The sequence below is a fragment of the Crinia signifera genome, chromosome 6 (assembly GCF_055691185.1).
Source record: "Crinia signifera chromosome 6, ASM5569118v1, whole genome shotgun sequence".
Classification (NCBI taxonomy): Eukaryota; Metazoa; Chordata; class Amphibia; order Anura; family Myobatrachidae; genus Crinia; species Crinia signifera.
In genome coordinates this window covers 160,073,888-160,218,066 of record NC_139222.1, presented here as the reverse complement: position 1 = coordinate 160,218,066, position 144,179 = coordinate 160,073,888, and the positions used below count along the sequence as shown (strand labels likewise).

The 144,179-nt window shown below is 44.0% G+C and overlaps 1 protein-coding gene across 1 annotated transcript; it reads left to right on the top strand.

Moving 5' to 3' along the window:
* The first annotated feature begins 34,191 nt into the window (after positions 1-34,191).
* BPIFB4 (BPI fold containing family B member 4) lies at positions 34,192-110,527 on the top strand. The gene is made up of 17 exons (XM_083147820.1): positions 34,192-34,310; positions 42,685-42,784; positions 54,590-54,733; positions 61,791-62,259; positions 64,367-64,471; positions 66,018-66,161; positions 66,240-66,303; positions 67,586-67,646; positions 68,461-68,552; positions 69,176-69,361; positions 72,746-72,799; positions 80,364-80,534; positions 92,113-92,180; positions 93,674-93,716; positions 107,826-107,889; positions 109,119-109,195; positions 110,496-110,527. The coding sequence occupies exons 3-17, from the start codon at positions 54,607-54,609 to the stop codon at positions 110,517-110,519; spliced, it is 1,749 nt and encodes a 582-aa protein (XP_083003946.1). The 5' UTR covers positions 34,192-34,310; positions 42,685-42,784; positions 54,590-54,606; the 3' UTR covers positions 110,520-110,527.
* Positions 110,528-144,179: the final 33,652 nt, after the last annotated feature.

The following is a 144,179-nucleotide window of genomic DNA, read 5'->3' as shown; positions in this document are numbered from 1 at the left end:
AGGACAAACAGGAGGCATGAGCTACAGTACTGGCAGTTCCTTTGGAAATAATGGAGATGGAATGTGGAAAATGGAAGGAGGTAACGGTTTAAGGGATTTTAATGGAGGTTTTAAATGGGAAATGTTAGAGAATTCAGGACTCAATGAAGGATACGGTATAGAGGGGGATTTTAATGAAGCTTTCGAATGGCAGGTTGTAGGAAACTCAGGACCCAATGGTGGCTTTACAGGGGATTATTTAGGCACTGATGGTGCAGGTTTTAGTTGGACTCAAAATGGTGATTCTGGACAAAATGGAGGTGGTCTTAGCTGGAGTGAATGGGTATATTAGAGAATAAAATATAACAGAACTTAGCTACAGGAAAGGGTAAACACATCTCAATATTAATACAGAATGTATTGAATTATAATAATGAATATGCATGTATGGGAATCAAAAGGAGAAAATTAACTGTTGGATATAAATTTGATGCACAGAAGTGTTATCTATTCTTTTCCATGAATAATTCATAATAAATTCACTTGTCATAAACTGTAATGTAAAGCAGTTTGATTTGATCAATAATAAATTTCACTGTCAATGCAATCGTCTTTGATATGGTAATATGTATTGTATTCAAATATATGACTTCCAGAGGGTTCTTCAAAGCTTTAAAAATAATACATGTATAGTAGTTCAATCAAAAGAAAACATATAACACAGTGTAATATTAGAGCTTTAATCACAAGAAAAAACCATGTTAATATTTGAGAATGAGCCTTCAATTCAAATTAGCTTTTAAAAACATAGTATAACAAACTACCGTTTCTGCATGCGATGTTTGATACTTTCTAATATTGCATACTCAACAGTATTACAGTATGTTAGTATCATTCAAAATATGTGTTTATGGGCTTGCGGATGTAACAGAGTTTCTTTATACACCCACGAACACCTTACAACTACGATCTGCTTAGTTACTTAGCTGGTTGTAGTATGACTGCCTGAAAATTGGGATCCTGACAGTGAGTATACCGACATCGGAATCCCAACTGCCAGTGCCACGACAGGGGGGCGAGCGAAATGAAGTGCCTTGCAGGCTCGGTGGCTCGTTTCATTCGACACAGGTTCTATTCTGCCTCTATGGGGGTCATGGACTCCCACAAGGGAGAATAGCCCCTTGCAGTTGGGATCCCTCCTGTTGGAGCACCAACAGTCAGGATTCCAATTTTGGTATACTGACTGTCGGGATCCCGATGGTCGGGCAGTCATCCGGCACCCACTTAGCCAGTGGAGTGGTTTTACTGAAGATAAAACAGTTACAGATGAACTAATTGTTATAAACATTGGTAGAGGGAGCAGATCCTGAACTGAGAGAAATGTCATACTGGTAAAAACCCAGTGAGTGTATGTACACTAGGTACTGGGATAAGGATGCTGGAACAGTATCTACATTAATATTAGGGATGTGCACCGGCCACTTTTCGGGTTTTGGGTTCTGATTACCTTGAGGTTTGGGTTCTAATGGGTTTTGGCAAAACACCTCCTAAGTGTTTTGTGTTTGGATTTTTTGGGTTTTGGGTTCTAATTTTTTGTTAAAAATGCATAAAAACTCATAATTTTCAGAATCGCAGAATTTTGGTTTTTATTTTTTTGCTCCTACACTATATTAACCTCAATAACATTCATTTCCACTCATTTCCAGTCTATTCTGAACAGCTCACACCTTACAATATTGTTTTTAGGGCAAAAGGTTGCACCGAGGTAGCTGGATATCTATGATAAGCCACACAAGTGTGCGGCACAAACACTAGACTGATATGGCACACTTAGCATCCCCTCTAGGCTGATACTGCACACCTAGAATTACCCCTGGACTGATATGGCACAGGTAGCATCACCCCTGGACTGATACAGCACATTTAGCATCACCCCTGGATTGATACGGCACACTTAATAGCACCCCTGGACTGATACGGCACACAGCATCACCCCTGGACTGATATGGCACACAGCATCATCCCTGGACTGATATGGCACACAGCATCACCCCTAGACTAATACAGCACACTTGGCAGCACCCCATGAATTATACAGAAGACTTGGCAGCAACCCATAAATTATATGACACATTTGGCTCACCCCAGGAATTACGCGTCACACATGCAGGCACCCCTGACCTGATACAGCACACATGGAATTATACGGCACAGGTAACGGCACCCCTGGACTGATACGGCACACATGGCGGCATGCATGGAATTATACGGCAGACATGGCGACACTCCTGCAGTAAAAAAAAAGGAAAACTTTTATTCTTTTAATTAAAAAAAGAGCAGCACACCTGGAATAAAATGGCAGACTTTAGTAACACCACTTGAATTATACAGCTCTCTTGGCTCACCCCTGGACTGATACAGCACATTTAACAGCCCTTGGAGTAAAAAAAAAAAAAAACACCTTTTTTTCTTTTCATAAAAAAAGGGCAGCTCCCCTGGTCTGATACAGGACACATGGGGGCACCCCTGGACTGATACGGGACACGTGGGGGCACCCATATAATTATAAGGCACACATGGGGGCACCCCTGGACTGATACGGGACACATGGGGGCACCCATATAATTATAAGGCACACATGGGGGCACCCCTGGACTGATATGGGACACTGGGCACCCCTGGAATTATACGGCACACATGCGGGCCCCCCTGGACTGATACGGGACACTGGGCAGCACAGCTGGACTGATATGGCACACTTAACACCCCTTGCAGGTTAAGGGAAAAAAACACCTTTTTTAATTTAAATAAAAAACAAAAAACTTTTTTTTCAGAGAACCCCCCTTAAATGTCCCCACAGTAGTGCCATATAACAGCCCCCCTTTAGTAGTAGCCTTAGTAATGCCCCCTTAGTAGCTGTAACCTGAATAGTTTTCCACTTAGTAGTTCCCCTTTAGTAGATGTACAAAAGTTCCTGCACCATTAGTTCCCCCTTAGTAAATGTACCTTTAGATTCCCGACTTTTACAGTTGTCCCCCTTGAGCAGCCCCACTCAGTTTATACAGCCTCTATTTGATCCCCCATTAGTTGCCCCTCCTTAGTATATCCCCCACAGTGTTTTTTTTGTCCCCCATAGGTTTTTCTTCTGTGCAGACAGCACGGCAACATCCGTGCTGTCTGACTTCTACATGCAGAATGTAGATGGCGCCGGAGCCGGACCTTTTATAGAGATCCAAATCCGACGCAGGATGATGACGTTTTGGCCTAGATTTGGACTCCTGAAAATGGCGGGACCCGGCGAACTCCTCGGATCTGTCCTCGGATAAGGTAAGTTCGTGGGGGTTCGGATCTCTAGGATCCGAACCTGCTCATCTCTAATTAATATAGCAAGTAGTCACAGGTCTCATTGGAGCTAAGTGGAAGACTACTGTCTTACACTGTGGCACTCTCACATAGGGCCTGATTCAGACCTGTGTGTATTTGCAACCTACCGAGCAGGTAAACACTTGCACATAGCATGGGCTAAAAATCATTCGCTGGTCACTCAACATCAAATTATTTTTTTCCCCTTCGTTTATACTGACTTTTATCTTGACCGGAGTTGGCCAAATTCGGGGCAGGTGCTGACATCATGTGACATCAGCCACCAGCCCCAAGCAGGTATTGACACACCTGCGTTCGCAGGGGAATGCCCATTGTTTCTTTAAGGGTTTACCACGAGGGGGTCTGAATCACCCCTATAGTCCCAAGATGGCTCTGCAAATGCTCAGTAGAAGCTTCCATGAGGGTCCACTATGAGGGGGTCTGAATCACCCCTATAGTCCCAAGATGGCTCTGCAAATGCTCAGTAGTAGCTTCCATGAGGGTCCACTATGAGGGGGTCTGAATCACCCCTATAGTCCCAAGATGGCTCTGCAAATGCTCAGTAGTAGCTTCCATGAGGGTCCACTAGGAGGGGGTCTGAATCACCTCTATAGTCCCAAGATGGCTCTGCAAATGCTCAGTAGTAGCTTCCATGAGAGTCCACTAGGAGGGGGTCTGAATCGCCTCTATAGTCCCAAGATGGCTCTGCAAATGCTCAGTAGTAGCTTCAATGAGAGTCCACTAGGAGGGGGTCTGAATCACCTCTATAGTCCCAAGATGGCTCTGCAAATGCTCAGTAGTAGCTTTCATGAGGGTCCACTATGAGGGGGGTCTGAATCACCCCTATAGTCCCAAGATGGCTCTGTTAATGCTCAGTAGTAGCTTTCATGGCCATATTGGTTTAGGGAATAAAGTCATTATAAGTACTGAATATGGTTTCTACAATCCAGAGCCATAAAGTTCAACCATTAATAAAATGAAACTGCATTGGATCATGGGAAGCCAAAACAAACTTATCAGTTTATTACTCACTTTAAAAATGAAGTAAAAACTAATCAGATAAACAGCTTGCTCTGGTTTCATTTGAAGTTTTTGTTACACATTTTTCAACAGTATAATATCTTACTACTCTGTATAATGTAATTCAAAATATAGAATATGAAAATGTATTGCGCACTAAAAAAAACAAAAAAAACATTAATACAGCTTTATGTGTAGTCCATTTGGACTGTAAACTAAATTTGAAGGGTGTAAAATAAAGCTTAGTTGAATAGATAAATAGAAGTTACTTCAGGCATCCAACTAATTACAATAATTATCTGAATTACAGCAGGTGTATAAATTGTGTGCCTTTTCTGGCTATTCCGGAGAGCTGTTTTTCATTTTTTAAATATACAGGTATCTAGGTCCAAAGTATAAAGTAAAAATAGTTGACAGATTTATTAACCCTTTTAGTATAACTTTAATCTATTAAAGGGGGTTTGGAGCAGTCCAAAGTCAAACCCTTTAATACAATGGGAAATGTGATCTGGCCGAATTTCCTTAAAAAAAAAAAAAAAAAAAAAACATTTTAAAAACACAGCAGTAAACCATGTGATGATGGAAGTTTGCAGTCACTTCCTCCTGGAACATTGGTATGGTATTGGTATTAGTAGGACACTATGGGCCAAATGTAATAGTTTCAGAAAGTGAGAGATACTGTATTGGGAGAGTTTCCCCATGTTTTTTAACCCCTTCCTGACACAGCCAGTTTTTGCGTTCCTGACAGAGCCATTTTTTTCAAATCTGACATGTATCACTTAAGTGGGTATAACTTTTTTTTGCTTTTACTTATCCCAGTGATTTTGAGATTGTTTTCTCGTGACACATTGTACTTTAAGTTAGTGGTAAATTTGGGTCGATACAGTCTGTGTTTTTTTGTGAAAAATACCAAAATGTCGTAAAAAAATGGAAAATTTAGCAATTTGCAAAATGTTAAATTTTCTGCTTGTGAGACAAATAATCATACCACTCAAAATAGTTAATAACTAACATAGACCATATGTCTACTTTATGTTTCCATCATTATTTCAACTTCCTTTTAATTTTTTTGGACACTAGGAGGCTTACAATATGAATAGCAAATTCTCAAATTTTCAAGAAAATTTCAAACACTGATTTTTTTAGGGACCAGTTCAGTTCTGATGTGACTTTGAGGGACTTGTATGTGAGACACCCCCATAAATGATGCCATTTCAAAAACTGCACCCCTCACAGTATTCAAAACAGCATTTTGGAAGTTTGTTAACCCTTTAGGTGTTTCACAGGAATTAAAACAAAGTGTAGGTGAAATTTCAAAAAATTTTTTTTTTTTTGCAGATTTGCAATTTTTTTCCCCCAATTCTTTTGTTTTCATAAATATCCTATATGTGGCCCTAGTGTGCACGTTGACCAAACCACAGGCTTCATAATAGAAGGAGCACCTACTTGATTTTGGAGCCTCCTTTTTATGAGATTATTTTTTAGGCACCATGTAGGTTTCTAGGCACCATAAGATGCTAAAATTTAGGAACCCCCCCACAAGTGACCCCATTTTGCAAACTACACCCCTCAGGGAATTCATCTAGGGGTATAGTGTACATTTCAAACCCCCAGGGGTTTCACCAATTGTGGTACAACTGGGCAGTGAAAATGAAAAATTACATTTTTTTACACAAAAATGCAGTTCTGGCTCAAAATTTTTCATTTTCACAAGGAATGAAGGAAACAAAGCACCCCAAAATCTGTGCCCCAATTTCTCCCGAGTACGGCAATGCCTCACATGTGACCAAAAAATACCATTTGGGTGCATGGCAGGACTCAGAAAGGAAGGAGTGATTTTTGGATTTTGCAGCTCAGATTCTGGTGGAATGTTGGTGGGTGCTATGTCGCATTAGCAAGACCCCCCAAGCACCAATACAGTGGAACCCCCCCACAAGTGACCCCATTTTGCAAACTACACCCCTCAGGGAATTCATCTAGGGGTATAGTGTACATTTCAAACCCCCAGGGGTTTCACCAATTTTGATACAACTAGGCAGTGAAAATGAAAAATTACATTTTTTTACACAAAAATGCAGTTCTGGCTCAAAATTTTTCATTTTCAGAAGGTATGAAGGAGAAAAAGCACCCCAAAATCTGTGCCCCAATTTCTCCCGAGTACGGCAATGCCTCACATGTGACCAAAAAATACCATTTGGGTGCATGGCAGGACTCAGAAGGGAAGGAGTGATTTTTAGATTTTGCAGCTCAGATTCTGGTGGAATCTTGGTTGGTGCTATGTCACATTAGCAAGACCCCCCAAGCACCAATACAGTGGAACCCCCCCAGAAGTGACCCCATTTTGCAAACTACACCCCTCAGGGAATTCATCTAGGGGTATAGTGTACATTTCAAACCCCCAGGGGTTTCACCAATTTTGATACAACTGGGCTGTGCAAATGAAAAATTACATTTTTTACACAAAAATGCAGTTCTGGCTCAAAATTTTTCATTTTTACAAGGAATGAAGGAGACAAAGCACCCCAAAATCTGTGCCCCAATTTCTCCCGAGTACGGCAATGCCTCACATGTGACCAAAAAATACCATTTGGGTGCATGGCAGGACTCAGAAGGGAAGGAGTGATTTTTGGATTTTGCAGCTCAGATTCTGCTGGAATGTTGGTGGGTGCTATGTCACATTAGCAAGACCCCCCAAGCATCAATACAGTGGAACCCCCCCAGAAGTGACCCCATTTTGCAAACTACACCCCTCAGGGAATTCATCTAGGGGTATAGTGTACATTTCAAACCCCCAGGGGTTTCACCAATTTTGATACAACTGGGCTGTGCAAATGAAAAATTACATTTTTTACACAAAAATGCAGTTCTGGCTCAAAATTTTTCATTTTTACAAGGAATGAAGGAGACAAAGCACCCCAAAATCTGTGCCCCAATTTCTCCCCAGTACGGCAATGCCTCACATGTGACCAAAAAATACCATTTGGGTGCATGGCAGGACTCAGAAGGGAAGGAGTGATTTTTGGATTTTGCAGCTCAGATTCTGGTGGAATGTTGGTGGGTGCTAAGTCACATTAGCAAGACCCCCCAAGCACCAATACAGTGGAACCCCCCACAAGTGACCCCATTTTGCACACTACACCCCTCAGGGAATTCATCTAGGGGTATAGTGTACATTTCAAACCCCCAGGGGTTTCACCAATTTTGATACAACTGGGCAGTGAAAATGAAAAATTAAATTTTTTTACACAAAAATGCAGTTCTGGCTCAAAATTTTTCATTTTCAGAAGGTATGAAGGAGAAAAAGCACCCCAAAATCTGTGCCCCAATTTCTCCCGAGTACGGCAATGCCTCACATGTGACCAAAAAATACCAGTTGGGTGCATGGCAGGACTCAGAAGGGAAGGAGTGATTTTTGGATTTTGCAGCTCAGATTCTGGTGGAATGTTGGTGGGTGCTATGTCGCATTAGCAAGACCCCCCAAGCACCAATACAGTGGAAACCCCCACAAGTGACCCCATTTTGCAAACTACACCCCTCAGGGAATTCATCTAGGGGTATAGTGTACATTTCAAACCCCCAGGGGTTTCACCAATTTTGATACAACTGGGCTGTGCAAATGAAAAATTACATTTTTTACACAAAAATGCAGTTCTGGCTCAAAATTTTTCATTTTCACAAGGAATGAAGGAGACAAAGCACCCCAAAATCTGTGCCCCAATTTCTCCCCAGTACGGCAATGCCTCACATGTGACCAAAAAATACCATTTGGGTGCATGGCAGGACTCAGAAGGGAAGGAGTGATTTTTGGATTTTGCAGCTCAGATTCTGGTGGAATGTTGGTGGGTGCTATGTGGCATTAGCAAGACCCCCGAAGCACGGTGAAATTATGAACCTAATAATCCATAGATGTGTGGTATATTTTAAAACACTCCTTTATACATAGGCCGGGTTTGTCGGGGCAAGTGTCACACTGGAAAATAGTTTGCTTTCTTATTCCCTTTTTATAGCAAACTTTGCACCTTTTTTGTGTCCTGCCCTTTTTTCCAGTGGAGGGGATTTCATCAGGAAAATGCTGCCCTGGTACAATACGGGGGCCAGTACTAGAAGTACTGGGGCCCTCTGCCTGCTGGTTCCCAAATATTAGGCCCTTTATGACTTCCTCTTGAAAGTGCATAAATGTCCCCCTCTGGCCGGTAGAACGGAATAGCACGTAAGCGTTATACAGTGCCATCTGGATGATATACATGGCCAGCTTCTTGTACCAGATTTTTGTTTTCCGCAGGGCACTGTACGGCTTCAGTACCTGATCTGAAAGATCCACTCCGCCCATGTACCTATTGTAATCCAGGATACAATTAGGTTTTGAGGTGTGGGTACTGGTACCTCGTGCAGGGACGGAGGTGGTACTGTCTCCGTGAATTGTTGTCAGTATAAGGACATCCCTCTTGTCCTTATATTTGACCAACAACATATTTTCGGTGCATATTCCCCTGCTTTCACCCCTTCTCATTACTTGGGCAATGTGCGTTTTTGGGAGGCCTCTTTGGTTCTTGCGCACAGTACCGCAAGCTGCTGTACCTCTTGAACCAAGGGCCTTAAACAGGGGGATGCTAGTGTAAAAGTTATCCAAATAGAGGTGATAACCTTTATCCAGGAAGGGGTGCACTAAATCCCAGACAATTTTTCCACTAACACCTACGAGGGAGGGGGGGCATTCTGGCGGTTCAATTCTTGAATCCTTCCCTTCATATACCCTAAACATGTGGGTGTACCCTGAGGTGCTTTCACACAGCTTATACATTTTTATGCCATACCTTGCCCTCTTACTGGGAAGGTACTGGCGGAATTTAACCCTTCCTTTAAAATGTATAAGGGACTCGTCAATACAAATAAATTTTTCAGGGATGTACATCTCTGCAAATTTGGCACTGAAATTATCAATGACCGGCCTGACTTTGAATAGCCGGTCAAAGGTGGGATCATCTCTGGGTGGGCACTGTGCATTATCGTTGTAATGCAAAAATTTAAGGATCATCTCAAAACGAGTCCGAGTCATGGCCATACGGTAAAATGGGGTGCTGTACAGAACATCTGTACTCCAATATTGCCTAATTTCTGGCTTTTTTACTATGCCCATATGAAACACCAGACCCCAAAACGTCATCATCTCTATTACATCTACAGGGGTCCACCTAGCAAATGATGACGTGGGGTTTTGAGCAATAAACTGCTGGGCATATAAATTAGTTTGGTCCACCATTAAATTTATAAAATCATCAGAGAAAAATAATTTGAAACTGTCAATTTCTCTGAGACCTGTGGAATCAAATTGGATTCCTGGCATGGCCAAAAACTCAGGAACCTGGGGCTCAAAATTGTCTGGTGGTGGGGTCCATACGAGATCAATTATTGGGGGGGGGGTCTCAGCTGCTCTACGAGGGCGTCTTTGAGGGGGTCCCTCATCACTAGAGGAGGAAGAGGAGCTTAAGATGAATCCTTCAAATTCCTCGCTTGCCTCACTGGCTGTGTCAGAGTCAGAGGCAAGCATGGCATATGCCTCCTCCGCTGAATACATTCTTCTGGATGACTGGGATGACATTTGGGATGACATTTGGGATGACATTTGGGATGCCATTTTTATTTTTGTGTTTCTGGTAGTGAAATGTTTCAACACGTGTATAGTGTAGGGGGGGTACAAACTTTATTTCAACCAGGGGGGTATGTAGTGTGTAGTGTGTATGTAGTGCAGAAAAAAAAATACTTTATACAGGAATTTGATCCCAATAAAAAAAAAAAAAATTGATGGGGTTAAAAAAAAAAAAAATTGAAGGGGTTAAAAAAAAAAAAAAAAAGGTCCTGCGCCAAAAATTGAGCACAGATGTTGGTCAGTAACGTCCGTCACTGAACAGCGCTCAAAGGCAACAGGAATTTGATAAAAAAAAAAATAGATCAACCCTGTGCCGAAAAAGCTGATCAGTGATGTACGTCACTGATCAGCGCACAGTGGCCACAGGACACCCACAAAATCACAGTGTGTGTAATAAAAAAATTAAAAAAAGACCCCACAGCACCCTCAAAAAAAAAAAAAGGTGATCACTGATGCGACACTGATTACCAGTGAGGGGCAGCAGGTGCACAACCTTTGGTGCAACTGACAGTGCAACTGGCAGCAACTGACAGGTATAAATATAAAAAAAAAAACCTCTGCACCCCCAAAAAGTTGCTGATCACCTCAGATATAGTGATCAGCACAAAAGGCGGGGGCAGCAGACACAAAATATAGCACTCTCTATCACTCTCTGTCACTATCTCTCTCTATCTCTCTCTATCTCTCTATCTCTCACTATCTATCACTCTATGACACTGCAGCAGCAGCACTGACAGTTATATATATAAAAAATAACCACGGCACCCCCAAAAAGTTGCTGGGGGTGCACAAAAGGGGGGCAGCAGACACAAAATATAGCACTCTCTATCACTCTCTGTCACTATCTCTCTCTATCTCTCACTATCTATCACTCTATGACACTGCAGCAGCAGCACTGACAGGTATATATATAAAAAAAAAACCTGCGCCCCCAAAAAGTTGCTGATCAGTTAATTTATACTGATCAGCACAAAAGGGGGGGCAGCAGTCAGTTATATAAAAAATATATAGCACAATCTGTCACTATCTCTCTATCTCTCTCTCTCTATCTCTCTCTATCTCTCTATCTATAACTCTATCACACTGCAGCAGCACAAAATATAGCACTCTCTGACACTATCTCTCTCTATCTCTCTATCTCTCTCTATCTCTCTCTATCTAACGCTACTACACTGCAGCAGCACAACACAGGAAGTCACAAGTAGTAACAGGATCCAGGAAGCATCCAGCACGCTACAAGCAGTGATCAGGTAAGTATTTTGCAAGGATCAGGTCAGTATACCACGGCAGCTAGGTACGGTGACCGCACTGCACGCAATTCCAGACCGGAATGGCGTCTGCAGTGCAGTCACCGTTAGTTTAAATCCCCCTCCATGGCTGTGATTGGTCCGTCGGTCCGACGCTCCAATCACGGCCTTTGGGGGCGGGCGGGGTGAGGTGGGGTGACACCAGTGTCACCCTTACACCCCGTGGTGATTGGTGCTGTACTTTACAGCACCAATCACCTCCGATCCCTGTGTCACCGGCGAACGTTATTCGCCGGTGACACAGAAAACGCTGTAATTGGCTGTTCACACTGAACAGCCAATCACAGCAATCGCCGATGGGGGGGCGGCATCGCAGCCCCCCCTGGGCATGCAGGGACATGTCTGCTGTCAGGGACAGCAGACATGTTTAAACTGTCACCGCGTCTATAGACGCGGTGACAGTTTAAAGCCATGACGTACATTTACGCCATGTGTCGGGAAGTACTTCCCGACCATGACGTAAATGTACGTCAAATGTCGGGAAGGGGTTAAAGCAGCAATCAATTACATGGCAAAATCAACCTGGTTTTGCAGTGTAATTGATTGCTGCTTTAAAAAACATGAGAACACTCTCCCAAAATCTCTCACTTTCTGAAACTCTCACCCTATTGCATTTGGCCCTGTATGTTACAAATCCCTGATATAGGTAAAGATGGGGAACACTGACAAGGTGTCGAACTTCAGTCTCAGCCCTAAAAATATCAAAGCCAATCTAAATAAAAATGCTGTGCATGGTTAAATGAGCCCATCCTCCGTGTCAGTTGGAAATAATTAATTTAGCCATTGTGCCAGATGCACCAAGATTTAAAAAGTGATAAAGTAGAGAAAGATAAAGTACCAGCCAATCAGCACCGTGTTACAGGCTGGGTTTGAAAAATGACAATTAGGGGCTGGTTGGCTGGTTGTTTATCACTCCACATTATCACTTTTTGAAGCTTGGTGCATCTGGCCCCCAGATCCGATATTTAACCTGATGCTAATTAATGGAATACTGACTCCTATTATAGAAAGACAAGTGCAGTCAGAAGAATGACCAAAGATAAAGACGTCAAGAAGATCCTAACAGATACAGTTATTCTTTGGTGATTTATACAGAGGGAGGACTACCAGTAGTAGTGGGATACTAGTACTAAAAGTAGAAGAAAGGTAAATCAATATCACCCCATGTATTATAAATTTAAAGAGCTTAATATGAGGGTGACAATCAGATTTATCCCAAGTCGTTAGCACACCCACTTTTCTGATATATTCCAGTGTATGTGGTGAACGGTGACAAGATAAGGAAGCCAAATAGTAAAATAAAACCTGTCATTCAGTCTAGTCCACTTGATATAAAAACACCATTCTACTATTAAAGGTATGGGAATGGACTCTACATTAATCTACTTGTAAAGCATACTTTGCTTTGAAGCAGCAGATATACAGGCTAAAAGTCATCTGAAGCCCTTCGAGTAAGTACAGGGGATTGATGGGTATGATAGTTCCATAGTTCCTAAAAGTCCTGGTCATTTAGACAGTAACAGTTCTACCATGCCATGTTCATCTTTAGTGTGATCTGTTTGCATGTGTAGACACATTGCAGCAATAATTACATGTGTGTGGATACAAATAGTCATACCTGGGATCACATAGTGCATTTCCTTTGGATCGAAGGTGTGACTATTCCCATGGGCACATTAATGGCCGGGTATGATAGTTATGACTTTGATAATCACAGGGCGAATAGTTGCAGCTGCGATCAGGGTGGATAAATCTGTAAATCTCTGGAAATACAATTTTGGACATCTGTCTAGCAAGTCTGCACTATGGCACATGACCATATACAGTGTAAAAGATCTGCATCAGGGGAATTTGAAACAATTTGACCCTGTGGTCAAATTAGTAAGGTCTAGGTTTTATCTATTGTGCATATACTCATATAATGTATATAAGTAACGTGCAATGAGGTCCTTGTATCCTCATCTCAACACCTCTAGAAGACAAGATAGGTCAGCCAGTGATAGACAAGACCATAATTGTGTAATATATATAGCTGTGGACTTAATAATAGGCAAAGAGAGGGAAATTGAGAGAAGGATAAGTAAATTCTGAGGAGTAACCATAATCCAGAAATTGAAACACCAAACAGACTTCCTGTAGATGCCAAGACCCTACCACATTATCAGTCTCCCCAACCTTAATATAATTCAGAATAGAAACCAAATGAATAAAAGGAAAAAAGACTAAGGCATGGCATGGCGTGGAAATAAGGTGGGTGTCTAGTGGAAAACATGAGGGGTAAGTTTATTAAATCCACCTTTGGATAACTGTCCCAGAGTTTTACAGACATATTTATTGGGTTATGGTATTTTAGATCTACAATGTGTGGGTCTACACTCTACAATCATATGGTCAGCCACTAATGGTCAACAGTCAAAAGGTCGACAGGGTCAAAAGGTCAACAGGGTCCAAAGGTCAACAGTGAAAAGGTTGATAGGGTCTAAAGGTCCACAGAGAAAAGGTCAACAGGGTCCAAAGGTCCACAGTCAAAAGGTCGACAGTGACTGGCTGTGCAGGCATGAAGAAGCGATGAAGGGAGAAAGGCTGCTGTGAGAGCAAGTTTTTGGGTCAGATGACAGCAGGTCAGTTGTAGTGGAGGTTTTTTTTTCTGGAGGAGTGGGCATCAAATCATTGCCTTGCCAAGGGCAGCAGGAAACCTAGTTCTGGTCCTGATTAAGGTAAGATGGCAAAATTTGGTAACATTCAGCTTCAAAGACAACCGTGCCTGGTTATTTTGTCTTCATTATTGATTTTAGTAAAGAGAGAAGTTCAGGATCAGCAAACACTGCTAATAAAGACACTCTTTCATCATCTTGTTCCAGATGGCTGACAGACAATGCCTAAAGCACATGGTACACAGTGTCCATGTACACATATTGATTTCCCATGTTTTACTTGTGTCATTACTTTTGTCACTGTTGGAATAATGCATGTCTGACTTTTGTCAATGTCTAACTAATGCATGTCTAATTTTTGTCAATGTCTAACTATTGCATGTCTAACTAATGCATGTATAACTTTTGTCAATGTCTAACTATGTGCGGACCGTCTCACCCCCATATTCACCAATATCCTCAACAAATCACTGGAGCTTTGCAAGGTCCCCCCTCTCACAAAAATGCCACAATTATCCCAGTCCTAAATAAATCCACTGTCACAAACCTGAATGACTATAGGCCAATAGCTCTGATGTCTTTGGTCTTGAAAGAGCTTGAGCGCCTGGTACTAAACCATCTAATAGCTGTGACAGTTCAGTTTGAACTGGTGTGTCGTTGATTCAGTCAACCTGGGCCTGCATCACATCCTGCAGCACCTTGATATCTCTATGCGTGGGTCCTATTTGTTGATTTCAGCTTGTCCTTTAATACAATCGTCCCCAGCATCCTTCATCCAAACTACTCTGCCTCAGAAGGGGAAAGTGCAAAAAAAAACTTGTGGTGCATTGTGTTCTTCCACACAAATAATTTATTTAAAAAATATATATAAACACTTTAAAAAGTTAATCACACAAATTGAAATGCATGGATGATATTCTACCAAGCAATGGTGCTGTCAAAGGGATGGTGAAGATAATAGGGAGCCATTGACACTCACCACCATTGCTTGGTAGGATATCTCCCATGCCTTTCAATTTGTGTGCTCCTGAGGAAGACGGAGGTTCATTTATCCGGGGAAATGCGTTGAATCCATTCATCAGCTTTTATCTATTGATCTACCTGTGGCATACCCAACTTCTCCCGAATTCCAGTGCACCACAAATAACTGAATCTGAGATTGAAAATAAATTGGATACCTAGCACAATCCCTTAGAAACGGATGTCAGAGTGGTATGCCAATGGGAGTCTTAAGCTCTTGAAATCATAGAACAACTTTTGGGGAACACTGGGGTCCACCAGAGGACAATCATAGGAATGATTATATGAATTCTACCATCTACCCAGCTGAAAAATGACTTTTTAATTGGTCTAATTTGCAATATATACCACAATAGAGAGAGTATGATATATATGTAATATAATCACCCCTCTCATTTTAAACATTATTATTATTAGTAGTAGTATATTTAATTATTTTTCTATTACATTTATTTATGGTTATTAAATATAATTTATCAATATGAACCGTCTAGTGTATTATCATTCAGTCAGCACTGGCATATACCTTCTTTTTCAATTTATGTGATTCACCTTAAAACTTTAAAGTGTTTATACTGTATATTTATTTAAATAAATTATTTGTGTGGAAGAACACAGTGCACCACAAGTTTTTTTGCACTTTCCCCTTCTGACCATTTAACTATTGGGGACTGGGAATACCCTAGCACTAACATTTGGGCTGCACTGTTTGAAGAACAACAAGTTGTCATAATACCCACCTTTTACAAATACTGTGCCTGGGAGTCTAGGAAGCTACATGTTCCTGGATTATCGACTTCCTGACTGATAGAAAACAGGTGGTGAAAGCGTGTGAATTCACCTCTAAGGGCTATTTCACACGCTCCGGCTCCTGCCGGGCGGCGAAAACACGTACGGCCAGGAAGCCGTGCATCACACAGCAGTTTAGAATGGAGAGGATGGCCACAGCCCGGCAGTGGTGGGATCCGGCTGCAACCGGATGTGCCTGCCTTGCGGTGCCCCAATGGCATTTATTGCGCGATTTACATGCGCCCCACATCCTTTCAATGTTCTGTGTATGGACCCCCCTTGATGGGTCGATGAAATTGTATCAGTGGTTCACCTGGGCGTGCTCATATCCGGCTAATTGGAGCTGCTCTGTGCTATATGCCCTACAAACAGTCCATGTATATATTAGATTCAGGCTCTACGCTGTCGATGATAGCCGACATCAATTTGGTGGCATCGCAGGTCGCCACCTTCATCTGGCAACTCTGCCCTGTTTCCCTGCAGATTCCCCCAAATACCCACTGCTGATGTAACATCCGGCCTACATTGCTTTGCCTCCTGACGAAATAAGGTTTCGTCCACCTTCATTATGCGGTCTGAGTCACCAATACGGCGGTGTCGCTGCGCCATTAGATCCATCAGGCAGGCCTCCCGCATCCACTTATTGTAGAGTACTGCTGTTTTCTTGGACATATCCAGCTGTTGCTGGCAGTACTCTATCGAGGTCATCTCCTGCACCCAGGAGAAGATGAACCTCACGAATGTGAGGAAGGGTAAGCGGCACCCGGGGAAAAAGTGTGCCGCTCTAAGGCTTGCCTTTTAACGACAAACCTTCACATGGCACCGCCACATACCTTCCTTAAGACTCAGCCGCATATTGTGTCCATTGGCGCAATTCGCCACCACCGGCAGTAGATGATTGCTCTGAAAGAAATCAATTGCCTCCACCTCCATCTGCGGCAATTAAAACAAATTCAGCGCAGAAGCCATTTCAGTCGAAATTAGCAGGCAAAATTAGGAAAACACCAAGAATAAATCACTAGCTCACAAATGTACGTCCACTCCCCTCACAAAATCACCTCAGAGTGATTTCTGTGAGGATGTGACAGGGGGCAGGATTAACAGTAAGCCAGGGATCGGGAGACAGTGATCGGGAATGGGAGTGAGTGAAATTGCATCGCATTGCATTACATCGCACGCATTGTATGTCACTATATTGTGACATGCAATGCGATGCGATTTCAGTATGTTAGCATACGTACAAAATCTGAGCGCCGTGCTAGGAAACAAGTACCAATATGTCTAATTAATTTTCATTATTTATATTGTTTTCAGACTAGAAATATCTATGTGTTATCTATAAAACTCTCTATAGAATTGTCACAGACATACACTTGTACACACTGGTTGATGGTGAATTGATATATAGGCCGTTCAAATTCTGCACCTTGGAATTTGGATCATATCATTCATTAGCAGCAGATCATTTTGCACTTTTCAATGACAATCTATGTAACTAAAGGCTGTGATAAACCAGAGTACAGTAGTTCTAAGCTGGGACCTCCTGACATTGGATCTGAGGAAGGGGATTATGATGTTATGCTTTCTGTCACACATCAGCACTACGCCAAAGCAGGAAGACAAATTGTAATCTTATTACTTGGCCTGTATGACCATTTTTTTTAATCAGAACTTTGAAAGCCAATTGGCATAAAGTCAGTTTTGTGAGGCTATTTACTATAGTATTTCTGCTGTAAGATGTTATCAGAGACTAGGTAATGCAGCATACAACAGCTATATTACAGCATTACATAATTTAGTTTATCATCTAAATTTGTTTAAAAGTACAAAAACAGCAAGTTTGAAGATATGACGACAGGCAGTATTTATTTACGGAAATGTTGATCTATTAGAGATAAATGATTGCAAACTGTAAAAAGGAACAAGAGTGCATTGTAGTCACAATATTGTTATCTGGGGACAAGGATGTCATTCCTCTACAATCAGTTAAGTGATTTTCTCAGTTTTTGGTACTTCTCAGATTTTGGCTTCAATCCTGCATGTCAACTAATACCCCTTTCACACCAGAAAATGCAGGGACTTACCCGGGAATATTGTGCCTAGATGATGCAGGGACATTCTATTGTGTCTAGATGATGCTAGTGGGGGCGCGGGTGGTGGGGTCCGGGGTCAAGACTGCGGGGATCCGGCAGCGGCAGATGAGCACTTATAAAGATATTTGCCAGGCGGCTGGGCTGGATAATTTGAAAGTATTTTTAAAAGACTGGCCGGAAGTTAATTGGCTGAGAGCGTCCGGCCAGTCTTTTCAAATCCAGCAGCTCTTTCCGCCCCGCTGCCCGACAAATAGCGCTACAAGTGCACAGCCGCCTCTGCCGGATCACCTCCCAGACCCCTGGAGCCCACCGCCCGGACCCCGGATCCCTGGACCTCACTGCCTGGACCCCACACTCCGCTGCATGGACCTCACCGCCCGGGTCCCTGGACCCCGGACCCCGCCGCCTGGACCCCTAAACCCGCTGTCCAGATGGAAGCAAGCCAGGATGCCTGGTAAGTACCTTTCACACCGGCCTGTTTCCCTGGCTGGTCCTGGGAGCAACCCTGCTATCTAGCAGGGTTGAATTCCCGGGAAATTTTCCCGGGAATTTGGAACGGGAACCTTGCACACCAATGCTAGTCGCGGGTTGTTCCCAGGGCCAACACGGGAATTCAGGCTGGTGTGAAAGGGGTATTAAGGCCCCCATACACTAGGGCGACTTGTCCTTAGGACAAGTCGCCCCCGACTTCCCCCTGAGCTTCCCCGGCTGCTCCCCGGGGGAGCTTGATTAGATTGGCACTTGATGAGCCATTTTTTACATGTGATAAATCGTCTCGATTTATCACATGTAAAAAACCCAGGGAGCAGGGGGGGGGGCTGCTGGTGGGAGCAGGGGGGCTGGGGACGCTGCGGGGACACAGACGCTGTGGGGGACACCGACACTGCGGGGGACACAGACGCTGCGGGGGACACAGGCGGCATAGAGCCGGGCAGAGGGAGCCGGGAGCTGTCAGTGCTAGAAAAAAAAGCCTACTGTATACAATGAATGGGCCTCCTGTGATTGGCTGAGCGCTCTCTCAGCCAATTGCTGACTGGCTGAGAGAGCGCTCAGCCAATCACAGGCCGCCCATTCATTGTATGGGCTTTTTTTTTATTCAGTGCTGACAGCTCCCGGCTCCCCCCGCCCGGCTCTATGCCGCCTGTGTACCCCGCAGCGTCCCCAGCCCCCCCTGCTCCCTCCACCGCCGCACCACCCCGCCCCACTAGGTCCCAAGTCGGGTGGTCGGACGTGCAGCAGGTCCGACCACCCGACGCAGATCCGATGCGCACGGGACCGCGCATCGGATCTGAGGGGACATCAAAACTAGCGGATTTTGGTCCGATTTAGGCCAGATCCGACTGATCTGGCCTAAATCTGACCAAAATCGGCTAGTGTATGGGGGCCTTAAGAAGGCAGATATGGCAAACATTACATCATTTACAATCATTATGGATAAGAGTCAAAATTATTTTCAGAAATGGAAATCCATTGCACACTGCACAGAGTTTCAATTGAAACCGAGAAGTGGAAGAACTACAGTTTACATACCATAGCCCACCTCCATGTTTCCTCTCTTTCTAAGTCCAAATATCCCTCAAGAGGGATAAAGAGCACTCACCAATGTAAAAAGGGCAACCACTCAATTAACAAAAGTCAAAAAAAGTTTTATTTTAAAAGCAGTGCCATTAAATACATATATACTCTATGCAAAAAAATGTATCCATATGTGCCCTGACATTTCGGTCCCAAGCTGCAGACCTTTCTCAAGGAGCATGCATTATATAGACCAGGGATAGCCAACTCGAGAGCTACCAACAGTTAACGTTTTCCAGGTTTCCTCACAGAATCATAGATTAAGAAATCAGATCCACCTGTGGATCATTTATAATATGTCAGTAAGTAATGAGTGCACCGGTGCCTTAGCTTGGTGATCTAGAAAACGTGAACTGTTGGTAGCTCTCGAGGACTGGAGTTGGCTACCACTGATATAGACCATTCAATAAAAGGAAAAAGGAGTTATCCATCAGCAGAGTTCAATAAAAGACAACATCGCTAAGAGACCCATTTGCGACACTGAACAGGCTGAGTGCAGGCTTTCCTATATATATATATATATATATATATATATATATATATATATATATATATATATATATATATATATGTCCAAAAGCGTCCGGCACTCTGTAATACACAGCAACTTGCTTCGGTGCGCATCCAGAGAAGTAATGCATGTAAATCCAGCAGGGGGATGTCACTCGAATATAATGATAAACAACAAGAGGCAAAGGTTTGGTCAACGTTTCAGGGGGCTTCCCCTTTTATCAAGACCTGGTCTTGATAAAAGGGGAAGCCCCCTGAAACGTTGACCAAACCTTTGCCTCTTGTTGTTTATCATTATATTCGAGTGACATCCCCCTGCTGGATTTATATATATATATATATATATATATATATATATATATAATTTATTAACAGTTTATTATACAGCGCAGCATATTCCATTGTGCTTTACAATAGGAGACAGTGAAAAACAAACTGCGAATTTACAGACAGTCAAAGGTATGAATGTAACGTGCGCGGGTGTGTGCGAGCAGTAGTAGTGGGCAGAGCCCTCAGCCTGGACCGCTGTTTAGGACGGCCATGGCAAAACCCTACAGTCACTCTATTGGCCTTCTCGGGCAGGTGACCATAGATTGTGATGTGCTAGGCTTTTCCTTTAGTCACCGCGTTAGAAGGAGCGAGTTAAGCCCGCTCCAACCCTGATGCAACCAGGTTTTAGGATGGTACAAATCTACGGCGACTGTCAGAGACAGGACCAAGAGGATGATCTAGCTAATCTGGAAAGAACACCCTGGCTAACGGCACCAAGCCAAGGACGGGGAGTGTGACTGAGTCACAGGAACCGGACCACCTAAAAACGGGGTACCACCAAACAAACACACGCCAACATAAATAAAACAGTACGCTTAAAGTAACGGTACTCCAAAACAGGCGTGGGCCTCTCCGAATCAGGGAGAGCTGGACTAGGACAATAATAATAATAACAACTCAGGATAAAGGGCAGCTTGCCCATAGAAATAAAGAGATAAGGAACCAGGCTCCACTGGAGCACTTACGTGACCGGACTGAACCCTCCGGCAGCACTGGATGGTAACGTGCATACCAGGAGTGACTTGGCAGGACTGGATGGAAATACACTGACCAAGACGGAACCGGATCAAGACTGGACCAGCATGGAATAGTAACTTGACCAGGACAGGACCATGACCAGAGATGCCAGTTGGACAATGACTGGACCACGACTGGACAATGACTGGACCACAGCTGGACAGGACTTAACCACACCGACACTGCAGGACCGAGACAACAGAATGCTGCTAACACTCTCTAGAGAAAAATATCACCACTGGGGCTGAGCTAGGCCAGCTCCCTTAAAAGGGAAACACTGGCCAATCAGCCGCCGCTGGACCAGGACCACAGTAATTATAAATTAACAAAAGCAGGTTGAGTGTGCGCTGTCTGGCATCCCCTGATTGCTAAGCAACTCCCGGGCGACGCGGCCTGCCTGTTACCCAGCTGGGCGGATTTGACATCATCTGCCTGGACACCGCTGGGCGGAAGTGCCCGGGACACCCTTCTCAGGGTGCTGGGATGCTGCTGCGGCAATGCCGCAGCAGCACTAGTGTCAGCGCTGCTGACAATGAGAGCCTTGCTCGCAAGCTTACAAACTATAGGGAAATAGACATTGATACAAAAGAATAGATATTCTTTATTGCATAAAGTCCATCAGAATGCAAAGTTTCCTGGTGTGCTGTATGATATGATGACCCAGCAGTTTTGGCCAGAGGTCAGGAGGATGGAAAATGTGAAAAAAAGAGACAATATGTGTATGACCTGTACAGTGGAGATGTGATTGGATAGGAATGGTATATGAAGGTTATGTGGCTGGTTCTGGAATTTGATAAGTTTGCCTGAAGAGGTGAGTTTTCAGGGAACGCTTGTAGGTTTGGTGACTGGAGGTTATGTTATTGTGTGTTGGAGAGCATTCCACAGAGTGGGTGCAGCCTGAAGAAAGTCCTGCAATAAATGGGAGCGAGTAATGATTGTGGATAAGAGATGTAGATTTTGTGAGGAGCGAAGAGGTTGGTTTGGAACATATTTTGAGATAAGAGAGGAGATGTAAGTTGGTGTAGTTCAGTTTATGTCCTTGTGTGTAAGTACAAAACTGTTTTGTTATGCTGACACTTTGCACAGACCAGCTGTCCTGATGAAGGAGCGCCAGCTCCGAAACCGTTGACGTACAGGCTGAGTTTTTTCACTTTGTTATGATTTGACCAAATACACCTGTTTTCACGTTGAGAGTGCCGCCTCCTATTTTTCCATTTATTTGGATGATTTTGCATTTATATAACTAATTGTGGAAGGCACCCCCATCATTCTCTCCATCAGTCGAAGTGCCGGTCCTCACCGATACATATATATATATATATATATATATATATATATATATATATATATATATATATATTTAATAGAGAAATAAGTGCGCAAACAACCTTGATACCAGAAATAAAAGTCCAGTAAATCACAGAGATTGGTTATCTCGTCCAAATTCTTTTCAGTGCACTTTGGGTTAAATCCACCCGGCAGCTCTATTGACATGGAATATAAAAATAAAATTTAAATCAAGCAATTGCAAGTATACTTTGATAATATCTTTAGCACTGTCCTCACTGTCCGTTCCTATATAAACCTGGAAGAATATGAACCATCAAAGCGTACCCTTCCACTGCATAAACCAGCTGGTTCTCCGACCCCTTGCCTGTTTACATCCTGCTATCTAACCACCACCCCCTCACTTGCACCTCTTGTAATCTGTCTGTCTCCCCTTCCTACTAGATTGTAAGCTCCTCCGAGTAGGGCCCTCTTCCCTCCTGTTGTCAAAGCCCACTTCTCTTCACATTTCACTCACAGCTCTCCTTTACTCCAACACTCAGTGACCATCTTCATACTCAACTCCATCATTGGCCTCAAGCCTCTAGTTGTATGTTGATTGGGTCCTCACTACTTACATTTAAGCTGTAATGTGTATTGAACTGTGGTGCTCTTTATTTGTACTGTATTTTTGTTATTTATTCAATGTTATGCCAAGTTTTGTCTCCCTGTATTGTTCCTTTGTACGGCGCTGCGAAACACTTGTGGCGCCTTATAAATAAAATTATAATAATAATAATAATAACCATCTCAAGAGTGGATATAATTACTATATCCATGACAATGATCCAAAACACAAGGCCAAGTCGACCTGTCATTGGCTACAGCAGAATAAAGTGAAGGTTCTGGAGTGGCCATCTCAGTTTCCTGACCTAATATCATTAAGCCACTCTGGGGATATCTCAACGTGCAGTTCATGCAAGACAGCCCAAGGATTTACAGGAACTGGAGGCTTTTTGCCAAGAAGAATGGGCAGCTTTACGAGCTGAGAAAATAAAGAGCCTCATCCACAACTACCACAAAAGACTTCAAGCTGTCATTGATGTTAAAGGGGGCAATACACAGTATTAAGATCTTGGGTATGTAAACTTTTGATCAGGGTCATTTGTGTAGTTTCTGTTGTCATTATGATTTAAAAAGAGTAAACACAGTTGTTTGATAATAAGGGGGACATTTACCAAAATGGATTCGTAGAAAAAAGGTGTATTCGTAGGGAGAAATACACCTTTTTTTTACGAATTTGTATTTTCGGGATTTACAATCCCAAAAATACAAAAATTCGTAGTCCTAAAGATGGAACATTCGTATTTGTATTTACAAATACGAATGTCTACACCATCGATAGAATACGACAGAAATCACCATTCAAAAGAATGGTGGTTTCTGATTTACTAAGCAGCCGTACTGATAATACGGCTGCTTAGTGGTGTAAAACACCCACGCAAATACGACAGGAAAATAGAACACCATTTTCATGTCGTATTTGCGTTTTAGCCTGCACGGATCAGTCAGATCCGTGCAGGCTTCAGTGTAAAAAAATAGAAAAAATAAATAAATAAAAAAAAAAACGGCGTGGGGTCCCCCCCACAGCCGAAACCAGCACCAGGCTGACAGAGCCTGGAGCCGGTAATTAAAAATCAGGGAACCCGACAAATAGGGGTTCCCCGATTTTTAACAACCAGCCCCAGGCTCCTGCTCTGGGGCTGGTTCCCAAAATACGGGGGACAAAATGACTAGGGGTCCCCCGTATTTTAAGAACCAGCCCCAGGCAAAACCAGCCAGCAGGCTAATGCCACAGCCGGGGGGAGACTTTTTATGCAAGTCCCCCCGGCCAAAGCATTAACACTACCGACCAGTCAGCCTGGCCAGGGGCCCTGGGGGAGTGGGGACCCCCCCAATAAAGGGGTCCCCCCCCTCCAGGACTTACCTGACCAGGCTGAAGCCTGGTGCTGTCCTCGATGCCCCTGGGCGGTGGGCATCGAGCTGATAGTTGTGTAAAAAATAGAAGAAACCATTGTTTTTTACTGTGGCACTACAAGTGCCAGCAAGCCTCCCCAGCAAGCTGGGACTTGGAGAACCACAAGTCCCAGCCTGCTGGGCATTAAAGGGCCCGCTGGGTCTTGTAGTGCCACAGTAAAAAAAATAGTTAAATAAAACACACTGACACACATTTTAAATAAAAGTTTAATACATACAAAACACACATACTGATACTTACCTAGCTTGATCCCGTTGGTAGGTCGCTGGCTCCGGTGGCTTCCTGATTGGCCGCTAGGCGGCTAGGCGGCTCCTGATTGGCCAGAATTCATTCTGAGCCCAGACGCCGACCAGGAAGGTTCTCTCTCCGGCTCTGAAAGCCGGGGAGCGTCGCGGAAGATGCCGACAGCTGCTGGAAGTCGCCAGCAGCTGTCAGAAGACCGGGATGTCGACGGATGAAGAACGAAGACCATCCATGCAGGACCTGGGTGAGTAGGATTTCCTTCCACAGGTCCAACATGGATTATCTTCGGACAGGACGCCGACGACCCCGGAGCCGCCGACACGGAGCCGCCGACAACGGAGCCGCCGACACGGAGCCGCCGACACCGGAGCCAGCGACCTACCAACGGGATCAAGCTAGGTAAGTATCAGTATGTGTGTTTTGTATGTATTAAACTTTTATTTAAAATGTGTGTCAGTGTGTTTTATTTAACTATTTTTTTTACTGTGGCACTACAAGACCCAGCGGGCCCTTTAATGCCCAGCAGGCTGGGACTTGTGGTTCTCCAAGTCCCAGCTTGCTGGGGAGGCTTGCTGGCACTTGTAGTGCCACAGTAAAAAACAATGGTTTCTTCTATTTTTTACACAACTATCAGCTCGATGCCCACCGCCCAGGGGCATCGAGGACAGCACCAGGCTTCAGCCTGGTCAGGTAAGTCCTGGAGGGGGGGGACCCCTTTATTGGGGGGGTCCCCACTCCCCCAGGGCCCCTGGCCAGGCTGACTGGTCGGTAGTGTTAATGCTTTGGCCGGGGGGACTTGCATAAAAAGTCTCCCCCCGGCTGTGGCATTAGCCTGCTGGCTGGTTTTGCCTGGGGCTGGTTCTTAAAATACGGGGGACCCCTAGTCATTTTGTCCCCCGTATTTTGGGAACCAGCCCCAGAGCAGGAGCCTGGGGCTGGTTGTTAAAAATCGGGGAACCCCTATTTGTCGGGTTCCCTGATTTTTAATTACCGGCTCCAGGCTCTGTCAGCCTGGTGCTGGTTTCGGCTGTGGGGGGGACCCCACGCCGTTTTTTTTTTTATTTATTTTTTTTTTCTATTTTTTTACACTGAAGCCTGCACGGATCTGACTGATCCGTGCAGACTGCTAGAAATAATTCGTATTAGCGGCCGTATATACGGCCGCTAATACGAATTCCTACGACATCGGTGGGTTGCAAAGCAGTCGTATATGACTGCTTTGTAAATCCCCCTCCGGAACACGACTTTGCATACGACTTAAACAGTCGTATGCAGTCGTAGGGAAAATACCAATACGAAAAACTAGGTTTTTCATATTGGTAAATTTCCCCCTAAATGGCTTCACCCAACCACTAACCATGAGTGAAAGAAAAGTTTGTGAGTTATCATTCATATTCTCTGACAAATGGGCAGAAAATCACAAGTTCTGCTAGGGTATGTAAACTTATGAGCACAACTGTACATAGCGTGAATTTACATTTGTTTTATTATTAAAATATAATACTAACTACTCTGGAAGGGTTGAAATGTTAAAATCCAGGGAATCACAGGAGACCACACACACACTATAATGCCACTGCAGGTCCTCCCTCTTGTTAACCACAGGAGCTCATAAAGTCTCCTCTCACTGCTCCCTCCCAAAATGCCATGCGACAGAGCCGCTGCTACGTGATGATATACGGCATGGTAATTTCCTGGGCCTGGCCCATGGTGCAGCAATTAGACCTGGCTGTGAGTGCGACTCTTTTTGATGTCATCCCACTTGGGTAACAATTGGTTGTGGATCGCACCCCCTAGTGGCTCTACTGCCTGCATGGGTGGTGCTATATGTAAGTGCCCCTGGATGACAAGACTCAGCTGACCTGCTGGTAATCCAATATTGAACAATCCACTGCAGTTAGACTGACAGATTTTCTCCTCTGTAATTACTACACTCCACATACTGTACCTTGCATAATCCATAGGAATAAGGCTGGCAGGAGGAGGTTCTGGGGGGAATTCATTATAACAGCAAATATCATGCTGATATAGCACTTCCTGCTTTGCCTCATTACCCAGGTAAAGCAGGAAGGCACACCAAAAAGTTTTATTAACGTCTTGTCCACTTTGAAAACTTGTTCCCTCCGATGATCCTCTCTTGAGCGCACAGCGGATCAGATTTTGATGACACTGTGGGTTAGATGTATGAAGCGGTGATAATGGAGGAGAAGTGGTCCATGGCAACCAAACAGCACTGAAGTAACATCTATAATTGACATAATATAAAATAATACAGAGCAGCTGATTGGTTGCCATTGGACACTTCTTGGACACTTGGCTCACTTCTCCTCCCTTATCAATGCTTCATACATCTACCCCTGTGTTTCCATGCCTGGCTTGCTCCAATTGCCCCAGGGGTGATATATAACACTATATTTTGGATAGGAATGCTGATTTAGACAGGGGTGCACAGCTCCCCTGTTATTTACTGCTCACCAGCAGTGTAATACATGGGATCAAGTGATAACAGCACACACAGGGTCTTATTCCGGTTCATTCGCTCGGACGCATGCATGGACCCTTGCGAATGACCCAATCCCCATCTTGCGAATGGTTAGCCTGCACCACCCATTCGCACACTGAATTCATTTGCAAGACTTGTGAACGGATATTTTACATGAACATCCATTCACATGCCAGTGGGAACCTCCCCCATCTTTCGATGGTCGCCGACCATCGAATGATGGCGAAGGCACAAGCATATGTAAGGGTGACCCAGACCACTCGTACATATGAGTGAAGAAATGCAGGGAATTGGGCGGGCAGCTGACATCTGGCTATGTCAGCTGTCTGCCTCTTGCACGTGTGTCACAACTGCATTAGCATGTGTACACCCAGCATTTTAATGGGAATACCCATGAAATGCAGGTTGTCCACATATGCTAATGGACCATCCCAGCACCCCATGCCCCTATCCACCCCCCACTTGCAAGGCTGGGAGCATGCACTCGTCGACATAGGCGTGCGCAGCCCATTTTCTTAGGGGGTGCACCATTGAAGGGGTGGGCCCATCACCGCCTACTGGGCGTGTCCATCACCGCCTACTGGGTATAAATGCAAAAGAAGTAGAAGGTGACTTATTTATGTACTGTATATGCACTTTACAATGAATCATTCCCCCCACACATATTAGAAATAGGGACAGTGTGTGTCAAAGGCAAAAATTTACACTGTATTACCCATTACATATAATGCCACACACCATAATGCCCATCACACATAATGCCATACACAGTAACGCCCATCCCACATAATGCTACAAACCGTAATGCCCATTAAACATTATATCAGGGATTGAGAACATGGGGACAGTGCCAAAAATATACAATTTAATGCCTATTACACATCACACACCCATTACATAGTATACCACATGCCGTAATGTCCATTATACATTATGCCACACACCGTAATGCCCATTACACATTATGCCACACACTGTAATGCCCACTACACATTATGCCACACACCGTAATGCTCATTACACCATGATGCCAATTACACGTTGCTCATCACACCATGATGCCCATTACACTTTACGCCTCAGAACATCATACCCATTATACCTCACCCCATGATGCCCATTACACCTCACACCATGATGCTCATTACACATTATGCCACACACCATGATGCCCAGTACACATTATGCCAAAAACTGATGCCCATTACACATTATATGACACATGTGATGCCCATTACACATTATGCCACACCACGTAATGCCCATTACATATTCTACCACACACCGTAATGGCTATTACATATGATGCTACATAAGTGTAGTTTACCTTCATGTTAATTGCTAGGGGTTTCATGCTTGATGCCAGGGTTTTCATGTTCGATACTTGGGCCTTCATGCCATGGGGGATGACATGCTTGGAGGGCTCAGGTGGACTCTGGGACAGTACAAACAGGGCTGGAGCACAGTAGCAGTGCACTTGCTATTGACATGCTGGGGCAGCATACTGGGCACACTGGGACTGGCTGGACATGGACAGGCACCAGCCAGATGTCAGACAACCTTGTAAATTTAAATGGTGCCAGGTGCAGCCCCAGCATCCTTCAGTAGCTTCTGTGCATGTGCGAGCAGGATTAAGGCTCTGGAGGGCCCGGAGTACTTCAGACAGGGGGGCCCTTTGGACTAAAATCATAATACAAATAAATATATACTGTATTAAACACATATATATATATATATATATATATATGCACCGCAGTCCCTCCTTCCCTGCACCTCTACATACCCCTGTCACCCATGCACCTCTCTTCATCCTTCCCTGCATATCTCCGTCCCCATGACCTCTCACTTCCTCCTTCCCTGCATCTCTTTGTCCTCCTGTCACCTCTCATTTTCTCCTTCCTTGCACCTCTCTATCTCCTTGTAACCCTGCACCTCCCTGTTCCCCTGTACTTCTCCATCATGTCACCTCTCACTCTCAACTTATATCCACCTCTCCATTTCCCTGTCACCCTTACATCTCTCACTTCCCCCTTCTCTGTACATCTCCATCACCCATGAACCCCACCGCCCACTGTGCTACCTGTACCTCTCTGACCCCGATCCCCCCTAGTAGCTCTCTCCATCCTCATTGTACCTATATGTCCCCCATGTAACTCTTCGTCCTCTGTGCACCTCTCCATAACTCTGCCCCCATGCACCTCTCCATACCCCTTTCCCTCCTGCAGCTCTCCATCCCCCTGTCCTCCGTCCCTTCTCCTTTCTGTCTCCCTGTCCCCCTCTGTATGGTACTTATATATATATATATATATATATATATATATATATATATATATATATATATCTGCCCCTTACCTAAGCCTGGACTCTGGGCAGACAACAACCGGAAGATGGGGTGGGCGGCAGGTAGCAGGCGTGCGGGAGGCAGTAGGGTCTGCTCACGGTGGGCAGAGAAGGTAAAGTACCACGCTAGCATCCGCGGCTGGGTCCTGTGACTTCCGTCTCATTCATTGCAGCATGGGCGCTCCTGTTCCACAGCTCCCGGCGCAGGCTGAAACTTCGCACAAGGAAGTCAGCATTCACAGCCCACCACGGCTTTGCAGCGCCGGCGGCTGTGATGTCTATAACAGCTGTCACTGGGCGACAAGTGCCCCGGCGTCTAGCGCCGGACTTTACCTCTCTTCACCCCATCTATGGCGGCTGGCCACTTCTGTTCATTAGGAGGTGCCTGTGCACCCCCGGCACCCCCCGTGCGCACGCCTATGCTCGTCGACCATACTTCTCGCCGAGTTCGCATGCAACCAGCGTATACACATGGGCAGAAATGCTACTGTGCATGCGCATATGCAAAACATCTGTCCCCCCTTGTGAATTCACGTCTGAGCGAAATAACCAAAATAAGGCCCACAGTGTGCACTTATACCAGTTCTCCGCATACCTACGTTTAATACATTCACCCCTCAGTCTCATAGCAGTGGCAACCATCGGTAGTTTTGCCCAGTGGTGTCAAAACAGGGCTGTGGGCGACTCCCGGCTTCACCTGCTCATGAGTGACACCAGGGTGCTAACTCATCTTCACTGAGAGAAGCCTGGTGTTGCCCTGTGACAATACTTGCTCCTGTCACTGTGTGGGAGCCGTTGCTGCCCTCACACTGGTCTCCGGGAGCAGCCAGCATCTCCAGGATTCCCAGAGTGACCAAATGGGAGTTCAGGCAACAAGATCATGCCTACCTACAGTATATGTTAGGCCCACACCTCCTTACCTGAGAGGTCACATCCCATTTTTCTACTGGCGCACGTCAGGGGCGGATTTAGGGATGAGGGCGCCCCTAGGCACAACAATAATGTTCGCACCCCCTGCCTAATTGTATTGTTTATTGATTACTTATAAGCCCTGATTTGATAACAGCCAATATAATGGATTTATAAAAAAGCCACTAACTGTGACATGTTCTTTTATTATGTATACATATTTACTAAGTAGGACAGTTTACAGGGGCAGTATCTCCATTTACACTCTATTTAAGATGGAATATAGTACAGTGCAGTGGATATTTTGCAGTTATTGGTACATTTTGGGCTGACATTACTATCACAAGCATCCAAGTGCCGCCCCCAAACATGTGCCGCCCCTAGGCACGTGCCTCACGTGCCTAATGGGAAATTCGGCTCTGGCGCACATACATTTAATGTACCGCACTTGGTGTCACTGTTTTTGCTCCTGACTGTGACCCTTCCCTCCCTTACATCTCCAGTTGAAATGACTTATGTCAGATTGGCAAGTACACATATATATGTGGTCAGAGGTGGAACTACTGTACCATTAATGGAGATGATGTAGTGCACATGTAACCCTTTTCCTGTCACCGACTGTTTTTCCCTGTCACATTCTGCCTCTCCCTGCCTCTCAGTGGGCCAGATGAACTAAGCTTGAAAAGTGATCAAATGGAGAGTGATAATGCACCAGCCAATCATTTCCTACCTGTCATTTTTCAAGCCCAACCTGTCAATCAGTTAGGAACTGATTGACTGATCACTCTCCATTTTATCCCTTTTCAAGCTTAGTACATCTGCCCCCCATGTCACCCTCTGCCTCTCTCTGTGACTCACTGCCATGTTGCATATTGTGAACTTGGATTGGAGGGGGGGGGGGGGGGGGCACCTCCCACAAATTCCACCACTGTAATATATAACAATATGTGACGAATTGCGCAAGGACATTGCCTAGCATTGTGGAATACAGACGGGAGACATGCAACCAAAGAGTGTAAAAGGCTCCATCTACTACAAATGCTTGGCACTCTAAAGTATGCTGTTAGATTGCTGTGAATTGAGCAGCTTTATGTGGTACGTGATCCCATCTGCTTTGATTGTGTGTTTGTCATTAACACATTTTACTTGGATATCTGCACTTTGGAGATCTCTCGTGTTTGTGTAATAGTGTGCCCCGATGCTGGGACAGCATCCATGCTCCCAGCACCGGAGCACCAGCGGCAGGCAGGGGAGATGGAGCTGTGTCCCCAGTGGGACACAGCTCCAGATAGCGCTGGGATCAAAGAACTGAACCCGGTGCTGACAGTCCAGGCGGGGGAGAGCCAGCTATTTGTAATTGGCGCCTTTTTGGCCGCCAATGAAAGCCGCCGCCCCTGGCATTTGAACAATGGCTCCATTCAGGTGCCAATCACAGCTCCTGAATCGGCAGCCAATAAAAACCGGCCGCAGCGAGCCAATCAGCACTCGGCCCGTCCCCAGCATCTGACTTCAAAGAGCAGGAGGATCCCACACCGGCAGAGCGCAGGAGCGCCCCGGCTGAAGAAAGAAGACGCCTCTGGGAGAAGAGGATGGCGGTAGGAAGAAGTGCTTCGGCGGCTGCTGAAGAGGCCAGAAGACGACGGGATCAAGCAAGAAGATCTCTGGCGCCTTCTGCAGGAAGAAGGGAAGCGGCGCCCACTGGCCAGGACAGGCCAGCGGCAGAAGAACTGTCAGGCCCTTCCGGCCTGTGGGTAATTCAGTCGGGCCCTCTAGGTCCATGGCCACTTGATTGTCAGGCCCTCCTGGTCCATGGAGTTTAGTTGGGCCCCTCCTCCCTGTGGCCCCTTCCTTGTAGGTTGGGCATTAGGCCCGGGGGGCACATAAGTGTTGGGCCCTCCAGGCCCTTAGGTACTGTAGGTGGGGCATCCTGCCCCAAGGCCCCATAGCCGGGCGCTAGGCCTGGTGCACAATAGCCGGGCATAAGGCCGAGGCCCGCTAAAACAGGTTCTAGGCCTGGGGGCTATTGATTCAGGCACTAGGCCTGTGGCCATTGAAAGGGGTTAGGCCTGGGAGCAGCTAGGAGGGTGGTAAGTGACTCTGGCACTAGGCCAGAGTCACTTGTGTAATTGATTAGTCAGGCTCTAGGCCTGCACAATTGCTAAAGGCCTGTTAGTCATTTGAAGATCTCTAATGTTTGTGTAATAGTGTGCCCCGGTGCTGGGACAGCATCCATGCTCCCACCACTGGAGCACCAGTGGCAGGCAGGGTAGATGGAGCTGTGTCCCCAGCGGGACGCAGCTCCAGCTAGCGCTGGGATCAAAGAACTGATCCCGGCGCTGACAGTCCAGGTGGGGGAGAGGCGGCTATTTGTAATTGGCGCCTTTTTGGCCACCAATGAAAGCAACCGCCCCCGGCATTTGAACAATGGCGCCATTCGGGAGCCAATAGAAACCGGCTGCGGCGAGCCAATCAGCGCTCACCACGTCGTACTCGGCCCTGCCCCCGGCATCTGACTTCAGATGCTGCCGGGAGGCAAAACAGCAGGAGGATCCCACGCTGACGGAGCGCCCGGCTGAAGAAAGAAGATGCCTCTGGGAGAAGAGGACGGCGGCGGGGAGAAGAGCTCCACTGAAGAGGCCAGGAGACACCGGGATCAAGCAAGAAGATCTCCGGCACCTTCTGCAGGAAGAAGGGAAGCGGCACTGCCGCTGGCCAGGACAGGCCAGTGGCAGAAGAACTGTCAGGCCCTTCCGGCCTTTGGGTAATTCATTCGGGCCCTCTCGGCCCGTGGCCACTTGATTGTCGGGTCCTCCTGGCCCGTGGAGTTTAGTTGGGCCCCTCCTTCCTGTGGCCCCTTCCTTGTAGGTTGGGCATTAGGCCCGGGGGCCACATAAGTGTTGGGCCCTCCAGGCCCTTAGGTACTGTAGGTGGGGCATCCTGCCCCAATGCCCCATAGCTGGGCGCTAGGCCCGTGGCACAATAGCCGGGCGTAAGGCCCGAGGCCCACTAGGACAGGCTCTAGGCCTGGAGGCTATTGATTCAGGCACTAGGCCTGTGGTCATTGAAAGGCGTTAGGCCTGGGAGCCTAGGAGCAACTAGGAGGGTGGTAAGTGACTCTGGCACTAGGCCAGAGTCACTTGTGTAATTGATTAGTCAGGCTCTAGGCCTGCACAATCGCTAAAGGCCTTTTAGTCATTTTAGGCCTCTTGAAGGGAAGGGGTGATTTTCATCCTCTTCCAAGAGGTCCTGTCCCTGGGAACAGTGGGCTTTATGGCGGCTCTTCCCATGGCCCAGACCCAGTAAAGAAAGAGGGAACGGCTGTTCCCTTCACATCACCACGAATAGCTGTTCGTGAGCTGGTTCTAGGTAAGGGGATGTTGGTAAGTAAACTTCCATTGTATTCTCTGTCCCTATTGTTGTGTGTGTGTTTTTGACATGTTACTGTTTTGCATATTAGTAAATTGTTTGAGGGACTATATACCTGAGGCTTAATGTAATGTTTTTAAGTGAGCGTAGGGCAGTTAGTCTCGTGTTAGGAAAGTTTTAGGATAGGGAGGTTGTGTTTCCCCTATAGGTGCGGGAGAACGCCTGTCAAGGTGACAATAGCCTGGGAGTGAGTAGTCTTCAGGTTTGTCTGTCTCCCCTTCCCTTACGTACCAGCTTAGGGACTGTACACGGACGTGTGAGTCCCCTATCTAAACACCTGGGTGCACAAGCATCTATAGGTGAAACTGGATGGCTGAGGCTCTGGCCAATGATAACCATTCACCCAGCCGGTGAAGGTCGCCGCCACCCATAACCCCCTCCACCTTCAACTCTCTGTGAGTGAAATGGTGGAGCCTTGTTAAACACCCTTTTGTTCCTGACAGTATGGCGAGGAACACCGGGACAGGAATCCATCGGAAGGAAGGTCCATCGTGTCCCGGTGCCGGAGTTTCCATGACCGTGATTTGGCACGGCCTGAAGGTGAGAGGGTGCGGCACCAGGTAAGTGGTCCGACGACACCTGCACGGCAGCAGGCACCACACGGCACCGCCCCTACACCCCTCTCACATTTGCATAGAAATTTGTACCTTTTGGACCAGATTAAGTTTTTCATAAATACACGGAACCTGGGACTTGTAGTTCCACAGAGACTTGTGTAAAGTACATTCACTTGCACTCTGCAATTTGTTATATATATATATATATATATATATATATATATATATATATATATATATATATATATATATTAGAGATGAGCGGGTCCGGATCTCCGGGATCCGACAGATCCGAATATCGCGATCCGAGTCTGGATCCGAGCCGGCTCTGGAGTTCCCGCCTAAATTCCGGACCGAAAACGAGGCAAAACTTCATCATCGCGCTGTCGGATTCTCGCGGGATCTGGATTCTATATAAGACGCACGCGCGTCCCGCCATCTTTACTCCAGCATAGGAGAGGGAAGAGGGTGGTTGTGCTCTGTGCTGTGTGTTGTGCTATAATAATAATATATTATTTTGCTGCTGCTCACTCGATTAGGGTCTGCAGGGGCTGCTAAACACAAGTCCAGTGTACAGGGGCTGCAGTGGCCAGTGTACAAGGGGCTGTACAGGGGCTGTGTTCAGTGTGACAGGGCTTGTGTCCAGTGTGACAGGGCCTGTGTACAGTGTGACAGGGTCTGTGTCCAGTGTACAGGGTTTGTGTCCAGTGTACAGGGGTTGTGTCCAGTGTACAGGGGCTGTGTCCAGTGTACAGGGGCTGTGTACAGGGGCTGTGTCCAGTATACAGGGGTTGTGTCCAGTGTACAGGAGCTGTGTCCAGTGTCCAGGGGCCGTGTCCAGGGGCAGTGTCCAGTGTACAGGGGCTGTGTACAGGGGTTGTGTCCAGTGTGACAGGGCCTGTGTCCAGTGTGACAGGGGCTGTGTCCAGTGTACAGGGGCTGTGTCCAGTGTACAGGGTCTGTGTACAGGGGTTGTGTCCAGTGTACAGGGGCTGTGTCTAGGCTGTGTACAGGGGTTGTGTCCAGTGTATAGGGGTTGTGTCCAGTGTACAGGAGCTGTGTACAGGAGCTGTGTCCAGTGTCCAGGGGCTGTGTCCAGGGGCAGTGTTTAGTGTGACGGCTGTGTCCAGTGTACAGGAGCTGTGTCCCGGGGCGGTGTCCAGAGGCTGTGTCCATTGTCCAGGGGCTGTGTCCAGGGGCTGTGTCCAGGGTGATGGGCTTTGTCCAGTGTCCAGGGGCAAGGTCCAGGGGCAGTGTCCAGTGTGACGGCTGTGTCCAGTGTACATGAGCTGTGTCCAGGGGGGTGTCCAGAGGCTGTGTCCATTGTCCAGAGGCTGTGTCCAGGGGCTGTGTCCAGGGTGATGGGCTGTGTCCATTGTCCAGGGGCTGTGTCCAGTGTCCAGGGGCAGTGTTCAGGGGCAGTGCCCAGTGTGACGGCTGTGTCCAGTGTACAGGAGCTGTGTCCAGGGGCGGTGTCCAGAGGCTGTGTCCAGTGTGATGGCTGTGTCCAGGGTACAGGAGCTGTGTCCAGAGGCTTTGTCCATTGTCCAGGGGCTGTGTCCAGTGTGACGGCTGTGTCCAGAGGCTGTGTCCAGGGGCAGTGTCCAGTGTCCAAGGGGCTGTGTCCAGTGTGACAGGCTGTGTCCAGTGTAAAGTAAGAAAAATAAATAAAAGTAATAAATAAAATAAAAACAAATTTTTGGAGGAGGAAATAGTGGGAGATCAGCAACCTGATAGAAGTGCTGAAGCTGCTACCACCAGTCATGACAAGGCCGATACCTCTTTGTATTTTTTGCTCTTTGGAGCATTTCTCTTTTTTTGGGATAGTTCATTAAACTGCCGCCCTGTCTGCCCCTGCAGTGCCGCTCTGCTTCCAAGATGTGCCAGGTTGGAAGTGTAAGGTCCACATGTATGTGATGCCCACTGCTGTCGCTTAGCTTAGTCATCCAGCTACCTCGGTATACCCTTTTGGCCCAACTACAGTAAATGAAAACAATTTTGTAAGCTGTGAAGTGATCAAAATTGACTAGAAATGAGTGGAAACTAATGTTATTGAGGTCAATAATACTTTAGGGGCAAAAACAGGCCCTAATTCTGTTATTTTAGCTCTCCCCTGGTGGTCAGCTGCCCGGGTGCCCGTTCTGGTTAGTGGACAGACGGGGGTATAACAAAAACTGGCACTCCTGGGACTTAGTGCAAAACTTTATATTTCAAAAGTGCATGGTACAAAAAACAACGTTTCGGGGCAGATGCCCCTTTATCAAGGTTGTCACCCACACCTTGATAAAGGGGCATCTGCCCCGAAACGTTGGTTTTTGTACCATGCACTTTTGAAATATAAAGTTTTGCACTAAGTCCCAGGAGTGCCAGTTTTTGCTATACCCCCGTCTATATATATATATATATATATATATATATATATATATATATACTGTCCACTTTATGCCGGCACTCCGCTCTCAAAGGCAATAGATTCCGGTGCGCTGTCTGTACACTTTTCATACAATCCAATTTCAGAGGCACTCGGATGAATAAAGGTCACAAGCGGGATGTTACAACATGGCTGTATTATAAAGCCAAGCGCTTTTCGAGGCAAGCACCTCATCATCCCTGACGTGCCTTGACGACGAGGTGCTTGCCTCGAAAGCGCTTGGCTTTATAATACAGCCATGTTGTAACATCCCGCTTGTGACCTTTATCCATTTATCGTCATCCGAGTGCCTCTGAAATTGGATTGTGTATATATATATATATATATATATATATATATATATATATATATATATAGATATATATATCTATATATATATATATATATATATATATATATATATATAAATCTTCGTATTGCACATAAAATATATCCTTATTGTAAATGACTGAACAATAGTTTATGTGTTCGCTTTTGAACAGACGCCTGACTATAAATCATATGTTGTAATCTTCCTTAATCTGCCATTAGTTTATTTTGGAAGAACTGAGCAACCACAAAGAATATTAGATTGTTTTCACAAAAGGATTACATGAGGGAAATTAGTTCAGGATATAAGGCTCTCCATCTGTTCTTTGCTCTTTGTACAAGAAGATATGAACAAAGACCTCCAAATTTCTTACATGATTTAAGAAAGGTAAGAGCTATAAAAGTAAGATTTCAGAAATGAGGGAGGTATTACTGAGCAGAGACATATAAAGCTCCCATATAAGGCCTCCTTGCCATATCTTTCTCTGGAGCAAAAGGTTGACCAATACTATACAGTAGGTTACTCTAGAACATTATTTGCTAGATCTTACCTGATCTAAAGATCCAAACTGAAAGCTTATGAGAAGTTCTTAGGTGCTGAAAAAGAATCCATGGGTGTTGGGGTATGTAATTAAACTTTTATGTACTATATCTTTTTTGGACATAGCCAAACCAAAACATTTTATTCACCATGATCTCTTGCAAGTAATCTATCATACCCTGTACAAAGGGCAGTTACATATATATTGTACATGCAGTAGAGCAATTCTCATGCATCCATCTTTTGACACATCTAGAAGTACGCACATTGTAGTCCTATTCACAATGGACACATACAGCAGCACCACTCATCCTGGACATACAGTATTTAGCAATTCCGTCACCATGAAAACAAACATAGTTGGCATCAACATGACACAAACGTATGAATTCTATCCACCAAGGGCACATAGCCATCCCTTCAACAGTAGAAACATAAATGAACTACTGTATACCCAACTTGGGCTCACATACTTTATTAGTCCCCTCCACTCTGTTTGCACATAGCAGTCTAAACCACACTGGATACACATAGCATTATTATCAATACCATACACACATAGTAGTCCCTTCCACTCTGTATATACATAGCAGTCCCATGTTCCTGAACACACATAGCAGTACCATACATTTGGGACACACATAGCAATGCCATAGACCCAGGACACACAAGTAGTTCTATGCATCCCGGTTACACATAGTAGTCCTAGTCATCGAGGAGACACAATTAATTCCCATCCACCTAGGACATACATACAGTTGTAGATCATTCTACCCAGGACACACATAGCAGTCCCATCTACCGTGAATGAACACATATACAGTATGTTCTAGTCTAGTCCTATATACTCTGTATGCACAAAGTAGTCATATCCACCATAAATACATATACAGTAACAGTTAAATCCACCCTGAATACACATATTGATCCTCTCCCCTGGATACACATACAGTAGCAATACAATAAACCCAAGTCACACATAGCACTCTCATCCACCCAGGTCACACATAGCAGTCCTATCCACCCTGAATACATGTAGAAGTATTGTCTACCATGTACATAAAATCTACATGTTCATATTGAATTATGACAGAGTCAATTATAATGCAAAGTACAGTATTAAACTATTGTAACATACTAAATGATACCCCCTCTTGGTCAATGGTTCTAATTTCTTGGTCAATGGTTCAAATTATGACCACATTAGCAATAGTAAATTATATAATTAATGGAGCTGCAGCAACAACATGCAGTTTAAGAGACAGAATGGAGCAGCTGCACATACTGTACCCTTTGTATCAGCTTATTTTACAAAGATTGCAGCATGTGCTAATCTGAGTGCTTAAATCAATGTGCTGGATCAGAGAGTAATGCTGTGTACACACGGGGGCAATAGGGGCTGAAATCGCTGGGAATATGGTCGCTGGCGACCATATTGCCAGTGATGGGAGTGTGCCCCGGCGATAAATCGCCGGGTGCGTGCTCCCGTTTTCAGCCCTATTCTAATCGCTGGTCGCAGGAGCTTGCTCCTGCGACCAGCTGATTACCTCTGCGACTCCCTCTGCAGAGGTTCCCTTTCATCAGCGACCATCTCTGGTCGCTGATGAATAGGAGACACTGAGCAATATATTACTAGCAATATATTGCTGAGCAATATATCTCCCCTGTGTCTACGGGGCTTAACTGCTGAGAAGAAGAGACAGGAGGAGCCTTACCATGTTGTGGAAGAATGTGTGCTAATAAAAGGAAGTTCTGTCTCTCACTGGTTCTATTATGTTTATTTATTAATGAATTTATTTATTTATTTGGGATGCTTAAACTTTTCCTAAATACTTATCTTATTTATATTAGCTAAATATGGAGCAGATGTATTAAGCCTTAACAAGAGATATATGCAAGGGTGTTAAGGAGAAATAAACGTACAGCCAATCAGCTCCTTGCTGACTTTTTTCAAACACAGGCTGTAACATGGCAGTTAGCAGGTGATTGGCTGGATGTTTATCTCTCCTTATCACCCTTGCATTTATCTCTTGTTAAAGCTTAATACATCTGCCCCAATGTTTAATACAGCCTATACCAAAGACCAGTATTTCTCAAACTCAGTCCTCAGGACCCCACACAGTTCATGTTTTCCGGATCATCTGGGAGGTGCACTGTGTATCATCAACTGTCATATTTTATTTTATAAATCTACTGATGACCTGGAAAACATGAATGTGTGGCCGTGGCGTCCTGAGGACCATTTTTGAGAACCTGAGCTATATAGACCATTAATAGTGTTAATACTTAATAATGTAACTATCCAGTATTAAAAGAGAACTGTGTACATATACTGTACACTATGTCTAGGATTGGTACTAGTTTTTTCTATGGTTCTTCAAGACTCTCGCACTTGCTACAATGTACCGAAGAGCATCATATTGTGTATTACATTTAGAAACATCCAAAGTGGGAAATAGTAAGTACCAGCCAATCAAATCCTGAATGCCATGTTAAAGGGTGTGTTTAAAAATGACAGGGATTGATTGGTTGGTAGTTTATCTCTCTCGACTTTATCACTCTCCAACGCTTAATACATCTGCCCTTACTGTTGTAAAAATCCCAACCATGAAGAGACATAGGGGGAAATTAACTAAAATGGGAGTTCCGTTTCACATGGGATGTTGCTATGGGCAACCAATCAGAATCTACTTATTTATTTAGTATAATACAATCTAGTATCTTCCAGAAGGTGCTAAATAAATAAGTAGATTCTGATTGGTTGCCCATACAGTGGTGTAGCTAGGTGCCACGGTGCCCGGAGCAAGGGCATGTTTTGCGCCCCCCCTGATTTGTAGTAGGCGGGGCACTTGCACGGCGAAAAGGGGGCATAGCCTAACATTATACCACACACCAGAATGCCCATTGCACATTTTAGCGAACTTTATAATACCCATTGCACAAAACGCCACATGCCGTAATAAAATTACATATAAGGCCACACCTGATACCTGAGAAAGGGGGTAAGAGAAGCAGGAGAGAGAAAAGAGAAGAGGGAGGGGTGAGGAGAGAGATGGAGGAGAGAGATGGGAAATTTAATTAAAGGGGCCCGCTGAAGGGGCGTCACCAACCACTGCGTATAGTAGGTTTGGCCAGCAACTGGAAGGGTGTGGCACAGGTAACTACATGCCTGCACAGACAGGGGTACACACAAGTAAAAGCATGCATGCATAGACAGGGGCATCATTCTATAGTTTGAGAATCAAAGTAATAAGGGATGTGGTTGGTACAGCTCTTCCACATTATAAGAAAGAAAATCTGCACAATGGGTGGGATGTAATGTAGTCCAGCAGCCCCTTTAAAAAAAAAACTCCAAGTGTGGCCAGCCACTGCACTCGCAATGCATTACATTCCGCCCATTATTTTTACTTTTCAAATATTCGCTTTGCTCGGTTTGCTGTGTATATGTATTTATTGCTCCAGCCTAAGGGCATAGATGTACGCACTGAGGGCTGCCACAGCACACATACATGTAACCTCAGAACATATGCTACACACAGCCATATAGTCAAAACACATGTGCAGTCTCAGCACACAACATGAAGTAATATCACATACATACATACACAACATGCAGTGATAGTACATACATACATACACACACACACAACATGCAGTGATAGTACATACATACATACACACACACACACACACACACACACACACACATACATACCATGCAGTGATAGTACACACATACATACAAGGGATGCAGTTACAATCCCGGCGGTCGGGATCCCGGTGTTCAGAATCCCGACGCCGGAATCCCGACCGCCGAAATGCAGACACTTTCTCCCTCCTGGGGTGTCCACGACACCCCTGGAGGGAGAATAAATTAGTGTGCCGAGCGTAGCGAGGCACCGGGCCCGCTGCGTGGCGAGCGCAGCGAGCCCGCAAGGGGGGGCGATCCACGTCCTCCCCCTTGTCGGCATTTCGGCTGTCGGGATTCCGGCGTCGGGATTCTGAACGCCGGGATCCCGACCGCCGGGATTCAATACTGAATCCACATACATACATACACACAACATGCAGTGATAGTACATACATACATACATACATACATACACACACACAACATGCAGTGATAGTATATACATACACACACACACATACATACATACATACATACATACATACATACATACCATGCAGTGGTAGTACACACATACATACATACATGCACACACACATACATACATAGATACCATGCAGTGATAGTACATACATACATACATACATACATACATACATACATACAGACACAACATGCAGTGATAGTACATAGATACATACACACACATAACATGCAGTGATAGTACATACATACACACACACATACAGTGATAGTACATACATACATACATACATACAGACACACAACATGCAGGGATAGTACATATATACATACATATAAACACAACATGAAGTGACAGCACACTTACAGGACAGAAGTTAGCAGCCGGCCAGCAGATGCAGCAGCAGGAGAAGATGGTAGCACTCCCAGCTCCTTCTGTTAATTAGCCTCAGCAGTTTTCATGCCGTCCCCAGCGCTCCAGGGTCTCTGAATGCAGGAGGACGGGGGTTGAGACCAGGCAGAAGTGTACTGGTCACAGGCTGCCTCCGTCTTACACAGGTCACAGGCAGCATCACTACTCTGCGCCCCCATGACACCGGCTCCTCTACGGAGCGCATAGCTACACCACTGAGCTGACAAAAGTCAGCCAGCAGCGTGTCAGTTTAGTTTCTGCTGTGGCAGCCGGGACTTGCGCTGTGTGCGGCGCCTACCTACAGCTGTTAGGAGCGGGACGGAGCTGAGCTCAGCCGGGCAGAACAGGGTGCGGGCGGGGGAGGGAGCGGGCTGCACGGCTCTGGCGCCATTTGATGTCACCGCGCCCGGAGCTCATGCTCCGCCGGCTCCGCCCTCCCTACGCCCCTGTGCCCATAGCAACATCCCATGTGAAATAGAATTACCATCTTAGTTCATTTTGCCCATAGTTTCTTGTTTATCTTGGTACTGGTATTTCCACTTAGCTGGGACCTCTGTCACTCACTTTCAGCAATCAACAGGTCTCTCTGCAGCAGACATACACCTGTCATAGTAAATGAATCTTGGCGTCTGATCTCGTCTGTTCTGGAGTTAACCCAGGTTTGCCAAAGGTGAGCAGCACAATCTGGTTCACGTTCAAGATGATGGAAACTAAGTACATAGTGATGTTAACTGCATAAGTTAAGAGTCAGTAAATTGTTACTAGCTTTGTGAGTTAATCTGCACTGTTTTATGGCTGACTAATACAGATACATTACATATTCTCCAGTAACCTGCAGGGTACTCCTGTTTTTTGGGGAAGTCCCCCCACACCCCCTGGAAGAGTGGACACTTTCCATGTAGTTTAGTTAGGGTCAGGGCAGTCATATCGCCCCCTAGGCATATTGGGCCTTATTCTAGTTCACTCTTTCTGACAAAAGCCTTCTTAGATGGACAAAACCATGTGCACTGCAGGTGGGGCAGATGTTACTTGTGCAGAGAGAATTAGATTTGGTTGGGGTTTTACTTTAAAGTGAGATCTATATTGTAGTGTAAAAATAAAGCAGCCAGTATTTACCCTGCACAGAAACAAAATAATTCACCCAAATCTAATTCTCTCTGCACATTTTACATCTGCCCCCTGCAGTGCACATGTTTTTGTCCATCTAAAAAGGATTTTGTCAGAAAGAGTGAACTAGAATAAGGCCCATTGTGAGTCAACCTGTAAAGGCTTGCCCTTATTCATTTGGTTATGGTATAAAACATCTACAGTGTCTAGGTCTACAATCATATGGTTGACCACTAATGGTCGACAGTCACAGGGTCGACAGTTGGGTTACCAACTCATCCCTTTAATTCGGGACACATATTAATTACACAGGTTCTGTGGCTGGCTTTCACCTGGTTTTAAACTGCCACACCTCAAGACTCCGTTTTACCTGGTTTTAAACTGCCAGAGAACCTGTGTATTTAATATGTGTCCTGAATTAAAGGGATGAGTTGGTAACCCTAGTCGACAGGGTCAAAAGGTCAACAGGGTCTAAAGGTCTACATTGAAAAGGTCGACAGGGTCCAAAGGTTGACAGTCAAACATTGGACAGGGTCCAAAGGTCAACAGGTAAAAGGTCAACGGGGTCAAAAGGTCGACATCAAAACGTTTGACAATGGTCAACAGGTCGACATGGAAAAAGGTCAACATGATTTTTAAAGGTTTTTAGGGTGTCTATGTTGACATAGGTCGACATGGACACTGTCTAAGTGTACCGAGTCCCATCGCATGGCTCGATGCGCTCGCCATGCTTCGGGCACGGTGCCTCGCTGCGCTCGTCACACTATTTTATTCTCCCTCCACACCCTAGTGGATGCTAGGGCATGAAATACCGCATGTCGGCACTTAGCGGCTGAAAACTTAGTTAAAAAATGCATGTCAACCTTTTTCATATCTACCTTTTGACCATGTCGACTTATTGTCTGTCGACCTTTAAATCCTGTTGACTTTTTAACTGTTGAAATTTTGATTGTCGACCTTTTGACCCTGTCGACCTTTTCACTGTCGACCAATAGTGGTTGTCTATGATCAGATGTAGTTTTGTTTTTAACCAATGTTTAAATAAATCATTAAAGTGTATTAGAAAAAAGCTTAGAACCATACTAGCACAGTGGATTACAAACACACCGACCACTATGTCTCTAGCCCACCCAAGATTTACATACTTATTCCTTATGGATTGGACAGAGACAGCGACACAGAAAGAGAAATATACTAAAAACTTTATGGAGGTATGGTTGCCATACAGAAAAACACTGACACCGTCCCTAAAAATAGCTCTTTCGTCGACACAACATGGTATATACAAGCAACATTAAATAATGGAACCCCATTTTAGGATAATCAAAATAAAACGTGAAGGATAAAAAAGAAAAGAAAAAGAACAAGACAATCATAAAAATACCTAGGTAAAAGGAAAATAAAAACGTAACCATCGGTTTAAATGCTCACCATCAAGCTATCATTATATAGCTAATAATTGGGTAAAGTAGCATTAATTAAGATTGTGATACACTGTAGAGATTAACACCAACAGGGCTTAAAAGAAGGGACACCCCATAGACATGTGAAGTGTAAAAGGGGGACGAGTTCGACCAAGGATTATGACAAATTTGGAAACAATTGGATAATTGATAGTAAATATAAAAGATGAGAAAATGAGAATACCAAAAATAATATCAGAATAAGACATCAAAGAAAGAGAAAATATATAAAATGGAAACAAGAACATAATCTTTGGTCGAAACGTCTGCCCTTACATATATAACCTATGTAAGTATAGATTGTATAAAGAAAATAGCTTAGAAAAAATGGAATGGAAGGGAGAGAGGAGTAGGCAGGGAGAAAGACAAGACTTCATGGGAAAAAAAAGGAAAGAGAGAGGAGCGAGATTGTCAGAAAGAGAAAGAGTGGGCATAGGCAGACAGAAAGACGGAATGGTTGGGGGCACTATAGATAGATAGAATGATCAGTGATAGGCATAGACACATGGACAGGGGGTATAGATAAATGGGGATAGAGCACCATGGATAGAAAGACATACCGGTGGTGGGCATAGATCAGGCATGTGTAGAACCCCACATGTATGTTTATAGTATGTAGAATCCCACATGTATGTTTATAGTATGTAGACCCACACATGTATGTTTAATAAGAGGAATACATATGTTTATATAGCTTGTTTAATGATTGATAGGAGGTATGGTAAGCTGCGTTTAATATGCAAAGAAGGTGAAATGTCCTTGTGGAAAGAACATTGCGGAGAAATCCGTGCATGTCACAGGGAAACAAGCTGATTAAAGTTTTATGGCTCATGGGAGAGGGGAGCTCAGCACCAGCCACAGGACAGAGGAGTTCGTTACAAGCGGCTGTTGAGCGGTGACACAGTGTGGAGAGAAACAGGCTGCTGAACGGGAGTGACAGAGGAAGTGTCCTGTGTTGCCGGCGCTGTGTACTGCGCGATATAACAAGCGGTGCTTACCGGAGATCCCGGAGAGAGCTACGGTGACCCTTACGGGTCGTGGCGTCGGGAGAAAGGTCCGGCAGTGACTTGGACGAGTGCCGCAATATAATCCTGCCCATCCAGGCGTCATAGGGGCGGCGCCATCGCCGACGGAGGAACAGCCCACATAGAGGAGTGGTCTAGCTGTCATTCAGCGACAGGAACAGTGAGACGGGGACTGGTGAGTGTACAGCTTGCCCCTAAGGGAGGTTACAAGGCTTAGGCCCACCCCCCTCCATATACGCCTAGCTAGCAGCAGCATCCAGCAGCCAGATCAGTGTACAGTTAAACTGTCAGGGACTGCAGCTACTGATCCCCGCATTGATATGCTAGTGGAAAGATAGCGCAACATTAACCAGAATAGACAGCGCAGACAGGCTAAACCCGACTTCTCTGTGGGTCTGGGGACGCCTTAATGAAGATAAAATCACATTGACTGCCTTCGTTAATAGCAGTTATTGGCTACTCCTGCAGGTCACCAAAAACCAGAAGAACCAGGCTAAACCCGATCGCTAGTACAGGATCAGGGGACGCCTCTGCATATACACTTAACACCCATTATAACCGGAAGATTTCAGGAGAACAATTCCAATTAAAAACAAGATAGAGAGAGAGACAACAGCCTATAATCCCTATACCAAACAGTTAGCGACTACCTAGTCTGTGCACAGTGAAACTCATATAAACTGTTCTAAATTGTATCAGATACATTAACTGACAGCCTCTGCAGTGATAGAGGTATAGAGTGGCCAATTGCTCTCAAAGTGGCAGCTACAGAAGAATAAACTATATGAACTATTGTAAGGTCCCATTGGATCACCTAGTACTTACCTTTGATGTTGGATATATCCGGGGTGGGATTGTTTGATCTGTAATTGTTGATGTACCCTGTAATGAGATAAAAAAGTAGAAGATTGTTTAGTATTATAATAAATACAGTTAAAGCATTTATTACATAGGCATTCTGTGGTGATATCTACGTCTACGTTATTTGAGACGTTTCATTGCCGCAGAAGTAGTGATCACTATTTAGAGATATAAAGGTGTATACACCCTGTTCTATCCTTTTGTTTGATACTGTGTTGAAAAAGTTATTGTTATGTGATTTGAATTTGCTGGACCCTCCATCTTCAGTTTCCAGAGGGACTTCGAGATTCCAGTATAATAAAATTTATCTTGATCTTGTTTCACTGAAACGTTGTTATCGTTGATAGAGTATAAAAGAGAAATTGTTAACCTGAGTAAAAGATTCCTATATACTTACCTTATCACCCCGACGGGTGTTACACAATTCTTGGCGTCACGAACAGGATCGTACAAAGCAACTATGTCGACATCAGGAGAGTCGGAGGCCCCGGTAGATGTACAACTAAACGCAGAACCCAGCACTTCATCCACCCAAGCAACCATGACGGGTGTAAACGCCATTACGCTACCATATTATTTCGGAACCCCCTGGCTACCTAGCTATTCAGGAGAAATTCCGAGGAAAGATACCAATACATTGATCCAGTTCCAAACAAAGCTACGATCAATGTTCACTTTATGCCCGATGGAAGTGCACCAACAGGTGGAAGTCCTTATAGGACAACTAAAAGGATCAGCTCTGAGAGAGGTACTATCTTGGCCGGATGAAGAAAGAAAAAATGCAGAACAGATTTTTGCTAGACTGGCGACCACGTTCGATACATCGACTCTGTCCGAACTGAAATCCGATTTCTATGCAAGGAAGCAACTACCGGGCGAGAGTCTAAGAGATTTTGCCCTAAGCCTACAGGAAGCACTCAAAGCAATTCAGTTGGTGAATACCAAGGAAGTGGTAGAGGTCAATGATACTCTGATAAATAGATTTATCGAAGGGTCTAATAACAGCGGTGTCAAATCTCAACTTAAATTACTGAGACTCCAAAAGCAGGGATGCTCTTTCCTAGACTTCAAGGAAGTCGCCATAAAGGTTATTGGCCGTAAAACAGTCAGTGAAGTAAACTTCCCAGAGTTGCCAGGCTATCAAGAACCCTCGCCCCGGTCTGTAGAAGATCACGTTGAACTTGAAGAGGCTGAAAAGAAACCTCCAACTATAGTACAACATGTCCAGTCGTCATCCTCAGACTCTTCGCAGGGGCTAAAAGGGCAAGTGGAAGACTTGGCCCGCGGGATGGAAGAGATCAAAAGAGAACTTCGAAGGCTTGCAAGGCAGGGATCATCTGGAAGGGGTGATAGAGACCGAAACTATAATTACCGACAACCAAGAAACGAGTGGAGGTCAGCGGCCTCAGAACGGGGGCGCAGGCCCACCGACCGATTTGACGCACAAGGAAGACCTATTTGCAGGAGGTGTAATAGAAGTGGACATGTCGAACGATTCTGCCAACAGGACGAAGATTTAAACTCGTCAGCCCCGGGGACGGAGATCAATCCTCGGGGAAACCAAATGTAAAAGACCCCACTCCGGAGGAGTGGGCCCCCAGATACGTGGGTCTGTGTCCCGTGTTACCGATTGTCATCGATGGAATCGGGGTGTTGGCTATGCTTGACACGGGTTCTCAGATTTCGACCATTCAAAGTGACACCTTTCAACGTTACTGGGGCGCTAAAGATAACTTACCTCCTCCTCCATCCTGGCTACGACTGTTGGCCAGTAATGGCTTAGATATTCAATGCAAAGGGTACTGCGAAATGAACATGTGTTTGGGTAAGACCGTCTTACCACGTCAAGGCTTCCTTATTACACAAACCACCAATCCGAATGTGCCATCTATCATTGTTGGTATGAACATTTTACAAAACTGTCCCGACGAACTAATCAGAGCACTTAAAGAAGAGTTGTCTCACGGCACTGCGATGATGCAGAGAGCTATCCGAAAGACCATCAAAGTCTTACAAAATCAGCAACGCTTTGTTAATCCTAATGGAGATGTGGGAAAAGTGAGGATGACTGATCAGAGAACTGTTATTGTACCAGCGAACTCCGAGATCATCGTCTGGGGAAAGGCGAAGTGTGGTCCCTCTGGGCGGGAATACAATGCAATGGTGGAACCGTGCAGCGCCACCAACCAGAAAGATCTAGTAGTGGCAAGGGCCTTAGTGACTGTGACCAATGGCCGCGTCCCCGTCCGCATAATGAACCCCCATGATCATGCTGTCCGCTTACCCAAAAACCAGACTATTGCTAAGTTATTGTGGGTAAATTTTCAAAACATCTACGAAATCTTACATATGAATACGACGATAGAAGAGAAAACCCTATTGGCAGAGGGTACAGATGTTGATTGGTGGACAAAAATTCATATTGGAGAAGCAAATACTCCTATCGAACTGATTGAGGGAGTTCTAAAAGTAGTAAAGGAGAATGCTGTCACCTTTAGTCAACATGAAGCTGACTTCGGCAAAGTAGAGACTATCCATCATCGCATTCCCACGGGAGATGCACCTCCCATTAAAGAAAGGTACCGCCCCTTAGCTCCAGCCCTATACCAGCCTGTACGGACCATGCTGGAAGAAATGAAAACATCAGGTGTTATTCATGAGAGTCACAGCCCGTGGGCAGCACCAATTGTCCTCGTTCGAAAAAAAGATGGACATCTAAGGTTTTGCGTCGATTACCGCAGATTAAATCAGATCACTCACAAAGATGCTTACCCTTTGCCGCGCATCGAAGAGTCTCTCACTGCCCTGAAAGCTGCCACGTACTTTTCGACCTTAGACCTGACTTCGGGGTATTGGCAGATACCGATGGATCCTTCAGATCGCGAAAAAACGGCCTTCACCACCCCCATGGGGCTGTTTGAATTCGACCGCATGCCCTTCGGGTTATGCAATGCTCCCAGTACCTTTCAACGTGCAATGGAACATTGCCTGGGCCACCGCAATTTTGATATGGTGCTTATATATTTGGACGATATCATCATCTATTCCCAAACTTACCATGCACACCTACAACACCTGGACGAAGTGTTCAAACGATTAGCCGAATACGGCTTGAAAGCCAAGCCGTCCAAGTGCCATCTGCTCCAAGAGAATGTTAAATTCCTCGGTCACATTGTAAGTGCCGCTGGTGTTATCCCGGATCCTGATAAGATCGCCATTATAAGAGACTGGCCTGTACCGACCACCGTGAGAGAAGTTCGAAGCTTCCTAGGATTTGTAGGCTATTATAGGCGATTCATACGGAACTTCGCTCAGATCGTGAACCCCATCCATTCCCTTCTTCGAGGGATTGATAAACATCAGCAAAATAAGAATAAGCGTGTGACGTGGACAGAGTCTCAACAAAATGCCTTCGATCAGCTGAAACAGATGATGACTGAAACCCCCATACTGGCTTATCCAGATTATAGCCAACTATCAATTTACTATCAAATATAGGAGTGGTCGAAGTAACGGTAATGCGGATGCGCTTTCCCGCCTACACAGTGCAGGCAATTCTGTCGACGAAGGAGACACTTGGGAAGAAATAGAGATGCCCAACTTTCATGCCCTCTTTGTTAAACAGCAAATGATGACCACAAAATGGAAGAAAGAGTCGAGAGAACGGGAGATCATCCCGAGCTGGACGGGTTCGAATGTTGAATGGGCACGAATCCAAGCCACAAGTCCGGTGCTGGAGAGGTTGAAGTCCTTGTTGACGTCTCAGACTCCATTCGGAAAAGAAGAACGAATGAAAGCAGAACCCGAACTTGTAAAGCTATGGAGGCAAAGGGACCGTCTGCTTGTAAAAGAAGGGTTACTAGTGCGTGCAGTAACAAATCCAAAGACGCACCGTTATGTCTACCAGATAGTCATACCTCGCCTACAAAGCGACGTTGTGTTGCGAGTTTATCATGACCAGTCCGGCCATATGGGAGTCGACAAGTTAGAAAGTACGGTGCGCCAACGGTTCTACTGGATCAATCTAAGAAAGGATGTGGAAGAGTGGTGTGGGAGTTGCGCCAGCTGTGCCGTAAAAAGAAAACCGGCACACGATCAGAGGGCCCCACTTCATCCGATTATCAGTCATTTTCCTCTGGAATTGGTCTCCATTGACCATGTCAAACTGGAACCAAGTAAGACTGGATACCAATATGCATTAACGATGGTCGACCACTTTTCCAAATTCGCAGTGGTATTACCCGTTAGAGATCTGTCCGCTGCAACTACCGCTGAAATACTATGGAGAGCCTTTGTACGTCCATATGGCTATCCGAAACAAATCCTCACGGATCAAGGTTCCGCCTTCGAGTCGAAATTATTCCACGAGCTCTGCACGCTGTACGGTTGCAAGAAAACTCACACTACGGCATATCATCCTCAAGGCAATGGTGTTGGAGAGAGAATGAATAGGACTCTGATCAATATACTAAGAACCCTGCCCGAAGTAGAAAGGAAAGATTGGCCGACGCTACTACCAGAAATAATATTCATCTATAACAACACTGTTCACAGTTCCACCGGATTCACTCCTTATTTCTTGTTATTTGGTCGTGAGGGGAGGTTACCAGCGGATGAGAAATTAAATGTGCCCCCAACGGAAACCTATCGAGACTTTAGCCATGCTGACTGGGTAAAAGACCATCAACGACGAATGCAAGCAGCCTATGGGATTGTAGAACAACAAGTTAAACACAAGCATCAAAAGCAAGCCGAATATTACGATCAACATGCCAGAGCCGAACCTCTAAAGTTACAGGACATGGTTTGGAGACGAAAAAATGTTCGTCGCAGTAAGCTAGACTCCCACTGGGAACAACAGCCATACCTGGTAACGGACGTATCAAGGGCTGAGAAAGACATTTATGAGATAACTAAGATTGGGGAGAAGCTTGCAGTCACGGTTCACAGAAATCAAATTAAGAACGCTGTTTCTCCACATGCAGAGAGCGAGGGAGACCGATCAGAACGAGGCACAGACATGAAACCACCAGAAGCCACAGACAGTGCTCGATTGTTCCGAGAGATAATGAATAGCTTCTGGCCTGCCGGGGGTGGTATGCTGATATCCTCCTCTGTCCGCTCGTCTCCTGCCCCTATTGAACTTGCCACGTGTTCAGAGGATGAGACTGTGTCGAAAAATGATTCCTGCATACCGTCATCCTTGGAGCCGGTGTACGATCCGGTGACAGAACCAAGCGAGATTCGGACATGCGAACCTGAAGCATTGAGAAGGTCCGCTAGAACCAACAAAGGGATTCTACCTTTGAGATATCGTTGTTAAATGTTATTCAACGAGAAATCGTATGTTGCTTGTGGACACGCAACTTCAGCGGGGGAGTATGTAGAACCCCACATGTATGTTTATAGTATGTAGAATCCCACATGTATGTTTATAGTATGTAGACCCACACATGTATGTTTAATAAGAGGAATACATATGTTTATATAGCTTGTTTAATGATTGATAGGAGGTATGGTAAGCTGCGTTTAATATGCAAAGAAGGTGAAATGTCCTTGTGGAAAGAACATTGCGGAGAAATCCGTGCATGTCACAGGGAAACAAGCTGATTAAAGTTTTATGGCTCATGGGAGAGGGGAGCTCAGCACCAGCCACAGGACAGAGGAGTTCGTTACAAGCGGCTGTTGAGCGGTGACACAGTGTGGAGAGAAACAGGCTGCTGAACGGGAGTGACAGAGGAAGCGTCCTGTGTTGCCGGCGCTGTGTACTGCGCGATATAACAAGCGGTGCTTACCGGAGATCCCGGAGAGAGCTACGGTGACCCTTACGGGTCGTGGCGTCGGGAGAAAGGTCCGGCAGTGACTTGGACGAGTGCCGCAATATAATCCTGCCCATCCAGGCGTCATAGGGGCGGCGCCATCGCCGACGGAGGAACAGCCCACATAGAGGAGTGGTCTAGCTGTCATTCAGCGACAGGAACAGTGAGACGGGGACTGGTGAGTGTACAGCTTGCCCCTAAGGGAGGTTACAAGGCTTAGGCCCACCCCCCTCCATATACGCCTAGCTAGCAGCAGCATCCAGCAGCCAGATCAGTGTACAGTTAAACTGTCAGGGACTGCAGCTACTGATCCCCGCATTGATATGCTAGTGGAAAGATAGCGCAACATTAACCAGAATAGACAGCGCAGACAGGCTAAACCCGACTTCTCTGTGGGTCTGGGGACGCCTTAATGAAGATAAAATCACATTGACTGCCTTCGTTAATAGCAGTTATTGGCTACTCCTGCAGGTCACCAAAAACCAGAAGAACCAGGCTAAACCCGATCGCTAGTACAGGATCAGGGGACGCCTCTGCATATACACTTAACACCCATTATAACCGGAAGATTTCAGGAGAACAATTCCAATTAAAAACAAGATAGAGAGAGAGACAACAGCCTATAATCCCTATACCAAACAGTTAGCGACTACCTAGTCTGTGCACAGTGAAACTCATATAAACTGTTCTAAATTGTATCAGATACATTAACTGACAGCCTCTGCAGTGATAGAGGTATAGAGTGGCCAATTGCTCTCAAAGTGGCAGCTACAGAAGAATAAACTATATGAACTATTGTAAGGTCCCATTGGATCACCTAGTACTTACCTTTGATGTTGGATATATCCGGGGTGGGATTGTTTGATCTGTAATTGTTGATGTACCCTGTAATGAGATAAAAAAGTAGAAGATTGTTTAGTATTATAATAAATACAGTTAAAGCATTTATTACATAGGCATTCTGTGGTGATATCTACGTCTACGTTATTTGAGACGTTTCATTGCCGCAGAAGTAGTGATCACTATTTAGAGATATAAAGGTGTATACACCCTGTTCTATCCTTTTGTTTGATACTGTGTTGAAAAAGTTATTGTTATGTGATTTGAATTTGCTGGACCCTCCATCTTCAGTTTCCAGAGGGACTTCGAGATTCCAGTATAATAAAATTTATCTTGATCTTGTTTCACTGAAACGTTGTTATCGTTGATAGAGTATAAAAGAGAAATTGTTAACCTGAGTAAAAGATTCCTATATACTTACCTTATCACCCCGACGGGTGTTACACATGTCCAAACTGCGGCCCTCCAGCTGTTGTGAAACTGCACATCCCAGCATGCCTTGCCATAGTTTTAGCATTCGCTAATAACAAAACTGTGGCAAGGCATGATGGGACTTGTAGTTTCACAACAGCTGGAGGGCTATAGTTTGGACATGCCTGGCATAGATGGACAAATGCACAGGGGGCAAAGAGATAGATGGACAGAACACCATAGATGAAAAGTGGGCAAAGACGAATGGGTCACATAGACAGATGAGGACAGAGCACTATAGATAGAAAAAAGAAAGGGTAGTGGGCACCATAGATAGAAAGATGGGTGATGTGCAAAGACAGATGGGGATAGAACACCATAGATAGAAAGAAGGATAAGTGGCCTGCATAGACAGAAGGATGGGGGACATAAACAGACAGACTTCATAGATGGTTGGGGGCATAGATGGACGGATGGGGGGCTAAGATAGACAGAAGGAATCGACGGACAGGGGGCATAGATGGACTGATGGATGGGGGGCATAGACAGACAGCATAGAGGGACATGCTTTGTTTTTTAAAAACTGATCCCCTTGCTCCAGCGACCCCCCCACCACGGCACACACACACGCCCACACACACACACACACACACACACACATGCTAGAAAGCTTCATAAGTTTTTTGCTTGGCATCCCCTGTGCGTGATTAAGGTTTGGCCATTTGTGGATTAACCATTTGAAACTATCAATGGCTAATGTTACAGTTTTCACCCTAGCGCTTGACATTTCTAAAGAAAAACAAATCAGTTGAAAACAAATGTATAAAATGACAAAACAAGAAAACTGAACACTGACATAAGCAGGGTAGGTTTTATTTCTGCAGTGCGTAGCTTTGTTTCTATGTTTGCCATATGTTGTAAATCGGCTTTTTTTGTTCTGTTATTTTAGAGTATTTCTGTCAAAAGATGTGGAAGCTGTGGCGTTTCTACATTGTATGTAGTCTGCTCATTCAGGCTCATTGTCTTGCTAGTGCTGGAGAAACTGGAAGTACGGGGGCTGTACTTCGAGTGTCTAAAGAAGCCTTAAATAATGGTGAGATCTGCAATTTCTTATTAACTATTTTGATTATGATATTTTGGGTGAGATTTAATAGGATGAGAGATTCAGAAATTGAGAGATTTGGGAAGAAATTGCCAGTTTTTTTAAAGCAGCAATCATTTACACTGCAAAACCAGTTTGCTAAATGATTGCCGCTTTAAAAAAACTGGAGATTTCTTCCCAAATCTCTCACTTTCTGAATCTCTTATCCTATTAAATCTCACCCCATATGTCTCACTCTTTCCTATGTTACCATATTGGTTATAATGAAACTTTGGGGGCAAACTAGATGGGTCAATGATTCATATCTGCCATCACATGCTATGTATCATTGTTTTACAGTGCTTGATTAATAGAGAAATGGAAAGGAGAAATAAAAAAAATAAGTGTATACATTAAGCTCTGAGGTTTGCCAGAGGTGTAGGTAGAACTTTGTGGCCTCCATAGCTACAGCTACATTTTAAAGGGGCCTCTTTACAGAGACAACCCTCACAGTAGCAGTTAGTATTCAGTCTATGCCCTATTGCAATGCCTAGTTTATTTTATGCCACGCAGTAGCACACAAGATCATTCTATGACCCCCTGGGTGGTGCCCTACTGTAGTTCATTTTATGCTACATAGTAAATTCCCTTGTTAATTTTTATAAATCACAATAGTACCCTAGTTATGTTATGTTCTATAGTAGTGCCCTAGTTGATTTTATTAGCCAATGGTCCAATTGCATAGCAGGCAATTTTGGGAAATTGGACTAAACCAATAATCCCCAAAGTAATGGTACTTCCTGCCCAAACTATTAGGGTGGATTTAGGCTTAGGCCACCCCTAGGCACAATATTATTGGGGGTACCTTGACCTCTTGCCTGCTGGGACTGACTCACCCTGGACTTTACCATCTATATGGACAATCCGGATTTATCCACATCCAGGTCATATTCCATCTTCTTTTTGTGTATCTAGCCTCACTTCCAAGGGGAAAAAAGGCCTTCTTCTAATTATTGTACTGCATTTTTTATCTTTTACATGTTGGGGTGTTTTTTATGAATAAATATCTTTTTGGACACCATCTTGAGTGTCATAAAGAAACCTTGATGAGAGTCGCACTTCATTTCCCACAGTGAGTCGGGGTACGCTCCCCAAGGAATATTCACTTTAAAAGATACCATTATGGGAAATATCTGCTTTTCTTTACTGTGAGTGGGGTACGACCTTCAATATCCTTAAAGATACCTTTATATCTGGGTTCTACACCTCACTAAAGTGAGTTTATCGGTACGACATTATTTCATGCACTTCATGGTGGAAGGACATCTATCAAAACACCTGTTTTTTTCCCTGAGAGTGAATCACTTGGGACTTGTTCTCTATATATGGTTACATGTATTCTGACATAAAATACATTGTTTTAATTTTTTTTCATGTCTCTTTATGTGAACACTCCCATGGGATACCACTGAGATTTCTAGGATTATTCATGCCTTCAGACCCTAGACTACGAAAAGGGAAGTGACGTGTATATACATTTTTTCATAGGCATCATTCACAAGCGCTGTGTAGACTCCACTTATATTTGATTGTTACAATATTATTGGAAGTCTTCCCCCAAGACTCTGGTTATACCACTGGATTAAGAACTATTTTCTCCAGGTCCGTGGACTGCACATGAGCCTGTTCCTGAGGGGGACTTCTGTGCTGCCCCTACAGCCAGTGGCACCCCTAGGCACGTCCCTAGTGGGAATTCCAGAATTCTCATGCTAATTACCAGGGCCTGATTAACCAATAGGCTGATCAGGCTGTAGCCTCGCGCTGGGTCCTGGTGGTGGGCCGTGCTTCTGCAGATTCCAGTCGACACCATGGAATCTGCAAAAATGGCCTCCTTAAAATGGCCACCTCCTTCTAGAAGACAGCCGCTAGAGATACCTTTAGACCTATAATGTCTGTCAGAAAGCATCTGAGAGTGGGGTAACAGCAACTGTACTGAAGCCTGGTGCTCGGAATAGTGGTACCGATCTTCCCTGCTGTGAATGGGATAAGGGGAGAAGGCTTGCTGAAACTAGTCCACCACCAGCTCTCCAACTCCAACACGTACCTTTCCTCCACTGTATCCTCATGCATGCTAGAGGACTCGGAGGATGCTCTGCTCAGCGACTTGGACAGCAACAGCAAGGGGAACATGGGCCTGGAGCACAGTGAAGAGCAGAGCCTGGTGAGTGAGCAACCTGCTGCCTAGGTCACTGACCTGGTGCCACCAGGCTACCTGGACAGATAATGTGATATCTGACTGCCACACTGGACAGCACATAACAGTGACTGGCACACAGGACAGGGTATGAGTGTCTGAGGGGTGGGCAGGGCATATCAATGACTGGCATGCTAGATTATGCACAAGTTGACTGACTGGACATGACATAAAATAGTGATTGACACACACAGGACAGGGCATGAGATGTCTGGCACACAGAACAGTACATAACTGGTATACAACAAAATGCATAACAGTATCTAACTGGCATATAGGACAGGGCATACGTTGTCTGCCACACAGTACATTGCAAAACAGTGACTGGCATACATTACAGGGCATTTACTGGCACACAGGACAGTACCTAGTCCAGTGGTTCCCAGACTTTCTTGACCAGGGTGCCATAGAATATCAGCATTTGTTCAAGGCACCCCTAGTCAAAAAGTTTCTTATCTCTCATATATTTGCCCAGATCTGTCACTCTTTGAGTGTGTGTATAACGCTGGGTGGAGTCATGGGCAGAGTCATAGGCTAATAGCCTATCAGCGCCTGTTTGACTCTGCCCACACACAGTCACAGAGTGACAGGGAGGCACCATAGTGCTGCAACCCCAACCAGGCCGAGGTGTCAGACACCCGCTGCCTTGTATCCCCGTGCTGGCCTATATGCTAATAGGCCACCTCCACCCCATCCCTGCTGTGGAATCTGGACACATCAGGGCCGTCACATAACAGACATGTGGGACCTGCCCCAAGAGGTGGAGCTTCGTGACATGGCTGGTGGTGGCCAGGCGTGGAAGTGGCACCGTGTTCAGGCTCAGAGTTTGGAATGTACAGGTATAACCCACAGCAACAGCGGTCAGTTCCCTGCTCGCCCCTCCACAGCAGCGGAACAGCCTCATTCTCCCCCCCCCCTTCCCCCCTGCAGCAGCGGAACAGCGTCTCTGCCCTCTCCCCCTTCTGCAGTCTGCAGCAGTGGCCGCAAAGAGGGAGTGGGGATGAGGTGCCAGGATGAGGTGCGGCAGCAGGATCAGTAGCTCCAGGGGCAGTAGGAGAGGCAACGGAGGGCTGAAGATGCAGGGGAGAGTTGAGATGCAGCACCTCATTAGGAGAGGCAGCAGCAGTGAGAATGGGACCAAGACAGCTGGGCAGCGGAAGCAGGAGTGTCAGCAGTGTAAGGAGCAGCTGTAAGTATACTGTAACCTCTCCCCCATCCACTAAAGCCTGCTTCATGTTTTACATTGTTCCTGTCTGACCACCACCGATCTATAGTAGTTTAGTGAAGGTTCCTGTATCTGTAGAGTAGTGCAATGTGAATTCAAGTAGTTCAGAGCTGTGTTCTGCATATGTAGTGTAGTGCAGGGTAGTGTGAAAAAGTTTAAGGTTAGGTCTAAATTAAAGTGGGCTAAGGGACCTCCTAATGTCACAGGGGAGGAGAGGGGGTGGAGAGAGGAGGAGCAAGCTCCGAACAAGGGTCCCAAACGGACCATCACAGGCTCGCTTCGCTCGGCATGCTTAGGGCACGGTGGCTCGCTCCGCTCAGATTTGCTTGCCACCTGATTACTACATGCAACCAGTGGTGGCGTGGATAGTGAAGTAGCAAGTATAGGGCAGAACAGTGTCCTTTTCTATGTGTAGTGCAGAGCACATTCCTGCCCACTAACACTACACCCGCCCATCACCCACCCGCAGTACCCATGCACCCATACCTTGCCCACCACACCACCATCGGTCCCGCACCCACAGTGCCCCCGCATCTGCCCCTCACTCAACCAGTGCACCCCATCAACCCACACCACCCACGCAGGACCCCCGCACCTGCAACTTCCCCACCTACACCACACCCAATCAACCTCGCCCATGCACGGCACCCTCACATCGAGCTCTCACCCACCCACGCCACAGCTGAGAATATCCATGCAGAGTAGCTAGTTACAGCAACTATTAAAGTTAAAGTTAAATCTCAGGCACTGAATTTGAATGCCAAGCAATCATGTCCTTGCACATATTTAGTGCCAGTTACATATCATTTCCCCAGTAGTGCCAGTTACAGATGTTGCCAATAGGTTTTTCGCAAAAAATAAAAGTACATTTTGGAGACTATGGATGACTTTTAATAGGATGAGATCTTTTCGCACTTTCAAAATCACCCAAATTGCATTTTTTGCTGTGAATTCGTGTATTCCGGAAAAAAAAGTGTTATAGAGCAAACAAAAAATAGAAAGTACCAAGGCGCAATAAAGAAGTCCGTGCTGCCTCAAAGTTGATGGAGGGTCACTGGAAACACCTCCTTTGAAGAATACTGTACTTTTGGAAAACAACAATGATGGCGCTTGACTCCAGTTGTAAGGTGATGATCATTCAATTTTTGATGTGATATGTATAAAGAATAAAAATAAAGAAAATTGGTGTCAGGTGGTTATTCAATTATACCATATCAGTGAAGTGGATAGAGGTGGTAGCTAGAGTCGTACCGAACTCACAAGGTTAATTGTGAGATCCCGTGTATAAAGGTTTCTTTTATATGGACCACCTTCTGTGCAGAGCAAGAGTAGATGGAAAATATGCTGCGTACCGTACTCACTAATAAGTAGATCTTTATACTCTCATAGCGGTTTCTTTTCCCCTCAGACCATAGATTTAGGTTCCATATATGACCATAAACGGTTTGTAGTGATGTAAAGAAGGAAAAATAATATATGTAATTCAAGACCTTATCAAGTGAATGATTACATAGAGGTATTTGGGGGGTCTGTGCGTACCAAACTCACACAAAGATTAGTGGTTACGTGCTTGTAAAGGTATCTTTTAGAAGGGCAACACCATCAGTCCTTACACTACGAGAGTATAAAGATCTACTTATTAGTGAGTAGGGTACGCGGCATAGTTTCCATCTACTCTTCCTCTGCACAGAAGGTGATCCATATAAAAGAAACTTTGATACACGGGATCTCACAATTAACCTTGTGAGTTCGGTACGACTTTAGCTACCACCTCTATCCACTTCACTGATATGGTATAATTGAATAACCACCTGACACCCATTTTCTTTATTTTTATTCTTTATACATATCGCATCAAAAATTGAATGATCATCACCTTACAACTGGAGTCAAGCGCCATCATTGTTGTTTTCCAAAAGTACGGGGAAAAAGTGTGATTAAGTGCGATAATGTGTGATTTTTAGGCATGAAAATGTGTGATTTTTAGGCATGAAAATGTGAGAATTTGAGGTAATGTGTGAATTTCTGTTTATAAAAAAACAAAAAAAACGGCATGAGGACCGCCCTCCTGAGCATAGCCAGCCCCGGGCTCATTTAGCCAGACCTGGTTCCAAAAATACAGGAAACAAAAAGCATAGGGGTACCCCATATTTCTAAAACCAGCCCCGGACTCTTGGACTGGTCCTGGTTCCAAAAGTACGGGGGACGAAAAATCTGGGGGTCCCCCTGTATTTTGAAACTAGCCCCGGGCTCCAACAGCCCGCGGTGTCATGCCACAGCCAGGGGACACTCCAAGTCCCAGCATGCAGGGGAGGTCTGCTGGCACTTGTAGTTCTCCTGCATAAAGCAATGTTACGTATGTGAGATTTAACCCTATTAACCATCCACTGGCCATGGACGCCGGTGACAGCCCCGGGCTTCAGCCCTGGACGTGTGAAGCCTGAGGGGGGGACCCCTTTATTGGGGAGGTCCCCACTCCTCCAGGTACCCCATACAAGGCTGCTCATGTTTCGGCCGGGGGACCTTATATAAAAGTGTCCCCCGGCTGTGGCATGACACCGCGGGCTGTTGGAGCCCGGTGCTGGTTTCAAAATATGGGGGATCCCCAGATTTTTCGTCCCCCGTATTTTTGGAACCAGGACCCATCCAAGAGTCCGGGGCTGGTTTCAGAAATACAGGGGACCCCTATGCTTTTTGTTCCCCGTATTTTTGGAACCAGGTCTGGCTCAATGAGCCCGGGGCTGGCTATGCTCAGCAGGGGGGACCTCACGCCATTTAAAAAAAAATTATATATTTTTTTTTACACAGGACCATGCACAGATCTCAATGATCTGTGCAGGGTTCTGGCCAATTCGCATATCAGAACCTGGTCTACATGTTTGGCGATTTTTAGACACATTTTCCCGAATTCGCATCTCATTAAATATGCAAATTGTATACTTTTAAATGGGAAAACATCTGGATGCGAGTTCCGGCACGACTAAAAATCGCACTTTCAGAATGTGCGATTTCGCAGCAAACTCAACGTTTTTTTTTTTTCGCATCTCAATAAATATGCAAATTTGGGAAGTGCGATTTCGTCCGTTTTTGGTGAAAAAATCTGAAAAATAACATTTTCACATCTCATTAAATGTCACCCTATGTTTTTTGGAATAATTTGGATAATGGATATTTGGATAAGGGATACTCAACCTGTCTATATATAAAAAAGATATGCATACAGTGAAGGTCATTTACTAACCACCAGGACCTGATCAACCAATAGGCTGACCAGATTGTAGCGTGGAGCGCTGGGGAGGGACACTTCTGTATTAGCCTAGGGTGGCTGGAACCCTTACTCATTCCCTACTAAAGAGACAAGAACAGTAACAGGTACAAAAGAAAAGATGGAGAGGGGGGTAGCATATTTAAAATGTGTAAAATAAAATTATTAATCGTATTCTGATATTCACGCATTATATTTATGTTAGAACATAAATTACACTTTTTTGTTAGATCATACAGTATACAACAAAACACATTTGTACTTACATGCAGTATAAGATGTACAGTACTAAGAAATCATAATCATTTTATCTTTTTTTTTTTAGCTGTCTCAGGCCAAATGAAAGGAAGAAATTCCCAGAACAACTTGCAAATGCCAGCAATGGGTAGTGGTGGTGGTGGTGGTGATTTGCTTGGTGGACTGCTAGGTGGAGGAGGAGGAGGAGGAGGACTTTTAGGTGGTATTTTGGGTGGTGGAAAAGGAGGTGGTCTTTTAGGTGGCTTGCTTGGTGGAGGAGAGGGTGGTGGAGGGGACCTCCTTGGAGGACTTCTTGGTGGCGGTGGTGGTGGTGGTGGGGGAGGTGGCCTTCTTGGAGGTCTTCTGGGGGGTTCTGGTGGTGGTGGACTCCTTGGAGGCATTCTTGGTGGTGGCAATGCACCACAAAACACAGGTCCTCACCCTAATGGTGGCATCCTAGGAAATGGAGGATTACTGGGTGGATTGCTTGGAGGAGGAGGACTTCTTGGAATTCTTGGCAATGGAGGGATTCTAGACACAGTACAGGGTATTCTTGGGTAAGATAAATAAACATTTGTTTCACTGTGTAAACTTATAACATGTTATAAGTACATAACTTTGCAATTATTGTTTTTACAGTTAATAATATTTTCTATTTGCTTATGTCTTTTGTGTGTGGGGTGTATATACTGTGTGTGTGTGTGTGTACATTCTAAAACACATATGTTATTATAAATATATACTGTATTCCCACACTCATTTTATGTGTATCTGAATACTATGTAAAATATCAATTTAGGTCATATGCAATTTTCTCAAAAATTACACTTTTAAATGACATTTAGAGGCAGATTTCTTTTTGCACTACAATCCTTTTCTTTCACTTTTGTTGGTCCTGCGGCACCTTTAGCTCTTTATTTAGAATTGTAAATACACACCTTTGTATATGTAGAGTATTTATGTATAGAATATGCACCCCAAAATGTGTCCAGATTGTATTTAGATTTGTGTATATCATAGATGTGTGTCCACTTACATCTAAATGATGTCTACACTGGGCACCATTCATCACAGATGCCGCCATGTAGCCCAGGACTTATTCAGCGACCAGGTCTCAATCAGGCCAAATATTACAGCCCTCATCTTCACATTACTAGTGCACTGAAGATTTTTTGGTACTTATGTAGTATTTGGACGCCCGATTTTCTGATTGTATGCCTTACCTTAAGACATACAATCAGATGCGATTCGACGCGATTTTCGGCAAAATCGCATCGACTCGCATCCGATATCACATGCGATGCGATTCGATTTTGCATAGGATTCCATGTTAACAAGGTCCTGTTCATTTCCCCACTATCCAAGTGGGCATAGAGTTGATTTTATAAAGCGTGGCGAGCGCAGCGAGCCACCGACCCCGAAGCGTGGCGAGCGCAGCGTGCCCAGCAAGGGCACGCGGAAAACATTTTAAGTAATCCGCGGCCCCTCGCCACACTTCGGGCTCGGTGGCTCGCTGCGCTCGCCACGCTTTATAAAATCAACTCTATGCCCACTTGGATAGTGGTGAAATGAACAGGACTATGTTAACATTGAATCCTATGGAAAATCGCATCGCATCGCATGCGATATTGCATGCGATATTGCATGCGATATTGCATGCGATATTGCATGCAATATCGCATGTGATTCGATGCGATTCTCCGACCCGATTTTAAAATCGGCTGTCCAGATACTACATAAGTACCGATTTTTCTAAATGGTAAAAAATTTATTTGGAGTGCGTTTAGCAATTTTGATCTTGCCCACAAAAGTAGACATAATTAAAATTAATTTTGTGTTGGAAATGATGTATGTGCAGGTGTTGATATTGCAGAGTTAGATAGGCACACACCATTGAATGACTCAAATTATTAACATATTAACAGCCAAGTTACGTAACCAGTGGCATACATAGTAGGTACAGCCATACTCATTGTTTTATGTACTCTGAGTATAGTGGGGTTTATTGCATGTAACCAGCCAGTGAGTGTAAACTGCAAAAGAATAGCGGTGCAGGATCACAGGAAAACATTGTGGATTGTAGGTACTTGCAGAACTCTCTGGGGCTATCTCAGAGACTCCTGTATCCCACCTTGTCACTATACACAGTAAACAAGATGGCACCTGCACATGCTCAGTAGAGATTGTGGCAGTCATCTTAGAAAAGGACATTAAACCTCTCGGAATTACAGTAAGACAGGAGTATGGGGATGATTCTGGTTGACTCAGTAAGCTGCACCCTCATCATATCATCATCATGAAACTAAAATCTAAAATGTAGTGCAAATATAAAGCCACCATTATTCACCCTGCACAGAAACAAAATACCTCACCCAAATATAACTCTATCCGCATATGTTACATTTGCCCCACCTGCAGTGCAGCATCGTTTTGCCCATTTTGAGAAAATATTAGTCCTGTGATGAGGTCTGAATTAGACCCCATATTCTCTGTAATCATCTTTTAACTATGTGCCTAGTACTGGGCAAACTATTATCTAAACTGAAATCTACAGTACCTGATTTTGAATAAAGCCTTTTTTATTCTCTCATTATGGATTTTGAATAGTGCTCAGAAAATGCTATTTTTGTCCCCAAAATGTACTAATTTAAATATTTCTTTCAGCCTACGAATTATAGACCTTACTCTTCCACGAGTATCGTTGCGTCTTTTGCCTGGAATTGGAGTGCACCTTAACCTTTACACCAAAGTAGCAATTAATGGTAACAGGTAAGAGTGCTTATATTTTTATTTATGACATAAAAAGTTTCATCTACTCAGCATTAAACTTGACTTTGCAAGTAACAGGGCACTATACAGTACTTAATGTTACAAGCAGAGATGCTTGAATTGGTTGGGAATCGTTTCTCAAATTGATGTGTTGGATTGGTACAAATATAAAAAACATTCACTGACATTTTCCAAATTTAAAAATTGAGCTGTCGAGAAGTGAAAAGTGTAACCATAAATTAGCAAGTCCATTGGTGTTCAAAAACTGTTCCAATCAGTTTACGATAATTCTAAATATCACAAGACAGCATTGATGTTATTTTTCTTTATTTTATTAGGTAAATAAAATTGTGAATTTTAAACACAGTAGTGTTAACAATTGGAATTAAAAAGTGTTAAGTACAGTACTTTTAAGTAAATAAAAAATAAAATGTATTCATATACAAAAAAAAGTACATTTAACATGAAAAAAAATTGAAATAGTAAATTTTTCAATAAAAATGCAAGCCAAAAATGAAACATATATCTCAAATGCAAACATTGAACACAAACTGACAATGGAGAATGTTAGTCATAGGTTTAAACTACAAAATCCATTAGAGATTGATTACTATCTATATTTGAAACATGTTGTGGCCATTGAACTGGTGACAATTGCTAAAAAATGTGAGCAATTTTTTTTTTGCTAACCATTGTTCTTATGTGTAAAACCTATAAATCGCAGTCATTTAGACAATTAAAACATTTAGGGGTATATTTGCTACAGATTGATTTTGGTTGATTTGTGGTCAATGTTAAGAGATTTAAAATAGATCTTAACATTAATATTAAGAGATTTAAAATAGATCTTAATTAATGTTGACCTTCCAGGGTTAGAACACACATTTTCTAATATTTAAAAATGTCAGTAAAAGTTTGTTTTAGCCCTGAAAGCCCAACATCGATTAATATCGCTTTTAAATGTGTAAATAGGCAAAATGCAGGAGCTTTATTCATACTGCTGTCTTTAACTACTGCCTGGCACCTGCGAAGTATCAGTGACTATTATTGAATGTCTTTTATGAATATATTATGCATTATTGAAGAAAGAGGCAGCGCTGGTCCATGTATTCCATGAATGGTCTTGGGATATCAGTGAGGATATGGAATATGATTTTATATATGCACTGTATAAACCTTCAACCAATATCAACCTACTGTATATAATTAGCAGTATACCCCCTGCTTCCAGATATTTGTGGCTGTGTAATGTTTTCAAATAAATGTATGTGGGCTATTTTATATTGCATATATCTTGATTTAAATTTGAAATGACTAAATAATGTTAATTTCATTTTTTATTATCCATTTATTTGTGATGCCTTGGAAATAGATAATATTGTACAAGTTACATTCTTTCTGACAAATTCCAGAAGAAATACCAATGTACTAAATTTACTACAGTAGTCTATAATAAGAAAAAACTATTTACAAACAATTGATTATTTGTAATTACAGTATATATCTGAGTAGGCAAATAACTCTAATATGAATACTGTATTTTAAGCCTTTTAGGATTTCTTGATATCCTTGTGGAAGTAAATATCACAGCAAGAACCAGATTGACACAGGAGACAACAGGAGTACCACGTTTAGTTATTGAAGATTGCCAGGCACTACTTGGAGGAATAAACATCAGATTATTAAGAGGGTGAGTGGTAATAAGAAAAATGTTTTTATCTATGAAGGAATTCAATAAACATCAAATGTTGCTTTGTCCACCACATAGATTGCTATCAGGAATCTTGGATGGGCTTGTCGGTAATCTTCTTCGGAACATATTGCCAGGAGTGGTAAGCATTCTGCTAGTACAGTACATGTATTGTTCCCTAGATAGATACTTGTCTGGGGCAGCAGAAACATTTCATTACTTTCTTTAAATGTTTTCAATTTATTTTATGAATAAATGAGACTGCAGAGGGAGGCGCACATGACCGGACAGTTGTTGGCTTAAAGTTTCCATTATATTTACCCGATAACATTGTTTTGGTGAAGCCAGTACTTTTTATTCTTGTAAATCATCCTGTCCAAAATATAAAGGGCATCTAGGTATTGCTGTTTACATTATTGTCTATTGAATCAATTCCTCACGCACAAACTTAAGGTGCCCATACACGTTGCAATTATTGTATACAATTGGGACTAGATCACATTGCATACGTTTTGCAATGTAATGAGATGCAATCTAGTACAAAAGGTATGTACAGCACATATTGGGATTGAACCCATGACCTCAGCGCAGTGAGGCAGTAATGCTAACCATTACACCATCCATGCTGCCCTATAACCAAATCAGTTGTACACTAAAGCTAATTGTTTGTTGCTTCCTGGTTTGGCTTGTTGCGATTTATATTTGCATCATTGTTGTGTTACTTTGTATTACTAAAAGCTAAAATTGTTATGAAAAAAAAATTTCTTTAAGCTTGAAAGTATTTAAGTCACTTTGCATGAGAAATAATATTACTTTAGATTTGGTTCAAGTGATATCAAAAAAGTAGTTTTGAAATGTTTTTAACTGTGTTTAAACAAAACACCTACTTATCTGTTACAGTACTAACTCATTTGTCTCAGTAACTACAACTAAAGACTTAATTCCTACAACTAATACACAGTCATTTAAATAATGATGGCATAAGAGCAGGGTCCTAAGACATGTACTACCACAAAGAGCCCTTGCCCACCTTATTTCCATAGCAAGTCCCTTATCTCACAAAAGGAGCCTTAGTTTTTGACATATGTGCATAAATATTTGCAGAGGGGCATTTCTACAATAGCGCCCAAAAAACTCTGCCAGACCTCCAACCACTTAATATCTCCCCTTTAGACAGCCAATCTGCCAAAATGGGGTTTGACCCTATTGACCGATAGGAAAAGTACTATAAAAGGGCATTATGCACTGTACACACTAATTGGTGGTACCACTCAAAAGACAGCCCTACTGTATTTATCAAAACTATTACACACATCATTTGAAGTTTGGTCATATTCACAGGTTATTACAAACTATTTATCATAACTGAATAAAAGTGCATATACTTAAAGTACATTCATCTGAATAATCTTATTTTCCCATAGTTATGTCCAGTGGTTAATGTTGTGCTTGACTTGACCAATGGCCTTCTTCTAACTGTCAATTGTAAGTATGCTACATAGTGTGATATAGTTTAAATAAGTCAATACAATTGAATTCGTTATTTCTCCACATTTTTCCAGTGATACAATGATTTGGCTTTTAATAAAGTGTTCAAATATATTTATTGTATTCAGTATGCCTTATTAGATTCCCAATTGATAAAAATATGATTTCTATAATAATATGAATTGGGAACGAGAATAATCAACTGGATAACATAGTTACATCTTAGATAGTTACATATTTAGTAAGGTTGACTAAAGACATTCGTCCATCGAGTTCAACCTGTTTGATAATATATTGCTAAAGAATTGATATTCCCAAACTGAGTTTAATTATCTGATTTAACGAAGAAGTATAAATTGCATAGACGTAATTTTGAGTTATCTCCTGTATCTTAAAGAATTGTATTAAAAGTTAAATTTTCACTAAACCACATAATTTCAACACATACAAAAAGAGTGCTCCACAAAGCAATTTTTTTCTTGAATTGTACTGTATCTCTGCAATTTATACTTCTTCGGTTCATACTACTGAATTGCGGGAGTACCACCAACAGAACATGTATTAGCATGTGAGGTTTGTGCCAATCTTGTTGCGTTATCATTATAAACTAGGGTATCAAGTTGATTTATTGTCTTTGATTTGGACCATCATCCCACTTCTAAATCATAACATTAGGTTTGTAACCCTTGTATGTTGTTCTCTGCTAGAAATGTGTCCGGCGTCTTCTTAAAATAATAGAACAAATGTTTTAATATTTTTTACTTAAAATTATCTGTTTATTTGTTAATATTCCATAATTTATTTTATACAGCACTGGTACCCCTCGGTTTAATTGGCAGTATCCAGTACACAGTATCAAGTCTTCCTATAGTAACCGGGCAGTTCATTGAGCTGGATTTAAATGTATGTTATTTTACAAGTAGTTACATTTATGCTATCCAATATAATACAACAACAAAACTAATTAATAACATTATTGTTTCGTACAAAGAAATATATTAAATATTGTAAAAAATGTACGTTGTCCTGTCTCATGCTAGTAGATTACATGAAATTCTTTGGCATCTATGTCACAATATACTACCATTTCTAATTTCCTGCAGTATTTAGGTGTCCTTGGAGATTTCTCTTATAAACCTCCATCTCCTTCTCATCTAAATGTCAGCAATATAACAGATCATGAGAAAGATCATAGCAGCAGGGTATATTAGTAGATAGCTGAACTTTATAGTGTAATGACTTGTCCATAATGCTGCATGTTAAACTGTCAATCTTAGTGTGTGGGGAAGAAACTGAATGTAAAAAGAGTGCCACAGGCTAAGGATTAGATAGTGGAAGGAGCAGGGTTCACTAACTGCACATGATATTGGTGTGAGGGAACTGTAAAAACAATCCCGAAAATATTCGGTCAAACAAACTTCTATATGGAATTAAATAAGTGCAGCCACTAAACTGTAGTCTAATTTGTAAAATGCTGTTTTTGTTTAGTACCCACAATCTTGTAACTGTCCTTTGCTTTGCCTCAGACGGTGGTGAGTCAGCTGGGTGGCGGGCTCATTGATTATCCACTTGGAAATAAAGAACAAATTACTTTGCCACCAATGAAGGATTTATCTGAATCCCAACTTGGTCTGTCTGCCAATTTCCTGGGCTGTGTTTTAACTGCTCTGCAAAAAGAAGGTCTGATGGATCTTGAGATAACAAATGGAGATGTAAGTATCTGTCCCAGTTACCGTTTCCGAAAACATCTCATAATTCATTGTTATATGAGTGACTCCATTGACACAATATGGAAACAATTCCTAAAGATTCCAGATACATTGTACACTTATTGGTAAATGTACTAAAGTTTCTAAAAATAGATTGAGGTGATTTTGTCAATTGCAATCAGATTCTGTCTATTATTTTCTAGGATGCAATAGAGAAATGATAGACATAATGTGATTGGTTGCTATGGACAACATTGCCTCTTTTCATTTTTAGACATTTACCTGTTAGGATTTATTTTAGAATATTGCAAATTACCTTATTAAAATTATATTTTATTAGTTAATAGATATACATTTAAAATAAACAGCACCATTAGAAGTGACTATCAATATACAGTTGAAATTTGAGACAAAGGGAAAAAACGACACAATACACATTAATAGAAAACGCAGTTGCCTGATAACATTATAACAGCATAATGGCCTCCTGTTCACAGTGTGTCCCTAAATACCAAAATTGGTGCAGTGCAGTGTTATGTAAAAGTAAATAAAGGTGATCTTTGTCTTACCGGGCTTTCACTGTGCAGTTACCTACTGTATACATACTATATTTTTAATGTAACATTTTTGATATCTATATTTGAAAAAAGTCCATATGTGTATGTCCTTGCTGGCTGGACTCCAGAGAGCACACACATCCAGGAGAGAAACAGGGATTACTTTCCAATTCCGTTTGGTCCAATTGATGTACAACTGGGATTTTGTCTGTTGAAAAAAGTTTGTTTGGCCTAAAGGTCTATTGGGATTGTGAATATTTGTATGTATTGGAGTGGTATCACAACATATTGGTCCCCCAAAACCTAGGTGCAGTAGCACTCAGAGACGTTTGTTCGTATTTTAACACATCAAGGTATTTATCATTATAAAGGACTGAGTCCATTTTTCACCGTCCAGTTGGACAACTATTCAGAGCCTAGATAGGCGCATAGTTTGTAAAAGAAAAAAAACCCTGATGAAGTCTCCAAGGGAGACGAAACGCGTTGGGTTCTGGTTTAAAGCTCTTTGAAAATAAAATAAAATTATTCGTCAACAAACAAGAAGCTACAAGTGTATTGCTTTTTATTCATTCATGTTTTATTCATTTTATTGAAGTATTATTAAAGACATCACGTGGTTTAGGGCGCTTAAGACACTATTGTGGGTGTATGTTGTAGTATTTAGTTCGGACTAGTGGGGAACTAAGTGTCTACAGCGACCAATTGAGTTCTCTAGTAGCACAAATTGGAGATTGTGTCATATATATATATATATATATATATATATATATATATATATATATATATATATATATATATATATATATAGACAACAGAATAGCGGCACTCCACGGACTTCACTCAAGTCGGAAAAAATACCAGCACACCAGGTATTTAGGTCAAAAGCGACGTTTCGGATTTTACTCCTTAATCATGCAAAGAACACCAACCACAGAACAATACAGTTCACTCACCTAAATAGCAGAAGTACACAGCGTCATGCTCACCCCGTCCACCGGCCGAGCGTCCTCTCCAAGTCCCCGCACTTCCGGGTTGTGGGACGTGCGTCATCACGCCCACTCCGTCCCTCCGTGCGTCCTGGTTGCTAGGAGACCCCCCGATGCCGGGACTCAGGTGCAGGCACTGTGAAAAGAACAGAAAACAAACATAAGTGACATAATATATAAAGAGTGAAACACGCTGAAAAATGCAATCTTAGTAAGAGCACAGAGAATATGGCATATCCCATAAACATGTTCAAGGACCACTGTTCATTTAGCCCACGAGGGAACATCGTGTCCAACTTAAATATCCATCGACTCTCAAGTTGGAGCAGACGTTTGGCACGGTCACCACCACGGATATCCAAGGGCACATGATCGATAATCGTATATCGTAAGCTGGTCAGCGGGTGTTTGGCCACCACGAAATGGCGAGCGACAGGTTGTTCATGGATAGTGTTATTCTTGAGAATTGCCGACTTGATTGCAGCACGATGATTGGCTATTCTTTCTCGTAGGGTGCGAATAGTTTTCCCTACATAGCATTTGTCGCAGGGACATCTAATTAAATAAATAATGTAGGTGCTGGTGCACGTCACAGGGTATCTGATGGAGAATTTAGCTCCTGAATAAGGGTGGTAAAAAAACTTGGTGTTCTGCATACCGCTGCATGTAATGCACCCTGTGCAGCGATAGCACCCCCCACTGCGCACTTGGGTATTCGACGGAATTCTATTAGATATTTCAGTGCGCACAACCCAGTCCCGGATGTTGGGGCCTCGTTTATAACAGGACATGAGTCTAGAATTTCTGAACTTCCCAAGGTTTTTATCCTGCTGAATGACAGGCCAGAGGGATTTGCTTGCATCTGTGATGGTACGATCTGCATCATTAAATTCTCGGACCCAGCCGATTCTGTCAAATGTCGACACCTCTTCCTTGGGACTTCGAGACAGCAGTTCATCCCTACTAAGGGCATATATAATATATAAAATTGTTGGAGCGGGCTTGGCTGAAAACAGCTAGAAAACTGGTGCCCCCCACAATGCAACCAGGGAACATAGTATCTGGGTAATGGCGGCACTCAAAGGTAATAAACACACCAGGAGACTGGATAATAGCCCAACATTTCAAAGCCGGTGCAGCTTTTTTATCAGGGTGCAGAAGACAATAAATGAACGGACAACACATACCTTTATACCTCCCTATTCCGTTCGGCATCCACGCCGGCACCACTTCCGGATCACGTGACCTGGCATCTCGGTCCAGTACTCTGTGGGTGGGCATGAAGCGAACCTTACATACCAGGTGTAATGCAAAGAATGATATATGATTAACAGATTGAACAAATAATACTTATCGTGTAATTATCATAAGTATCATGACAACGCAAATCAAATTGCAAAACAGTGCAAGTTATAAATGAATAACAGTAAATAAAAATTATAACAAAGTATATATATATTATATTATATTATTTATTTATTTATTGATTTACAAAAAATTACGTTGTCCTGTCTCATGCTAGTAAATTACATGAAATTCTTTGGCATCTATGTCACAATATACTACCATTTCTAATTCTTTGCAGTCTGCAGTATTTAGGTGTCCTTGGAGCTTTCTCTTATAAACCTCCAACCTTTAACTGTTGTTAAATATATTTAAATGATTGTTGGGCATTCTGCCCTTTGATTGCATAGTACGTTGACGTCCACATTGACATTATATGTCGACTATTAAGTTATGATGCTATTACCTTGGAGTAATACCTCGGGGTAATAGCAAAAATGCTTATGGGTTGATGGTATCAAGCTTTTAACATTTGACTTCATGTTTTTGTTTACATATAGGTGCCTGGGATTCCACCCCTGACAACAACAGTCCTTAGTGTTATTATACCAAAGGTAGGAGGAATAGAAGATCGAAGAACTGAGTTGTGTTTGTTTTACTACAGGTAGTACATACCTCTCAATTTTATGCCCTGCACGCGTCTGAAAAGGGAGCATGGCCTATGAAAGGGGGCATGGCCTCGCGGGATGACGCGCCCCCATTTTTCATTGCTCTGCGCCGCTGAATAGATGATGTGCGCATGCGCACAGCATCTATTCTCTTCAGGCTGGGGGGGGACTCCCAACTGCCCCACCACCACGGGAAAATGCCAGCCCTGGGCGGGACGCAGAATGTCTCCAAATACCGGGACATTCCTGCATTAAGCGGGACAGTTGGGAGGTATGGTAGTATATGTTCATTCTTATTTGACATGCCAATATGAAGAACAAACACTGACAGTTATATAATGTAAAGTTTTTTATACAGTATATACAAAGGTTAAAAAAAAAGAAGTGAGTTGCTTACTGGCAGGATTATTGCACAACTAATATGTTGAAAAAAATATCAGATACACAGTATATATGAAAAATGTTAAAAAGTTGGAAATAGAAATGTCCTGTGTTCAATCATAATAACTAGATGGAGAATGATGCATTTAAAGTACATTATATATGTACAGTATATATTACATGAATTGTTCCAACAAGACATGTCAAGGTCTGGGATATATTTTACAATAACATAAAATTGGTGCTTGTAGTCCAAGCTAAATACAGAATACTGTATGTGGGCATGGCTGGATTAACAATAGGGTGTGGAGTTGCAGCTCTGGACCCCCCATAATAATAGGCCCAAAGAATTCAGAGTGTGGGGCACAGTATAGAAAACATAGAAAAGGGGAGTGCTCCTTAGAGGACATATAGAAAGAATGGAGATACAGAATATAATTAAGAAGGGTTGAAAAGTACAATGAAAAACATACAGATAAGTGAGGGTTTGGACAGCACAATGCAGGACATACTGTACATATGGGTGGACATATATATAGCACAATAAAGGATATACAATGTGGGTACACAGCACAAAGTATTACATACAAATGTGAAGGGGGCTCACAGCACAATGCAGGATAAATGTATGTTGAAGCACAATGCAACACATACAGATGGAGTTAGTATAGACAGCACACTGCAGTACATACAGATGGCATAGTCAAACGCAGGGTTTTTTTTGGTTGCCCGGAAACCCCCATCTTTTGTCAAGTGCCTTAAATTGTGACAACAATAGCTGGAATATAATGTGATCAATAGAGTTGCTTCTTCTACCACATTTACTGTATATGTGGATCTGAGCCCTCAAACATTGCAATGGACCAGAGAGTAGCTGCCTTGAGGAAGAGACAGGGGCCTTACCATGAAGTGGGAAATTGTGAGCTTAGAAAGTGCAGTACTGGTTCTATTATGTTTGCGAATGTATTTATTATATGTTTAACCTTTTCCTGACCACTTATCTTATTTAAATGTTTTGAAAGAGACTATACTATAGACCATCTGTACTGATAAATATCAATACTGTATACCATATAGTATCCAGTGTATAAAAAGACCATACTTACTCCAATGCCCTGCAGAGTGGGTGATATTGGATGACATTTGGAAACCCCCTTCTAAAAATCCTGTGTTTGCCATGATAGGGGTACACAACACCAAACATTGGGAAGAGAGTGCACAGCACAATGAAGGACAAACGTATGGTGAAGCACAATGCAGAATATAAAATAATATTTTATGTTCTGCATTGTGCTTCACCATACGTATGCATTTCAATCGGTTCTTTCAATCGGTTTACCATGGAGAAAGACCTAATCCTTTTTGCCAGAAAGCTACTACATAAGAAATTCTTCTGTGTGAAAGAGAATATCACTGAGCTACTCACAATCACAGGCAATGATCAAGACTCACCAACCTGTCAAATTCCTCCCTTCAATTTGGAAGAAGAAAGTCTGCAAGATGAGGAGCCCCTTTAACTACCTGATACGGATATGATAGTAATAGGGGATGTACATACAAAAAAAATGAAATCCAATGCCCCAATTTTCTCACCTATCCAGTGGTCAAAACATATGTGGATCTTGTCAGTAGGGACCTTGATCAGTTGGAACTGACAAAACACATTTATCGATATGAATACAATCTGAGCGAACAGTAAAAAGAGACGCCCTGGAAGAAATCAAAACCTGGAATAAAACGATTATAAATACGGCTGATAAACTTGGCAATGTGGTCCTTTGGTCCAGGTCACTATACATCAAAGAATTGGAGCGACAGTTGGGTGACACCACCTGCTGTAAAAAACTTACCTTCAACCCGACCCAGGACTACATATAAATTTATTCCAGAATAATTGACATAGCCACCCACAAAATGACAATAACTAAAGCTCAATCTGACTTTCTCCAGGTCAAGGATGTTAGGATACCCACCCTATATCTACTTCCTAAAGTCCACAAGAATGAGATAACACTACCCGGACATCCCATTATATCAGGGATGGGGGGACTTACAGAGAAGGCTAGTCAATTCGTAGATGCACATTTATGAGACTATGTGATCACTCTACCATCTTATGTAAGGGATACAATGGAGGTACTCAACAAACTCCAATATATCACACTTAACTAAGAGTCATGGATTATTATGTGTGATATAGAAAGCCTATATACAAGTATCCATCACCAATATGGACTAGAGGCTGTCCGATATTTCCTCAAAATGGACAATAAAAACGAACTTCACAACTTAATTATTCAGCTACTACGATTCATCCTAACGAAAAATTATTTCGTATGTAATGAGAGCTATCTCCAGGTACAGGGGACCGCGATGGGGATCACTTGTGCCCCCTCGTATGCCAACCTTTACCTGGGGTGGTGGGAGCATGAAATCGTTTTCAATGAAGAGAATGAAAGACTCACGAATCATGTCCTGCTCTGGCTACAGTACATAGACGATCTCCTGATCATCTGGGAAGGAGATAAAGATCTGTTTATGGAACTGATGGACAAATTGAACACGAACAACCTTAACCTGCGCTTGACATATGAGATGAGTCAGAAAGAAGTAAATTACCTGGACCTTCATATTACAATTGAGAATGATAGCTCTGTCTTGACTGACATTTTTTGCAAAAAGACAGCAACTAACTCATTGCTACATAGTAACAGCTCTCACTATCCTCCAGTGATCAGAGGCCTTCCGAAAAGGCGAATTTCTTTTAGCCAAACGCAATTGTTCCAGCAATGTGACTAACAAGTAGAGGGCAAGAGAGTTGAGTGACCGCTTGGAAGATAGAGGCTATAGCAAGAGAAGTATTAAAAGAGCCTACAAGGACACCCATACCTATGAGAGAGACCAACTTCTTGACATCCTCAATAAACATATGGGGGTTCTTAAAACCGACCACGACCTGGCAGACATCTTGGGGGATCGCATCCCATTGAGCTGGCGGAGGAGTAAGAATTGCGATATCCTGGTACACAGCCATTGGATAGGATAAAAAAAACCTTCAAAGAAGGATGTATCCTCAAGATGTGGATCATGCAAGGCATGCATAATTATGATTCCAAAACAAGAATATACAGATACATTTGGAAAGATCTGGAAAATCAAGGATCACATCAATTGTGACACAGTGGGAGTAGTCTACAATTTAGAGTGTCCGTGTAAGAAAACATATAGTATATTTGAAAAACCAAGAGACCACTGAAGAAGAGACTACTGGAACATATGTCAAGTATTAGGAAAGCTAATGAAGAAAATAGTTATCTAACATTCCTCTAGGCACTTTCAAGATACTGGGTGTTAATACATTCATCTTACATCCTATATCTACTCAGCAATCCTATATTTATCCCAGAAAAAGTAAACAGCAAACATGCATGAAGGGGTCTCCTCTAGCACATTGGGAGGCATTAGTGCTGATATGATAATCAGCCATACATATATATATATATATATATATTTCTATCCTAACTACTCACATTACATTTTTTGTGTTGTGTACATCATCCTATATCCTACGGCCGCATTTACCATCATGTATTTAATCATTGGAGACACCATACCCATACTATTAGCGAACATATATTTAGGGAGGAATCTTTTCAGACTTCCCGGCAGCGATATAATAACATCATTTACTTTATTATATTCCAATTATCTAAGTTGTACTTGTCAACTCTTTTGACATGACATCCTATAGAATTTAAGTACCATCAGCTGCAGGAGCTACCCTTTCTTTCTCTTATCAACACATGTCCCAACAACTGGAGACCTACATAACTTACAGTACTTGAGGACTTCCCTCTTACTTACCGTATTCTCTTATCAATATAGTTGTTATGTGTTACACACCACATGACCATTACTAATTATCTATTTGGTTACAATATAGCAATCTATCATGTGTATGCACTGCAGATCTTTACACATATATCCAAAAAGAAAGATCACTGCAAATCCCTGTTTTTATGTGCTCACTTTCACCGTTAGTTGGTTACCTGGTTTTCACCAGTTTTTGCACGATTTCACATACCCCTACCGGTGACATATTCCTCAACAAACAATAGAACATTTCTAATATATTGACACATATTTCATCACCTTGTCACCTCATCTTCACCACTTATATTGACATATCTATGTTTTTTTTTCACCTATCACCTAATATTATAACAAAGCATAGACATTTCCTTCTCAAATGCACACAGATGCAGAATGGTGTCAACAATATCGACACGCGCATAGGCGCCCCTTTTGATTCACAATTCACATTATTTGTTAATATTCTATAATTCACACATCACTTTTAATTACTTGTGTAGCGCTGTGACAGTCTAATTATGTATAATTAGTTAAGGAAAGTACCTCCATTCTCCAATATTCCTGGCCATTCATTCTATGTAACCATTATGAGCAACAAGCATACCATGTTGCGAAATAATGCAACATAAGTTACATATAGTTTTTATCCCTATAGTATGCGTGCTGTCTCTAATACCAGCTAAAAATAACATAACATATATGCCATCTATAATAATGCCATTGAGATCAGAAGTGACCTTAACAACAGTGGTCACTTAAATCTACACATAGTGCAATTACTCTTTCGACACTATTTACTTATAATAATTCTGGAATCAGCTATGCGAGTTTCTATACGCCACATAATAGACTATCTCCTAGATATGAAGAGACCCCTACAATTGGCTCTACATGCATGCCGAATACAAATGAATACCCTGGCGAGTTGCCATAACTACGCCGCTGTCAATGTATACAGACGGGAACCTCCGGGACAATGTAGGCGGGCGGCTGTCAATCACACATAGACGGGAACTTCCCGGACACCATAGATGGGCGTGTCCCAGAATGCACACCCTGATTGGACCTAACTGTATCATCTACGGCATGGGTCCTCAAACTGCGGCCCTCCAGATGTTGTGAAACTACAAATCCCAGCATGCCTTGCCACAGTTTTAACACTCCCTTATAGCAAAACTGTGGCAAGGCATGCTGGGATTTGTAGTTTAACAACATCTGGAGGGCCGCAGTTTGAGGACCCATGATCTACGGTATTTAAACCAGGGCAGATCTGGGGGTTGGGTTGGCCCTGATGAAGCTAATCTGTGAAGCGCGTGCAGGCTAGCGGTGCGCAGGCAGATTAGCGCACTGATATTTATTTTTCATATAAAATGTATTTTGATTTTGTGTCCATGAGCGCGCAGATCCCATAGCCCTTGTAAGGGCTGAGGATACATTCTGCACAGCGTAAATCCTCTCCACTACTTCCTTCTGAACAGTACAACACCGCTCACAGCACTGTGGCACAGGTGACTGCACACTATACAGACGGCACTCCCCATTGTGGTCGCCCACATGCAGACTTGCGGTGGGACACCCTGGGATACAGCCAGAGTACTACCACCACAGTGAGTCACTTACACACCTGACAGAGGGATATATTTATAATTTTTTTTAGTTAGTGTAACACTGGTGGCTGCTCTTATACTAACATCATTTATATAAAACACAGTAACTCAAGAGGAGTCACTGTGTTTTATATTATTGGTACATAAATATCATCATAAACATCATTTATATAAAACACAGTAACTCAAGAGGAGTTACTGTGTTTTATATTATTGGTACATAAATATCATCATAATACCCATACTTTGGGATCATTCAGCACACTGTTAAAGCGACAAAACCATATTTGATCACTAAGTAAATTTCAGTGTGCTACCTGCCTGCCACCCTTATTTTAAACACTAGTATTGTCTGACTTTCACTACTATCTGTCAGTTTGTTTTTTTATATTTTTGCAGTTCTTAAACATTGTCTAATAAAAGTAAATTTTTAATATATTTTGGTGCACCGAAACAAAAGGACATTACTTCTTCTGTGTTTTTGCTCTAAATTTCTCTATTTACAATCTACAGTACATGGGGGTCCACAACATATTATATTAGTCCTGTGCAACTGGATCCCCTTCTTTTCTAGAACATAAAAGATGAAGGGGACAAAAAGCAATGTACAGTATATGCAGATGAGGAATGGCACAATACAAAATATATAGGTAGGCAAAATTAGTACAGCAAAATGATATGGGGTGATACCAATACAATACATACTGACATATGGAAGGACATATGGAAGGACTATTTTATAACAATAGAGTCAAGCCAACACTTTTGATCTAAGCAAAGAGATTAGAAAATTGAGATTGCTGAAGATAGGCTCTAGTTATAACCTTCATGGAACTATCCACACAACACACTCCCTGTAAAGACCACACCCCTAGCGCATTGGTCATGCCCCCAAATCACCAGTCACGCCCCCCCCCCCGATATAGGCCACACACCCCGTAGCGGCACACAATAGGATTTTCATAAATTTTAGCTCCAGGCCTTTATAAACTTTATTCTGGCATTGGATAGGGACAACTGTAAAGGTCTCACTGACCTTGACTTTAAAGAGGGCTATATCATTATCATTATGGCCAGATGACAGGGTAAGTGCATTTTCAGTTTAGGATGTGGCAGCTTATTATCATTTCTAGGAAATAATTGCTGTAAAAGATACTGTATGTCTAAAAATATTTAAGATTTTTCTAGAACATGGAAAGCACACAAATCTACAGTACATATAGCCATCAAAAGATATTAGTCCATGGTGCATAAAACATATCTTTTTATATTTGCTTATATTTTATTTTCTGTTCACTGTCTTCCCAACCCTCAAGATCTTCCCAATTCAAGGTTGCTCCTAGTCAATCCAAATCCTTCCAAGACAATCTCTAGCATTTCTATGTCAAGTAGTGACACACTACTTTCTTTAGGCTACACCTGACAAAAATAGGGATACCCCTAAAAATGCGTATTAAGTATTTTATTGATTTTTTCTTATAGTTTTACTGTTGAAAAACAGAAATAAAAGAATCAAAAAGAAAAAAAATCTATGTACAGATACAATAGGTATAATCATGACATACAGTGAGAGTAGCTTTGATAAAACCTATTAAACATGTCTAATAATAACTATATCTCTTTCACAATAATTTCTATTTTCGATACAGGTTGCTGCTATGTATACAGATGAAAGGCCATTAATATTGAAGGTCTTTGTTCCTAAAGCTCCAATTGTGAAACTGCAGAATAAACGTGCAACTGTGACATTACTTGTCAAAGCTGAACTATTCGTGTCCAATGCAGACTCCTCACAAACATCTATATGCGTACTAGGTGTTGTAAGTATAGCTTTGATATTAACCAAAATCAATATTGTACTATGTTAGCAGTAAAACAATAATGAAGTGCAGTGGTTCCCAAACTGTGTGCAGTGGCTCCCAGGGGTGCCGCAGAGCACTTGCAGGGGTGCCCTGGATTGGTGGGCCAGGACAAATTCAAAGTAAACAGTATATGGTCAATGTAATAAGGAAAATCAGTGCTTGTGCCTTCCAATTATATGTGGATAAACAGAAGTGAATCATGTTCCTCACCAAATAACTGTTGTAAGCGTAACTTATAACATTTAATATTTTTTCTGAAGTTTTTGGGATCTAACTTTTGGCCTAGGAGTGACGTGAACAAAATTCTGATACTCTAGGGTGTTCCTTGATTCAAAAAAGTTTGGGAACCACTGGTGTAGTGTATAACTAGAATGTGTGTTGCATATCAATGTAATCATGCAACTCAAACTTTCCCTTTGTACAGTGATGAAGTTTTACTCATTGAAATCCACTGTGCATCATTTGTGGGTTTAAAGCACTCTCCAAGGTGCTGATAAGTAAAACTGGTAGTTTAGATGTCAAAACTACCATTGTACTTCAAAAGGAATCCTGCGGTTAACATACCACTGCCTGAATCTCAACTCACGGTCAAAAGACTGGCACTGGAATCCTGATATCACTGGAGATGGCGATACTGGAATTCTAACTGCTGGTATCCCACTGATAAGCATGTTGGGGCAGGTTATATTTAGGCCACGCACATGTGGGCGTGTGGGGGGGAGGTTAATTTGAAACTGGGGTAAATCAGTGGTTCTCAACTCTATCCATTAAGTACCCACAAGAGATCGTGTTTTGAGGATGTTTGTCTGTGAGAAGAATAATTACTGACCCAGAAAGATAGTTTTACTCACCTGTGCATGATTAACCCCTTCCCGACATTTGACGTATATATACGTCATGGTCGGGAAGTACTTCCCGACACATGACGTATATATACGTCATGGCTGAAAACTGTCACTGCGTCTAGAGACGCAGTGACAGAGGGACAATGTCTGCTGTCCCTGACAGCAGACATGTCCCTGCGTGCCCGGGGGGGGCTGCGATGCCGCCCCCCCGTCGCCGATCACTGTGATTGGCTGTTCAGTGTGAACAGCCAATTACAGCGTTTTCTGTGTCACCGGCGAATAACGTTCGCCGGTGACATGGGATCGGAGGTGATTGGTGCTGTAAAGTACAGCACCAATCACCGTGGGGTGTAAGGGTGACACTGGTGTCACCCCACCTCACCCCGCCCGCCCCCAAAGGCCGTGATTGGTTCGTCGGACCGACGGACCAATCACAGCCATGGAGGGGGGTTTAAACTAACGGTGACTGCACTGCAGACGCCATTCCGGTCTGGAATTGCGTGCAGTGTGGTCACCGTGCCTGGCTGCCGCAGTATACTGACCTGATCCGTGCAAACCGTGCAAAATACTTACCTGATCACTGCCTGGATCTTGCTACTTGTGTTGTGCTGTGTTGTGCTGTGTTGTGCTGCTGCAGTTAGCTAGAGAGAGAGAGATAGAGAGAGATAGAGAGAGATAGAGAGAGATAGAGAGAGATAGAGAGGCCTAGTGACAGAGAGTGCTATATTTTGCTGCAGTGTAATAGAGTTATAGATAGAGAGAGAGATAGAGAGAGAGAGATAGAGAGATAGTGACAGATTGTGATATATATTTTTTTATATAACTGACTGCTGCCCCCCCTTTTGTGCTGATCACTATATCTGAGGTGATCAGCAACTTTTTTGGGGGTGCAGGGGTTTGCTGCAGTGTCATAGAGTGATAGATAGTGAGAGATAGAGAGATAGAGAGAGAGAGTGATAGAGAGTGCTAAATTTTGTGTCTGCTGCCCCCGCCTTTTGTGCTGATCACTATATCTGAGGTGATCAGCAACTTTTTTGGGGGTGCAGGGGTTTGTAAATTCCTGTCAGTGCTGCAGTGTCATAGAGTGATAGATAGTGAGAGATAGAGAGAGAGAGTGATAGAGAGTGCTAAATTTTGTGTCTGCTGCCCCCGCCTTTTGTGCTGATCACTATATCTGAGGTGATCAGCAACTTTTTTGGGGGTGCAGGGGTTTGTTTTTTAAATTCCTGTCAGTGCTGCAGTGTCATAGAGTGATAGATAGTGAGAGATAGAGAGAGAGAGTGACAGAGAGTGATAGAGTGCTATATTTTGTGTCTGCAGGAAATATATACCTGCCAGTTGCACCAAAGGTTGTGCACCTGCTGCCCCTCACCTTTTTTTTTTTTTTTGAGGGTGCTGTGGGTATTTTTACACACACTGTGATTTTGTGGGTGTCCTGTGGCCACTGTGCGCTGATCAGTGACGTACATCACTGATCAGCTTTTTCGGCACAGGGTTGATTTTTTTTTTTTTTTTTTTTAATAAATTCCTGTTGCCTTTGAGCGCTGTTCAGTGACGGTCGTTACTGACTAACATCTGTGCTCAATTTTTGGTGCAGGACCTTTTTTTTTTTTTTTTTTTTTTAATAAATTCCTGTTGCCTTTGAGCGCTGTTCAGTGACGGTCGTTACTGACTAACATCTGTGCTCAATTTTTGGTGCAGGACCTTTTTTTTTTTTTTTTTTTTTCTGCACTACATACACACTACCTGGTTGAAATAAAGTTTGTACCCCCCCCCTACACTATACACGTGTTGAAACATTTCACAACCACAAACACAAAAATAAAAATGGCATCCCAAAGGTCATCCCAAATGTCATCCCAGTCATCCAGAAGAATGTACTCAGCGGAGGAGGCATATGCCATGCTTGCCTCTGACAGTGACACAGACAGTGATGCAAGCGGGGAATTTGAAGGATTTGTGTTAACCTCATCTTCCTCCTCTAGTGATGAGGGACCCCCTCAAAGACGCCCCCGTAGAGCAGCTGAGACCCCCCCCCCAATGATTGATCCCGTATGGATCCCACCACCAGCCAATTTTGAGCCCCAGGTTCCTGAGTTTTTGGCCATCCCAGGAATCCAATTTGATTCCACAGGTCTCAGAGAAATTGACTTCTTCAAATTATTTTTCTCTGATGATTTTATAAATTTAATGGTGGACCAAACTAATTTATATGCCCAGCAGTTTATTGCTCAAAACCCCACGTCATCATTTGCTAGGTGGACCCCTGTAGATGCAGTAGAGATGATGGCGTTTTGGGGTCTGGTGTTTCATATGGGCATAGTAAAAAAGCCAGAAATTAGGCAATATTGGAGTACAGATGTTCTGTACAGCACCCCATTTTACCGTATGGCCATGACCCGGACTCGTTTTGAGATGATCCTTAAATTTCTGCATTACAGCGATAATGCACAGTGCCCACCCAGAGATGATCCCACCTTTGACCGGCTATTCAAAGTCAGGCCGGTCATTGATCATTTCAGCGCCAAATTTGAGGAGATGTACATCCCCCAACAATTCATTTGTGTGGACGAGTCCCTTTTACATTTTAAAGGAAGGGTTAAATTCCGCCAGTACCTTCCCAATAAGAGGGCAAGGTATGGCATAAAATTGTATAAACTGTGTGAAAGCACCTCAGGGTACACCCACAGGTTTAGGGTATATGAAGGGAAGGATTCAAGTATTGAACCGCCAGAATGCCCCCCCTCCCTCGTAGGTGTTAGTGGAAAAATTGTCTGGGATTTAGTGCACCCCTTCCTGGATAAAGGTTATCACCTCTATGTGGATAACTTTTACACTAGCATCCCCCTGTTTAAGGCCCTTGGTTCAAGAGGTACAGCAGCTTGCGGTACTGTGCGCAAGAACCAAAGAGGCCTCCCAAAAATGCACATTGCCCAAGTAATGAGAAGGGGTGAAAGCAGGGGAATATGCACTGAAAATATGTTGTTGGTCAAATATAAGGACAAGAGGGATGTCCTTATACTGACAACAATTCACGGAGACAGTACCACCTCCGTCCCTGTACGAGGTACCAGTACCCACACCTCAAAACCTAATTGTATCCTGGATTACAATAGGTACATGGGCGGAGTGGATCTTTCAGATCAGGTACTGAAGCCGTACAGTGCCCTGCGGAAAACAAAAATCTGGTACAAGAAGCTGGCCGTGTATATCATCCAGATGGCACTGTATAACGCTTACGTGCTATTCCGTTCTACCGGCCAGAGGGGGACATTTATGCACTTTCAAGAGGAAGTCATAAAGGGCCTGATATTTGGGAACCAGCAGGCAGAGGGCCCCAGTACTTCTAGTACTGGCCCCCGTATTGTACCAGGGCAGCATTTTCCCAACGAAATCCCCTCCACTGCAAAAAAGGGCAGGACACAAAAAAGGTGCAAAGTTTGTTATAAAAGGGGAATAAGAAAGGAAACTATTTTCCACTGTGAAACTTGCCCTGACAAACCCGGCCTTTGCATAAAGGAGTGTTTTAAAATATACCACACATCTATGGATTATTAGGTCCATCAATTCACCGTGCATCGGGGGTCTTGCTAATGCCACATAGCACCCACCATTCATTCCACCTGAATCTGAGCCGCAAAATCCAAAAATCACTCCTTCCCTTCTGAGTCCTGCCATGCACCCAACTGGTATTTTTTGGTCACATATGAGGCATTGCCATACTCGGGAGAAATTGGGGCATATATTTTGGGGTGCTTTTTCTCCTTCAAACCTTGTGAAAATGAAAAATTTTGAGCCAGAACTGCATTTTTGTGTAAAAAAATGTAATTTTGCCCAGTTGTATCAAAATTGGTGAAACCCCTGGGGGTTTGAAATGTACATTATACCCCTAGATGAATTCCCTGAGGGGTGTAGTTTGCAAAATGGGGTCACTTGTGGGGGGTTCCACTGTATTGGTGCTTGGGGGGTCTTGCTAATGCGACATAGCACCCACCATCATTCCACCAGAATTTGTGCTGCAAAATCCAAATATCACTCCTTCCCTTCTGAGTCCTGCCACTTTTTGGTCACACATGAGGCATTGCCGTACTCGGGAGAAATTGGGGCACAGATTTTGGGGTGCTTTGTCTCCTTCATTCCTTGTGAAAATGAAAAATTTTGAGCCAGAACTGCATTTTTGTGTAAAAAAATGTAATTTTTCATTTTCACTGCCCACTTGTATCAAAATTGGTGAAACCCCTGGGGGTTTGAAATGTACACTATACCCCTAGATGAATTCCCTGAGGGGTGTAGTTTGCAAAATGAGGTGACTTGTGGGGGGGTTCCACTGTATTGGTGCAACATAGCACCCACCATTCATTCCACCAGAATCTGTGCTGCAAAATCCAAAAATCACTCCTTCCCTTCTGAGTCCTGCCATGCACCCAACTGGTATTTTTTGGTCACATGTGAGGCATTGCCGTACTCGGGAGAAATTGGGGCACAGATTTTGGGGTGCTTTTTCTCCTTCATACCTTCTGAAAATGAAAAATTTTGAGCCAGAACTGCATTTTTGTGTAAAAAACGTAATTTTTCATGTTCACTGCCCACTTGTATCAAAATTGGTGAAACCCCTGGGGGTTTGAAATGTACACTATACCCCTAGATGAATTCCCTGAGGGGTGTAGTTTGCAAAATGGGGTGACTTGTGGGGGGGTTCCACTGTATTGGTGCTTGGGGGGTCTTGCTAATGCGACATAGCACCCACCAAAATTCCACCAGAATCTGAGCTGCAAAATCCAAAAATCACTCCTTCCCTTCTGAGTCCTGCCATGCACCCAAATGGTATTTTTTGGTCACATGTGAGGCATTGCCGTACTCGGGAGAAATTGGGGCACAGATTTTGGGGTGCTTTGTCTCCTTCATACCTTCTGAAAATGACAAATTTTGAGCCAGAACTGCATTTTTGTGTAAAAAAATGTAATTTTTCATTTTCACTGCCCACTTGTATCAAAATTGGTGAAACCCCTGGGGGTTTGAAATGTACACTATACCCCTAGATGAATTCCCTGAGGGGTGTACTTTGCAAAATGGGGTGACTTGTGGGGGGGTTCCACTGTATTGGTGCAACATAGCACCCACCATTCATTCCACCAAAATCTGTGCTGCAAAATCCAAAAATCACTCCTTCCGTTCTGAGTCCTGCCATGCACCCAACTGGTATTTTTTGGTCACATGTGAGGCATTGCCGTACTCGGGAGAAATTGGGGCACAGATTTTGGGGTGCTTTTTCTCCTTCATACCTTCTGAAAATGAAAAATTTTGAGCCAGAACTGCATTTTTGTGTAAAAAAATGTAATTTTTCATTTTCACTGCCCACTTGTATCAAAATTGGTGAAACCCCTGGGGGTTTGAAATGTACACTATACCCCTAGATGAATTCCCTGAGGGGTGTAGTTTGCAAAATGGGGTGACTTGTGGGGGGGTTCCACTGTATTGGTGCTTGGGGGGTCTTGCTAATGCGACATAGCACCCACCAAAATTCCACCAGAATCTGAGCTGCAAAATCCAAAAATCACTCCTTCCCTTCTGAGTCCTGCCATGCACCCAACTGGTATTTTTTGGTCACATGTGAGGCATTGCCGTACTCGGGAGAAATTGGGGCACAGATTTTGGGGTGCTTTTTCTCCTTCATACCTTCTGAAAATGAAAAATTTCGAGCCAGAACTGCATTTTTGTGTAAAAAATGTAATTTTTCATTTTCACTGCCCACTTGTATCAAAATTGGTGAAACCCCTGGGGGTTTGAAATGTACACTATACCCCTAGATGAATTCCCTGAGGGGTGTAGTTTTCAAAATGGGGTGACTTGTGGGGGGGTTCCACTGTATTGGTGCTTGGGGGGTCTTGCTAATGCGACATAGCACCCACCAAAATTCCACCAGAATCTGAGCTGCAAAATCCAAAAATCACTCCTTCCCTTCTGAGTCCTGCCATGCACCCAACTGGTATTTTTTGGTCACATGTGAGGCATTGCCGTACTCGGGAGAAATTGGGGCACAGATTTTGGGGTGCTTTTTCTCTTTCATACCTTCTGAAAATGAAAAATTGTGAGCCAGAACTGCATTTTTGTGTAAAAAAATGTAATTTTTCATTTTCACTGCCCACTTGTATCAAAATTGGTGAAACCCCTGGGGGTTTGAAATGTACACTATACCCCTAGATGAATTCCCTGAGGGGTGTACTTTGCAAAATGGGGTGACTTGTGGGGGGGTTCCACTGTATTGGTGCAACATAGCACCCACCATTCATTCCACCAGAATCTGTGCTGCAAAATCCAAAAATCACTCCTTCCCTTCTGAGTCCTGCCATGCACCCAACTGGTATTTTTTGGTCACATGTGAGGCATTGCCGTACTCGGGAGAAATTGGGGCACAGATTTTAGGGTGCTTTTTCTCCTTCATACCTTCTGAAAATGAAAAATTTTGAGCCAGAACTGCATTTTTGTGTAAAAAAATGTAATTTTTCATTTTCACTGCCCACTTGTATCAAAATTGGTGAAACCCCTGGGGGTTTGAAATGTACACTATACCCCTAGATGAATTCCCTGAGGGGTGTAGTTTTCAAAATGGGGTGACTTGTGGGGGGGTTCCACTGTATTGGTGCTTGGGGGGTCTTGCTAATGCGACATAGCACCCACCAAAATTCCACCAGAATCTGAGCCGCAAAATCCAAAAATCACTCCTTCCGTTCTGAGTCCTGCCATGCACCCAACTGGTATTTTTTGGTCACATGTGAGGCATTGCCATACTCGGGAGAAATTGGGGCACATATTTTGGGGTGCTTTTTCTCCTTCATACCTTCTGAAAATGAAAAATTGTGAGCCAGAACTGCATTTTTGTGTAAAAAAATGTAATTTTTCATTTTCACTGCCCACTTGTATCAAAATTGGTGAAACCCCTGGGGGTTTGAAATGTACACTATACCCCTAGATGAATTCCCTGAGGGGTGTACTTTGCAAAATGGGGTGACTTGTGGGGGGGTTCCACTGTATTGGTGCAACATAGCACCCACCATTCATTCCACCAGAATCTGTGCTGCAAAATCCAAAAATCACTCCTTCCCTTCTGAGTCCTGCCATGCACCCAACTGGTATTTTTTGGTCACATGTGAGGCATTGCCGTACTCGGGAGAAATTGGGGCACAGATTTTGGGGTGCTTTTTCTCCTTCATACCTTCTGAAAATGAAAAACTTTGAGCCAGAACTGCATTTTTGTGTAAAAAAATGTAATTTTTCATTTTCACTGCCCACTTGTATCAAAATTGGTGAAACCCCTGGGGGTTTGAAATGTACACTATACCCCTAGATGAATTCCCTGAGGGGTGTAGTTTTCAAAATGGGGTGACTTGTGGGGGGGTTCCACTGTATTGGTGCTTGGGGGGTCTTGCTAATGCGACATAGCACCCACCAAAATTCCACCAGAATCTGAGCTGCAAAATCCAAAAATCACTCCTTCCCTTCTGAGTCCTGCCATGCACCCAACTGGTATTTTTTGGTCACATGTGAGGCATTGCCGTACTCGGGAGAAATTGGGGCACAGATTTTGGGGTGCTTTGTCTCCTTCATACCTTCTGAAAATGACAAATTTGGAGCCAGAACTGCATTTTTGTGTAAAAAAAATAATTTTTCATTTTCACTGCCCAGTTGTACCACAATTGGTGAAACCCCTGGGGGTTTGAAATGTACACTATACCCCTAGATGAATTCCCTGAGGGGTGTAGTTTGCAAAATGGGGTCACTTGTGGGGGGGTTCCTAACTTTTAGCATCTTATGGTGCCTAGAAACCTACATGGTGCCTTAAAAATAATCTCATAAAAAGGAGGCTCCAAAATCAAGTAGGTGCTCCTTCTATTATGAAGCCTGTGGTTTGGTCACCGTGCACACTAGGGCCACATATAGGATATTTATGAAAACAAAAGAATTGGGGGAATCAATTTTTAGTCACATTTCTCTAGTAAAATGTACTGTGTTCCTTAGAAAAATGTATTAAAATTGCAAATCTGCAAAAAAAAAGAAATTTTGAAATTTCACCTACACTTTGTTTTAATTCCTGTGAAACACCTAAAGGGTTAACAAACTTCCAAAATGCTGTTTTGAATACTGTGAGGGGTGCAGTTTTTTGAAATGGCATCATTTATGGGGGTGTCTCACATACAAGTCCCTCAAAGTCACATCAGAACTGAACTGGTCCCTAAAAAAATCAGTGTTTGAAATTTTCTTGAAAATTTGAGAATTTGCTATTCATATTGTAAGCCTCCTAGTGTCCCAAAAAATTAAAAGGAAGTTGAAATAATGATGTCAACATAAAGTAGACATATGGTCTATGTTAGTTATTCACTATTTTGAGTGGTAAGATTATTTGTCTCACAAGCAGAAAATTTAACATTTTGCAAATCGCTAAATTTTCCATTTTTTCACGATATTTTGGTATTTTTCACAAAAAAACACAGACTGTATTGACGAAAATTTACCACTAACTTGAAGTACAATGTGTCACGAGAAAACAATCTCAAAATCACTGGGATAAGTAAAAGCAAAAAAAAGTTATCCCCACTTAAGTGAGACATGTCAGATTTGAAAAAAATGGCTCTGTCAGGAACGCAAAAACTAGCTCTGTCAGGAAGGGGTTATAGAAATCCACAAAACTTGACCTCTTGGTGGTACCGGAGGACTGGATTTGAGAACTCCTGCTATAAATCAAACTTTATCCACATATTACATGGTAATTGCTAAATGGAAAGGGGAGTATTTATCAAAGATTGAAGAGAGAGACAACTCCTGTCCTTTTTCCAACATAGCCTAAAATGTACACTAGAAGCTTATTGTGTCAGCAGCCCTGACAGGTTTGGTGCTGCAGCTCTGCCGCAGCCAGGTTTCCCGGCACCCTGAGAAGAGTGTTCCGGGTACTACTGGCCGCAGTGCTGATATCTGTCTGGTTCCGTGGCACCACGGCAGCAGGAGACGCCTTAGAAGGGCGTCCCAGGCACTTCCGCCCAGCGGTGCTCAGGCCCGCCACGTCACTTTTGCCCAGCTGGTGCGAGTCATCGCCCGGCCGGGCAACAGTATTGGTAGCCCTCTGTGTCCCCCAGCAGCCACCCAGTAACTGGCAACAGGGGACGCTGGGGATCGCGCGCTCGGCCTCCTGAAGGTAATTCTAATTACCAGGGGCCGGGCACCCGGTGGGGGCTGATTGGCCAGAGGATCCCTTTTAAGGGATCTGGCCCAGCTCAGCCCCACCGGTGTTATTGCTTTGCACAGAGTGTCATATGCTCTGTGCTGTCCAGTATGGTTCTGTACCGGTCCTGCCAGTCATGGTCCTGTCAGAGTCCTGTCCTGCTTCAGTCTGGGTCCTGTCAAGAGTCTTGTCCTGGTACAGTCTGGGTCCAGCCATCGTCCAGTTGCTGTCCTGGTCCAGTCTCAGTTCTGCCTTGGTCCAGTCTCTGTCCTGTCCCCGTCCTGATCTGGTCCTGTCTCAGGCCCGTCTTGGTCTGGTTGTGGTTCAGTCGTTGTCCAGTCGTGGTTCAGCCATTGTCCAGCTGTGGTCTGCGTCCAGTCCTGGTCCGGTCTCAGTCCAGTCTTGGTCCAGTTCTGGTCCGGTTCTGGTCCAGTCTTGATCCGGTTCCGTCTTGGTCAGTGCGGCACCATCCAGTCCTGCCAAGTAACTCACGGCGTGCACGTTATCATCCTTTGCTGCCGGTGGGTTTGGTCCGGTCACGTAAGTGCTTCAGTGGAGCCTGGTTCCTTATTCTTTATTTCTGCGAGCAAGCGGCCCTTTATCCTAAGTTATTATTTTTATTGTCCTGGTTCAGCTCTCCGTGATTCGGAGAGGCCCACGGCTGTGGCTCCACGCCTGTTTTGTGGTACCGTCACTTTAAGTGTACTATTTTATGTTGGCGTGTATTTTGTTTGGTGGCACCCTGTTATTACTTGGTCCGGTGCTTGTGACTCGGTCACACTCCCTGTCCTTGGCCTGGTGCCATTAGCCAGAGTGTTTAGTCCAGATAGGCCCTGTTAGTTAGATCGTCCTCTTGGTCCAGTCCCTGACGGTCGCCGTAGGTTTGTACCATCCTAAAACCTGGTTGCATCGGAGTTGGAGCGGGTGTAACTCGCTCCTTCGAACGCGGCCACTAAAGGAGAAGCCTAGCACCTTGCAACCTACGGTCACCTTCCAGGGATGGCCAATAGAGTCAGAGTAGGGTTTTGCCATGGCCGTTCTAAACAGCAGTCCCGGCTGAGGGCTAAGCCCACCACCATCGTCCACACGTGTCTGTCCCGGTACTCCAACGATGGGGTCACACCCAGATCCGTAACATATTGGTAAGTACTTTGGGGGGAATTTACTAAGATGGGAGTTCCATTTCACATGGGATGTTTCTAAGGGCAACCAATCAGATACTATCTATTATCTTCCAGAAGGTGCTAAATAAATAAGACCACATCCCATGTGAAATCGAACTCCCAAATTAGTAATGTCCCCCTTTATCTCTCACAGTTGTATCCCTGGCTTTGATAAATACCTCCTAAATATTACAAATATTATTTTCATTATCAATAGCAAGACATTAGATGCAGAAGGATTTTTTATTTATTTACACTGCAAGGTTTGTTGCTTAACATGTTTTTCCTAATAAAATTAATATATCTTATTGTAGGATGCACATTTTGGAGCCCGATTCTCTGTTTTGGGGGATAAACTGAAGATCTCGTTGTCTTTAGACAGGTAAATATCTGATATTATTTACTTTAAGTATTACTGTATATTCAATTAACGGTCAGTGGAAAGTAAGAGATAAAGATGGTCATTGATAGAAAAACATAATAATTAAGAGTTTCTTTGAGGACAGTACAAGTAATAAAACACGAGGACATGCACTGAAACTGGAAGGAGGTAGGTTCAGGGGAAATGTTAGAAAGAATTACTTCACAGAAAGGGTAGTGGATAAGTGGAATAGCCTCCCATCAGAGGTGGTAGAGGCTAAGACAGTAGAACAATTTAAACATGCTTGGGATAGGCATATAAATATCCTTACAAAGAAATAAGGATTAAAAAGGGTTGAAATTACCTGAAGGGTAAAAAAGGGGCAGACTAGACGGGCCAAATGGTTCTTATCTGCCGTCAAATTCTATGTTTCTATGTTACACAGTATAATACTGTATCAGTCACCTGCCTCTTCTGCTGAATGATTGAGCTCACGTCATCACTTACTGTGCAGAAGCTTGCACAGTAATAGGCCACTGTTAGAATGGCAACTTATTGTAAATATGCCGGGAGACACAGGTACTACAATTGGATGCACTACTGCCCGTGGGGGTTGATGCGCTACTACCCGGGGGGGAGTTGATGCACTACTGCCCGGGAGGGGGTGGGGGTTTGATGGGCTACTAACCAGGTGGAGGGTGCTTGATGCGCTACAGCACGGGGGGTGTTTGGGGGTGTGCGCACACTATACTGACCGGGGGAGGGGGCGGCGGGGTGCGCTACTGCCCGTGGGGCTGCGTGCACTATACTGACCAGGGTGGTGTGCGCTACTGCCCGGGGGGGGGGGGGGCTGTGTGGCTCTATACTGCCCGGGGGGTGCTAACGTAATACTGCACGGGGAGGGGGTGTGTGCTACTGCCCAGGGGGGAGGGGGTTGGGCTCGTGCTACTGCCTGGGGGGGGTTCTTACCAGACACCCGCCGCCGCACAGCCTGGCTGAAGTCCGCTCATGGGTCACGTCACCCACCAGCGACTCGTCAGAAAGAAGGGAAGCATAGCCCTAAACAAATATGGCCGCCACATACTACAGTAGTATGACCAACGCCAGCACCAGCCCTGATAGTAGTGGCCCGGTTAGCACTGACGGCGGCCCAGCCAGGTAGAAATCTGGACCGGCCCACGGGGAAATTACCCGGTTTCCCGGCGGGCCAATCCGCCACTAACAGCGTTACTTGCGATGATTAGCAGTTCCATAGCTTGAAAAATCACAGCTGTGTAGGCAGGTGCATACAAACATGAAGTAGGCCCAAAGCCCCTGAAATTTAGAGAAATAATTTAAAGGACAAATATGGACATGAACAGGACTATCAATAGGAAGTCAACTGTATACAAACATTTGATTGCGATTTTATTGTGCCATGTTTTACATGTTGTGACAAATTGAGAAAAAAGGCCAAGATGTATGTGGACACATCTGTATGTTGTTAACTGATCTTTATTTAAATTTTTTTTTAGCACTAAGGTTTCTATCATCTCGTCTTCAGTTGGGCGCTTTGAAGTAAGTATTTGTGTAGTAAGGTATAAACCAGTCACTGTAGTACAGGTGTATATACAGTATGTATGTAAAAAAAAAAATACAAAGAAAATAAATTTTCAGCAATCAGAAACATATACTGTAGATTGTTTGAACTAATTTGAATAAAGTTCAAGGTTTTCTAAGAAATTAAATGTAGAAAATAAACTGATGCATATCATGCCCATATTAAACAATTTGGAATATAATGTTGAGTTTACAACTGATTTTCCTTTGGCATTGTATTATATCCCTTTCACACATACATGGAGATTCTGGGTTTTTGCATGTCAATGCACATCCAATCTAGGAATTCTGTATGTGTGATTGCAAACCACCTGGGACTAAAACCTGAGTGACGGAGCGCAGAAACTGCAAATTCCCTGGGCACATGTCAGAAATTGGCATCTGTCACTACCACATATCATTTGCAGACACAGTGGTTAATGAGTGCTTGGACTTGCAGTTGGACATGAGAACTAAGGACATTTGGCCTGATTCAGACTTGGCTGCTAAATAGAGTATTTGCAGTGGTTTGCGAGGATAAAGCCACCCATCGCCGAGACAGAATTAGCTAAATTGCAAGAGCATTATGTATGGATTATTAATGCATTAACACAAATCCATATGCAATTACACAAACATCGAACAGTTTTTATCATCTGCGCAAATGTAAGTAGGTCTGAGGTTTCCACTAATCTGCGACTGAGACAGGGTGGAAGCAGTGCCAGACTAAGGTCTAAATGTGCCTTGAGCTGAAAATTATCAAGGGCCTTTTATGCGCAATATTAGGGGTTGTGGCCTGCACCAAATAATGTGGGGGGCGTGACCAGTGTTCTGTTTGGGTGGTCTGCTCATGGGTGTGTCTCCATTTGTGTAAGTACTTTCAACTAATTATATATGCCTGGAAAAGGCAGGGGCTGGCATAGGAAAAATGCAAAGGGTTTAGTATAGGGTGAAAAATGGCAAAGACGTTGGCATATGTAAGGGCCTGGCACAGAAAAGAGGGTAAATAGAAGCTGCAGATATACTTACCTTCCAGCGGCGGCTGCAGACTTTGGGCTGCAGTGCCAACCATGTATCGCCAGCCGTAAGATCATTGGACGATATATATATATATATATATATATATATATATATATATATATATGCACACTCCCTCCAGCCAAAGTAGATATATTGGGGGGTGCCCTCCAAAGGTGCACCCACAGGATGCTGGTGTCCTGAGATACTTGCGGGGTGAGGCGGCACTCCAGTCATAAAAAAAATACTGAAAGCCAAAACTTGGTAGACAACATTTCAGCACCTTTTATGTGGTCACCTAAGTTTACCACACCATATACCCCTTACACAAATCATGCAACACAATAGTAACCCCCATATATTTTACTTGCCTCTTACACATTATGCCACATGGTTGAGTGAAAATTAACGTTATGCCACACAGATTAAAGCAACATTCCTATTTTGCCACATGGATTGAGCCAAAATTCACACTATATCAAATGGTTTGGGTTCCAAAGTTTCCACCATTATGAACATTACATGTTAAGCCACACACCATAATGTCCATTACGTATTATGCCAAACACCATAATGCCTATTAAAAATTATGCTTCATAAGTGCTACTTACCTACATGATCATTGCCAGGGGTTCCATGCTCTTTGCCAGGGGTTCCATGCTCATTGCCATGTGGAGAGCAGGGGGCACTGCAGGTCCCGGCTATTAGAAATAATACCCCTTTCACACCAGAAAATGCAGGGACTTACCTGGGAATATGGTCCCAGGATCATGCAGGGACATTCCCGGGCTGGCCCCTTTTACACCAGCCTAGTCCCTACATTCTCTGGTGTGAGGGGGAGAGAAAACTACCCCACCCCCCCACCCCCTTAACCAACTGGCTATATGTTCAGAACCAACTGGCCCATTTACATGAATATCATATTGAAGAACTTTTCAGTGAGCTTCGAATGATTTTAGTCCTGTAAAACTGGGCCATTTGGTTCCAGAGAAATATGCCCTCAAACAACAGCCATGAAATTACATTTCAGAAATGTAAAAATCGGGTTTACCCGTAATATATCTGGAACCAATTAACCCATATGGGGTGGGGGTCGGAATTAGCGGGTCCCATGTTATCCTATGGGGAAAATGTTTCAGCTTTGCCCCGCCGTATCTTCGGTTCCCGGGGGCTAGCGACATGGGGCTGGGCTCATTGGAAAGGCCCGGCCCTCAGCTACAAAATGGGCCTAAGGGGGGATGGTGTGGGTATGTGCATTAGTACCATGGGTGGGGGAGTTGCAGGTACGGGGTTGCCGCACGTGGGAGAGGGTGTTCGCTGTTGCTGTGGGAGGATTGGGTGCGGGTGTTCTGTGGGTGGTGGAATTGTAGGTGCTGGGGTGGCACATGTGGGTGGGGAATGGGCAGGTGCAGGGGTGCTGAAGTTGAGTGCGGGGGTGGTAGCGGTGTTGGAGGGGTGGGTGCGGGGTTGGCGGGACAGGGTTTGTGCATGTTGGTAGGGGAGAGGCCACTGTGGTGTGGGTGTACTGCGGGTGGTGGAGGGGCGGTTGTGGTGTTATTGGAAGTGGATGTAGGGGTGCACACATCACAATAGCCAATGGGGAGGGATTGAATGCTCATTGGCAGGGGTAAAAATATATTCATTGCCAGAGGGAATGTAGCTGCACACACAAGTGTACACATATAGAAACATATAGAAACCACTTGGCCCATCTAGTCTGTCCCTTTTTTAAACATGTTACCTCAAACCATATTTGATCCTTATTTTTTTTGTAAGGATATCAATATGCCTATCCCAAGCATGTTTACATTTTACTACTGTATTTGCCTCTACCACCTCTGATGGTAGGCTATTCCACTTATCTACTACTCTTTCTGTGAAGTAATTCTTTCTCACATTTCCCCTGAATCTTCCTCCCTCTAATTTCAGTGCATGTCCTTGTGATAGCCCACTTCAGGTACCCCCTGCGCCTCTTATAGGGGCTGAAAGAAAACAGTAGCCAATATTGCCTGCAGCTTGTGCAGGCACAGAAGGAGTTAAACAGAGCCCAGGTTCCCTTCACGCAGGGAGAGCCTGACACCCCCCCTGATTGGCTGCCCGGGGAGCGTGAAGTGAGGGGTGAGAGGTCAGCTCTGTACAGCGTGACGGAGGGGTCTGCAGCAGCTAGAGGAAGACAGGACACGTGTGAGATAGGAGAGACCCGTGTACGGAGGAGAAGTCAGCAGAGCGTGTGGCCTGAAGACCTGCAGAGAGAGAGAGAGCAGTGAAGCGTGGAGTGAGCAGAGACCCCGGCAGCCGACAGGCAGACTGAGAGAAAGTGCGGAGCTGCAGGAGAGGCAGACGCCGGCGGTGATTGACAGCCGGCTCCCCGACAGCAAGAGAGAGACAGCGGGGACAGCAGCTAACCAGCGCTGGAAGAGTGATTGACAGCAGGGAAGAGACCAGCCAACGCGTGCAGCGGCCACCCAGGAGTCGTGACCAGCAGGAGCTGGCAACTGCAGCTGAGTCTCCAGGTATTGTGTGGTCCCCACTGCTGGCCTGCAAGCTATATGCCCCTTGGCCCCACCTGTGCTCCCTTCTAATGTACCCAGACACCGCAGAGAGTCCTTCTCCCCTGCATAGGGGACAATTGTTATTGGGGTGCTGATCACCCTGCGACATTAGCAGCCCAGAGACACCTGCAATGCCCCTCTGGCTGCATGCCAGATTTGCCACCCCCGCCAAGCCTATATCTACAGCCTGTGTTGTATGTCTAGCAGGGAGTTGCCCTAGGTAACGGGGACTCGCCTGTACCCCGTTATAGGGGACCATTAATATTTTCTGGACTTTATATAGTAGTGTGCACACTAAGGTAGGGATTACCGTTTACTTGTGAGGATTACCGTCGTGGGACCGTTATTTGAATGTAATAACAGGGTGGTTTGCACCAGGGACTGCCGTGCAGCATATAGGGTGCATAGCGCCACCTGGCGGACTTATTGTGTTGAAGCGTCATATGTGTAGCAAGTGCCGTAGTGACGTAGTAATTTGTGATTTGAATGTTTTGCTCTTTTCGTATTGGTATTAATGATCTACTGCTTCAAGTACTAAATAGTAATAAGTGACTGTTTTGCATATAGCCGTGAATGTCTTGCAGCAACCGGTTTTCATATATTTTCTAAATAAATATTTGTTGCTGCTAACCGTAGTAGCCTTGTCTTTTGTGGGTTCTCCTTGGGTTGTGCCGTTTCCCTGCCACAGGTTCTCCGGAAGAAGCCGTGAGGAATCCAGAAGCTGCCGCCGTCATCAGCTCCAGGTTCAGGTATCATCTTACACCACACCGTTACAGGGGCACTGTCACACTTGGCGTCACGAACAGGATTGCAAAGACCCCTGTGAACGACGAGATGTGGCGATCGCAATATGCAGCACCTCAGGAGATGCGGACAACCGCCAGTCCACCACCCCAAGTAGGTCCAGACGCTATCGAGACCATGATAGAACAAATCAAGGAGGCGACTAAGGTAATCCGTGAAATGCGTCGAGAACGGGAGGAAGATGAATATAGAAGATGGCGACGTGAACTTGATAGAAGGTACAGACACCAGCGGAATCCCCGATGGAGGTTGGAGCGACGACCCACCGACCAGGTCACTGTGTGCCCACAGACCACGAGAAGACACGGGAGAGGCGGTCCACCGGCAGTGTTCCAAAATACGACGAGAGCGTCCTGTGGAATGCAGATGACCGATAGGCCGCAAACCGGCCCAAGAAGAATTGCAGGTCGTGTCCTGTGGTTTGATGTACCACGCGGGTATGGTTTCATTAAGCGTGCAGACACCGGCCATAGCGTGTATGTCCACTATACCGCCATCCAGCATGCCGACCCCCAAAACAGCTTCCGGAGCCTGAGCAACGGTGAGGCCGTAGAATTCAAATTGACAAGCGGGAAGAAAGGCACCAAGGCCGCCAACGTGACTGGACCGAATGGAACACCGGTGCTACGTAACAGACGCACCCCAGCACACTATCCAAGTCATAGAGAGCCCCAACCGTACTACCAGCAAGAGTACAGCCACAGCGGAAGTAGAGCTGAACTGAGGGAAGTAAATGGCGAGAGTGACCGATTTAATGCCAACCCTCCTCGACCAGGACAGATGCCCCGCCCACCAGAACCTGACATCAAGAGGTCAAGCAAGAAACCGGTCGTGCGGAGTGAGGCAGTCCATCAGAACTGGAAAGAAGCCACCAGGCCTCACCTTCCGGAGCCGACGCGGGAGTATGTGCCCAGGATGGACGATGCCAATTACCGAGCGGCGAACCTAGGGCCAAGAAATATCAGAATGGCTGAACCAGAGAGAAACTCCAAAATTGTGGTCCATATGGCCGTGACAGAGACCGTGAAGCCATCAGAAGTGGAACCAGCTATACCGTTGCCTGAACCCAAGGCCAAGATAGAAACAGTAGAGAGAGATGAGAAGGCCGAGACCTGTTTCATCAATGGGAAGCCTGTAACGAACGGCGAGTACACGACCATCTCCGGGGAAGAGTTCGCCTTCCAGATACATCAAGCAATACAGAGGTCCAAGAGACGAGACAGAGAGGCGAGACGCGCCTAAAGCCGAGCGTACGTTGTTAAGAGTGGGCGCCATCCATTTTCTTCGGTGAAGCACCTGGACCGCAGAGGGATGGGAGTCCTGTGGCGGAGGGATGGTTGACTCGGGGGGAGCCCACATTGGATAATCAGGTGATAAGAAGGTAGTGTGAATATTTGTTTGTGGAATGTCTGTATATGCGCCTGTTTTATTTTCACCGTTTAAATGTTTTGTCATGGACATTGAAAGTACCTTGTTCAGGACTTAATGCCCCTGGTTGGTTGCCTGGGGACAGGCAAATTTCCAGCAGGGAGGTATGTGATAGCCCACTTCAGGTACCCCCTGCGCCTCTTATAGGGGCTGAAAGAAAACAGTAGCCAATGTTGCCTGCAGCTTGTGCAGGCACAGAAGGAGTTAAACAGAGCCCAGGTTCCCTTCACGCAGGGAGAGCCTGACACCCCCCCTGATTGGCTGCCCGGGGAGCGTGAAGTGAGGGGTGAGAGGTCAGCTCTGTACAGCGTGATGGAGGGGTCTGCAGCAGCTAGAGGAAGACAGGACACGTGTGAGATAGGAGAGACCCATGTACGGAGGAGAAGTCAGCAGAGCGTGTGGCCTGAAGACCTGCAGAGAGAGAGAGAGCAGTGAAGCGTGGAGTGAGCAGAGACCCCGGCAGCCGACAGGCAGACTGAGAGAAAGTGCGGAGCTGCAGGAGAGGCAGACGCCGGCGGTGATTGACAGCCGGCTCCCCGACAGCAAGAGAGAGACAGCGGGGACAGCAGCTAACCAGCGCTGGAAGAGTGATTGACAGCAGGGAAGAGACCAGCCAACGCGTGCAGCGGCCACCCAGGAGTCGTGACCAGCAGGAGCTGGCAACTGCAGCTGAGTCTCCAGGTATCGTGTGGTCCCCACTGCTGGCCTGCAAGCTATATGCCCCTTGGCCCCACCTGTGCTCCCTTCTAATGTACCCAGACACCGCAGAGAGTCCTTCTCCCCTGCATAGGGGACAACTGTTATTGGGGTGCTGATCACCCTGCGACATTAGCAGCCCAGAGACACCTGCAATGCCCCTCTGGCTGCATGCCAGATTTGCCACCCCCGCCAAGCCTATATCTACAGCCTGTGTTGTATGTCTAGCAGGGAGTTGCCCTAGGTAACGGGGACTCGCCTGTACCCCGTTATAGGGGACCATTAATATTTTCTGGACTTTATATAGTAGTGTGCACACTAAGGTAGGGATTACCGTTTACTTGTGAGGATTACCGTCGTGGGACCGTTATTTGAATGTAATAACAGGGTGGTTTGCACCAGGGACTGCCGTGCAGCATATAGGGTGCATAGCGCCACCTGGCGGACTTATTGTGTTGAAGCGTCATATGTGTAGCAAGTGCCGTAGTGACGTAGTAATTTGTGATTTGAATGTTTTGCTCTTTTCGTATTGGTATTAATGATCTACTGCTTCAAGTACTAAATAGTAATAAGTGACTGTTTTGCATATAGCCGTGAATGTCTTGCAGCAACCGGTTTTCATATATTTTCTAAATAAATATTTGTTGCTGCTAACCGTAGTAGCCTTGTCTTTTGTGGGTTCTCCTTGGGTTGTGCCATTTCCCTGCCACAGGTTCTCCGGAAGAAGCCGTGAGGAATCCAGAAGCTGCCGCCGTCATCAGCTCCAGGTTCAGGTATCATCTTACACCACACCGTTACAGGGGCACTGTCACATCCTTGTGTTCTGTTGCTCCTCTTCCTCTGAAGAATGTCTCCCACCTGTACCTTGTTAAAACCCTTGATATATTTGAAAGTTTATATCATGTTCCCCCTTTCCCTTCTCTGCTCTAAAGTATACATATTAAGATCTTTTAGTCTTTCCTGGTACGTTTTGTGATGTAGGCCATGCACCATTTTAGTTGCCCTTCTTTGTACAGTCTCTAATGTATTTATATCATTCTGGAGATATGGCCTCCAGAACTGAACACAATACTCTAGATGAGGCCGTACCAATGACCTATACAGTGGCAATGGGGCAGATGTATTAAGCCTGGTGAAGAGATAAACTGGAGATAAAGTGGAAGGAGATAACGCACCAGCCAATCAGATCCCAACTGTCATATTTCAAACACAGCTGATTGGCTGGTGCGTTAACTCTTCCAAGTTATCTCCACTTTATCTCTTCTCCAGGCTTAATACATCTGCCCCATTATTACTTCTTTCTTCCTACTGCTGATACCTCTCCCTATGCAACCAAGCATCTGACTTGCCTTCTTCATTGCTTTGTTACATTGCCTACCTGCTTTTAAGTCCCCTGAAATAGTGACACCTAGATCGCTCTCTTCTCTTCCTCAGTAGTTTCCATTATAGTGCCATTTATACTATATTTAGTCTTTGGATTTTTGCAACCCAAGTGCATGATTTTGCATTTTTTGGCATTAAACTGTAGTTGCCATGCTCTTCACAATTCCTTTAATCTACCTAGATCATCAATAATTTGTTTTACCCCTCCTGATGTGTCTACCCTGTTGCATACCTTTGTGTCATCTGCAAAAAGGCACATTTTACCCTCAATTTCATTTGCAATATCACCAATAAAGATATTAAAAAGCACTGGTCCAAGTACAGATCCCTGGGGTACTCCACTTGTAATACATACATACACGGCTATGTATGCCCTGTCACATGTAACAATGCCCTACCAGCCTCCACTGTGTGGGGCCTAGGGCAGAGTTGTGTGCTCTGCTTAAGTGGCTGCCGGCTTCTGGGGTGCTGCAGGCTTTTGGGGGTAAGTGGTGGGAGGGTGAGGCATGCAGACAGTGTAAGTTCCCTGCTTGGTTGTCCAAGCACTGAACTGTTGTCTGCGGTGGACGACGCCTCCTTCTGCTGCTGCACAGCGGCACCTTACACACAGCTGTAGCAGCCAGCGTGGAGGGGGGAGGCGGGTAGGTTTTACCAGCTTCTGGAGCCGGCAACATGGTGCCTCCTCCGCTGCCAGTGACACCCGCTGCCTAGCCAACCCGCTGCACACCTGAGATATGAAGTCCTAGTTCAACCTGAGCTCCAGCAGTGGGATGGCCAGGGGACTACAATTCCCATGAGCCTCTGCACTTCATTGAGAAAGCAGGAAGAGGAGTGCAGCCGCAGCAGAACAGTGAGAAAGGGACAATGTGCTGCTTTTCGGGCAGGTTGGGAGGGATTAGGTGGGAGTAATAATAGGTGTTATCAATGTAATAGCTGTGGCGGCGGCAGCGTATGGGGGTGTGCTGGAGCTGGAGGCAGGACATGGATCAGCAAAAGGCCACGCCTCCTGTGGTGATGTCACTGCACATTGGTGCGTGGTCCACAGCCACTTGTGTATGTATATTATGTATATAGCAGTTGTGTGGCAGGCAGTGGCGTAACTATAAATTTAGCTCCCCTATGCCAAAAAGTTTTTGGCGCCCCCCCCCCCCCCTCATGGCAGGTGTGAGTGTGGCTACACTCAGCAGCAGGGGGAGAGCCACAGGGACACGACGGTAACAGGACAATGGAGTCAGTGCTCCTTTAGGCCAGGAGCCCGACGGCAAATAACTCAATTGTCTCCCGGAGTTGCACCACTGTGTGTATGTGTGTGTGTTTGTGTGTGTGTGTATACACACTGTATACTGTACATAAATACATACATATAGACTGTGAGATATATGTACGCATATGTGTGTGTATATATATATATCATAGGCGAATCTAAGGGGTGGTCCGGGGGGTGCACCGGACCACCCAATAGACCACCAGCTGCTTAAAAATTAAATAAATGACAGCCGGGCAGAGAGAGTGTGCTGCCCGGCTGTTTAGTCTGCAGCAATTCCCAAACTGTGCGCCGCGGCTCCCTGTGGTGCCGCAGCGCTGTCACAGGGGTGCCGCGGCTGGTGGCTCTATCAGGGAGCCAACAGCCACATATCTTTCTCCCCACATCATCTCCGGCATCCTTGTCCCCCGGATGGTGATGACATGCCAGCGCATGTGACCTGCAGACCTCAAGGTGAGGGGGCTTCTAATCTGCCCCAGCGGCAGCCCCAGACCCATCGCTGGTCTAGCCTCGGCCCTCGCTAGTCCCATCCATAATGGAGTGGTACTCCAGGTCCCTCGCAGCAGCTGCGCCCCCCCCCCCCCCCAGGTCAGGCAGTGACATCCCACCCCCGGAGTGCCATGGCCCAGCCAGCCAGGGGAGGGGGGTTCATAGGAACCCAGTCATACCTGTACTGGGGTAGGGACATATACAGACAGTGATGCCTGTCTCTTTGTCTCTCTCTCTCTATTCTCTATCTCCGCTCTCCATATCTCTCTCCCCCAGGGTTGCCAACTTTATTATTCTCCTCTCACGGGAGAAGCCCGGAGAGGAGAGTTTCAGCAGCCGCTCGGGGCGGGGCTTAAGCGTTACATCACTAAGCCCCGCGATTGTGTCATTTTAGCTCCGCCCCCTCCTCTGAGACCCGAGGATTGTGGCATTTTAATGCCGCGATCCGGGGGACAGTGGGGGTCCACCCTAAAGTCGGGAGGGTCGGGAGGGGGACCCGATTTTCGGGAGACTCCCGGAAATTCCGGGAGGGTCGGCAACCCTGCTCTCTCTCTTCTCTCTCTCTCTCCACATCTCTCTCCCTCTCCTTTTCTTTCTCCCTCTACTTTTTTTGGTCTCTCTCTCTCTCTCTCCTTTTCTTGGTCTCTCTCCTTTTCTTTCTTTCTCTCTCCTTTTCTTTCTCTCTCTCTCTCTCTCTCTCTCCTTTTCTTGTCTCTCTCTCTCTCTACTTTTCTTTGTCTCTCTCTCTCTACTTTTCTTTGTCTCTCCTTTTCTTTGTCTCTTTCTCTCTCTCCTTTTCTGTGTGTGTCTCTCTGTCTACAAACCCTCCCCCCCTTGACAACGAGCAATTCCCTCCCACCTTGGCAACGAGCAATTCCCTCCCCACTTTGGCAACAAGCAATTCCCTCCCCACCTTGGCAACGAGCAATTCCTTCCCCCCTTGGCAACGAGCAATTCCCTCCCTTCTTTGGCAACAAGTAATTTCACTCCCTCTTGGCAACAAGCATGTATACCCCCATGGGGTCGAGCATGAAGCTCCCTTGGCATCGAGTATGAAGCCCCCTTCGCATAGAGCAAGAACCCCCTAGCAATGAGCACGTAGGTAAGTGGCACTTATGTGTCAAATATGTAATGGGCATAATGTTTTGTTATATAATATGTAATGGGCATTATGGTGTGTCACCTTATGTGTAATTAACATTATGGCATGTTGATTTATGTGTAATGGGTATTACGGAGTTGGCTAAAATGTGTAACGGGCATTACGATGTGTGCTCTAAAGTGTAATACCATCCCCCATTTTGTGATGCCACGCCTCCGTCCCATGAGGCCATGCCCCCTTTTCGCCACGCGGCTTCACCGTGCAAAGGTCCCCCCTTGCATGTAGATTTGGCTTTGGGACCACCATTACCATAATTCTAGATTTGCCTATGATTATATATATATATATATATATATATATATATCTCACAGTATATATATGGAGAATTTTGGATAACGTATTTTTCCGTATTTCGGAATATTTTAATATTTCAATGATGTATTTTGAAGTATCTTGCATTAATGCTGTATAAACACATCAAACATATGAAATGCACACAAATATATTTAATTTATTTGTTCAAAAAACAAAGTTTCAAAACATGAAACAAAATTTGTGTACTATCTCAGATATTGAATTTGAATGCCAAGCAATCATTTTCTTGTACATACAGTATATAGTGCCAGTTACATATCATGTCCTCAGTAGTGCTGTTACAAATTTCCCCAGTGAGTTTTTAGCATTTTCTGGAATGTATGGTTTTCGGAATAATTCAGATAACGGATATTTGGATACGGGATACTCAACCTGCCTGTATATATATATCAGTGACGCGTTTCATCACTGATGACTTTGTCAGGACTCCTGACGAAGTCATCAGTGACGAAACATGTTGGGGCGTGGCTTCCCGACGTGCTGATCTGCACACCTGCTGTCCCGTCCGGTCTTCATTCTGTGTACCGTGCTGCTGATATTCCTATACCGCTGAGGGTTTCCATCTGAGGAGTACGCTGTTACTGCCTTACCCGGCTGGGTTCCTTTCAGCATTTACATCAGATGTTGGACGATATGGTGGATATGCTGACATTCTTTTACTATTATGTATGTGAGCTTGTTATTCATTTTTAGTAAAGTTTAATACACTATGCTCATTGGAGCGCTCCATCTGGTTTGTTTTTCATATATATCAGGGCACAGGATTGCTGTGCCCTGACGACGAGGTGCTTACCTTGAAAGCGCTTGGCTTCTAATACAGCCATGTTGTAACATTCCGTGTGTGATCTTTATTTACTTATCGTCATCCGAGTGCCTCTGAATTTGGATTGTTATATTGGACTATACAGACAGTGCACCGGAAAAATTTGCCATTTGTGAGCAGAGTGCTGGCATAAGGTGGAATATATATATATATATGAAAATGTGTGTACAGGGCAGCCGAGAGGAATGCGGGGTCCTGGTAAAATTGTGCCACGCCCCCAAAATGTTATTAGGGGGGTGAAAGAAAACACTAACCTCAGCAGCAGCAGTAGCACACACCGACAGCATGTGTTGTGCTGACAACAGGCTTAGCATGAACTCTCGCGCTGTCGGTAAGACGCTAATGCTGAGCCTGCTGTCAGCACATCACATGCTGTAGAAGTGTGTGCTGCTGTTGCTGCCCAAGAGGGATGGAGGGGGAAGGGAGCGGTTGGTCCAGGGCCCCTGCTGGGCCCTTCCAGCAAGCCCGGGTAATTAGTACCTGCTCCCCCCCCTCTCGGCTGCCCTGTATGTATGTATGTATGTATGTGTATATATATATATATATGTATGTATATATATATATATGTATGTATGTATGTATGTATAGGTATGGTGAAAGATGGCACTCCAGAGGGACTTGATGAAAAAAATATTTTATAAACCGTGCATGTAAAAATACACCAACGTTTCGGGGCTGGCACGCCCCTTTGTCAAGGCTGAATACAAGGCTGAATACTTCACTTTGCTGTGTGTTGTGGAAGCTTGGTCCTGCTTCCGGGTCCTCCACAGCGCCTCTGTGCTTGGTGAGGCCATAAATGAGTGGTATCGTGAGATCCCACACACCACCGGGGTGTGCGGGATCTCACCTGTGGGGTGTGTGCTCATTTATGGCCTCACCAAACACATAGGCGCTGTGGAGGACCCGGAAGCAGGACCAAGCTTCCGCAACACACAGCAACGTAGAGGACAGCAGGGGACCAGGAAGCCAGGTAAGAGTGCACCGCGGGTTGGACGGGACGCCAGCCTCCCGCGACACCTACCTGCTCAACCAAACCCAGACTGTGACTTTCTCTTGCTTACTTTTTTGCTGACCCCCTTTTCCCCACTGCCACATCCCCGCTGACTGCCCCGTCTACCCAAAGGACACAGGTTGTTTCCAAGCCTGACTCCCCAAGCCCACCACCAGTCACCCTTACCCCAACCTACCTTACCTTACAATACATCAATATCCAAGTACATTCTTTGCAGGGAACAAGTAACTGCCTTAGAGCAACATTAATCTCTATTTGACATACATACTGTCATTTAGAGACCACTGGGAGCGCAGGTCACAAAACAATTCTTAACTACTTATTTCCTTGTGAGGCAGGTCTCCTTACCTGTAACCCGCAGCACCCACAATAGAGTATTACCATCAAACCAGTGAGCGCAAGCTAGAAACCCTGTATCATTATATATATATATATATATATATATATATATATATATATATATATATATACCATTCTTTGGGTGTTATCGAATTAATATTGACTCTGTACCAAATGACCCAATCCTTTCAGAAAAACTTGGTCTGTTAAATCGTTGTGTCCTTAAAGAACATTTTTACTTGTAATAAGGAAACACTAGTTGCCATACAGGCTTAATGATAAAGTCTTTTTGTCATACCCCTGATGAAGTCGTTCTGACAAAACGCGTTGGGTTTCAATAAAAATAACTTTTTATCCTGAACGGCATTCACGTTTCTTTCTGGAAGACGACAAAGAAATGTAATTTACTGTATGATTGCTATAATGTTTAGTTATGGTGATAACTGTCTAAACAGACTAGGTGGTACGAAGTTTAGTGCTCCCCGATAACCCCACTTTGTGTGTATGTATATATATATATATATATATATATATATATATATATATATACAGGGCTATTTTTCAGCAGGCTCCAGCAGGAACTGAGGCCCTTATTCTAGTTCACTCTTTCTGACAAAATATTTCTTAGATGGACAAAACCATGTGCACTGCAGGTGTATTAGGTTCATAACGCAAATAAATGGAGCAAGTAAGGAAAAAATAGTTCCTAAATACAAAAACATTCAATGACATCATTATCATCAATTAAACATGTTAGTCAAATGAGACATGTGGCTGATGTACTCATCTATTTTTCCTTCACAGGTTTCTACATTAGACGGATTGATTGGCAATGTTCTCAGCCTTGCCTTTCTCCCTGCAATTAACAGTAAGCAATTATCCCATTCAAACATGGTTTATTAATACAATTGCAAGTTATATGATGATGACTGAATGGTAAATTCTGCCTAAATGTATGGTGCAGCTGCACTGTGAGATGGTATGCACAGCACAGAAGTATGGAGACTACTGCAAGCTGGACTCAGGAACATGAGTGGTAACCTAACAAATAAGCTGGAGTGTTAGGGTAGAGGCATGACAAACAGGAGTATTCTCTGGAAGGCCATCCCAAGTTCTGAAGAACCAGCAAGGAACCATCGGCACCTGTGGCTTAAAAACACGATGTTCTGGTTGCCAGGCAACAACCTGGACAAGTCACAGACAAGCCGCCTTGCTGCTCGTAACACTCTGGGGGCGAGATGTACTAAACTTCAAAAGTGATAAAATGGAGAGTGATAAACAGCCAGCCAATGAGCTCCTTCCTGTCATTATTCAAACACAGCCTGTGACATGTCAGGCAGGAGCTGATTGGCTGGCTGTTTATCACTCTCCATTTTATCACTTTTCAAGCTTAGTACATCTTGCCCTGGGCCAGATTCTCTAAGCTTCAAAAGTGATAAAATGGAGAGTGATAACCAGCCAGCCAATCAGCTCCTGCCTGACATTTTTCAAACACAGTCTGTGACATGGCAGGTAGGAGCTGAATGGCTGGCTGTTTATCACTCTCCATTTTATCACTTTTGTAGCTTAGAGAATCTGTCCCTCTATGAGGCAAGGCTGATATATCGGCCAATGTGTATGCACCTTATATCATAGAGTTATGGCCGATATATCGATGCACCATCGGTGAGTGTGTACGAACAATATATCTATGAATGGTTTCGTTCACAGATATATCACTTCGGTTCTGCAACACAGTCGATGCCTGATTATGTAATATATTGGAGCTTCTTGCTGTGTGTATTGGCGATCCACCAACCACCCATACAGCCACTCTGGAAACCAATGGTGATTGACAGCTCGCATTTGCATGAACCCACCCACTTGTGATGTCAATTCGGACGGATTGGGCAGTGCGAATGGAGAACATGCTGCCTGATCCATCTGTAGAGATATCTGCATATTAATTGATCTGCAGATATATCTGTTAGTGTGTACCCAGCTTTAGTGAATGAATGTTTGAAAGTGTACATAGTAATAAAGCAGTCAGCAATATACATTTTTTATACCAACTATTATAAACACTATTTAACCAACACATCTGATTTTTATGTACAGCTGTTGTAGGTAATGGAATACCTTTACCGAGGTTGATGAACATAGATTTTAGTAATGCAGACATTGACATTTTGGATGTAAGTATTCCAGTAAAATAGACATTTTTTTTGTATTGTTATGTTGCATTTGTGATTCTGTGATTGCCTTGATTACTTCTGAAACATAAAATAACTCAAACTGGACAACTCTACATGTTCCATGGCCCTTGTTAAGTGATAGATACTGAGGGTGAGATTTAATAGGATGAGAGATTCAGAAAGTGAGAGATTTGGTAAAAAATCTCCAGTTTTTTCAAAGCGGCAATCATTTACACTGCAAAACCAGTTTGATTTTGCAGTGTAAATGATTGCCGCTTTAAAAAACTGGAGATTTCTTACCAAATCTCTCAGTTTCTGAATCTCTCATCCTATTAAATCTCATTTCATTACAATTAGAAGACTATACTATACTATGATTATAATTACCCTGCTTTGCGTAGTAGTTTAAAAACCGACCTTACACCTAGAATAATTTACCATCTCTTGAATAAATAAAACTAATGTTCAAATTGTTTACAGACCAAGAGCATATAATTAATTAAATTCAACTCATGGAGCATTTTACAGCTTAAGAAACTCTTTCCATTAAGAAGGTGTTTTTCAGGGTCAAAATCCCGAATGGGTCAAAATACCGACAAGGACAAAATCCCGACATGGACAAAATCCCGACATTTAAAATCCCGACAGGGTCAAAATCCCGACATTTAAAATCCCAACAGAGTCAAAATCCCGACATATAGAATGTACAGGTGAAACAGTCAACATGACTTTCGGTCGACAGGTGCGAGGTCGACATGGGTTTTTTCACTGTTTTTTTACCCGAATGTCGACACAGTCGACGTGGACACAGTTGCAAGTGAACCGCAGCCCCTTGCATTGCTCGCTTCGCTCGCGATGCTTCGGGCATGGTGCCTCGCTGCGCTCGGCACACTATTTTATTCTCCCACCACGCCGTAGTGGATGGTAGGGCATGAAATACCGCCTGTCGGCACATGTCGGTTCAAAAAACAGTGAAAACACCCATGTCGACCTCGCACTTGTCGATCGAAAGTCATGTTGACTGTTTCACCTGTACATTCTATATGTCGGGATTTTGACCCTGTCGGGATTTTAAATGTTGGGATTTTGTCCATGTCGGGATTTTGTCCTTGGCGGTGTTTTGACCCATTCGGGATTTGGACCGTCGGGATTTTGACTGCATCCCCTTGTGCAGGCTTAAAATGCATTAGAATCATTGTACTATTATTTTTTAGCTTAGTCAGTTTTGTAAAAAAAAAATCTGTTTAAGGTGTTCAGTATTTAATGTTTTTCTTCTTTTTTCTTCTCATTTTCTTCTTAGAATCTTGTGGTACTAAACGCATAAACTGCTAGGTAAGAGTACATTCGCCGATGTTAATATTAATCAGAGACTTTAAAGGACATTTATAATCCAAAAAACAAAACAGACGTATTGCTCATGTATTTGGGCATACAGTAAAATTATTACTTAAGCTGCATTATGCAAGTCTTCGTGTCTACCTACAAACCTCTTTGGAGGCAGCTATTAGATGTGAATTCTGGTGCCATATTGGAGTGAACTACCAAACTTGTTTTCCAAGGCTGGCCATACAGTATGTGACATAGGCCCTGATTCTGGTTAGCTCGCAAAGCAGCAAGTAGTTCGCTGCTTTGCGAGCCATGTAACACAGCCTGTCACCAGTGCAAATGCCCGCCCCCGCTACATGGCGAATATCCCGGCAGCAATGCGAATGGATGTTTTGCATAAACATCCATTTACAGGCTTGCGTGGGGGCCTGAAATCATTCAATGGGCACATACCATCAAATGATTTCTGTAGCGCTTGATAATCTAAGACACTCTCTGGTGACTTAGCGGCTACCTGGTCCGAGAACAGGGCGGGCAGCTGACATCTGGTGATGTGCATCGCTTATGTGCATGCATAAAAGGGAGTTTATTAATTTAAACATTGACCCTATTTTTGAATAGTGACCCAATGAGGCCGCAGCATATTCATCAAGCTCTGAAAACTGAAATATCAATGTATATTCAATAATGCTTCATATAGTTTCCAAGTAGTACAGCACACTGTGTGCTTAACCCCTTACCGACGCAGCATGTTTTTGCCTTCCTGACAGAGGCCTTTTTTTCAAATCTGACAGGTATCACTTAAGTGGGGATAACTTTTTTTTGCTTTTACTTATCCCAGTGATTTTGAGATTGTTTTCCCGTGACACATTGTACTTTAAGTTAGTGATAAATTTTGGTCGATACAGTTTTTTTTTTTTTTGTGAAAAATACCAAAATGTCGTAAAAAAATTGAACATTTTGCAATTTGCAAAATGTTACATTTTCTGCTTGTGAGACAAATAATCATACCACTCAAAATAGTTAATAACTAACAAAGACCATATCTATACTTTATTATTACATCATTATTTCAACCTGCTTTTAATTTTTTTGGACACTAGGGGGCAGCAGAGTCAAAATTATGCACATCACACAGTAAACGCTGCTTTTGGCTGTTCACGTTTAAACAGCCAATCGCAGCGATCGCCCATGGTGGGGGGCATCGCTGCCCCCCCTGGGCAATGAGGGAAGATGTCTGCTGTCAGGGACAGCAGACATCGTCCCTCTGTCACCGCGTCTCTAGACACGGTGACACTTTGACACTTTGAAGTCATGACGTACATTTACGTCATGTGTCGGGAAGTACATCCCGACCATGACGTAAATGTACGTCAAATGTCGGGAAGGGGTTAATGTCTGATTCAGAGTTGAGTACAAGTCAGCTGCAGATGCAATGTTGCATGCTCAGAAATAAATGTGGTTCTTAGGGTTGGCTGCATATATATGAGCAATTGGCCCCCTTTCCAAAGTAGCCATCACCTGTAGTGTAGACCTGCACCTGTCTCAGTGCAAGAGATCCATCTGTAATCATATCTCTCTGCTGACACTCTCCTCTCAATAGACCACAATTCTACCTACATAAAGTCAACCAAAGATGTAGATGAATTTAATACTCAAGGCTCTGAGGGGTAGATGTATGAAGCAGTAATAATGGAGGAGAAGTGAGCCAGAGGAGAAGTGGCCCATGGCAACAAATCAGCACTGAAGTAGCATCCATAATTTGCAGAATATAAAATTACACAGAGCAGCTGATTGGTTGACATACTTCTCCTCTGGCTCAATTATCCTCCCTTATCACTGCTTCATACATCTACCCCAAGTCACTGCATACAGTAGCTGCCCAAAGATGCGTATGCTCAGCTATTGGGGAAATAAGAAAAATCCATCCATAAAATTTTGTGGAATTCTTAACCAGAGAACTACAGTATATTTCTCCAAGCAGCAATAGTTCTGGACACTCCAGAGAAGATTGAATATGGACAAAAGTGCATGCTTTTCTGTAATCAAATCCATTTGTTTGTACTGTTTATATTGGTTTTTGTGTTATCAACAACAAACACATTCAATTTGAGAACATACTTTCAACACTTGTGTTTGAGGTCTAGCAGCCCTATCTTTACATAGAAAAAATAGGTATGGTCAAATAATATCAGGGAGGGTAAAATTGGCATCCACTGTATACTAGAAAAAAAAACATCTGACAAATACAGGATAGAAACCATACGTGTCATGTTAAATATTCTACTCTCGAAGAGAAGCCCAGAGAGGAGATGCAGGTGGCCATTGCTGAGAGGGAGGGCTGCACTTTTCGCTTCATTAGGCCTCACACCCTGTTGGGGAGAAAATGTAAAAAATTCTCTAAGAAACATGATGGCCTCCCCAGCTCCTCAGACCATAAGTGCCAATTTATGTTTTTGATGGTGGGTGCTCAAGCCAAAAATATAGGGGAGTGGCTTCATATTACGCAGCACAGTTGTCTCCAATATTCAAATTACGGCAGCAGAGTCCCCCTTTTTACATATTACGGCCAAATACATAAATGCCTCCACAGTGTCAGGTACATAAATGATTATGCCCGCACAATGCCAAGTACATAAATGCCCCCCAGTACCTTTGCCGGTATCGGGGATGAGGGAGGGGGAGTGGGGTGGCACATGGGTGGGCCACTGCTGAGCTGCTCAGTCAGTGCGCGGCGTGATATGCGCGCCAACATCTGACATCAGACGCCGGCACTGCAGGGCGCTTCCCGCCGCTGTTGGCTAGCTCTCTCTGCTGGTGCTGGATCGAGCCTATGTTCTGGCTGGGGACTGGGGAGGCATCAAGCAGCTAACCCTGCCAGCAGCTGCTCCACCCGGCGTGGGCTCGGCATGCGGACACTTGAATACACTCTGTCCACTCCATGGGTGCTCAAGGGCTCCAGCACCCACAGAAATTGTTGAGCACAGAATTTGTGCCTATGCCTCAGACTGATAATCGCAACAGTATGCTTACACACTAGAAAGAGGGCAGGATGCTGGAGAACCAGCCACAGTGAAAACATGTGTTGTTATATATGTATTCTGGACAGCATTCATATGAATTAGTGACCAATACATTTACTTAGCAACAATTACCCTTATCTGTTTCTATTTTTGTTTAGAAATAAAGACAATTGCAATGTTGTAATAGGACGATGGACAAGCATCATCCAGGAGGAGCATGCCCCTGTGCACACTGTGAAAGATCAGTGACTATCTGAGAACTCCGCAATAAAGGGTTTTACAGAATTCAAGGTGTTTGTCTTGAGCTTTGTTATCCTAATAAACTGCAATAACTCACGCATGAGATGATATAAATGGCTACATGTGAATATCCCATGAATAGGGTTTATCTCTATCATTAACCCTTTGACTGAATTTGCCAAAATTGGTATAAAATTGGCAAGCAAACATTTTTATTTAGAATTTTTATTATTCATCATAATGACCTGTAATGTTCAACTTACAGTATACAGATGGAGCGCCCCTTGTTCAGGTAGAGGCTGGCAAAATTAGCGCCAGCTCCCGCCAGGGGACGCGCGGGCAGGAGACGCTCGTGCACCCCATGGTAACAGAGCTCCCCCTGGTCCCCGCCACCTCGCCGCCCCATGCCAAGGCTTCCCCCCACCTCCCTGCACCCCCCCCTAACCCTGCCCTGAAGCAGAGATGGGCAGGGTCCTGGTGCCCAGTCACTGAGAGACTGGGACGCGCGTGTGTGTAAGACGCACGCGCGTCCCAGTTTAATGGAGTCCATGTCTGCTAGCGCTCGCCAGAGGGGCGTTCTGGCGGGCACTGGGCAAGGACATGGGGTGCTCCATCTGTATATAAAATGCAATCTTTTTTTTTTTACACATTTTGTATTTGACTTTGTAGAACAAATGTGGGTGAACTGGCATATTTATCACAGAGATGTTGGCATTTTAAGCAGATATTTTGCTCATCTCTCAAAGTGTTACTGTATGTATGTGTATATATATATATATATATATATATACACACACACACACACACACACATATATACGATTCAAATGAGTAGAGTTTCTTGTAGAGAGAAAAGTACATAATTGTTAATGAGTGTATATACTAATTTAGGCATAGAAACCTGTTGCTCTCCAGCTGTTGTGAAACTACTAGCCTGAATACAGTATATCCTGCAACACATTGTTCTTATAGGTGATGCCAAAACTGTGGCAGGGAATGCTGGGATGTATAGTTTCACAACTTGAGTGTCAAAGATTGTCCAGGCCTGTACTTAAAGTAGGAGTACCTGTTGCATACCTCCCGACTGCCCCAATTACTGAGGGATAGCCCACTAAGTGGAGACTGTCCCACTGTCCCTCCCATGGGTCATAGTGTCCCATGGTGGGGGAAGTTGGGATAGCCAGAGAAATCCACAGCTTTGCTTTTGCAGGCCACGTCTGTGCTTATGGGGATTGAGGCAAACCTCCAGCAATTGCAATTTTCAAAGGTTTGTCCGACATTTTCAGGATAGTACTTCCTGCCCTCTGAGAGAATTGTTTTTTTGTTATACAGTAAGTACAAAGGTGGAAATTGCAGAAAAATACAAAACAGAAGAAAAGTATAGCACTGAGCAGCTTGTCCCTCCTGGAAAGGGTCATGTTGGGAGGTATGAAACTTTTATTAATCAGCAGTATGCAAATCATTGGGATTATTAGGAAAATTGATGTAATAATATAAATGAACAGAAGATGTCAGCACCACACTAAAATATTCAGGAGCTCATGTTTTTGATCAAATTAATAAATCTATACAGTGTATGCACGCAATAAATACATATACATTACTTTTGTATGCAAATTTGCCTGCATCCTGAACCTTACAATTTACATATATCTAGTGAGGTGGAATAAGGTGGAAAAAGCTATTTACCTACATACAGCACAGTAAGTTTCAGCAGATATATCTGTCAGATGCATGTCTCCTCTAGCTAGTTCTGTGTGACTCTTTGATAAAGCCCTGCATGTGGGCGAAACCAGTGAGATGTATATTGCTTTGGACCCTGTTACTGGACTTACCCTTTTGAAAACCTTTCAGAATCTTAAAAGCAAACCAGTATATGCTATCCATACTAGGGATGCTATTCCCGGGGCATTTTTTCAATCCTGGAATTTGGGATTGAAAAATGCCCAATCCCAGGATTCCCGGGATCCCAAAATTGGCTTCCCTAATTTAAAAAACCACCCCAGCCGCCCCGCATATTTACTTACCTGTGCAGTGTGGCAGGGAGCTGGGATGGTGGGCAGTAAAGCTGGGAGCTGGGTGGGCGATGCAGTCAGGGTGGGAGGGCAGCGTGCTCAGGACCAGGCTGGCTGTGTGGCCTGCACAGCATTTATACAAGGATATGGATAGCGCACTCTTAGTTGATGTGTCTGGTGAGAGGTATGGGGGGTGGAGGGTGGGGGTGGACTGGAGGGAGGAAAGTGGGGTAGACAAGGAGAGAAATGAGGTATGTGAAATAACAGTCTGAGAAGGGTATGTCTGTGAATTTAATCATTTTATTAATGGAAAACCGGTCAGCTACAGACGCACCAGCACGAAACCACCAACCCCTGTACAGGACAACAACAACTCTAGCTCCGACGGAGCACCCGGACGATGCCCCATCTCATCATAGGAACAGGGTAAGAAGCAAGGTGCGGGACGCCGCCACTTGCACTTCTTTCCCTCTCCCAGGACACCACCTGCACTTCGCATTACAAATGCGAGTGCAAGCATAGACAAACACCCAGCTGCACACCTCACTAGGAGACATAAGTCCATTACAGGACCTATGGTATAAAGGGGACCCGTTGGCACCCTAATTCCCGCAAGGGCTCCCTATAGGTACAGCTAGTGATTACCTGGAACAGACATCCAGGCATTAACCCTTGACTTTTTATATTGCTAATTTGGAACCCCCTTTCTCACAGAGTTCCCCCACGTGAAATGTGGACGGTCTCCTCATCAAAAAACTTGAACCACCCCCACCCCACCGCACCCAGGAATTGGGGCCTCACCCCAGAACATTCCCACCTACCCCCTTTCCCCAACCGATTTTCGATTAATAAAGTGATTAAATTCACAGACATACCCTTCTCAGACTGTTATTTCTTTATCACATACCTCATTTCACTCCTTGTCTACCCCACTTTCCTCCCTCCAGTCCACCCCACCCTCCACCCCCAATACCTCTCACCTGACACTATCAACTAAGAGTGCGCTACCCATATCCTTGTATAAATACTACCAAGGGGTCTCTTTTGGACATACCCCAGGATTAGCGGCACCACTTACATACACCAGGTAGAGCGCAATATACCCTGTATCTTGGGCCTGCACAGCATGACCTCTGACCTCATTGCGTTGCACAGATCCACACTGTCGGGGATGGGAAAAGCCGGGCAGCATCCGAGTATCCAATCAGACACTGCCCGGCATAAGACTGCGCATGCGCAGTCTAATCCTGGGATTAGAAACTCCAATCCCTTGATTGGAAGCCCGGTGTTTTAGGGGCCAAATCCCATTTTGCTGCCATTTCCTTATTGCTACCAGCTGATCTGCTGAAAATGTGCACAATGTCCATACCCTGAGACATACGGGTTGGGGGCATGGCCAGCAGCTCTCAGAGTGTGGCAGAACAGACCCCCATATTTCAGGCAGGAATCCCACTGGTATGTTATAAATGTTGGGAGGTATGAGCATCAACAGCCAAACAATTGAGGAGGTACATTCCGGGAGAAATAGTATGGGTTTTGGGGTATCCAGCAATATGCTGGTACACCTAGGTGGCGCTGCATAACCAAAAATAATGTTATACCCAGTCAAAATCTGGATTAATTAGTATACATTTATTAAAACATGATTACATCAATTAAAAAACATTTCATAGACAGACATAACATACAACATATAACATGTAATACACTATTATGTGCACAATTGGGTATGGCTTTTTGGAAAGTCTTGTATAGACAGAGGCTTATAATTGAGAAGTAAGTGCTCATATAACACATAGGCTTTTCATTATAGAGGCTTTTTATATTTACCAGTCCATACGGCCGTATGCTTTGGATGTAGATATTGTGCAGGGTTTAGATATGAGGTCACCACTGGACTTCCTCCCTTTATCTGAGCCGAGTTGAAAGATAATTTGTAATCCTTGTGGATGGTCTACCTCTTTGGAGGTGGACCGGCTCCAGGTGGTGTCCGTCCAGTATGTGAACCAGATTGAAAATATGGTATTTCCACTGCGGCAGCGGCACTGGGCGGTATTCCGGGTTTGACTCTTGGCTCCCAATACGCTTTTCTCCGCCTAGTGTTTTGTCAGCGGCTTCATCACCCAGCTGATGAAGCCGCTGACAAAACACTAGGCGGAGAAACGCGTATTGGGAGCCAAGCGTCAAACCCGGAATACAGCCCAGTGCCGCTGCCGCAGTGGAAATACCATATTTTCAATCTGGTTCACATACTGGACGGACACCACCTGGAGCCGGTCCCTCTCCAAAGAGGTAGACCATCCACAAGGATTACAAATTATCTTTCAACTCGGCTCAGATAAAGGGAGGAAGTCCAGTGGTGACCTCATATCTAAACCCTGCACAATATCTACATCCAAAGCATACGGCCGTATGGACTGGTAAATATAAAAAGCCTCTATAATGAAAAGCCTATGTGTTATATGAACACTTACTTCTCAATTATAAGCCTCTGTCTATACAAGACTTTCCAAAAAGCCATACCCAATTGTGCACATAATAGTGTATTACATGTTATATGTTGTATGTTATGTCTGTCTATGAAATGTTTTTTAATTGATGAAATCATGTTTTAATAAATGTATACTAATTAATCCAGATTTTGACTGGGTATAACATTATTTTTGGTTATGCAGCGCCACCTAGGTGTTCCAGCATATTGCTGGATACCCCAAAACCCATACTATTTTTTTTCAGAAGAGGTACACAATTCCTCTGATCAGGAGGCTGCAGCTTAGCTAAAAAGAGTCAGCACCCTCATATACCTGTAAGAAAACCAGCACTCTTGCAGTGACCCTAGTGGCCACAAAAATACATCCCGGGAGAGGTATCAGCCCCAGCCAGCCCGAACACTCCAAATTCATACTGCATTGGAGTGCCAGTTTCTATTTTACAGTACTGTTCTGGACAGATTTGCTTATATGGTCTTAGTAACTGGAGAATACAGTCTGAAATGGGAAATGTTCATGTACAGACTTGGTGAATATACGATGCATCAATGCTAATTCATTTTTGAATATTCTTTTTAAATCCACCTTTTGTTGTTTTTTATGTATTTTGAGATTTTTATGTGTGTGCACAATGATACTTATCAATTTTATGATTATGTGTAGGTAATACAGTATTATAATTATCTGAGTTTGATTCAGCTTTACTCTAGAATATATATTAGTACAGATATTTTATTGTATATTTGGAGGTGTTTTTGGTTTCAATCTGCGTTGATTATAGCCAACAGCACAAACATTAATAGCGTAAAAATAAAAACTAAATATATACGGTCCCATTTATTTACAACAAAAAACACCAGCGGCCATGGGCATAACTATAGTGGGTTCAAGGGAACAACTGATTGCCATTGCTATGAGACCCAGTCGCTCAGGGGGGCTTTACACAGGTAATAAAGTTGCATACAGGATACATTTGGACACAAACAAGTAAGAAAAAAGACTTGGTGGGGGGCACTCTATTCGACAGAGACATAAGTGCTTAACTAGCAATCTCATAAAACATAAATGTATATATTTTATATATATCCTACAGCACGTATATCCTATAACATGTAGTTTACCTTAAAATATACCAAATTCACTTGAAAATATTGACGTACGTTTCGGGTTGCTTGTTCACAGCTATCAGGTATGTTACTATTGAGGTCTTCTGACCAATCATTGAGATGAATGATTGATCGGGCAAAGGAAATATGTCAATCAACAGACTATGGTTTAATAAGGTTCTGGTATTTTCAAATTGAAGATTATTTTTCACTGTATTTTTCAGCACCAACTCAAAGTCCCCAGGCTGGTTATGCTTAGGAAGGGGACCCCACTTATTTTACACATAGAAGCATCTGACTGATCTGTGCATGCCTCTGCAAACTCGGCTGCCAAAAGATGGTCTATTTGAAAATCATATTTTAAGGCTAATTCTAGGCTAGATCTGATTGCATGGCTGCAAATTCCTATTTTCAGCTGATTATCGAAAGACTTTACATGTGTATTGGCCACAATGCATGTGTGATCAACTCATACTTTTTTGATTGATAGCCATTCGCAAGGTGAATGACAGGAAGAAGGTGTCTGAAGGGTTTGTTAACCGGCCGTTTAGTGGAAGTGCTCATAAAAATACAGGCATGCTAAAAAAAAAAAACAGTAAGTGTGCCTAAGAAAACAGAAAGTGTACTATCACACGAGGACTAATAATTCTCATATATTTTAGGAAGAAAGCCCCCTCTTAATAGTGAATTCGGAGAAAATTGGTGCTCCATTGGAGGGGGTGCAGCCTCATACTAGGATTATTAGTATACACGAAAAAGAAGAATGTCTATTTTGGACGCACTATATGAGATATATAATAAAAATTAATTTTAATGAATTTCAATAAAAGGTATAGTGGACTTCAGCGAAATATAAAAAAGAGAGAAATATACTGTGTGTGTGTATATATATATATATATATATATATATATATATATATATATATATATATATATATATATATATATATACACACACACACACACACACACACACACACAACTCCAAATCAGCTGGCACTCTGCACAGAGTGTACAACAGGCTCCGGTGCCCAAGGCATAACCATACACACTCCAATAAATGGCACTCGGGAAGCAAAAACAGTGAAAAACACGATGGATTCTATTCACATAGGTCAAGCTTTCGGGGTGTTACCCCCTTCGTCAGGACACGCTGCAGGACACACTGTAGGAATTGTGTCCTGACGAAGGGGATCCTGACGAAGGGGGTAACACCCCGAAAGCTTGACCTATGTGAATACAATCCAGCGTGTTTTTCACTATTTTTGCTTCCCGAGTGCCATTTATTGGAGTGTGTATATATATATATATATATATATATATATATATACGCTGGTGTGGCTCCGGCACTCCTGGGACCCCCGAGGGGTTACTGCGCTCCGGTGCCTTCCATAAGGCTGGCGGCCATAGACAGACTTTGCAACAAGACTTCGAGTGCCGCCTCTTCTTTCCGTTATTTATATATATATATATATATATATATATATATACATACATATATATATACTGTATATATATATATATATATGAAATATATATATAAGAAAAATAAAGTGTGATTCAGATTAAAATTGGGCTGCGTGTAGTTGCTCTGGTGAGTTATTACTCTAATACGTTTAGTTTGTTAAATAATGGTTAGGTTCCCTTTGATTTGGCCTGAGTGATTGTTACCAGTACATCGGGACCGATGTTATCTGTGGAACCACAATCGGTCACTGGGGCAACCTATCCAGTGTACATTAATTATTATTCCTTTGAATCATGAGCTTTGGGGAGAAGGCCCAGCACTCAATTAGACCTATATTGGTCACCTTCATGAAGAGGGATACATCACAGAGTGCAGGTTTCATTGTACCTCTTTAATTGAAGAGAATTATACAATGTTATTGTTTTTAGAGTCTTATGAGTCTTATGTGAATTGTTGGCTCTGTGCCCTGAGTCAATCTCAATCACTGAATATTCCAGCACATATGGCAGTGTGTTAATATATTGAAGATGTGGTGTATTAAGCAGATCTCATTGATCTCCAATTATAGTAAGCAGGCAGGTAAAAAAAAAATTGTTTTTGTTAACAGTTGCACTTTATTGTTAGTGGTGTGTTCAACCAGGGTCATTCACAATATCCTATTCCCTATACAGGGTTAATTGTTCTTAAGAAGTGAGCGAGTTTGCAAACATTAAACACCTATTCACACCCTCTAATGACACACTGTACGTTTCTAGGGGTTGGCTGAATCCCCCAATCCAGTTATATTTTGTTTGCTAATCCACACTTTTAGTATATGTGTGTTTTACTGTATATATGAGAGACACAGATCGTCCCACATATTTACTAGTGCTATTTTGCACATGGGAGGCTAGTACCATCCCATCTGTATTTAGATATTATTTAATATGGTATTTAGTATACCTTGTAGCCAGATTCCCTATATATGTATGTATGTATGTCTATTACAGGTATGGAGAAAATCAACACTGCTGTCCTGTAAAGTGATTGGAATAGGATATACTGCCTGCTTGATATATTAATCCAGTGCAGTTTGTGATTATCTAGACCGGCACTGGATTACTATATCAAGCAGGCAGTATATCCTATTCCAATCACCTTACAGAACAGCAGTGGTGATTCTCTCCATACCTGTAATAGACATACATATATAGTGAATCTGGCTACAATATATACTAAATACAACCCAAACTTTAAATAATATCTAAATACAGATGGGATGGTACTAGCACTAATAAATATGTGGGACGATCCCTATCTCTCATATATACAGTAAAACACACATATACTAAAAGTGTGAATTAACAAAATATAACTGTATTGGGGGGATTCAGCCAACCCCTAGAAATGTACAGTGTGTCATTAGAGGGTGTGAATAGGTGTTTATTGGGTACTTGTTTCCTAGCACGGCGCCCATCGCATCACAGACCATAAGGCATACAATTGTATGCGATGCGATGTGATGTTACGCAATGTCAGCCGATGTTATACAATTTTAAATTGTATGCCATTGTATGCCATATACAATGGTATACGATTTTAAATTGTATAAGCACCCTAATGGGTGTTTTCAATGTTAAATGTGCCCCCTATAAGATAATTAATTGTATAAGCACCGTAATGGGTGCTTACTAAGTTAAAAGCACCCCCAACGCCACCCCCACTATCAACGCCAACCCAAAGCGTGGCGAGCGGCGGCGGTACGCTTCGGGATCGGTGGCTCGCTGCGCTCGCCACACTATATAAGATCAACTCCACGCCGACGTGGATAATGGGGGTATGAAAAGGTCGGAGGACGCGTACCGCCATCTCTCGCGGGCTCACTGCGCTCACCACGCTTCGGGTTGGCATTGATAGTGGGGGTGGCGTGGGGGTGCATTTAACATTTTAAGCACCCATTAGGGTGCTTATACAATTAAAAATCGTATAGGGGCTTATACAATTTAAAATCGCATCGAATGCCATATGCCCACATGCAATTCGATGAGATGTCATACAACTTAATATCGTGGGCGCCGTGCTAGGAAACAAGTACCGTTTATTGTTTGCAACCTCGCTCACTTCTTAAGAACAATTAACCCTGTATAGGGAATATGATATTGTGAATGACCCTGGTTCAACAATACACCACTAACAATAAAGTTCAATGTTAATAAAAAAAAAAAAAATGACCTGCCTGCTTACTATAATTGGAGATCAATGAGACCTGCTTAAAACACCAAATCTCGAATATATTAACACACTGCCCTACGTTCTGGAATATTCAGGGATTGAGACTGACTCTGGGCACAGAGCCAGCAATTCACATAAGGCTCTAAAAAAATAGCATTGTATAATTCTCCTCAAACCTGTACTCTGTGGGGTTCTCAAACTATTTTGCTCTGGGAGCCCATCAGACAATAAAAATAAATAAAGGACCCTAGCAAGTTACTGCAGAAGATCATCATATCACATGTGTAGACAGCAAACAGCACATGCATGACAGCATTGTGGAGGCACAAACAGGGCCGCCAAGAGAAATTTTGTGCCCCGATACAACAACTTCCTGCGTCCCCCCGTCCCCCTCGGACGGAGCTCCCCACACATTCTGTTGACCCTTGTTACGCCACTGCTTCCAAGGTGGATACAGGGACAAACATGTACACCTTAATGCTTATTACACATGTCACACACCCATTACATGTTAAACCACATGCCATAATGCTCATTACACATTATACCACACCGTAGTGGCCAGTACACATTATACCATACACAGTAATACCTATTACATACTTTACCACATGCCATAATGCCCATTAAACATTATTCCACACACCATAATGCTCATTGCATATTATGCCACAAACTAATGTCTATTACATATAATACCACACATATTTTGCCACATACTGTAAATTCCACTTACCTAAATGCTCATTGCTATGGGCTTCATGCTTGATGCCAGGGGTTAACGTGCTCTACCAAGGGTTAACATGCTCGTTGCCATGGGTTTACATGCTCTGCCTGGAGTTACATGCTCTGCCAGGGGTTAACATTCTCTATCAGGGGTTAACATGCTCTTTGCCATGGGATTAACCTGCTCTGCCAGGGGTTACATGCTCTGCCATGGGTTAACATGCTCTGCCAGGGGTTAACATTCTCTGCCAGGGGTTAACCTGCTCTGCCAGGGGTTACACGCTCTGCTATGGGTTACATGCTCTGACATGGGTTACATGCTCTGCCTGGAGTTACATGCTCTGCCCGGAGTTACCATGCTCTGCCAGGGGTTAACATGCTCTTTGCCATGGGATTAACATGCTCTTTGCCATGGGATTAACCTGCTCTGCCAGGGGTTACATGCTCTACCAGGGGTTACATGATCTGCACGGGGTTACATGCTCTGCCCAGAGTTACATGCTCTGCCAGGGGTTAACATGCTCTGCCAGGAGTAAACTCCCAAATCACGTGGCGGGCTCTCAGCAGGCCCTGGAGTCGGAGAACAGAAGGAACTCTGTGATGCTGCTGCCCCCATGCCGGCCACGTCCGCCCACATCCACACACCCAATGCCGCCGCTGAAAAGTTGACTACGGCACACTCAGACCCAGTGCACTTGCCACCAAATAAAAAAATCCTGTGTGTCCAGACCCGGGCCCCCCTGACAGGCCTGGGCCCGGGTAAACTGTACCCCCCCCCTTCTCGGCACCCTTGGGCACAAAATTATGTTTGAATTATTTTTCAGACTCCTTGAATCACTGACTGAGATTAGAAAAGTCATCAGCCTGATGGACAGTAACATGGAGTCGCAACCCCATGCTGAGAAGGTCGGGACCCACTTTGGGGTCAGGCACCAGTTTGAGAACCGCTGCTCTACATGAAGATGACCAATATAGGTCTAATTGAGTGCTGGGCCTTCTCGCCAAAGCCCAAGATTCAAAGGAATAATAATTAATGCACACTGGATAAGTTCCCCTATCGACCGATTGTGGTTACACAAATACATACTGGTAACAATTACTCAGGCCAAATCAAAGGGAGAAAAGGTCTCGCAGAGAAATATGTTGAGCGCTAGGGGTATATAACCAGTTTCAGCTGCTGACTATAGGGATATACTCAATCCCCAATCGTACAGAGAATGGAAAACAAGGGGTTTAGACAGCGCTTGAAACTGGGTGTTCTATTTAACACTCAAAATCTACAAAAGCGACAAAATACAGACATCATTATGAAAAAAATATATATACGTTTTAATTAAATAAAAAACAGTAAAAATAAAATACACCGGCCGGTGGTTAGTAAAAAAAGAAGAAAGAGTCCGGTAATCACAAGATCTAATATTGTGCTTTAAAATAGCCAGTCCTTTGCCTCCATTTAGTTAGTAGGGTTAATGGTTAGTTTGTCAGGGGTTAATAATTCCTTTGTCCCCAATACTATATGTCTTTCTAACGGCAAGAGATGTACAGTATATGAAATGCTGATAATTTTCGTTAAAAACCAAGGGTAAACAGCCCTCCAGAAATTAAGACGGATTCGGTATGAAACCCCGACGGTCAAAATCCCAACAGGGTCAAAATCCCGAATGGGTCATTATACCAACAAGGACAAAATCCCGACAAGGTCAAAATCCCCACATTTAAAATCCCGACAAGGACAAAATCCTGACATTTAAAAACCCAACATGGTCAAAATACCGACATATAGAATGTACAGGTGAAACAGTCAACATGACTTTCTGTCGACAGGTCGCGAGGTCGACATGGTTTTTTTCACAGTTTTTTTACACAGTCGACATGGACACAGTTGAAGTGAACCGCAGCCCCTCGCATCGCACGCTTCGCACGCGATGCTTTGGGCACGGTGCCTCGCTGCACTCGTCACACTATTTTACTCTCCCACCACGCCCTAGTGGATGGTAGGGCATGAAATACCACCTGTCGGCATATGTCGGGTCAAAAAACAGTGAAAAAACCCATGTCGACCTCATGACCTGTCGACGGAAAGTCATGTTGACTGTTTCACCTGTATATTCGGGATTTTGACCGTCGGGATTTTGACTGCATCCCATTAAGACGGCGTCAGTCTCTGCTCCACCAGAATTCCTGACAACAGGTCATTTATACTTGTAGTCTCTGCCCGTCGTTAAAAGTATGTCAGTCAAGGTGCCGGCCGGCAGTAATTCTGTGACCGCAGTTAATCCGATCATTTAATTAAAACCCTTCACCCTAGTCCTAATAATAAGTCGCTTACTGTCTCTGGGATGCTTATAGGCCATTGAACTGTCATTCTGAACTTGAAAAAAAATTAGTAGCACAGAAAAAAATAGCATTTTTAAGCGCATATGCTGAGGCCTAAGTTTTGCAAGATGTGTGCAGTTTTGCCAGCGACCAACTTCATCTTCAGCACCAGCAGGGTTTATTTGCACCCACAATTGACATGATGCAAGTATCATAAACTGGGTCTACATGATAGAGCCAAACGTTTAGACAAGTTATTCTCTACTTTAAACCATATAAAATAAACCATAGAAATTGTCCTAGATTGTTTATCTAATCCATATATTGCATACATTTAGGGCATTATTCTGGTCGGAGCGGCCAAACGTGCGTACGTTCGCCATTACCGCACGCTAGCCGTACGCGGCCGTTAGGGTTAAGTCCACCCACAAATCAGCCGCTTACGTACGGCCAGAAATACCATAGAAGGGGAGTGGCGTACAAATGAGCGTACGGCAACGTACGCGGACGGCTCAGCCCTTGCACTCCGACAACAGGCGTACAACTGAGCGTACGGCGCCGTTTACGGCCGTCTTTCCTCCGTCTCCCCACCGACTTCTTGCGGAGATCTGAGCGTACGCCAGTTTGCACGGACGGGTCCCTATTGTTTTCAATGGAAAACTCAGCTTATGTCACCGCTCGTGAGAGTGAGCGTACGTCCGTGTACGCTGGCATACCCTTCACATATATGGACCTGCAAATCTTGCCTCTCAACTACTAATCTGACAATTGATTAATTAATCTATTTGTTATTCAATTATTGTTTTCTATTAACTCAATTGTCTACCTTAATAAAGACCTAATAAATCTACATTTGAACCCACATTACATGTATATTTGTTATGTTCTAATGTGGCATTTTAATCACTATCTATGTGTCCCCATATTGCTGTTACTTTTACATCAAGTTATGTTGGTGTTTCTGTATATGTACTGTACTAAATTATGTCCATAATTACTTTCTCCACAATGTGTAACATGTATACCTACCCTGATGTTATGTGTGATGTTTTAATCTAACAACATTAAACATTCATGCATTTTCACTATGTGTTATTTTACTCAAAAACACACACATTCACACATCAATCATTACCCCTCACCTCAAATTACAAGTATAACTTACAGTACACATCTGTATGTACCTACCCTTACAAGCCCTCTAACATATTTATTAGTAAAAACACAGGCAATTTCGAACTGTACATAAACTTTTATTTATAACACAAATAATAAGGGGGGGGGATAAAAAAAAATTAAATGCGGGCCTCCAGAAGGCCAAACAGGATCTGGAGGTACAGGAGGGTGAGAACAATCTCCCGCATTAGGGCTGCCACCTCCTCCTGCTGCTGTTCAGTGTCTGTAATGAAGGGATAAAACAAAAAATTAATATATAACATACACAAATGTTTGTTGTATTTGTACATAATAAAAAGTTCAGAGTTATGTGTGAAGGCCACATACATTTAGAAACTACATTGAAGATGGGTCTGCTGTAAACACAGTACTAAAAAAAAATATGTTAACACACACATACTGTACATAGTAAATAACATTAATTCAATTACTCCTTCATCGATGAATGTATGCTGTATCCCAATTGGTACTTTGGTTTTGGGGGACTGTCCTCTAACCTCACAATTAGCCTGTGCTATTTAAGGGTTATGACATTGTTGTGGCTTAAGCACTCCTTAGTATTTTAAATTTAGGACATTGCTGTACAAATTATAGGCCTACAGCTATGTTTGTAAAGCATGCATCCGCATGGCCTCACACACTATTACCAAAACAATCTCTACATTTAAGTTGCACCAGTGGCAGATTAAGCCTTTGGGGGGCCCGGGGTACTTTAGAGCGGGGGGCCCCCTTGCACTTGTCATTACTGGCCGCACACTGCATGGGCGAATATTATACTGTCCAAACATAGAGTAAAGGCAGAATAAACTTGGTCAATGGTTACCTGCAGGGGATAGATATATATATATATATATATATATATATATATATATATATATATATATATATATATAGACAGGGGGTTGGCGGCACTCGGAATAATAATAGACACCATATATATATATATATATATATATATATATATACACACACACCACATGAAAAGCCTGTGTTTGTCCCTCTGCCCCTTACTCTGGAGGAGACCTCACAGTCCTAGTGCTGCCTCTGATTAAAAACCCTCCTATGACTAAGCTGCTGCTGCTGTTCTCCATGGACCTGAGAAGCATGTAATGAGCTCCACCAATCAGAGCTCAGCACAAACTTCTCAGCCTCTGTCCTCTGGTGCAAAGTGTCATGGGACTTAGTCAACTCCCAGAAATGCACTGCACACTTGTGCAATCAGTGTGCCTTGGCTCCCGATGCTCAGCACCATAAATCATTGTCACATTGGCAGATAGGTGAAGCTGCAGCACTACCCCACCCATGCACAAAACATTTAGCTAAAAAAAAAAAAACATAACTTAAACATTTTATTTTTAAAAAATACATGACAACCACAGGGGGCCCCTAGCTAGAGGGGGGCCCAGGGGCACTGACCCCTTGCGCCTCCATTATAATCCGGCCCTGTGTTGCACATCATGCTGGGAACTGGAGTTACCCAACAACTGGAGCCACATAACTACCACACCACTAATGTCGGATATCTCATTGGATGTACTGTTATGTCAATTATTCAAGGGGTGAGGCATGGCCACACTCCAAAAAACCACCAAGGGGAGCCTTGTTCCTGGAGAAGGACAGGACACACCTCATGGTCGGCCTGCAGTGATATGTTGCAACTAATGTTGATGTTGGATACACATATGTGGTTGTTGTGATTGTTTATGTGTAGAAATGTGTAGGTCAACATTAGACACATTATTTACTTACGGCTACTTGAGCCATCCTGGTCGCCGCTGGTTGGCTGTGCAGTGGTTGGGGGGGGGCAGGAGCAAGGGGGATGGTCCTGGAGTTTGGACCGAGGTAGTGGGTGTGACTGGGGAGTGGAGAGGTTTGGGGGTGGGTGGTGGAGAGGTGTAGGGGGGTAGGAAATGGCGTGGGGAGGGGGGGGGGGTGGGGGTTGTGGAGGGGGTGGGGGTTGTGGAGGGGGTGGGGGTTGCGGAGGGGGGGGGGGTTGTGGAGGGGGGGGGGTTGCGGAGGGGGGGGGGGGGTTGCGGAGGGGGGGGGTTGCGGAGGGGGTGGGGGTTGCGGAGGGGGGGGGGGTTGCGGAGGGGGGGGGGTTGTGGAGGGGGTGGGGGTTGTGGAGGGGGTGGGGGTTGTGGAGGGGGAAGGGGATGGGGAAATTGTGTGGGTCCAAACTGCACCCAGTGTCTCCTCTTCTTCCTCCTCCTCTTCTTCCTCCTCCTCTTCCTCTTCCTCCTCCTCTTTCTTCTCCTCCTCCTCCTCCTCTTCCTCCTCCTCCTCTTCCTCCTTCTCCTCTTCCTCCTCCTCCTCTTCCTCCTCCTCTTCTTCCTCCTTCTCCTCTTCCTCCTTCTCCTCTTCTTCCTCCTCCTCTTCTTCCTCCTCCTCCTCTTCCTCCTCCAGGGCTGCCTGGTCCCGGGCTGCCTGGTCCCGGGCTGCCTGCTCCCGGGCTTCCATGCGTGCCCTTGCCCGTGCTGAAATGTTCATGTTGATGGCATCGAAATCGAAGATTGGGTTTCATAAAAAAGGGGGAAAGAAAAATTCACATTAGTCATGCTCATAACCTTCAAAATTATCATTGCTGTGATATTTCAGACATTTATCATGCAAACTATTTGATATCCTACACCCAAAAACTGATCAACTACTTAAACCCCCCCCTATACACCCCCTATACACCCATATACACCCATATACACCCCCATATACACCCATATACCCCCCATATACACCCATATACACCCCCATATACACCCATATACACCCATATACACCCATATACCCCCCATATACACCCATATACACCCCCATATACACCCATATACCCCCCATATACACCCATATACACCCCCATATACACCCATATACCCCCATATACACCCATATACACCCCCATATACACCCATATACACCCCCATATACACCCATATACCCCCCATATACACCCATATACACCCCCATATACACCCATATACCCCCCATATACACCCATATACACCCCCATATACACCCATATATCCCCCATATACACCCATATACACCCCCATATACACCCATATACACCCCCATATACACCCATATACACCCCCATATACACCCATATACACCCCCATATACACCCCCATACTCAGGAACATATTTATAAAAAATACACAAAACATTGCTAAAAAACGCTGACATACTAGTAATCAAAACTTACATCGAGCAATATGGCGGCGAAGGCTGCTGAGGAACACTGGCTGCCGCCTGCGCAGGTCTGACCAGCGCCGCTCAACCTGCGCCAGGCTTCTGCGGACGCCGGTCGTCGAGAAGATCAGGCGGCGGGCAGCAGTTTACGCCCGCCGCTTGTCCGCATTACTGACATATGGGCCCCTGGGCCCCAGGTGACGGTCCATAACTTCTACCAGGGCCAAAAGCTCTGAGGTGGAAAAGGGCCTAGCTCGAGGACAAGTCATAGTGGCAATGGCGCAGTTATTAATTGCAGGTACATATATCACTTTTGGTGCTTGCTGATTGGTCGAAAAAATTGTTTGTTTGGTATTAACTTTATTAATCCCTCTTACATTAACAAACTGGATGCGAATAGAAACTTACGCGGACCGTTCCGATATACACACACCACAACCAACAGCATGCATTCAATGAAGAGAGAAGTACTGTATTTACAGTGTGCGGAAAATAATACACGCAAGCCTCTACTTATAACTACGCTGCTTAAAGGGGGCACGATACCCCGATATGCATGGAGAGGAGTACTTTATTTACAGTGTGCGGAAAATAATACACGCAAGCCTCTACTTATAACTACGCTGCTTAAAGGGGGCACGATACACCGATATGCATGGAGAGGAGTACTGTATTTACAGTGTGCGGAAAATAATACACGCAAGCCTCTACTTATAACTACGCTGCTTAAAGGGGGCACGATACACCGATATGCATGGAGAGGAGTACTGTATTTACAGTGTGCGGAAAATAATACACGCAAGCCTCTACTTATAACTACGCTGCTTAAAGGGGGCACGATACACCGATATGCATGGAGAGGAGTACTGTATTTACAGTGTGCGGAAAATAATACACGCAAGCCTCTACTTATAACTACGCTGCTTAAAGGGGGCACGATACACCGATATGCATGGAGAGGAGTACTGTATTTACAGTGTGCGGAAAATAATACACGCAACCCTCTACTTATAACTACGCTGCTTAAAGGGCCACAATGCGACATGTTGCTGTATGACAATTTCCTACACATTACATATGTAAGGAAAGCATTGTAACGTGATGTTTTGAAATGTGACTCACAAGGCATACACGAACTCCAACAGATACCAGCTGACAACACTCATCATTGGAATGACAGGTGCACACATTTCACGATGTAGCCCACAATACTCCACAACCTGTGTATGTGCATATACAGGTGATTGATCAGGTGCATTGAGACCTGCGTAATTTAAGCGGGAATTATCGGCGGGAAATATCGGCGTAAATTTGCATCTACATTGCGGGAAAAAATATACGCCCCCTTGTTCATGGCGGGAGATTAACATATAAATATTCAGTCAGATGCAGCCCACAATTGCTGCAAACATGTCTGACTCAGACGATTCTGCAGCTGAGGACGCTCTGCAGAGAGCTACAGCACAATCCCTGCTTGATGCACTGAACAAGAGGGAACAGGAGCGGAGAAGGAGGGCCCAAGAGAGGAGTAGCCTGCAAGATCAAGCGGGCTCCTCAGTAACAGGCCCTGGTGAACCTCCACCAGCTCCACAAGGGCCAAGCAACCAGCCAGAACAAGAGGTTGCATCTCTCCAAACAGGTGTGACCCAGCAGGTGCATGGTGAGAGAACTGGGGCCACCAGAAAACAGGCTGCAACATCTAGGGTGAGGACTGAGCAGGATACCACCACCAGAAAGAGAAACCCTGCATTTGTAGAGGCCGAAATGCGAATTCTAGTGCCCAGGGCACGCGAATGGATTGAATTGGCAACCAGGAAGCCGGGTGCCAGTGCAAGGAGAAACCTTTGGGACAAGATCACAGAGGAAGTGAACCAGGTGTCACCAGTGGTCAGAACTTGGGACGCGGTGAAGAAAAGGTTAGTGTGTTTGTCAGGGCAATTTTTCAGCAGTCTCCAGCAGGAACTGAGGCCCTTATTCTAGTTCACTCTTTCTGGTCAAATATTTCTTAGATAGACAAAACCATGTGCACTGCAGGTGAGGCAGGTGTTACTTGTGCAGAGATAATCAGATTTGGGTGGGGTTTTACACCTGCCTCACCTGCAGTGCACATGGTTTTGTCCATCAAAGAAATATTTGGGCAGAAAGAGTGAACTAGAATAAGGGCCTCAGTTCCTGCTGGAGACTGCTGAAAAATTGCCCTGGTCTTTGTCCCCCTGATAATGTCATTTGTGTGTACATATGTTACATGTATGTTTTGAGACTAATAGAAAGGTGTGTTTGTAGATAGTGCTACACTTCAATGTCACATGTGAACACAACCATGTCTAATAACCCACATTGATATATGAAACATGCACCATTGGTGTGATGTGAGGTTATGGGCACAGTTCTGCTCATGTGAAGTATGTGATGGGACAAGAGAAAGTGTGTTTTTGAAAGAGTTGTTGTAACATGTTCCATATGATGCTACTGAAACAAGAATGAGCAAACTGTGCACATGTAGCTGGTGAGAAACTACACATCCCAGTATGCCATTCCATAGTTAAATTACTCCATAATAACCACATTGTCAAGCTATGGTGGAATGTGTAGTTTCACACCAGGTGGAGGTGCCTAATTTGGCCATGGATGATGTCATTTCTGCATAGTGATGTATGTATGTGCATTTAGTGGCCTAATGAATGAGATGAGACACTGAAATGCCTCCTAATTGAGACATGAATGTGTGTGTGGGACACATATGGCAAAAAAACATAAGATCACCCACACTAGGAAATGTCACGTAGCTAGGGGTACCACATAGTCCCTTTAATTCCGGACACATATTAATTACACAGGTTCTGTGGCTGGCTGACTTCAAGACTCCACTTCACCTAATTTTAAACTGCCACAGAACCTGTGTAAGTAACATGTGTCCGGAATTAAAGGGACTAGGTGGTAACCCTACACGTAGCACAGTGGTGCACATATCTCATGGTGATATTTGTATTTTTAAACTTGTAGGTGGACTGACTTCAAAAGTGCACTGAAGAGGAAGATGACTGACCGGTACAACCACAGCATGTCCACCGGGAGAGGTCCTATGCCTGACCATTTGGAGTATACCCCCCTGGAGCTGGACTCCTGTGACGTGATCGATGTGGGGGAGATCAGGGGGATCTCCAATATGGACAGTGAGCTCCCGGCGGAGGTCTTTGATGCTGCGTTTGATGGTAAGTCACAGTAATGCATTGTATTTAGAAAGATATTTTTTATTGCGTATGTGATGGTGACATTGTTTTCAATTCTTATCCTAGCAGAAGCAGAAGGCAGGATGTACCGGCAGCATCTTCCTCTGCAGAGCCACAGGTGGAGCAAGTGGTCCAGCCTCCACCAAGACGTCGCCCCCAGCCCCAGCCACAGGAGACATGGAATGAGAGCCTGTTGGTGACGCTGGACAGGATCGAGCAGCAAGGGGTGGATGCTGCGATCCGTCAGCAGCAGGTGGCGGATTTTCTGGCGGAGTGGAAGGCCACAAACCAGCTGCAGGTTGAGGCCTTGAACCGCATTAATGAAACTCTGGCGGCTGGCATGCTAAGCATTGGCCAACACCTCAGCCGCCAGAATGAACTTCTTGCGGAGCAGCTGTCCACCGCCAGGTCCCTAAGGGACAATCCCCCATCTGCTGCCCCACCCCAAGCTGCTCCCCAACCTTCCACCTCGGCTGACCCTCCTGTGTCGACTAGGGGAAGACGCCGAAAGCCAGCTGAGCCAAAGGCCCCTGTCCCCAAGGCCCCATCTAAAAGGGGCAAAAAAGGGCCCAAATGAGACCTGGTTCACTTCCTCTGTGGTTGTAGCCCAAAGGTTTAAATTGCACTGGACATCCGCTTCCTGAGTTGCCCATCGATCCATTTGCGTGCCATGGACATGAAAGTTCGTATTTTGACCTCTACAAATGCAGGATATTTTTTTTTGGTGGTGTGTATCTTGCTTAGTATTCACCCTGGTTGTTGCAGTACGTATTCTGGTGTCCCCATTTCTTTCACCATTGCATTTGCAGGGTAACACATGTTTGGAGATATGCAACCTCTTGTTCTGGCTGTTTTATTATTTGTGTGTCTATTTTATTTGTTTATTTGATTTCTCACATTAAAGTGTCAAGCTGTGATGCTGAACAGCAAATAAATTTATTTTACAAATTAAATCAAAATTGTGGTATGTGTCATTTCTTGTGTGAAACAAATACTAGATTTATGTGTACTTACTGACCAGGGTATTTTTGAACATTTGTTGAAGTGTGGTCGAAGTTTCCCATGTGTAACCCTCTCCATGGCCATTCCCATGTTCCTATCCAACTTTTCCCTGCTAATTAGTTTGTGTCAGCACCAGAGGCGTAACTAGACCTTTGTGGGCCCCATAGCAAAATTCTAAATGGGGCCCCCTGGTTTGGTGTCTGATAGGGGAGTGGAGGGGCAGGACCAGGCTCAATGGACACTGACGTGCAAGTTATATAAATTTGATTGAGCAGCTGTCACACTGTGTGTGTGTGTGTGTGTGTATACACCTGTACAATAAAGCATGAACATCCTTCTCTCACCTGTCCTCCACAGAACAGGAGAACCCCATCGCATGCTCTGTAGTGCAGCAGGTCAAATGGGCCGGCGCTTGCGGTGGTGGTCTCTGCCGCGAGAGGGAACATGAGACTCGCCCACCACCAATCAACTGCTGCTGGGACGACTATAATATAAACATCTTTGCACAGACGTCCCAGCAGCTGAGCAGCACCAAGCCGCATTACGTTAAGTAATGTGCCCCGTATTGGCCTGCACAGGGGCGGATTGGGGACTAAAAGTGGCCCTGGAATTTCCTGGAAGTGGCCTCATGTAGGCGGCAACAAATCAATAATGGGTGGAGACAGAATAACAGTAGGCGGCATTACTACATCACTATACTTAAGGCCCATACACACTAGGCGAATTTGAGCTGAAAGCCTCCCAAAACAGCATGTTTGAGCGGCTTTCAGCTCAAAGCCGGCCAGTGTGTATGGCCCAGCGATGAGCGGTGAGCTATGCTGTGCGCTCCCGCATCATTGCTGGGAAAGCCGCTCATCTACTGGTAATACCAGCAGATGAGCGGTATTGAGGACAGCTTTGCATAGCGCTGTGCTATGCAACGCCATCCTCTCCCCTCCATCAGTGCTGGGCAGGGGGAAAGCCACTCAGTGTGTATGGACCTTTAGAGACATCGGTGGCAGGCAATACTAAAGCATCAATAGTGTCTGGAACGATACAGCACACATGGCAGATCCATGAAATTATACAGCACACATGGCAATTTTTTTTTTCTTTTAATAAAAAAAAAAAAGCCAGCTCCTCTGGACTGATACGGCACACATGGTGGTGCCCCTGGACTGATACGGCACACATGGTGGTGCCCCTGGACTAATATTGCACATATGGTGGTGCCCCTGGACTAATATGGCACACATGGTGGTGCCCCTGGACTGATACGGCACACATGGTGGTGCCCCTGGACTAATATTGCACACATGATGGTGCCCCTGGACTGATATGGCACACATAGTGGTGCCCCTGGACTAATATTGCACATATGGTGGTGCCCCTGGACTAATACGGCACACATGGTGGTGCCCCTGGACTGATACGGCACACATGGTGGTGCCCCTGGACTGATACGGCACACATGGTGGTGCCCATGGACTGATAAGGCACACATGGCAGATTCCATGAAATTATACAGCACACATGGCAGATTCCATGAAATTATACAGCACACATGGCAGATATGCCCCCACAGTGCCACACATATGCCCCACAGCTCAAGATATGCCCCCACAGTGCCAAACATATGCCCACAATGGCAGATATGCCCCCACAGTGCCACACATATGCCCCACAGTTCCAGATATGCTCCCACAGTGCCACACATATGCCCCCAGTGCCATGTATGCCCCCACAGTGCCACACATATGTCCACAACGGCAGATATGCCCCCACAGTGCCACACATATGCCCCACAGTTCCAGATATGCTCCCACAGTGCCACACATATGCCCCCAGTGTCAGATATGCCCCCACAGTGCCACACATGTGCCCCCAGTGCCAGATATGCCCCCACAGTGGCACACATATGCCCCCAGTGCCAGATATGCCCCCACTGTGCAAGAAACAGGTATGCCTCCACTGCGCCAAGTATTCCCCCACTGTGCCAGGTGAACTTACTGTTGTTCCTGGAAAGGAGAGTCTTGGACTGGCTGGGTTGGGCTGGCAGGCTCCTCCGCTCCGTCTCCTCTTCTCCCTGTGCCTGGGACCAGGCCGTCTACAGATCAAAGCTCGCGGGCCGGCTCCTGATTGGCTGCCGGCCACGTGAGCTCTGATTGGCTGACGGCCCAGTCAGTCAGGTATACTCAGTGAGGGGAAGGAGAAGTGCGCGATGCACTCTCCTCCCCTCAGAAGAACTGGAATCGGCGGCGGCGGCACACAACGAAGGGAGGGAGTGGTGACGGGCGGACTGATTCGCGGATGGGCGCCTGCAGGGAGGCATGGGTGGTGCAGGGGAGCGGCGGGCATAGGTAGCCCCTGCTTTCCTGGCCGTGCGCCAGGTTTACTGTGTGCAGGGGCTACTGCAAGTGGCTCTGGCATCCGCCGCTCCCCTGCGCTGTGTGTCCTGTCTGCAAGCGGCGGAGGGAGCCGCCGCTCTCCTATACGCCGACCTCCTGCCCGGTGTCCGTCAATGAAGGGGGACACACTGGCACAGCCTCTGCCCACGCTGCACAGAGGGTGCAGGGGATGCAGCTGCTATGGGGCCCCCCAAAGGCCCGGGCCCCATAGCAGCTGCACCCCCTGCACCCTCTGTAGTTACGCCACTGGTCAGCACATGTGCAGAGCAACTTAATAGGTGAGAAAGCAGTTTGTGTGCAGGTGAGGTAGCTCCTACAGTAGTAGGTAAAAGCAGGTCCAGAACAATGCTTTTCTCATGGAGTGGGTGAGGCAGACAAACAAGGGTGAAAAGGTACATTTGTGTAGGAATGCATATGTGTCCTCCCTAAAAAAAGATGTGTGAATGGGCCAAACATGATAAATTAGCTTGTGAACAAACATGCATAACTGTTTAAATATATATGATTTGACAGTGTCATAAGCAGATGTAGGAATCCTTTGTTAGAGAGATGAGAGTGCAATAATGTGATTGGTGGCATCTTACATCCAGAGTGTAGTCAAATCCAAATCATAGCAGATGAGATAGTGGTACAGGTCATTATTTTGGGTACTATACAAAGATTGTGTGGAAAATAGTGGTCATGGGCTTCAAACATTGCTGAAACATCCTTTGTAGGTGTTAGATGTGGTTTATGTTATTGTATCCTAAATACAAAACCTATGTTAGTATTAGAGTGAACACGTTGACACATGTCGACTTGTGTAGATTGAGTGTGCTACTGCGTAAAGTCTATGAAAGCACGTAGTGAATGTGTCTAACTGTTTAGCAAATACCTACCTTAGCGTATAAAAAGATTCTTACCTTAAATTAAACAAACCTTTAAATGTGGAGAAGTATAGAAACATAAGCTTCCAATGTGTTTGCGTGCTGTATGTGTGGCTTGCAGGCAGTGAAATCATGGTTTGGAGTTAATAGACTGCAGCATTGCTTATTACATTCAGGTGTATGTGTTTGAGTAGTAATCAGCGTTAATTAGCCAACTCAGGCGCACGCTGGCATGCGGTATCTGTAGGGGTGGTTTGAGATGGCGGTTGGCGGCCGCCTGTTTGGTGTCCGAAATGAACGGTGCCTTAGTCGATCGTGCGGTAGTAGCACCGCTCATTTTTGGTGCACACCCCCGTGTACGCCCATATTTACGCCCATTTTCCCTCATTATTTCGGCCGCTCCCATCAACACGCCCCTATGCCGCCCCATTACCCGTACACTCGCGTACAGGTTTTTTCGCACGTTGAGACACCGGCCGTAAGCGTTGTGGAGTGTTCGCGCCGGCGCATTAGCGTATCTGCACATGCGCAGATCGTGAAAAACCCCGGGACGTACGCGTACGGCCCGGACGCTCCAACCAGAATAAGGCCCAAAATCAGCAAAGATTGTTATGTTAAAGAGATTCTGTTTTTGACTGTGTTTAACAGATCCATTTATTCTGCCGGCAGCTGGATTTAGACGTACACTGCATGTACAAAGTGTACTCAGTCTCCTAAATACTCACAAAGGAGCTCATTCTAAATTAGACGTGTGAATGATTTATGGCTCATGGCGAACATTTGCATACAGTTCATCTTCACAGATACTACCATATATAATCGAGTATAAGCCTACTTTTTCAGAACATTTTTTATGCTGAAAAAGCCCCCCTCGGCTTATACTCGAGTGAGGGTCCCACTTGAGCCAATACGTTTTCCCAGTTTTTTTGTTGCAAAATTAGGTGGCTCGGCTTATATTCGGGTCGACTTATACTCGAGTATATACGGTAATTTACTCATGTTGTAAAGAGAACTTTGCAGGTTCTTTCTGTAAAATTGGACATTTTGGGTTGGCAACTGGACAGCAGAAATATGAGAGGCACAGAACAGCCCTGTCTTGTAGCAATGTTCTTGGCGTGTATCAAAAGATTTGTGAGCTTCAGAGTTGCACATATGGAGAAGCCTTTACTGACACATGTCTTGCACCTGGCATGGGTCTGCTACATGCTCAGATTCCTATGATGGAAGTTGCAACAGCTGGCAAACAATCCCGCTTCCAGAAGAACAAATAATGTAAAAATGGCTGACCACAACTCCTCACCACAGTGGGTGCCACCAACCGCAAACCCGTTGCACACATTCTGTGACACATAGTTTACAGAGATTTCCAGTTCACTTTTTTTAATTATCTAAATACAGTACTTCAATTTCCGAAGTTTACATACCGTAATGACCCGGCCTTGGTTCCTTTATCTCCTGTAGTACACATGCTGTTTGTTCATTGTTCTATGTTGGAACGGGCTAACAGGAAAGTGCATGTTTAGTCATCCATAAAGGACAATGTGACATAAGATGAAGATGATACTGGAGATGTGATGCCAGACACTTGATTGAGCCTTAGGCAACTGTAAGGAACTGTATCTGAGTACAAAGAAATGTAAAGCAAACTGACCTTCATAGGTTACTTTTACTTCTCTGCCGAATGCCTCATTAAATTTTGTTCATCAGCTTAATAGATAAAATATTCACTTATGGTGCCAACATTTAATAAATGAGTAATGTTAAAAAGACGTCCATTGTCCATGTTCAAATATACTGTAGAAGTTTCTCAAAGGGAATAGCTTCAAGCATTACAAAGGGAAAATGTAACAAGAAAAGGCCTTTTTAGAGTTGCATGTGACTGATCCTGCCATCTTTCACACTGCACAAGCTCAGTAGCGCTCATGACTTTGGGCAACTATGGGGATTCAGAGTCTAAACAGCATTTCAGCCGCATCCACACATGCAGGTGAGTGGTAGTAACTGAGCATATACATATTTTAATGTAGTATAAGGACATGATTCATAGGTGGACACAGTGCCAATGTCAGATGCAAGTGGCTGATGTTTTCAGTCTTTGCATGTTTCCAAGTCATTGTGCGCATGCATGCTAATAGTCACTGGACAAAGACACATATCAAAATTGCATGTAGATACTGTAGATGTCATTTTGGTGGACATTTCTAGGTGGTAGCAGAGGGTGACTAGCCACTCAGGGCCATGTTGCAAGAATGTCACAGTCAGCGACTGCGTCCAAAGATGCAATTGCATGATATAGTCAACCATAGTCAAAGCAGACCCACTCTCACCCTAGGAACAATGGCTTTGGCGAGTTTCACACTCACCAAGCTGTTCACTCAAGAAGCAGGTGCCTGCTCAGGTTGGTGGGCTGACATCACATGACATCCACCCACCGTGTGGGTGCTGTGTGAACATCCCACTTCCATTGCCTAGAGACATATATGGGTACTTGTTTCCTAGCATGGTGCCCATCGCATACCATACTTAGTGGTGTGCGATGCGATATTCATGTTAAATGAACAGGAGTGTTTGTACAATGAAATATCACATAGCATTGCATGCCATCAAATGGCATGAGAAATTGCTGCGCTTGCCACACTATCTACAATCAACTCCACGCCAACATGGATAGTGGGGGTATGAAAAAGGTCGGAGGACGCGTACCGCCCCCACTATCAAGCAATTGCACCCCCCCTTGGCAACGAGCAAGCCTTTTTTAACGACATCCACAAGGAAAGGCAGGGCTGAGCCAGGTTCAGTGTAAATGGTGCAGACCCAGGTCTGACCCAGGTCGAAGTGCTGTGTAAATGGGGTATAAAGCAGGGTCAGATCCTGGAAACTCCAGCGTTGAAAGACCAGAGTCCGTCCAGGGTTTTTGGTGCAAAAGGGGTATTACAGTTCTTGTTGCCATTTAATAAATCAGTCCATTAGATACCATCCACACAGGTTGGCCTTAACATTTTTTTCATAAATAATTGTGGGTTGAGCAATTTCAGGTGATAACAGTTCATTGTATGCAAACAATACTGCGCACAGTAAATTAAAGAGACCTCTGTGCCTAGAGTTATGTAATAGCCACTTTTTTAAAGGTTACAATTCCAGTATATGGAACAGTAGATGACCATCAGAAAGTGGATGCACAGATTTAAAATTATAGCTTCAAAAGTATATACAATATACCAAGACTAGACCTTAACTAAGATTTGTAATTTAGGATTAGGCCCATTTGTGGAACCCTGGTGATGGCTATTGACCAGCAAACTAATTTGCAGACACCTGAGCAAACACAAACATTGGGTTACAGTATGAGTTAAATAGAGTCCTGGGTGGGATCTTGGATCTAAAACTCAATAGTGCATTGCATTTAAATCACTCCCTAATGATTTAAAGTGCCATATTATCATACTGGAAATTAATGTTATTGATAATAATACGTACTGTAGAAACTGCAACATGTCCCAAAAAATACTTATTATCAATTGTAAAGAAAACTAAAACTCTTGTTGTTTGTTTTGCCAAAATAAAGCAAAATAAGGGGTCCATGCATCTCTAATGGGAACCAGAGGGTCTTTAAATATGAACCCAGAGCTTGTTGTTCTTTAAACTTGAATACAGATTATAGCTTTTGATTGGCTGCCTGCATCAAATATCGACACCGTGTCCTGGCAAACAGTAATCGCTCTCCTTCATGTGCTCTGTGAAAGTGGGATTACATTTAACAGTTTATTGCTCTCTTTATAGTGACTTTTTCAAAGTTTTCTGAATATTTCTCTGTTTAAATAAATGGTATGAGAGCTCAAAGCACCCATAGTATTCCTATTCAATGGCTGTTTTTTTCCCCTTAACGTACTGAACAGTAAGCAGAATCACATGAAGCATAATTTATACAGAATAAATATGGCATTTACTAATCCTTGATCTTGGAAATCAATCAAACACAATTCTCGATTTCTGCTTCACTAGACACTAGTTTGCACATTTATAGTACAATGTGTCCATATATATTTCTATAAATAGATGTATAGAGAGGGAGACAGAAAATAAACAGTGAGAGAGACAGACAGAGAAAGAACCCTCTCCTTTTCTGTTGGTCCAAGCAAAATACTAAATACAAGAAACTTCATCCATCCAGGTGAGAGATAGTTTTAAATACCTTAAATACCTTTCATCTATACATATAATATACTATATACAAAAGGTAGACGGCGCAAATGGACACACTCAATATTCAAGTTTTGTTAAAAATACATATGTGTTTTTATTTTGTCAATCTCTAATAATTAAGAAAAAACACCGGCCGGTGAGACCAAATATCAAACAACAATCATATAAAAATACAGACACTCAAGTTAATAACACCAGTTATAGTATTCTAATTCCTCAGGCTAACACCAATCACTCACTGAGTGACTTTTAGCAGCAATATTGTATAGCCTTTGGTGGAAGTAAAAGCAAAAAGCTCTGTTGCTGTTGGCTTGGTTAAGCATACATGGAATCAGTCATTCATTCATTCCTGCCCAGCAGGGGTTAATGGCAGTTCTTTAGCAAAGCAGACTGCCTTTTTAGCATAAGGAAGAGTTCCAATCTGCACTTATTGGCCTCAAAGGGCTATTTTATATATTATGCTTCAGCTTAGCATTGGTTAGTCATTCAACCACACATGCGCTTGTTAGTAGATTTTGTTAGTTTAGGCAGATGTAGGAAAAAGAGTAGTATACTTATACTCCGTGGCGCTGTAATTGTAATCCACTTTTAGGGGTTAAATGCCCACACCTCGAGCGGGTTCCCGGCTGCGCTGTATCTCCAGTTTCGCCAGCCTTGTCTAGAACTCTCTGCTCCGGCTTCTGGGTCTCCCGATCAGCGGTGACTCTTGCACAAGCAAACAGGGACTAGTCGATGACGCGTTTCCCCGCCTAACAGATTGTCAGCTGCTTCATCATATAATATACTATAAGGGTTTTTTGAGAAATATACTTGTAGGGCAGTGGTTCCTAAACTTTTTGAATCATGGCACCCTACAGTATCAGAATATTTTTCACGGCACCCCTAGGCAAAAAAGTTTGTTACTGAGAATTTAAAAAAAAAAACATATTAAATTAAATATTTTTTAAATATTATTTATGTGGTGAGGAACATGATTCACTTCTGTTTGCCCACATATTTTATAACTGGAAGCCACAAGCACTATTTTTGCCTATTTCATGGACCATAAATAATTGGAATTGGTTCTGGACCACCAACCTGAGGCACCCCTGCAAGTGTTTCAAGGCACCCCAGAGAGCCTAGGCACACAGTTTGGGTATCACTGTTCTAGGGACTGTTTCTGAACTATGGAGAATTTTTTTTTCTGTTCATTTTAGCATCACGCAAAAATAACGAAAGTAAACTGTATTCAATGCACTTTTAGATTATGTACTGACATTTTGCATAGCATTTAGAAAAAAGGGACAGAGAAGAATGTCTTTTTTGCTGGCGCACAAAGATGAGTTGAGAGAATTGTATATAGTTTAAAAATTTCAATATTTTTATTAGATAATATTTAAAATAAGTACTGTCCTATGAGTGAAATATTTCCGGATGTATGAAAAAAGTATCTATCTTTTTTAACTTATTAAATTTTTAATATTATTACGTTTATATGGTTATCAGTGTCCTTTATATATCTTTAATCAATTCTTGTTTACTGGGGAGATTTTGTTTATCTTTCTGTAGAAGAGTTATTTCATGTCACCATTGAGTGCTTGTCTTCATAATCACTCTTACATGGATCACTCTTTTTATTGGAGATTTACTCCCACTGTGATGCTATCGTGCGTATCCTAGCTGTTGTTCTACTTCCTTGGAGAGCTAAATAAATGCCTGCGTAATCCTTAGGTTTGTGTCATGTGTCTTGATTTACACTTGATAATTATAGTCAAAGATTTGGTTGCATAGCCTTCAGTTAGTGTAATTAAATACAATTATTGCATTGTGTGCTGCTGCCGTTCATTGCTGGCTGGTATGTAGATTTTCATGAATATGTCACACTTTCACAAATGTATTACTTTCTGTGTTATTCGGGGAAGATGGATTTCCACTGTATCACCACTTTCAAGTTTTTGCACATATACTGATATTTGGAATCAGCAGACAAAATTGTCAATTATTATTTTATCTACCGATGGTCTCTCATCAGCTAA

Bases quoted from the DNA above. Each gene is read 5' to 3' on its own strand.
- BPIFB4 (XM_083147820.1), top strand. From the start codon at position 54,607: ATGTGGAAGCTGTGGCGTTTCTACATTGTATGTAGTCTGCTCATTCAG. The intron at 69,362-72,745 runs GTAAGTATCTGT...GTTTACATATAG, and splicing joins TTGAGATAACAAATGGAGAT to GTGCCTGGGATTCCACCCCT. The intron at 93,717-107,825 runs GTAAGTATTTGT...TTTCCTTCACAG, and splicing joins CTTCAGTTGGGCGCTTTGAA to GTTTCTACATTAGACGGATT.